Source organism: Durio zibethinus, chromosome 9 (assembly GCF_047325235.1).
Source record: "Durio zibethinus cultivar Kanyao isolate XHJ-2024 chromosome 9, ASM4732523v1, whole genome shotgun sequence".
NCBI classification, from domain to species: Eukaryota; Viridiplantae; Streptophyta; class Magnoliopsida; order Malvales; family Malvaceae; genus Durio; species Durio zibethinus.
Window position 1 is genome coordinate 27,380,807 of NC_143170.1, and position 140,698 is coordinate 27,521,504.

Below are 140,698 nucleotides of genomic sequence, written 5' to 3' on the forward strand. Positions count from 1 at the left end.
TAAAAAAGAATAAAATATTATAAAAAAATTAATTATTTTTTTGATATAAGATGATTCAGTATTTTTAAAGTAAAGATAATTATTTTTAATATATGAAATTAAATTTAAATATTTTATTATACTTTTAAAAATTATATTAATAATTTAAATTATATAAATTTTTAAAAAAATAATTTTGATTAATAAATAAATTATCTTATAATAATTTTTGTACATATTAAATATAAAATAAAATAATATTATTTAATCTAATCTTATTTATAATATTAATTTATCTTATCTTATCATAATTTTATATATTAAACACATTATAAATTCTAAAATAACATCGTTTTTATCAACTGTTTGCTGCATGGCTGGCTCTAGCGGCTATCGATCTCCATGCATTTATTTTTTAATAGGCTCCCTTCTCCGGCATCAAAGAAGGAAATTGACGAAGAAAGATCAAAAAATAATTAAAAAAATATTAAAGTAATAATTAAATAAGATTAATCATTGTATAATAATTTTTTTTTTGAGATGTGACCCCTTACCTGTTTCATATATAATATATAGTATAGATCTAACAATTTAAAATAAAATACATAAATATGATATGGATATAATACAAATATAAGATATAAATATAATATGATTTAAAATTTTAATAATAATTATATTTAAATTTAATAAAATAAAATAATATATTTTATATTTTTTTATCAATATAAATTATGATACGTAATTTTTATATAAAATATGATATAAATATATAAAATTTAAAATTATATATAATATGAATACATAAATCATTATATCTATTATAAGTTCGACCTGTAAGGTAAAATTTGTTGGAATCAACAAAATCATACCATCTCATTGTTTAGAGACGGAATCCCAATCCGAATTTTTTACCATGGGGCATCCAAACGAAGTGCAAATCCTTTTTCGTTTTGTTTAATCAGAAAATTTTGTTCTCACTATACCAAATTTGTCTCGTAGATTTTCTACAGAAAGAAGAAAGCTGTCCACGTTTTGAAACAATTGTCTTTGAGAATCCTTTTGAATACTTCAACAAAGTCTTACATTGCTGGGACCCCTCACCAAAATCTCCCCAATTCGCATGCTTGTTCACTGACGCTCCTCGAATCCTCCTCTTTTGACCAAACAAATTTCAAACGATTTCGAACCCTTAATCAGGTCGCCATGTCCATATGCTATATATGAGCATCTTCCGCCAGCCTCGTTTGACAACATAGCTAGAAATTTTTTATATGATCAACAGTTTGTTTAATTAGTAAAATAATAAAATTTTAATTTTAATAATAAATATTCAAATCTTAAAAGTTTAGAAAATTTTTTATATGTACACGGATAAAAAGAGAAATTATTGAATACATATTTGCTACGTAAAAATAAAAACCCAAAAAAAAAATTTTCCACATAACATATTTGCACCTTAATCAGTCAATAGCTACGTCTTCAGCTTCCCCTACTGCTTCCAATCTTCCAGCACCGGCGTCGCCGCCATTCTCATTACCGCCTTCCTCCAACCGCCTCTCAATTGGTACGCATTCAACCTTATGTCTCAACTTCCAATCAAGCGCTTGACAACCACGAGAACAGTAATTCACCGTGCCACAAACTGAGCACCTCCTAAACTCATTAGCCCTTGTCTCAGGCCTTCCGCATCCTTTATGAGAGCAAAGCCTTAGCCCCTGACCTAACTCACCCACCCCTGACTCGAACCATTCTTTCAAAAACATGTTCACCGGATGCCCCTCCGGTGCGGGTACGTTGCACCCGAAATCACTTAACAACGGACAACCCGAACCCGAACCCGATCCCGTCCTGTAAGTGTAATGTTGATAGTTTACACGACGTTTGTGCTGTTGCTGAGGTTGTCGTTTGATTAAGGAGTTTAAAGACGACACGAGTTCTCGAGCGTTGGCTTGGAGGAGTAGCCGGCGTCCTTCGGTTACGTTTTGGCGCACGCCGTAACCGTCTTGCAGGCAATGACCAAGCTCACGAAGCGCGTCCACATGGCCAAGGAAAGCGGCTCGTGCACATAAAGCTACTCCGGCTTGAAGATCCTTGTTGTATTTCGAGCCACCGCTTCCGTTGAATTGTATAATGGCCAGCGAGTAGAGAGCCGCCGCGTGGTACTTGATTGCTGCTTTGGCCATTAACGACGCTCCGCTTCCCCGGTTTTGTAAACAGTAAAATCGGATCTGTAACGATAGCACGTAGCAGTTACGTTAATTCTAAAAAAAGACGAGAAAAAAGAGAAAATGAGATAAAATATATGTGCGGAGTACGGACCATGCCGAGAGTGTAGCAAGCTTCAGCGTTGCCGGCGGCGACGCAGTGTTTGAGAAAACAGTGAGCGGAATCGGACCAGTTTCGGGCTTTCACGGCCAAAGCTTTTGGACCAGCTTTTGATAAGACAAGAGGGTGAAGACCTAAACGGTTTAATCTCTTACATCTGTCGAATAAATTTTGGATTTTTTCTATTAGTACTTTCATATTAACACCCAGAAAAAAAAAAAGAAAAAAGAAAAATCAACGTACGTTAGGAGAACTTTGATGAAATCAGAAGGGCAAGAAGCGGAAGAACTGAGGTTGCAAAGGATGGAAACAACGAGATCGTCAGGCAATCCATCGAAGAGATCGGATTTGTCGGTAATTTCAGGACAAGTCCTTTGCTTTTTCCTCTGCAACATTCCTTTGTTTTCTTCGTTCTTTTGGGACAACGAAACAAATGAAAGTGATGCAGAAATTTCAATTTTTACCTTCTCATCTTCCTTAGTACTTTTATATGGTTTTTTGCTTTCTTTTCTTTTATCCATAAAAGCAAAATCCAAAAAGATGGAGTTATATATAAGGCTGCTAAAAAAAAATGAAAAAAATATAAAAGTTAGATTTGAAATTGTACTTTTGGTTTGGTTTAGGTATTTATTTTATTTAATTCGAATTAAATTTAAATATTAAATATATATTAAATTTAGATTAAATTTTAAATTAAAAATTAAAAAATTAAAGTAAATTGAATTATATATTTTTAATTTTTATAAAATATAAATAATAACTTTACATCAAAATCTATTTAAATTTATTAAAATTTTATATTAAAATATATATATATATTTAAAAAATTTAAAAATCAATAAATCAAATTAAACTGAATCGATAAAATTTAATTTATTTTAATTTTAATTAAATAAAAATTTAATTTAAATTTAAATTTAAATTTTTATAATATTATATAACATTTAAAAAAATTAATTTAAATCCGATCTAAATCAAATTATTATCACCTTAATTATATATGCTGCGAGAGAAGATCACGGAGGGATTGTTTGATTACAAGTAAACGTAGGTTTGGAGTTGGACCCACGCAATTTAACTACACCAAATCTCGAATATTTGTTGGAAAGTTATTTTATATGCGTTGGATTCTGTTTAACGTTACTTACAGATACGATTTAAAAATAATTAAAATTAATATTTATGAAAATATTTTTATATTATATTAAATTAAAAAAAATACATACATTAATTTTACTTGTTAAGGAAAGTTATCAAATGTCCGTATAGTGAGCTTTTGACTCTACAAAAAATGTGATGCATACTTTTTAAAATATATTAAAAAAATAATTAAAAATAAAAATAAAATATGTGTTAATATTTTAATTACATTTATATAATTAAAAATTTATATTGATATTATATTAAATACTAATTTTTTAATATCAATTTGCCATTAGTTAACATTTTTCAATTTTATAGACGAGTTGATTTTTTTATTATAGAGAAATGAGTTAAAAAATTGATAAATATTTTATTAAAGTAAATATATTAAAATTAACAAATTAATTAATTATTAAATAAATATGTCGATTTTTATGTGTTAAGATTATTTCATGAAAGCTTACATGTAATTATAAAAAATATTGCGTGAAATGATTTTTTTTTTGTATTTTATTTTGATAAAATTATGAATGCGCTAAATTAATATAAAAAATTTTTAAAATTATTTACACGTAGAATTAATTCCAAGAAAAATTAAAATGTTTACGATCGTATTATAAAAAATGTCGATTATTTAACTTTATCTATAAAATTAAAAAACTTTATCATATAAAACAATATTATTTTGTTTGATACTATAATCAACTACTAAAAGAAAATTAGGTTATGATTCACATTTCATTTAACTCTAATGGATTTGACATGTAAATATTTTACAAATCTTTGGTATGAAAAGTAGTGGTCAAAGTGGCCCCAAAGTAAAAGCCAGCACAATTAGTGCATTTTGTTGAGCAAAATGACTAAAAGAAAAGCCAAATCAAGATATTGGGATGTTGGAACTCGGAAGGGAAAGCCTATTTTGTCTAGTTTTAGGAACAGAGAAGAGCATCCCATTACTCCTATGTATTTTTGGAAATCTAATTTAGATTTAGAAAGTATGGATTCTTGATTTTTTTCCATATATTTATCAATTTTATTTGTCATAGTTGGTATGATACTAAGTTCATTTTAGTACACAGGAAAGGAAATGGAATGTCAAATTTAATGTGATTAACTTATACTTCCTTGACTAGCAATGCCCCATTGATTTTGTTTAGTTTTTTAGTATTTAAAATTATCTGAATTTAAATCTTGATTATTAAAATTAAAATTATAATATTTTATCAATAAGTTATACAATTGTTGAAGATTTTGTTCGTGAAATTTTAGGTATTAGTATGAAAATAAATTCGATTATCAAATATCTATAAATATTGTTTAAGAAAAGTTAAATTATTATTTAAAAAAAGAATTTTGCATCTAATAATAATAATAATAATTTCAAAGTTTTTAAGTTTGGTGTTTTCATAAAAACATAAAATGATAGGAAGCAAAATTATATAGAGGCATTAATTCTCTATTGAAAAACCCATCAATCTTAAATGCAAAAAAGTCTTGAAATGATCTCCCTCTTTTGAACCTTATTCACATTTGATCTTTATTAGTATGTTTTCATACAAACATAGAAAGGTAGGAAATAAAATTAGGGCATTAATTCTCTATTGAAAAACCCATCAATTTTTTTTTTTAAGAAAAATTTAATGATAAATAAGTTGTTCAGTCCCTCAGATCAGAATAAGATGTACCATATTTGAAAGTATAAAATAAGTAGTTACAGATCGTGCATTTGAGATAATCCTATCGAGTGACCACCAGTAAAACTCGAACCTAAAATCTTTTTATCGAGGAAGACAAACCTAACCAACCATCAATCTTGAAAATAAAGGATGACAAAAAAGTCTTGATATGGTCTCCCACTTTTGAACCTGATTCACATTTGATCTTTATTAGTATAGTGGCGTACTTATAAGAAAGCTTTGAAGCAAAGTCTTATTTAAAGCAGATTATTCATGTGGTGTGAACTACATTAAACTACAAAATAATGAAGGCTTTAGCTTCCTTATCCTTTTTGTTTAGGTTGTCTTTATCAAAGAAACCAAACCACTTTTGCCTTTTGTTTTCTTATATAAAAGGATAGTTTTATTCGAGTATTTAATTCAAATTTATTTATGCTTTTCAATTCTTGTTTACAAAAGAAATCGATAAAAAAAATTGTAAATATTAAAATTTGAACCTTAAATTTATTGAATATTAAATCGAAATAACTTCCAGAAACTGATTTCATAAATAATATACAAATCGTTAGCTTTGAAAGTTTGGCTAAGAGCAAATTTTCATTGCCTTGTGAGACTAAAATATTTGAATCTTCTTTTTCCGTATATCATTTTTGTACTTTGTTATCATGTTTGGCTCTACGGCATGGTCCAAATTGAAGCACAAGTTGATCTGGTCTACAAAAGAGTTTTGCAATACACGTTAAAGCCTCAGATATTTCCAATTTTCCACTGTGGACACATTAAAATAATGGTGTATTCAAACCTTTGTTTTCTTCACTTCATCAGATTTGAGTGAAGAAAAAGAAAGAAAACTGGGTTTTGGATAACGTCTGAAGATGTGGAGTTGGTAGAACACAAATCCTTAATTTTGATTTCCACCAAAGAGAGATGATGAATCCTTTGGTGTGCGTTGCTGCTGCCACAGCGGCCAGATTCAAGTAGACATGATAATTGAAGTATTTATATTATGTAAAATATTAATAATTCATGTATTCGTGTCGTGTTTACATAAAAATTATATATTATAATTTATGTTGACATAAAAATATAAAATATATTTTTTAATTTTATTAAATATATTTATGATTTTTATTAAAATTTTAAACTGTATTATTTTTATATTTTTTTATTTATATTATTTTTATATCATGTTATCATATTTATTTGATATTGTCATGTCTTACCTGTAAAATTATAATCATTAATCTTCTTTAAGTCTTCTCTTTAAAATTCCTTTTATATTCCTTGGTAATTAATTCGTTTGAGTTTTGGGGATTGCAGTGAGAGTAATGTGATTAAGGATGAGTAAAAGTCGGTTTGAACCGATTAGATCGATCAAAATTGAGTGAATTCGATTGAATCGGTTTAATTTATTCGGTTTGAATTATAATCGATTTTTTAAATTGGTTAAATTGATTAATTCGATCGGTTTTCAATTTTTAAAATTGATAATTACATTAACCGAATTAACCGACTTTCTAATAATTAAAAATAAAAAAAAATTGAGATAAATATTTTTATTTATTTTTTTTGTAAAATATTATTGAAATTATTAAATTTTTTAATAATTTAGTTTGAATTATACTAAAGTTTAAATTTTATTGAATTGAATTTGTGGTTAAATAATTATTAATAATAAGAAAAAAATTGATAAAAAAAAATCGGTTGTTTAACTGAACTGAACCGATTTTGATTAATTATTTAATAATATTCGATCGGTTCAATCATTTGTTAAATGAAAGTCGGTTAAGTCGATTATTGATTTTTTCAAACTGAACTGACCGAATCGATCATTTACTCACCCCTAAATGTGCCACCTCTCACAAAGAAAGTTGTATCGGAGACTGTTACATGTGATTACTCTTGAGTCACATAATTACAGCACCAATGGCCGCCCACATGGTGATGAAAAATGAATTGTGTAAATGCCAAAAAAGCAAGCGTGGGAAAGTCTTCAAAAGATATCAGTGGGGGTAGGGATGAAAAAATAATTTTGAGAAAAACGAAAATTCATTTTAAATTGTAGTAGTAGGTTTGTTTTGGATAATTTTTTTTATTCGGTTTGGATTAAATTTAGATATTAAATATATATTAAGTTTAAATTAAATTTAAGATTAAGAAGTGAAAAACACAAAAAAAATCGAATTATGTATTTTCATTAATATATATATTTTATAAAATAAAAATAATTATTTTATACTTAAATCTATTTAAGTATATTAAAAATTGTATTCAAATAATATATTAAAAACAATGAAAACTAAATTTAAAAAACTAATGAATCAAAACGAATTGATTTGGATTTGAATCAAATTTTAAAAATTTATAATTTTATACGTTATTCAAAAAATCAAATAAAAATCAGTTCCGAACTATTACAGGGAAATAATTTGCAAAGGCAGATGCCCAGAGTTCAAGGATTCCCGAATCGGGCAAAACAGCTTTCCTCTGCAGCTGTGCCTGTTGGCCACGAGACAAGGTCATTTTTAAGGAGGAATTATATCTTTACCAGAACTAGAAATTCATCAACCCCCCAACCAATGCATGAGGGGTACTTTGATTGGTATCATTATGGTTCTCGATCGTGTTGATCATATTGGGGTGCACTTATATGCCATGCGAAGGCAAAGACTTGGCTGCCAAAGCAAAAGATTGGGGTGAATTTTTTTTTTTGTTGTTGTTGGCAAATCATATGTATCCCATTTCCGATATGGCTTTTGACCGGAGACAGAAAAAGATTATAGATGTTAAGAGTTTAAAATTATTAAACGTTATTTTTTGAATATGATTACATGAATTCATTTAATTAAATTTTGAATTTTTTAAAATAAAGATGAGTGATATCACATCATGCACATGTCTTGCATGAAAATAGTTCATGCAAGCAAAATTAAATTTGGCAACAATAATCAAATCAATTCGGTTGGTAACTTGGCAAGAAATGAAATAAATATCTTTGTGCGATTTGATTTTACCATGCTTATCCATATTTTCTTGTTTTATTTTCACGGTAGGTCCTTTGTAACAATAAAATCTTTTTTTTTTTTTTCAAATTAGAAACAACATGATCTTTTTAATTTGGCAGATTGTGGACTTGTTTTTACAAGCAATTACACCAAGACATATTTTCTATCAGACGGACTGAGAACTACACATGATTTAAGCATTTAGATGACATTTGAAGTGCATATTTGAACTAATTTTATAGCACTCCATCGACTATATATGGTGGTTTATCTGTATAAGTAATCATCATTGCTTATGTAACCATTATTGAAAGAAAAATAAGCAATCAATGAGCTGTTAATTCAATGATATTAGAGATGGGTCCTAAAAGATAGTGGCTCCTATCCCTTTGGCTTTGCTTTTAGTTGAAAATTTCAAATTCGAACCCCAATTGTAATCTAAAAATAAAAAAGAAAAGTAAGCACAAAACATTTTCAATATACATGTAATTATTACGAAAAAGAAAAATAAGCAATCAATGAACTATTAATTTAATAATATTGGAGTCGATTTCAATTTTTAAAATATCGAGTTCAAACCCTAATTATAATCCAAAAAATAATAAAAAAAAAGCACAAAACATTCAGTATTGAGTTTGCTTTCAATAATTACTACAAATTTTCAAAAGGCCATAGATGCAAACCCAACCTTTTCAAAGAAAGAACTATACTTGTCCTAGACATATAAGCATGGGATATAAATGTATAAATATATATATATATATATTATAGAACCAAGTCAAAGCAAAAAATATTTGTTAATCCAAATTTCAACCTGGCCATCGAGTTCTAATTTCTTGTAGATCGTTCATTTTTCATTTGTTATCATATTATTTCGTCGGTATTAATTATGAATGATATATTGTGCATGAATATAATATGAAATGTGTTCGAATTATTTGCGACGGTCTTGTTTCGAAATCATCAACGAAATATCAGATCAAGATTATGAATTCTTCTAAATCTAGAAAGAGGGGTTTTTTTTTTCTTCGTGCCATTAATCAAGAAAAGAGCCTGACAGCCACTAACATGGACATGTAGAGTTGACAATATCCGGTATGAAACCCTAATTAACTAGAGGTGGGTGGCGTATATATCAAACTGTTTTATTCTTTTTTTTTTTAATGAAAATTCTATGCTTTCATGGAGAGAATAAAAGTTGTGATGGAAAATGATATGATTCGAATTTTCCCATTCATGGGCTCCATTAAGTTCAAGAAAAAAAAAAAAAAAAAGATAAGGTTGAATCATGTCATGAAAGGAAAAAAGGAAATGCATATATTTAATTATTAAAAAATGTATATTTTTTTATACAAAAAAATTATAAATATTGAGATTTAAATTTAATATTATTAAATATTACTTTTTAAAAATAACTATAAAAACTAATTAATTTAAGCTTTGAGTTTAAAAAATTTATATCCCAATCATATATTGATAAAGTTTGGTGTGGTGGATGTCCATGGGGCTCTAAATGGGCCAACATTGTTTGTGCCTTTTTTTTTTAAGTTGGTTTCACATTTTTAGCTAAATCCAACTTTCTTTTAGTCTCATTTGATCTAATTCTAATGTGTTTTCACCACTTTTTTGACCTCTAATGAGAGAAGGGGCTTTGCATTTGGAGTAATGGTTTCCACCCATAAGACCAAACTAAATCTTTTATTTATTTATTTTTTTGTTATGATTGGAAGTTAGGGTAAGCTATGGCAAATCCCAAAATCTTAAAGTGGTAGGAAGGAATCAAGGATTTAGAAATTTTAGATAGGAGCATTAATATTCTTTTTTCATTTTTATGAACAAATAAATAAAAATAAGCCTATCAAAGTACAAAAAAAGTCTTTTTGGGAGAGAATAACATACATTGGAATTACTAATGACAAGTCTTTTTCATCTTCCCCATTTATTTTTAGTGTTATTTTCAAATGAGATAGATAACCTAAACTCCCAAAATTATTGCCTCAATTAAAACCCAAATTAAATATGGCATAAGTTTATAAATCTATTTCTTTTCCATATATATATATATATTATTCATCATATAAAACAAGGAATTTTTGTCTGCCAAAGAACCCTAACTTTTCCTTTTGGTCTAATGGCTACTAAGAGTTAAGACTAAAGACTCTACAATTTGAAAGGCATTGTACAAACTTAGTATAGAAAATATCTTTACAAATAAAAAAGAGATATCTTTAACAAGTTAATATACAATACAATTTTTAAAAAAATTTGGCTTACACACTATTCTCCATCAATTTTACATATATTATTAGTAAAAAGATTATCTATATGTTTTTTACCATTATAACTTTCTTTTAACTTTTTATTATTTATACTTTTCAAAATTTTCGAAACAAATATAATAAACAACGAAAAACAATGATATTTTTAGAAAATATTTTCTAGAACATTAAGAAATTTTGTCTATTGAATTTTTCCATTTTTTCTAAAAGTGAAAAATCATATTTTAGTTTTTTTTTTGTTTTTCAAAATTATATATTTATTTATATTACAATATTCTTTATTTAAAATAATACTATAAAAAAGAAAAAAAAAAAGGGCAATGAAATCTATGGTAGGTTTATCATGGGCTACTTTTATTGGGTCTGTCTTGAACTTAAACCCAGAAATCCTTATTTCTTAGGCCGATGATCCCTAACCAACACTAACCCTAGATGGTTTGAGCCAAATTTTATGATTTGGTCTCCTCTCGTAGCCCCATAGATTCATAATTTGGACTCTCTCGAAACCCAAATTGAAACACTGCAATCTTTGTCTGATCCTCCTCTCCATGCTTCAATTGATAAGGTACAATTTTCATCAATTTAAAAATACATTCAAGCTTGTTTAATAGTACATGTGTTGATGAGATGTTTCTTTGGACAACTTTTGGATCTAGAAAGTTTGTAGCTTTATTGTGTTCTGTACTTGTTGAATTATGAAGAATGAGGTTCATTTGGATTCTGGGTTGATCTATCAGTTGCCTCGTTTACTACTTTTATGAGTTAATTGGGCTTTGGAGGGGAAATTCTTTACCTACTTTGTTAATTTGTGCATGTGAATATCTTTTTTCATGCATTTTATGTTATCTACCAGTGAAAGCTGGTAGTGTTGTATCTATTTTCGGTTAGCTGATGACTAGATTATGTTAACTGATGGCAGGATATGAGTGCTGGGGTGGTTGATAGCAATCCTTATAGTAGGCACTAGGCTCATGGCACTTCAAAGAATGGGTATTGCGGATAACTATGAAAGAATCCGAGAGTTCTCAGTTGCCAAATGTCTTCAGCTGCTTTCTATATCTCTTTTCAATAAAGCTTTGCCTGGCACATACTATTAGTGCCATCATTTTGCTGTAGATTGATCATTTCTTGTTGTCCTGATTCAGTTCTCGGTATTGGTGGAGTTGGAAGTGTTGCAGCTGAGATGCTAACAAGGTGTGGCATAGGTAGCTTTTGTTGTACGATTATGATAAAGTGGAGTGAGCATTCTAGCAAATGATGCAGCCATGCATAAAATTTATACTTTTTAGGGTTAACTAAGAAATTTCATGCGATCACAATCCATACTTGAGTTAATATTGTATGAGGCTTGCCCCTAAAATTCTATGCTCAGTGGATAATCTTTTCTTTGCCCATGCTAACTAAGAAATTTCATACAATAACACGGACTCTAGAGTCGTGAGCCTAAAACTGATACTTTCACAACAGTGAATATCTCAAAGTCAGACAAGAAATTCTCTCGTTTGTCAATGAAAACTGACACAAGAATGCAAGTGTAAGGCTGTTTGAACTTTTCAGTAAATTTTGGTCCATCTGTGGTTGATGATTTCTAACTTGCAAAGAAAATACAGATTCATGTCAGAAACTAAGTCAAATACAAACAAAGTACCCAGGTCGACATTGATGGAAATAGCACAAAAAACTTTTAAGTTGATAAGAAGTAAGGACAGATGAAAGGCACCATCTTATGCAAAACTGAATAGCTAGAGCATGCATGTGAGGACATTTTAATGGGAAAAACCACATGGTACTCTGATCACGAGACTTCCATAGTTCATGGTAGCTTTACTGAGTAAAACTAATACCCTATGTATCATAGTTCAACGTACCTGCCATTGACAGCAGCTTGTGTGATAATACCCTATCCATGGAGCAGCAAACCAAAATGTGATAATATTCCAAACTAAACTCTTTTGTAAAAAGGGTGACAAACTCAAAAGAAAGAAATAATTAGTATTAAATTCATATTGTCAACTTTATCAATGGTTTGCTCCTCCTTTGTTCAACATATAAATTATAACCATATCTTGATTCCTTGAATGTTCCATCTCTCAAAAACAAGAATATAAAATTTGTACCTTTTTGCTAAAAGTTTGTATAACATCAATGCATGCAACTTGTTCACAAAAGATTAAATATAAAAGCTTGCACATGGGTTGAATCTTTAAATTGTCCTCACTTCAAGTATTAGCTCAAAAGATTGATTCCACTTGCTAAGCTTTGTTCAAATGTATCGCCATGCTATTAATTATTTTGATTTAAATTTTTTTTATTCTAAGAAGTAAAATAAAATAATTTGATTGAAATGTAATGGTCGTACGTTTGTAATGCATTGTGTATATGTCTTATAATAAGTCCCATTCTTTTATCTTTTTTGGGGAATCGATGACTATTTATAATTATTGCTTTGACATTAAACAAGAGTTCGACCCAATACTTTATTTTTATCTTACTTCATAGTTGGTAAGGTTTTCCTTTTTTTTTTTTTTTTTTATGCATATATTGCAATATAAAATAAAAAAAAAAGAATTACAAGTGTTATGGAATAGGAATCCAAGCCCAAAGAATTCAAACTGGAAAACAAATTTCTTGGTTTATAAAAATTTGACATTTATTTTTATAATTATTTTGAAAGAAATGAAGCCAAATACATATATCCAAACACAGCCTTAATAGCATCGGGTAACAAACTCTTACCAATCAAAGCGCAGATGAGATGATAGGTTTGTTCCTGGTCCAGGCCACATGACGAAGAGTGGAGAGAGGGCTAAGGGGAAAAGGACCCACCAGATGAACGGTCCAAGTGCTAGAGTCAGTATTCACAATCATGATCAGGCTCACCACTGTGTCCATCCACGTGCCAAGCTCAGCAGCTCATGGGTGGGCTGCTGAGTTTGAAAGTTGAGACCCGTTGGTACGAAGGGCCAACATCCCGAGGGCCTACCATAAAAGCAATATCCAAATATCACCCTTTAATCCTTTATTGGCATTTACTTAAAAAATTATTTTTAATTCGAAGTTTAATTTAATAAATTTATATAATTATTTTTAAAAAATAAATTTTATAATTTTTTTTTTAATTTTTAGACTATTTTTTGCCCCTCCATCCTCATCTCTCCAAAAAGAAAATAAAATGGAAAAACTTAATAAAATTATTAAAAATTGGTAGTAAAATATTAAGATAATATACTAAAAACATAAAAAGAGGAAAAAAAAAGCCATAAAACGGATATTCATAACCCCATAACGTGATCCGTCATTTCCCATGCTTTGGCTCCTCTCACGTAAGGAACTCTAGCCTGTTTATTTCCTTCTGTTAACTATGATTTTACCATAATGTACTTCATTCTCCGTTATATTTACCTCAAAAAAAGTATGCGAATGTGTTTTAAAATTGAGTCCAAATGAATTTGAATAATTTTTTTGTAATATAGTTATTGATATCTTTACTTTTATTGATTTAATTTTTTCTCGAATAATTTTGAGAATATATTTTTTATATTAATCATATGTATTTAATATTTTATTCTTGAAATATTTTTCATAAATATTAATATTAATTGACAAAATTTTATTCTCAAGATAGGTCTCACAAAAATAAAATTACATTTTAATATTTAATAGAGATATTATGATGATTTATTATAATATAAAATTAAATATTTAAATTCATACTTGTGACACACTTTTGATAGATTAAAATAGTAAGACTTTCATATTAAAATATATAATATCTTATAAATTATAAATTTTTATAAATAATATTAGAACGATCACCATTTGATATATATGCATATATGCATATATACGTACATATACATATATGTGTGCATATATATATATACATTTATATGTATACATGTATTTGACTTAGCCCTTTCTATGTAGAAATCTTGGCTCCATCATTGTCAATGTTTAATGTGTATGATGTTCTAATTCTTTCATAAATTTAATCAGAACGTCAAATATTAATTTTATATGATATCTCAATCTCATATCATATTAAGATATTTAAAAATTTGTTATAATATATAAAAAAATTTATATTTATATTTAAAAATATTTTTTATAAAATAAAATCTTTAAATTTTTATATTAAAATAAATAATATCTCGCACATTCTTCGTGAATAGTCGCTTTCTTACCGTAATTGGACGCAAGTCAAAGGGTGAATTGGTCATTCTAAGCATTAAAGTTGGTTTAACTGTTTAAGTCATTTTGCAGGGTAAAGTTGGGTAATAAGGTAACTAGGGGAGGTGGTGGGTTGTTGATTTAAGGGAGCAGTTTCTTTCACCCCACTATCTCCCTCCCTTTGGGTTTCTTCTCTGCTTAAACCCCTTTTATCTATATGGAAGAGGAAGATCAAAAAGAACTGCAGCTGCTCCCCATTCCTCTCGCCATAGCTTCATCATCCCACATGTCATCTAGGGCTTCTGATTCTTCTTCACTAATGTATCGATCGACAACGGCGGCCAACACTGATCAATACGAAGGGCCTTCACTTGACTTGCAACTATCAATCAGTCTAAGACCAATCGAGCGACCATCAAATTGTGTTCTGGAAGGCTCCATTTGTGACTTTGGTGATGGTAAGGCCGAAACAAGCTGCGTCGAGTCTTTGAAATGGCAGGCGGCGGAGCAAATTCGGTTGGCAGCTATTGAAAAGGCTTATGCAGAGAGAGTGAGGGAGTTTACAAAGAGGGAAATGGAGATGGCACAGTCTGAATTTGCAAGAGCTAGGCATATGTGGCAAAGAGCAAGGGAGGAAGTGGCAAAAGCTGAGAGAATGAAGGAGAGAGCGACAAGGCAGATAGATTCTACGTGCATGGAGATTACTTGCCAGTCTTGCAGGCAAAGGTTCAGGCCTTAATTTTTTTTATATATCAAACCCTGCTTGTTTAATTAAAGATATAGCCGAGTTTTTTTTTTTTTTTTTCCATTGCCAAGTTGTTGTTTGAGGGGTTTGAAAATTTGTGCATTGGATGCAACTAAGAGCACAATAAAAGCAGAATGAGAACTGTGCGATGTGTATTGATGAAAAATTGAAATGAGGATGATGGATATATTTTTCCATGGAATTTGAATTCCAAAATTCATCTTTCAATTATATTTTTGTTGATGCTTTAAGCAATGTTGATGATATTGTCAAGCTTGGCCTTCATGAATGAGCAATTTGATCAACAATATCATCGATCAAACAGCAAACTGAGATATGCTCGAGGTTCAAATTTTACCAGGACAACAAAGAGGATCATAACAATGGCATGTATGTTTTGGTGAAAACCTGACAGGAGTTATGACCCGAGAACTCGTCTACTGACGAGATTTGAGCCTCGTCCACCCATAGTTTTCCTCTTGCATTCTAATTATGAGATCATACATATCTCATGATCTTAAGATCAAGAAGTTCCCAGATGAATTTATCTTTACCCTACTGTCATGATGCACAGCTAGAATCAATCAATTCAGTGCATTATTGTCCTGATTTTTGTTTGTTTGGTGATACATTATTGCCCTAATTACTAACACACTTTTTTAGCAGAAGTTCACACAAATGTCAGATATATGGATACGCATTTTAGCTTTTGAGAATGCAGAAGTATACTGCTGAAGAGCAGATAGGCAAGCATACCTTGTCTGCTGATATACATTTGTAAGATTGAATCATGTGTTTCTATTCCCACTAAAATCCTAAACCACAACATATAATATATATATATATATATATTTATATGGATCAAACTTCTGACTTCTTAGCTAATACATTATTTTAGTAAGTTCAACAAAGATTAAGGTTAGTTACTATAAGTTTGCAGCCTGCCACATAAATTGTGCTAACCCACACAAAACTAGCCAATAGGTTCATGCAATTTCAAATATGGTCTTCGGTCTTCAACAATCGGATTATGTTGTCATGATTATCATCGGCAAGAAGCACACAGATCAAGTAAATTAGATAGTGAATTGGTCTCAACTTAATGACTGATATCTTGGGTGTTAAGACAAGCACATAAGCTTGTTATTGCAATACAGTTGAAACTCAGGACTTAAAAATTTCCATTAATGAGTCAAACCTGCCACCTCCATGGTCAAGTTCAGAACCTTGAATTTGATAGAAAGACAAATGAATCAGAACAAAAAGTAAGTAATTCATCAGCAACAAGACAGAATAGCTATATCCACTTGGATTCAACTTCTTATCTTTTGCTTATCAGAAACCAAACACCACTACCCATGTCCGGGATCCAACATAAAAGACACATTTTTCGATAGGATGACTATGCTGAAGCATCAGTCAGAGGAGTTAATAGTGAAGCTTTCAAGATGTTGTGACAATGGAATTAGCTTGATTAATTTGTCAGCAACCTCCAAACATTACTCATACACAAATTATCTGATAAAAGCAGTAGCTTCAATAATTAATACACTGATTTGATTCTTTGATGATCAGGTCAAGACTCAAGAGTCTAGACATAATCTAGTAGGGGCAAAGGATCATGAAAGTTTGAATCTAGAGATAAATCAGTTTAATTGGTTCATAAAATCACCGTTAAGAAGTGGCATATTTAGCAGGTTTAGGTTTGAATCTCAGCACTTGCAATCCTTTTTCACATTCTCAAGTTATGACTTCTTTTGTAAGAAAAAAAAAATCATGAAGTTCCAAAATTATGCCCTCATGAAAAGTACATTTTTTTCAAATAGATAGAAAGTGATAGATGAAGAAAGAAAGTGATAGGTAAAGAAAGAAGGAACCTATGGTTAATTATTAGTTTGATTCTTTATTAGGTTCAAGGAATCTTCTAGGAGACTAACCTAATTGAGGATGTAAAGCAGATATGTTTTAATCAATTGGGGTGTTCTTGCTTCCAAAAGCAAATATGATCAGAAATGCAACCTCAAAACTAACTATTTGGTTGTTTAAAGCTTGAAGTTTGAACAAAAATCATACTGTTCCTCTTGGATTCCTTTCTTTGGAACCAGTAAAAAGCATTCTTCTGCAACTAAGAAACAAGAACTTTCAAGAATCCATTGGAACCAAGGGAGACAAAGGAACTATTACTGCTATTTAAAAACAGCTGCAACTTCAGACATGATGAGGGAGAAAGAGGAAAAGGAAATGAGATAAATGGTGCATTAGCTACTTTGTTGGATTCCAGAGATGGAATTCACCGCTTTTGGATTCAATGGTTGTGTCCTAATTTGAGTTTGCATAATCACCTAACAGGAATATTGATGGAAGACCATGCGCTGACATATGACCACTTGCATTATAGGTTCCTTGTCTTGTATTGCTTATATGGTTCCAATCATCGAATTGCAACTGCCATCACTTATTGCATAAAGTTGAATTGCATGATAAAGATGTAGGACATGGTAGCCAAACAGTCAAACTAGTCATTATGACAAAACCTTAACATTTGTCTTTTCACATTTGTCCACATATTATGATGAAGTGATACTGTTTTGTTTATTGAAGTTTGATGTACATGCTTAATCATAATTAATTGCTCCAACCTTTGTCGTCAAAAAAAAAAAAAAATGATGAAAATTTTATTGTAATGAATTGTGTTTCATAATGAAACTTAAAGTTTATTTATAAAAGCATAAAATATTATAAAATAAGAACTATAATAAATAAAAATAATGATTAAATTAATTCTTATAATAAATTAAATTAATATATGATATTTTTTAAATCAATATTAAATCAATATCTAATATTTTTTAAATTAATATCGAATCAATTTAGAATATTGCTAAAATAATATCATCAATTTAGAATATTATAAAAATATTATTAAAATATCATTGACACCTCCGCAAACGCAAGATGGTAATGTAGATGTCAAATTCTGTTTAAAAATTTGGACAAAAAATTAATTAGATAAATGTGATTTGTTGAAGATATCTACTTTTTAATCAGCACTGGTAACAGGAATAAGTCGAAGAGTTTGAGCAAAGGTAGTAAAGCTGGACTATGTGACAAAAAAATCTCAAACATCTTTAGCAAGTTCAAATCGCTCAAAATGTACATTGATAAAAGAAACAATGATATTAGCGAACAACGTAAGAATTCGATGATTCTTACTTTTTCATTCATCTAGCCAATCTATAAATTTATCAACGGATTCTTCTTTTTTACTATCTGGTGCTTTACGTTCTTTAGTAACAACAAGTGATAATTTTATTTTTTAAAATAATTACGCATAGTCGTAGTTCATCGATTGTAATTATTTCTATCAATGATAATTGAAATTGATTGTATATTTTCTCGTTGTATACCTACGATTAAGCTCTTGAAAAAAAATGTAATGGAGATATGGAAAGTTATGAGTATTGATATAAAAGATGAATTTTGAAGATGGAAAGAGAAACCCAACAAAAATTGAAGCGCGGAAGCAAAAATGAAATTAGAAATGAAAATCAATTAAGAATGAGAGTAGGCAAATATTGATTATTCTAAGGGAATTTACTTTCGAAATGAACCATAAAATCATTTTGATGCCATGAAACAGAAAAAAAAAAATGATGTAAATTTTATTGTAATGACTTATGTTTTATAATGAGGCTTAAAATCTATTTATAAAGAGATAAAAATATTACAAAATATGAACTATAATAAATAAAATTAATGACGAAATCAATTCTTATAATAAGCTAAATCAATACCTAATATTCTCTAAATCAATATCAAATTAATTTAAAATAATATTAAAATAATATAATCAATCTATATTACCATAATATTATTAAAATATCATGTTATATATTAAGATGAATTATAAAGAAGAATCATCCTTTTCTCCTTACATCAAAGGTTCTAAAACAGAAGTGACTCTTAGTTATTTTATCTAAGTGCCCATTGATAAAAGCTATATTACTTGAACTTGGGTGAGTGTCGGATACACAAGTCAATATCATCTTTTTTCATGTATTTGGAAGAGTCAAATCTTTATATTTATATTCTTCGGATATGTGTCAAATATAAGTACTTCAAAAAAAAAAAATCATCATAATAATATAGATGAAAAACATAGCACCATGAAAGCATATATATAAGCATTTTTTTTATGATTAAATAGACTAAATTACTATTTCTATATCAAAGTTACATGAAATGAAGGTCAATCAAGTTCCTATAAACTTTGTTTTTCAGCATAGAGCTTAGTATTGGTACAGGGAAAAAAATCTCTAATTTAATAAAATCGTGCACCAATTATTGAACTAAAATGCTCGAGAAAAAAAATGTTAGATATATACGAATAGGGGTGCAATCGAGTCGAGTTGATACAGTGAGAAACTCGAGCTCGAACAATGTTAGATATGTACGAGTAGGGGTGTAATCGAGTCGAGTCGATACAGTGAGAAACTCGAGCTCGAGCTCGACTCCTAACTCGCGGCTTGATATTCGGCTTGAACTCGATCGAATTTTATTTTTCTAGCTCGAGCTCAATTCGTGATCGAAATTGAGCTACTCGAGCTCGCTTGATTAAACTTGATTAATATGTAAAAATAAGCTCAATTCTTATACTCGACAAAAATTTGATTAATATGTAAAAAACTTAATTATTTGTGCTCGAACTCAAATTTAAGATATTTTATTAATTAAAATAATAAAAAATATTTAAATATAAAAGCTCAATTAGACTCACGAGTTACTTAAATCGGGTATAAAAATACTCGAACTCGGCTCAATCGATGAATCGAGTTACTCGAATTCGACTCGATAATAATCAAATCGAATTCAAATCGAATCCGAATAACTTGCGAATACTAATGTATCGTTTACACATGAAATAAATTCATTTATAAACCAATGTTGAGGAAAAAAGGCATAACATTGCTTTTAAAATTTAGAAAGTTTCAGTCTTTGAAAGATCACGGTGGACTCAAAAATCATATTCGAAACATGTGCAAACGTGAATGCTTTCCGTCAACTTGGAAAAAAACCTGGGCTACCCCAGTTGGTCTTAGGGCTACAATGAGTGGTTGAGTCATTGACATCAAACAATGGACCTGCAGGAAAGACTTAAACCAACCATAACCAAAAAGAAAAATAAAAAACCTCCCATGTCCTCCCTTCTGCTGATTATGACTTTAAAAACAAAATAGTTAAATACTCTATCAAAGTGGAAATTGTCAATTGCATTATTACCAAAATCTTTCTTGTCCCAAAGATTTTTTATTTATCAGTTTAACTCTCAAAGATTAATCCAAATTTCATCAACTTTTTTGTTGATATAAATATAAGCTAAAAAGGCATATTTAATCCAGCTTTATATATATATATATATATATGTTTACCTCTTGATTAATTTGTTTTTCAAATATGATAATTCGTGTATTTTTTATAAAACGTATTTAAAATATAAAAATTATAATATTATGATTTATGTTAACATATCAAATATGAAAATATACTTTTAATTTTTTATTAAATTTATTTATAATTTTTGTTAAAATTTAATTTTTTTTTAATTTAATATTTGTCTAATATGATTAATTGAAATTAGATGTAAGTCCAAAATCATCGAATTAGTAGAACAAAGCAATTATAAAAATGAAAAAGAAACGATGAAAGAGATTGGAATTTCTTTCTTTGCGTTTTCTTTTTCTTTTTCTTGGGTCTTTAATCCAAAATTTTCTTTGGTCTTTAATCAAACCCTAACCCTAAATCGAATTTGAAGAACCAAAATTACGGCAATAAAAACAAGGAGACGAAGAAGAAGAAGAAGAAGAAGAAGAAGAAGAAAGAATTTGAGTTCTGCAAGGTTTGTGAGCTGAACCACAACCAAGGGGCGCGTCACAAGTATTTCCCTAACCACAAAAGCTCCCTCTCTGCTTTCCTTTCTCGGTTCCATAACAAGATCAACGACATTCGCTTCTTCTTGAAAAACCCTACCACTCTTCGACCCGAACACGTGGATCGCAACCGATTTTGGTGCGTCTTCTGCGATACTGCTGTCGACGAGCTCGATAGCTCTTTCGCTTGGTAAAGCTTTTAACTTGCAGCGGTTTTATTTTTACAAATTTAAATTTGAGTATAGAACTGATGTGAACAGTGAAATTATGAAGCTCGGCTTAACTTAGTTAAATTATTTGGAATTTACTGCCATTTAAGATTAGTTATATTAGGGGTATTTTAGTGTGGAAAGGGTAAAGTGGAAAATTTTTTCTTAGAATGAGTCAGCTGACAATCAGAGATACTATCGACCGTCAAGCCGATCTGAATTCATGAATTTACGTCAGTTAGGCCGCCTTAGAATGTTAATATGTCACATCTTAAGTGGACAGCCAATGGCCAGCTCAACTCAGGCCCATGAGGTTAGTTCTATTCCCCTAGAGCTGACCACAGACAGGCCAGCCCCAAAACCCCTTAATCCATTTAACTTTTCTGAACATTACATAATATTTCCTTCCTATTTCATTTCTAATTCGATCGCTGACTTTAGCGTTCGAGCACAAATGCTGTGATCATCCCCAGGCTTTATTGTTAAATACTGTCTTTCTTTCTCTTGTGTTTCGGGGTTTTAACCCTCTAGGACAGCTCGGCACAAACAAGTTACTTAGAAAACAAAAGGAAACTTGGAAATTGAAAGTTTGGATTTGATGAGTGAAATTTAGTGGATTTAAAAAAGATTGCTTTGATTCATGGTAGTTTAATTGTGATGGTGTTGTATGACAGTGAGTTTTGTTTCTTTTTAATATCATATTTTTGGTTCTTTGAGCAGTGAAAATGGTATTAATCACTTGGCGGACGCGCAGCACCTGAAGAATTTGAAGCGTTTTCTCTGGCAATATGTTTGTAAAATGGCCCGTTTTGATATGTATAGGATATTGGAAGCTGATCTAACTAAGGTATGACCATTAGATTGTTCAAAACAAAGCTTGGAAGATTAATTATGAGTCAAAGTTCATTTTTGGTCATTGTAGTGGGAGAAGAAGTGCAAGTCATTGAAGATTGAAGCTATGGCTGCGCCAGGTGAAGGATCTTGTGGAGTTATATGCGGAGCTTCAAATGATATCCACAATAACATCAACTTTGAAAAAATAAATAATCTTGAACAAAATACTATTAACCCTCTCAAATCAAGTTTTTCAAATGTTGTTATGCCTTTACAGTACCATACGAATGAGAATCAGATATCTAATTCACGATTCCCTGAAGTTTTGAAATTGGGTTAGAATTTGCACGAGGTTAACTTATCTTTGCATGCGGGTGCACATTCTGATACTAGTTTGTGGACCTCGAATGATTTGACAGGTATGCAAATCTGGTCATTTGATATTTTTCTCATTTAATCTAGTTCTAGTTATTTCACTGATATCTCAGTGAAGGTTTGTTATATGAAAAATGAGTATATACCTATGGTGAATGGATAAAGCAGTTCTCAGGGTAAGGTTTTAATTACATTTTGGTTTAAAATAATTGTATTTTCATTCCAAGTCGCTATGAAAGTAAATAAACAGTATGCTAAAAAATTTGCTTATAGTTGTCTGGTAGTAAAGTGGCGGGATACTGCTAAGAACGCTAATTTGTATTCGTCATCTTATGGCCATCTTTTTTCTTTAGGTTTGAAGAGCTTAACTCAAGTTGCTTCCGTGTCAACAGTAGATGCTGGAGGAAATGTGCATTCTGGAGCACCCCCTCCCTGGCTTGAAACAGCTGATCTAACTTTGCTAAACCATCATGTGAAACCAGCTTTAAGTAGTTTTGTTTTGTCAGATAAGTCACAGAAATCCCGTAAGTTGAACCCAAAAAGGGTGGGAGCTGCTTGGGCTGAAAAGCGAAAAATGGAACAGGAGAAGGAGAAGAGAGGGGAGATTATCAAGAGGGATTGTGATGCTAACTGGCTTCCAAATTTTGGTAGAGTTTGGCAGTCAGGTAGCAGGAAGGAATCTAGAAAAGAATTTGAGATTGAGCAACAGAAGTTCCTCAAGGTTGAAAATCATTCTGAGATGCCAATTAAGATAAAGCCTTACATCAGTAAACAAATGGTAAGCATCACATCCTCATATACAATGTCATTCTGAAGGTTAGTTTCTCAAGAGTATGCCCTATTCCATGCTCTCTCCTAAGGCGTCAGCTTGTATGATTGTCATCTGGGTAAAGTGACTTGCCATTATGTATAATAATGCAGGACTTATAATGGCAATTCAAAAGTCAGCCATGCTGGTATTTGAGTTATCTTCTCAGCAATAAAGGGTCTGTTTGTAGAATGTTATTAGTTTGCTTAAAAGGTGCAACTATTCAACTGCATCTTGAGTAGATTGACTTTAGTTCGAGTATTGGCTAGGAAGAGGCCTGCCGCTTCTTGGAACGATAAACAGATTTAACTATCTAGCTCTGGCATTAATGGCATTAACTTATAACTTCATACTGCATAAAGTTCAAAGCAGATGGTATGTTATGCAATTTACCTTTCCCCCGATTTTTGGCAAGAGAAAAGATTCTGGCGAATGATGACTAGTGATCATGCAAAGGAAAGACAACTCCAGTGAAGCTGACGCTCAAAGAATCGAGTGGCATTCTTATGTTTTTCCCCTCCCATGGTGAATCTAAAGATTCACAATTACAAATTTTCAAGAAAGGGAATAATGGGCCATGGACCCATGGTGATTTCAGCCTAAGATAATTAGCAAACTGTTGAGATTCCTTATAAATGTATTACCCGGGGATTCATATACTCTCTCAAAGTTGTGTGCACCGTAAAGCATATGAAATAATGTTCTTTTCCCCCACTTTTATCTCACAAAGTGTATGTATGTATTTCTATTCTTTCTGTAGCAATTCGATATGTTGGTGGCACCCAGATTATACATATAATTGGCAACCTTACGAAGGGCCAGTCTGCTTTAATTTGTTATGATATTTCAGGTCATACAAGATATTATGAAGGAAGCCGTTAGCACCAACCAAGTGCATCTATTGTTTCTAAATTTACACGCATATGAACAAAACATGCAACAAGGCAATGGCACTCTTCAATTCTGACTGACCGAGTGCATCTATTGCTTCTTCATTTACACGCATGGCACATGAACAACATATCCAATTCCAGGTAGCCACACTCTGCAATGCTGAAAATTAGTACATCATATGCCTGTTCGAGCCTGAATTTCAGGATAATCATGCTGCAATATATCCTGGATGTGGTAATCTGATAATGGTTATATATATCTTTCCTAATGCGAAATGTGATTGTATCTTATTCACAAATTGGATGCCCGACCTGTAGTAATGATGCCACTGGTTGTTCTATTGCTGCAGAATAAAAGAAGGCTATTAGTCTCTATGAACCGTCTCAGAAGAGCAAAACCTTGTAGAATTTGATTGACCGGAGATCCTAAAATTCCAGAATTTTCCTTTAGCAGAAACCAAGTTCTCTTCACACAGGAATTCCCAAGAAAACCATTTTTCAATTGTGCGATGAACGTCATGTACCACAACATCAGTTGTCTTCCCAGCTCTCGCTAATATGCCAGCAGTGTAGATAGTTGACATCCTGCCTGGTGCTTCTGGTGCGTCCCCAATTGGGCCGTCCACCACCACGACATCCCATTTAAGCTGATACACTTCTTGTGGTAAATTTCTCAATGCCAATTTGCAAGTTGATTGTTGGAGCAGACTTGTGCTAGGGGCGCAAGCAGGATTTCCCCTGGCGTGCTTGAGCAATTTGTATGCCTTCTTAGCTGGTACCTGGTACTTAACCTTATAAATTCGAGTCCCATTAGAATCAGCTTTGGTTTCACTTATCTTGTAAGGGTCATCCTCGAGAAAAAGAGTGATCCCTCCTGCATTTATTGATGAGAGGTTGAGGTACTGAGATTGAAGACCAAAAATAAGGAGGTTACAAGGTGCTTTACGGATAATGAGATTTGAAAGAAGCATGAATTCCTTCGGGGTGAGAAGGCTTGCATTGGCAGAGGTTTTATGTGGTCCGGACTTGATCCCTAGTGCATTTGATGTAACCTTACTACATTCTGAAGGAGATGAACACTCCTGTTGAAGGGACGACGACAAAGCAGCTGCTGGAGATGAAGAATGTGAAGTAGTAATTGCGATTTTAAGAAGTCTGAGAATGGAAAGGCTTGACAGGATGAAAACAAGCGCTGGCAGCAGTTTCTTTCCAGGGAATTTCATCCTTCTAGCTGCTCTGCCAGATTTGGGGCTGGTATCTGAGCCTGCAGTACTAGAGAACTGAACCGAGGGAGTGAGCTGAGGGGCACGGGAATGAGATACTTCAGGAGGCATTTTCTTCCTTGGCTTTTTTCCTTATCCCAGCACCTAGCGGGCACTACTATCACATCCTCCTTACAGGGTAATTGTGGGTTTCTGAAAACAAGGGGGGTTATTATCAATCTTCGTATCATCTTGAGTGAGGAAGAAGAAATGGGTTTTTGCTTTTGTTTCAAGGGTAAACTTTTCCTTTATTGTCATCTGTCAGCACGTCACCCAATTGCTGCGGTTGCCGCTATGTGTTTTAGCAATTAAAGCTACTATTACTATAAAAAATGGAATAATTAAGGTTTGGTGTCTCCATCATTGTGCATAAATCTACTCAATTAGCCTAGGAACTTTTAGGGCATTGTTTGATTTGTTCATCTTTGTATTTAACTACTTTGATCTTGTGTGGTTGGCATGAGTGATGCTGAAGGAGGCTCCTCCAGTTTGTTGCTCCATCACTTTCAATCATTTTTGACCTTCTGATTGGTACAGTTACATATTGCATGTGAAACAGTAAGGTTTTTGGCACTTCGGAAGCTAGTTACCGAAGGCCCTCTCATGGTTGAGGTCATATCCAGGCTAAAACAGAAACAAGATCAGGAACAAGAGACCTAGTTTTAAGTTGTCTTTGTTTTGTGTTGTACATGTAAGACACGAAAATTATTATGTTATAATTTGTGTGATGCATCAAACATAAAATATATCTTTTTTTTTTTGTTTTCATATATATATTTATATCATATTTTTTTCATATCTAAACTTTTCAATGACTTTGTAGTGTATGGGAAGCCTTTGTTTTCTAGGGGATTGTGATATTCCATTGCTAATCGATCCAATCATTTGTGGTCCAAAACCATAAGCTGTTTGGTTAGTAGGTATATTTGCCCCACTTGAGGGGTGAGATTACCTAAAAGAAAGGGCAAATTCATACATTAGAGGGTAGAAACAAACTAAACCTGATTCCAAACTAGGACTCAAAAGAAAAGATAAATATATATATATATATATATATATATATATATTTGATGAATCATACTGAGATGGAGAGAGAAAGAGAGCCGAAGTATGGATTAAGCCTTTGTTAGATTTTAGTCCTTTTCAAGAGGAGCTTCGAGGAAAGTTCAAAGAATGGACATAATTGTTTAAAGACAACATTAATAGACTTAGATTATGCTCTTAATCATACTTTTTATTGGTGCTAGGTGTTTATTTTATGAGAACATTTGTGTATCTGAGCAGTTGCGTTCAACATAAAAATACGAGTTTGAATAGGCTTTTTCTAGCCTGGAACCTTGACATTTCCAACTAATTACTATAGTCAATTGATTTTGAATGCCAATTTGCACATAAAATATGCTTTTATTATTTAGCTTTGTCTACTTGTAAGCTCTCACTCAAGGCATCTCCATAAAGAGCATATATATATATATATGTGTGTGTGTGTGTGTGTGTGTGTTTTTTTCTCTACTGACTGCTTAAACAATATTGATTTTACCGAATTGAATGAAATGTTTCTTTGTTACTTCTTGTTAGAAAAAATAAGTAAAAAAAGAGAAATAATAAAAAAGAATTTTAACTTTGAAGTGTGAAGAATACTTTCTTAAATGTAATTATGCCTTTAAGATATAACAAAACCTCAAACTTTCCATTCAAAAGCAATGAAAATTGTTATACTAAAAGATTTATTTATAATGAATGAATAGACATAAACTTCTATTCATATAGTTATAACTTTCTGCATAATAATGACTTTTATGAATAATAATCTATTTATATTCAAATAGTTATAACCATTTGTTATATGATAATTGTTTCTGTTCAAATATAATTATTTAAGATATGAATAAAATTAATACAAAAATTAATTTTATTCATCAATAGTTGAATCTTTCAATCCAATGTGGGATGTATAACATTCTAAACTACCAATAATCCCCCACTTGTTTGGAATGTTGATGCTTAATTTTTACTTCACATAAATAAACATTATGAATATAAGAAATCATATCTTGATTTAAATCTTCAATTAGCATATATATCTTAAAATTCTAATAAAGTTGATAGTATACGAAAATTAAACCTCAACTCTTAATGTTAGAATTGAAGATTTAACACACATAATATTTATTTATTCTTCTGTTTAAGGTTTATAATCGTTTTTAGCACTATTATAGCCATGAGCTTATTTTATTCATAAACATTTATAAGAGAGATCCCAATTCTTCTTGTTGAAGCAGCATCATTTCTATGTTTATATAAGTAGAGTTTTCATTATGTCTCCATTGCTTTAGATATTTAAAACTCTATTAAGAGTATAAAAACTCATCCATCTCATGCAATGGATCACACTAGTTTCTAAAATTTGAATGGATCTTACTAATGTTTAACATACACATAACAATAACTTGTTTTTACCCATTAAACTTTATAATTAAAGGTTACTAATTCGAAGTTGGGTTCTCATTATCGGTGTCTAAAAGCAAGTGTTTAAATCCATTCTACTTATAGTACTACTAATCAAATATCTTGGAATTCAATTTTCTTTTATGGTAATTACCCTAACTTAAGATTTAATCTCTAATATAATCATTTCAAGCTAATATGTTTGAACTTTTCATTTTGCATATCATTTATATACTTCAAACATTATTACCTCATTCTTATCATTTTAAAAAATAGTTGGTTTTGGTTCTGGTCACAACTCTATACTCATAAATTTCAATCATTTTGTTTCCATACTTTTATACATCTTTAATACAATTATACTTCTAGTATAATTGGATAAATTCAATGAATAAACCAAATCATTTTAGTTCTTTTAAGATTTTTAAAGACTTTTTATGATTTTAGTTTGATAAATGTCTAAACTTATTAGCATGTATAATTTGCTCATAAAATTATACTAAAATCTTACAACACTATGGTGGTAATATTTATTTCTTTTGATTGTTACCAATCCCACCGTGTGCAAGTATGCATTGTTTTATTAGAAAATATCTCATTCAATTATCAAAATATCATATATATTTAATCAAGTTACCATTTCATTTATCTTTTCACTATTTGGTGATTGTTTTTAAAGTAAGAGGCCTCCAAATTCACCTTTAGTGAAAAATAATTAGTAAATATCTTAATATTTCTATAAAAGTTCCAAAACTTTTATATTTTTAACTCAATATAAAAGTTTACATTAATAAGCAGATTGTAAATAGAATCATGCTTATATAATTTCCTTTTTAAGACATTTTATGTTAATTCATAAATACTTATATGAATCTATTTTATCATGGACATTATTAATAATATCTTATTACCATGAACAAAACTATTTTCATCACCCAAATGGACCAAATAACATTCTTTTTGCTATTATAAAAGTTTTCAAATTCACAAGATCTTTAAATCACTCATGCCTTCCAAAGTAAATATACTTTGAAATTTTTACTATATAAAATCATATATGATAAATCATTTTTACAATCCATAAATTAGACCATATACATAACAAAAAATTATCACAACATGATCAAGATTGTGACATCAATTTTGGCTTATGGCTATTCTAAGCCAACCATAATAATCCACATTATACCTACAAATCATGTAGATTTGGTTATTTAAGTCATCTCATTTATAGTGATGGCTTTTAGTGAAAACCAACTACCTCAAATATTATCATGAGTTGTTCAATGCATATAGTAATTGCCTAATGGCTAAGTCCAAGTTCATGATTATTGAAACCTCTAAACTTGATTTTAAAATTTTATGGGAACTTTATTTCTCCACCATTGTGTAGCTTATATATATTTGTTATTTACCACCTTTAATTGGTCAAAACATTTTCGGATATATAATAAATTCAAACTTTACTCATAAAACCAATATGCCTATATACAATAAGAGTCTGTAGTATATTTAACTTAAATTTCAAATACTTTCACAATAATTTTGTGATCAATATGTTTATATCTAGATCACCATATCAATGCAAGTCATGAAACATGAATCTAAAGAATCATTTTCATAAAATAGTATAAACATTAATTATAATATGAGTTCTACTCATATTTCTTGCAAACACTCATGATGAATTTGCATGGGTTAAATCATTGATTGACTAACTTTAAGACTTAGGTTTTCACAAACCAATATTATTATCTAAGCTCATATGTTAATATGATATGTAACCTGCCATATCATTGCCATTGTCACGAAACTATTGAAAACCTCATAAACTTGTTCACTTTTCATTTTAACAACCTACAAAAGGTCATTTTTTTGGGTATAAGAAGCAAAAATACCTTCATTGTCTTTAAGCAATAATGTATTAATTGGATGATGGTATTTTATCTCTGTAGTCCATATCTTTCTTATATTTATAAAAAAAAAAATTCCATCCCATTTAGTTCATTTTCATAATATATGGCAAACTGTACCAGTGTTCTCCATGCCATCACAAAATGAAATTAAACATATGTATGTTTTGGTGCCTTTGAAATATTGAATTTGCATGTTCTTTTCTAATTTATAAACATGTATAATTAGATATTGATGAGCATCCTTCAAAATGCTAGTAGTTGATAAATGCTTCAATTTCTTTTAATGGCATACCTTTTTCGTTTAATCAATATCCCATATACGAAGAGCAACAATGCTTTTTTGTAACTATTAATTAACTCTTTGATGGCTTTTTATGATTTTCACTTTGTGATTATTCACAATAACATTTTACTTTGTAAAATCACTTCTAGTGTAATACACCCAGCAAGCAAAATATATGTCACACTATCTATGTTCATGATAATAATAATTATTTGGTTTATTATCTACCAATTAATCCATAAAACATTATATTTGAATAATAATTATTCACGTATATCAATTTAATTTTAATTAATTTTCATGAAAATTAAACACTAGTCAAAATTTGAACCAATAATAAATTTAAAAAATATATATATCAACCTTTGATTTATAGTGACCAACAAAGATAAAATTATGCAAATAGCTTGACTCAACTTATTATTTTAATATTAGTGTCATGATTTAATAATAAAACTAATCTTGTAGCCAAATCTTATTTTCTACATATATTTTTTACTTGCATCAGATTTGTCATGGTAAATTCCTTTACCCATTTTTTATTGTTTTCATAGAAACCTTGAGACAATTTTCCTGTTCTATATATAACAAATACATGACAATTAAACAATCGACCATTCCATTATGGCCCATTTTAATTTGTCACTTGATAATAAGTAATAATTCTTTTGGTTGTAGATCAATTCATATATTTCTCTTTTATGTTTTTAGGTTGTTTTCCATCTCAGTCTTTATAAGCATCGATTTTTCAAATAAATATAATACAATTCATTAAACCCAATTGTGGAGTCAATTTCAGTATATGCATAAACTTATGCAACGTAATCAATATTTTACATATTGTGTTTTAACTTTACACACTAATAAAATAAATTATTAATGTGTTTATCTTATTCAGTCAATTACTTTACCAACGATTATGCAAAAAATAAAATACATACCTCTAATGAAGAATTTTATGAAAATTAACATTTTGGTCTATAGAAACATTAATCTTTTGACACATTGAGCCTTCTCTAATATTGTTCTCCAAATCATGCCAATTTATTTTCCTTATATCTTCCTCATGTGAAATATAAATTTTTCATAATTATCTTTAAATTGTTAAAAAAATAAATAAGAGAAGAGAAATAATAGAAAAGAATTTTGGTTTTGAGGCGTGAAGAACACTTTCTTAAATGTAATTATGCCTAGGGGTGTAAATGATACATTAGTATTCGTAAGCTACTTGGATTCGATTTAAATAAAACTCGAATTCAGTTCGATTATTATCGAGTCGAGCTCGAACTCGAGTAACTCGACTTATCAATCGAGCCGAGTTTGAGTATTCTTATACTCGGTTCGAGTAGCTTACGAGCCTAATCGAATTTTTATATTTAAATATATTTTTATTATTTTAATTAATAAAATATATCGAATTCGAGTGCTCGAACACAAATAATCGAACTCTTGTCAAGTATACGAATCGAGCTTATTTTTATATATTAATCGAGTAAACTCGAATAGCTCGATTTCGATCACGAATCGAGTTCAAGCTAGGACAATGAAACTCGATCGAGTTCGAGTTGAGTATTGAGCCCCGAGTTGGGAGTCAAGCTCGAGCTTCTCACTATATCGACTCGACTCGGTTCAATTACACCCTTAATTATACTTTTAAGATATAACAAAACCTCAAACTCTCCAATCAAAAGCAATTAAAATAGTTATACTGAAAGATTTATTTATAATGAATAAATAGACATAAATTTTTATTCAGATGGTTATGACCTTCTATATAATCATGACTTTTATGAATAATAATCTATTTAGATTCAAATAATTATAACCATTTGTCATATGATAATTGTTTTTATTCAAACATAAATATTTAAGATATGAATAAAATTAATACAAAAATTAATTTTATTCATCAATAATTAAATCTTTCTATTTAATGTGAGATGCATCATATTCTAAACTACCAACACTTCTTTTGTCTGAAACAAAATCAAAGAAATACAAAAAATTCTTCATTTTTTATACATTGTTGATAAAATTTTTAAATTTCACAAATAAGATTAAAAAGTTGACAAATATTATAGTCTTGCTAATTTTGCTGGTAATGAATTGGTTTTTCATGTTAAATTTATTTGTGTTTTATTTTGTCCCATGAACATCTTTGTGGGTTTTATTAATTCTCTCTTCTTTGAAATTTGCTCCAAAATATCAACAAGGGCAATTTCTCCATTCCATGGATATAAATGAGCTTTTTTTTATGACTGCTTTGTTTGCTAAGGAACTATCCATTTAAGATGCAGATAGTATGTTTTCCAATTTTCAGAGTGATACCTTACTGTATTGATGATTCGAAGCCAAAAATTTGCAGTCCAAGAATCTCAACTCACCATTTCACATTTCACTGTAATGAATTTTTACAGGCAGACTCCAAGCTTGGTCTCTTCAGCATCAAGATTCCCTTTCAACCAACTTTGTTAGAAGACTAATTCCTCAAATGGTCACTATCCATTCATGAATTTTAAATTCCAAGGTGACGTTTGCTCTATAATTGAATTCATTTCCTGGGTTGTTTTCATTTCGGAAAATCATATGAGATTTTAACTACATTTCAGTCCATCCTTGGGCTGGTTGATTAAGGTAAAAAACTTGAGCCAGAGTCCCAAACTCGACTAATCATAGCACAACACGTGTTAGTATTGAAGAATTTTTAATAAAAAAATAACAATTGAATTAAGTTTCAGGTTCATTATTGCGGTTCTGCAGATAAAAATTTTGGCAACTCTTCTACCTCTGGAGTTTCCCTGTTATCCAGCATTGCTGTTGTCATAGTCGGCATATCTTTATTAATTACAAGTGCTTTTAATTTCTTATCAGCCAAGATTTGGACTTGCAACTGCAACAAGAAATATTCTAGTTTGGCTTGGTATTTTATTCAATCCTACTTTTCTCCTCAATCCAATCTTCCTTCATTGATTGTTTTATTTCCTGGAATTTCCAGGTCTTGTTATTAAAGAGGAGTTTTGGTTTCACTCCTGCTTTTTTCTGTGTTATTCCTTAATCTTTTACAAGTTTTGTTTATTGACCTGAAGACAAATCTTTGAATGCGGAAGAGTGGAGATGAGACAAGTTACTATGGGTTGTAGCAACAAAGACCAGGTGGTTTCACATGCAGGATTTAAGGTAAGTGCTTATGATTCCAGAAGTTATTATCCTTGAAAGTTTCTATAGCAAAAGATTCCATCAAAGATTCTCATTAAAATTTTGACAACAAATTAGGACATGATGGAAAGTGAAATCAATGAATCCCCTTTTGCATCCATACCGAAACCACCTATACAAAGTAGCAGACCAAGTAGCATGGTTGTTAAGGTAAAATTCCATGTTCAAACTCCATTTTCTGTGTTTGCAAGTTTTTGCAAAATTTCTCTGTTGAACTAAGAATTGATTGTTTCATCTGACAAAAACAGAAAGCACATACTGTGATTCCAGCTCATATTGTTGCTGAGGCTATATCAACACTCCTTGGTCTTGATCTCAGATGGTCAGGACCCATCACACAAACAGAAAGAGAATATGTTGAACAGTATGTATTGGCAAAATACCCAGAGTATGCAGGGCAAGTTGAAATAGAACATATTGACCTCTCTAGTCTTTGTATCAATGAAGAGTCGTGTGAGCCTGCAATTGATGATAAAAAGAAATCACCTAGAAGAGAGTCCTCCACACCTTCCTTTGGAAGCAATCTTCCCGACCTGGACAGGATTCAATTGGAGGCATCGAGACTGCTCGACATCCTCACCAAGAAATCTTCCTTTCCTGGAAGTTTCATTTCAATTCCTGAAATTCAAGCTCGAAACAAAGTTTTGAAGCATTGCGGGTTACCAGATAATGACTATCTTGTTCTGTTCACTCCAAACTACAAGGATGCGATGATGCTAGTTGGAGAAAGCTACCCTTTTTTCCGAGGGAACTTCTACATGACCATCATTGGTGAAGAAATGGATTACGTACGAGAGTTTGCCAGTTACAAGGAAGCAAAAGTGATCTTGGCCCGTGAATCTTGGTTGGATTTGAGAATCAAGGGATCACAACTTAGCCAGTACTTCAGGAGGAAGTGTAAGCACAGTCCAAAGGGTTTGTTCTCTTATCCAGCTGATGTAAAGGGGATGCGTTATTCCATGCATTGGATTTCAGAAGCTCACAGGAATTCATGGCACGTTCTGCTTGATGCAACTGCCTTGGTTGTTGGACAGGATCGATTGAACCTTGCACTTCATCGACCCGACTTTGTTCTTTGTAGTCTGGAGAATACGCACGCTGATCAACCATCAAGGATAACTTGCCTTCTGGTCAGGAAGAAATCCTTTGAAACTACAACATCTTCATCTCATGTCACTGAGTGAAAAGTGGGATTAGCTTTTGTGAATACGCTATATGTTTAAATTATTGAACCCAAATTTATGCCAATATATTTTGGAAGTAGGAAACTTCGAACAAATAAAATTAGTTACATTTATACAATTGTGGCAAGTTTCTTAAGTTGTTTACAAGGATTCTTAAATCTTAACCTCAGCCGGTTCCTTTAAAGCTGGGGTTTCGTTGCTTCAAGCTATCAATTCGAAAAAAGAAAGCCTTTCAAGCCAACAGAAAAGGAAAAATTACATAAAGAGTTGAGTTTCTTTTTAACTTGGAAATTTGGTATACTTGAAATTTCTATTACTTGGAGAAGGCATGTTTCCACTTTATCAGGTCAAGGTGTATTTTCATACATTAATCAAGCTATTTAGGTGAAAAACTAGAAAAATTCAATGTCCAACGCATTAAAAGCATTGAGTCCAAGTGTCACAACTAAGGACAATCATCTTTAGGGTAATGAAAAATTCATGGCTTTATCAAATTGGACCATGACATTTTTCATGCAAGTGTGGTAGGGTGGAGATGGTTTAAGGTTTAGGCCCATCACTGTTTCAAAAAGCCATGTCAAAAATCTTTGCTCCCATCCTCCGCCATGCTTTTCAAGTTTACTTGCTTCTGGATTTGCAAGTCACAATCTTCAAGCAATCAATTCAATCAAACAATTCCTCCATTGTTACTCGGTTTCTGGCTTAGCAATTTGTCACCTTTGCCTTCATGTTAAATAGTCATAGGGAGCTCCAGCCTTTGGTGAAACTTACTATAGATATTTGGTTTGTGATTTTGGGTTCTGGGCTGGCAAGGCAAAATGATTTTCCATTTGGTTCCTTCAAAGAAATCATTTGAAAGAATGCAAATAACTGCAGTTTCAAGAGTTAAAAGTGGTAGTAGGCTCAGAAGAATTGCAAATACGATAGGTACAGATAAGATAAACCATTAAGTCAAGGCAAAATTAACCATAATCTATTTCATAAAGCTCAAAGAAATTCCAAGAGAGTTTAAATTCAAGACTACTAGTTCAACTAGTACATTTGAAATGAGAAGGGAGGGGGGATGGCCAAGAGCAGTATTGTAACATTCCTCTTTGATGAGAAGCTGCAAACGAATCAAACTGGCCACATCCTACAGAAATTTCTACAAGCCAGCAATTATATATCAAAACCAAATCAACTTTTCCAATTATAGAACAAGAAAACATAAAAACTTTAAACTGATAACCAAGAATGTTAATGTGAAATAAAAAGAGCTAAAAAAACCTTAAGGATATAATATTACACAGAGCAGCTTTACTATCCATTTCAAACTGATGCTTGTATATGCCAAAGGTTTTACTACAACTTATAACAAAATCTAGTTCAACTCTGTCATTCATTCTTCCTTTAACTTCCGTAAAAAACACGATTATTCAAGTAAATGCTGTAAAATGCTATGAAACATTGTTGCTCTATGCTCCATGAATCTCAAAATTTTGAACCACACCACGATGACAAAAACCGTCAAATGCCTAATTAAGTCAAAGCCTAAAACAGTAAAATTAAATTCTCAGATCCAATTTTGTAGCTATACATGAGGGCCAAAAGTGAAGACTATACAAGGCTCACAGTGTTAACTACTGCTCTAAACTTGGGGAAAAAAACATCATTTGGATCTCAGAAGCAGTATTCCTATAAATAAATAAAAGTAGTGGCACTATACGGGAAAAGGTCAATTATAAACTTATTTATCGTACCCAAAGCAGAAACTTATATTTATCTACAGAAACTTAGAAAGGACCAGGTAGTTTTCAGACTCACATAGCATCACTAATCCAGATCAACAGAAAATAAATCCAGATCCAACATAGCATCACTAATCCAGATCAACAAAAAAAAAAAACGATTGATGAAATTGGAAATGGCCTTCAACCTCAAGTACAACCAAGACTGGAGAAAATGCTAGTTATCAGATGGAATGAAGTTGCTAGTTTTGCGTCCTTATAGAATAAAATATATGGCATTTTCACAAACCAATCAAAGGGTCTAGGAGAATCAGTAAGCCTACTACATCTGTTGAAATTCCAGAGCAGTAGATGCCATATCACATAAATCCAATGGATTAGGTTTAACAACCAAACAGAACTCAATTCATGATTCCAGAAAAAGGTACTCCTTCAAAAATTGACCATTTTTCGCAGACTGACTAAATTTTGTTCTCCATGAACTCAAGAAAAAAGCATCTAATTCAGAGCTCTCCAAATGAAAAGAACCATTTTTCGCAGATTGAATTAAAACTTGCGTGCAATCATGCACACACATTCAAAATCAGATACAACAAGCATCCAAAAACCGAGTCAAGAAATCATAATTACCTAAGCGGAACCAACGATGATGTTATTGATAGGAATAAAGATGAGCTTAACGAAGAATCCAACGAATCCCATAACTACAAAACCGATCGCTGTACGGAACGCCACCTTCGTGAACTCTGCATACAAAATAATCAACATTCACCAAAAAAATCAGATCTTTACAAAAACCCTTAAATTTTAAACAGATCTATTTTTTTAAAAGGGGAAATGGGATACCTTTGCGATCGGGCTTGTGGCAGCGCTTGACAAGGCGGACGCTGTCCTTGGCGAAGTCTCTCAAAGGATCGACGACAGAGTCGAGGGCGTCCATTTCTTCTCTCTCACTCAACGAAATCCAAAGAAAGATTTTCAAGATATATATATATATATATATATATTGGTATGAGGCGATTAGGAAGGAGTCGCAGCGTAAATGCTACTTTATAAAACGTGGGGGCAGTTTTGCCATTTGGTGGGTTGTAGATGGGAGTCGGAAATTCGGACGAGATCACGAGTCCCTTTTTTAGTCAAATTGGATGCCAATTTCGGCCATAATGACCAAATTGTCCATAAACCGTAGTACCCATGGGCCGTTTGCCCGACCACAATTTTTTGCGGTTTACACCTTTTACCATATCTGGACCAAATTGGGCTTTATATGAAGGCCCAATAAATATTTTTGGCCCAAGCATAAAAGCTAGGAATGGGACCAACTCATAAATATAATGTAGTAACAAATATTCTCATTGTCCGTAATTTTTTTTAAAAGGTTAAATTATATTGAAAATCCCTATATTTTAAAAAAAATTTTAATTTTAATTTTTATACTGTATTTCATTTAAATTTAATTTTTATATTATTTTTATTTGATAATATTAATCTAATCACTAATTAAGTTATTTTTTTATTAAAAATAATGTGATCATTAATTTGATTTGATGACGTCAATATTGACTTTGCAGCCATCAACCTGACCTCATGGCCTAACAAAAACAATGTTTAACTTTCAGGTTCTACTTCAATATCGCGCCAATCAAATCGGTTTTGGTGGAACAGGGAGGGGTTTCGGAAGCTAAACCCTAGTGATCAAAAAGCATATGAACAAAAATGATTCTTCAAGCTTGAATCCCATGGGAAATGAATGAGAAAGTCATTCTCCAAAAAAGAAAGGATGAGACTCCATTCATATAAGATAAACATAATCATCCTTTACAACACAACGAGGGGATAAACCCAGAACTGCATATTAGATATGATTAGGTAAGTCATAGCTTCAAGCAATTGTTTCGCTACGCTGAATGAGTTGAGGTCTTGACACGTTTCTAGTAAGTCATCACACTAACAGGTGCATTCATAAATCATAAGCAAACAAAATTCCTAGTAGATCACCCGAGCTCCGCGCATTTGCCTAGCCACCAAGCACCATATCGGACCAATGAATTGCTTAGCTGCATAGAACAACATAAATAACTTTAGACAATGGCTGGTAAGAAACCATGATAAATCAACAGCTAGGAATGCAAAAGAGAAAGAATGATCTAATAAAGCAATCCTGTTTCTTGCAAAAGACAACACAACAATTGATGGTCAAAAAGAAATGTAACATAAAGAGTATAATTTATAACAGCAGAGAAAGGTACTTTAAAAAACCTGGACATAGCATTTTGGATACGCAAGAAGAGAAGAAATCCCTCCAAAATGGCTTAACACTAGCACAATTGCCACTGTAACCATCAGAGGTTGATAATGTTGGGCTAAAAGCCTTAAATCCAATCACACCAGCGGAAGCGAAATCAAACAATAAATCAAACACACAAGAGACAACAATTTAACGTGGTTCGATCCAATTGACCTACATCCACGGATGAGAAACAAGATCCACTAGTTGTAGAGAATTACAAACATACATCAAATCATCAACCTCACTCAACAATCAATACTCATAAGACATTCTCAATCTCCTCTAGTCCTATGAAATATTCTCAACCTAAATAAATACAAACCCAAACCCTTGTGCACTCTTTCAACATAACCAAATACATACCCATATGCTCCCATACATCATACCTATGTGGACCATCTCAGTCTCTTCTAGTCCACTCACAAACAAACATACACACCCATAAGACGTAGAGCCCCAATACTCCTATGAGGTGTCTATCCCACAAAATCCTACAACTCTCTTACATCTTTTTCTCATACCTAACCCTGTAGAGACTTCATCTATTTATAACCATACAAACTTGCCCATTAAGAATCTCTCTCCCTTTAAAATTCTTCTCCTGTAAGTCAAACTTACCTATTAAGAATCTCTTTCATTTTAGAATTCTTCTCTTGCAAGTCAAACTTACCTATTAAGAATCCTCTTTCTCTTAGAATTCTTCTTTTACAAGTCTTCTTATCCATCAAGCAATATCTAACAAATCTCAAACAAATCTCAAACAAATCTCTAACAAATCTCAAACAAATCTCTTATGAGATTTGAGTCAATATTCCCAACAATCTCCACCTTGACTCAAATTTCATCAATCATCTATCTTCATGCTAGATATGCTTGACTTCACCTGCAATGAAAGTCTCACAATCATCTTCTCTTCTCTCGTGTCTTCACGCTTCATACAAACCAATCCTCAATCTTCAAAACTTAAACTCGAACTCTTCTCTTGAATCGAGCTCTTTTGGACTTACTTCTTCCCATATCTCAAACCAAGCTCTTCCCATATCTCGAACTGTCAACTCTTCCCATGTCTCAAACCATCGGCTCTTCTCACATCTTGAATCTTCAACTCTTCTCACCTTTCAAACCTTCAGCTCTGATACCATTTGTTGGGGATCACCACAGCTCTGATACCATTTGTTGGGCTAAAAGCCTCAAATCCAATCACACCAGCGGAAGCGAAATCAAACAATAAATCAAACACACAAGAGACAACAATTTAACGTGGTTCGATCCAATTGACCTACATCCACGGATGAGAAACAAGATCCACTAGTTGTAGAGAATTACAAACATACATCAAATCATCAACCTCACTCAACAATCAATACTCATAAGACACTCTCAATCTCCTCTAGTCCTATGAAGTATTCTCAACCCAAATAAATACAAACCCAAACCCTTGTGCACTCTTTCAACATAACCAAATACATACCCATATGCTCCCATACATCATACCTATGTGGACCATCTCAGTCTCTTCTAGTCCACTCACAAACAAACATACACACCCATAAGACGTAGAGCCCCAATACTCCTATGGGGTGTCTATCCCACAAAATCCTACAACTCTCTTACATCTTTTTCTCATACCTAACCCTGTAGAGACTTCATCTATTTATAACCATACAAACTTGCCCATTAAGAATCTCTCTCCCTTTAGAATTCTTCTCCTGTAAGTCAAACTTACCTATTAAAAATCTCTTTCCTTTTAGAATTCTTCTCTTGCAAGTCAAACTTACCTATTAAGAATCCTCTTTCTCTTGGAATTCTTCTTTTACAAGTCTTCTTATCCATCAAGCAATATCTGACAAATCTCAAACAAATCTCTAACAAATCTCAAACAAATCTCTTATGAGATTTGAGTCAATATTTTCAACAGATAACAACAGTAATATATTGACATTTCAAATTGTATCATAGTTATTCAGCTTCTCTTGCCCTAGCTTTTCTCTTGTAAGATGTACTCTCAATTTTCGAGCACGGCAACGTGTTTGAAACTAGAGCTGACAACTTAAAACACGATACAGTAATACAATATGAGCACGATACGAAAATAAGACACAAAGGTGACGCAACTTAAAATTTTAGCAACAACTATATATAAGTTTAACAAAACCAAAAATATATATTTCATATTTTTGTGTCGACACAAATTGTGACATGTAATTTTTGTGTAAAACATGATACAAATACATAAATTTTAACATTTTATACAATATAAATACACAAATCATCATGTTTATTTGATACCTTCTATACTGAAATGAAGAAAACAATCACAGCCAAGAAAAGGTGAATGCTTGTTGGCTGGTTTTAGAGTTTATCCTTGTTAAAATGATTCCTACAGGCCTTTCAAAAAAGACACGTTGCACAGATGAAAAAGAACATTTTGAGATTCTACTTCTCTTTGTTCCAGGTTATGAGTCAAATCATGCTTTGACAGTGCTTTACATTCACACCAACCTCTTGTAAATAATCAGAAGGAAGTCAAGAATGCAAGCATTTCTTAAAAAGCAAGATGATAATTTAACAACAAAGCAATAATTAAAAGAGATGCCAGACAATATGATACAAAATTTAAGTGCTAGGAATGCAAAAAAACCAACCATGCCAATGAGATTAACCACACATATCCTGGTTGCTACATGGTTAAGGAAAAAAAATCTATTGTTAGTTCAAAGGAAGAAACCATGTGACATTGGCCATAATTTTGACAAGAAATGTCCCAACCATCTTGTTCTAAGTAATCTTTCCTTTTATTCTCAAAATTTCTTATGCTACAATCATCTCCTTTACTGTTGTAATTAACATAATTTCTCAGTCTAAGCAAGCTCTCTTAGTTCTTTTCTCAAGCTTTTGCATTGAATAAAATAGATTAAATTATGCCAAAGGTTTCTATACTTTATCAAAATTTAAAATTTAATCTTTGTATTGTAATTCATACAAATTTAGTTTTCATACTATTATAATTTGATCATTTTAATCCAATCACCAACTCTGTCATTTTTTCTGTTAAAAATGTTACATAACTATTGACTTAATGATGTGGGCATTAGTTTTGATGATGTTGGCATTGATTTTACTGACGTAACAATTTGGATTGATGAAATCAGTTATTAAGTTATACAAATAATCCTTGTAATTATACGAAGTTTAAACTCTAGCCTCTCAAGTATAATTTTATAAAAATCTCTCGTACAAGTTGAATTTGATAATAATAGTCAAATTACTAATAAAAATCATTTTTTTATCTTTTTAAAATTAGATTTAATTTTGTTAAAAAAATCAATATTTAGAATTTTGTATATTTTTAAAATATTAAATTTAATATGTTTTAAAATCATATTTTTGAATTTTATAAAATCTGATTTTATATTTTAAAAAATAATTTTTTAAAAATATTTAGAAATTTCTAGATTTTTAAAAATATTAAATTTAAAAGTTTCAATATTTTAATTTTTTAAAATTTCATTTTTTTGAAAGTTTTGTATTGTTATCTTAAAATTTTTTATATTTTTTAACTTTATATTTTTATAAATCTTTTACATTTTTAAAATATTTTGTTTTCATAAAAAGTTTACAATTTTAAAATTATCTACTCACATTTATATTATTTAGTTAAAAATAAATCGAAATCAGAAGTTTTTCTTGTTTTGCTATTGCTATTTTTACCCTAGTTTTCTATAGTCTCCCACCTTAAAGATACCAAAACAAAACAAATTCTAAAAATCTGTCTTTTTATAATTTATTTATTTAACTATTAAAAATATAGAAAATTCATGAAAAAAATATAAAAAATTTTATTAAAATTCCAAAAAATTAAAACATATGATTAAATATTTTGATTAAATAAAATGTAAAAATTTCAAAAAATAAAATAGTTCAAGTAATGAAATTTAGTTTAAAATATTAAAATATTCAAAAAAGTAAATTCTAATATTTTTTAGAAAATTTCTAAAAAAATCAAATATTAATTTAAAAAAAAACAAAATATGATTTTTAAAAAATTCAAAAAAAATATGTATTTTTTAAATAAAATATTTTAAAAAATTAAATTTAATATTTTAAGAATATGAAAAATTATAAAAAATCAAATTAATGATATTATAAAAAATTAAAATATGATTTTCAAAAAAATAAAAAATATTATTTTTATTAATAATTGAACAAATATTATTAAATTCAACTTGAACAAGGACAAGATTTTTATAAAATTATATTAAATAGACTAAATTTCAAATTTTTTACATGTACATGAATCAATTGCATAATTTAAAAATTAATTTTATTTATCTAAATTATCACATCAATAAATTAATGTCATATTTGCAAAGTTAACACTCTCGTCATTAGGTTAACAACCACATCAATAAAAAATTGACAAAATTAATGATTAGACTAAAATTATGAAATCAAAAATAATACAAGAGCTAAATTTGTATGAATAAATATGAACTAAATTCAGAATTTTGGTAGAGTACAAAGATCTCTTATGTAATTTGACGGGTAAAAAATAATTATGTTTCATGTTATACATCTAACTAAAGTATCTACAGATATATGCCTGCCCAAGTTACTCGTAGCATCCATGTACTACAACGAAATAGAACTGATATCATCATGACAATCACTGCCTAGCATCATATCACTTATTTTAAAACTAAGTTCTTTTCATTCTCAAAGAGAAAAGGTGACAAAAATTTGTAACTTAATCGGTAACCAACTTCAAACCATCAAATGGGATCTTCAACTCGATAATCTTCGATACGATAATATGATATAAATATAATATAAAATAAAGATACGAAAAATGATTTGATTTAAAATTTTATCAATTATTATATATAAGTTTAATAACTTAAAAATATATATTTTATATTTTTATATTAATACGAATTATAACACAAATATGAATATATAAATTTTAATATTTTATACGTTAAAATACACGAATAACCTCGTAACCATCAAACAAAATCCACAGATGTCATTAACCAGCCCATGGCAAGGGAAACACAACGGCTGACCCAGGCATATAGAAAATAGACAGCAGCCATCAAAGACCCACAATGATTATCCTCAACTAGACTAAAAGGAAGTAGCTACTTTAGCCAAAGTTTAAAGCATTGGAAGTACTTCAGTTCTTAGAACCCTATAAAATAGGCTAGAATCTTAAACAAAGCAAGTTAAACATCACTCTTGCAAATGTTCCTTATCCTACAAACTGATAAGAGTTTAAGAAACAAAAAAAAAAAAAAAATCTAAACTTTGGATGGAATCAATAATTAAAAGAGCAAAAAACCACATACCCTTGTCCATCAAGAGTCCCCTGACCACTGCTAGCTCCACTACCATAGGACCCATCATCAGCCCCGGCGGTCTGCCAAACGCTCTGCCAAGCCTGGGAAGGAGGCTGAGCGTAAATACCAGCGGTGGGATCAACGGCAGGCCTCCCAATCATCATCCCACCAGGTCGAGGAGGACCACCAGCAGGCTGACCCATGGGAGGATAAAAGTACGGCACACCACTAGTGGTGGTCCCCACCATCCCACCCAAACCAGCCTCGTCCTTGATCTCGTCCCTGGGCACAATATCCACCAGGAAATCGAAAATGTCGGTCCTGGTAATCGCCGCAGCGATGTCGTTCTTCTGAAGCGTCCGTCGCTTGTTCTCCTCGGCGTGAAGCCAAGAGCGGATGGTAAGTTCCAAAATGAAAAGCTCGCAAGCTTTGGCAAAGAGAATGGGAGCTTCAGCGGATATCATGCGGACATCTTCATCGGCTTTCATGATCTTTTTGATGCGGGCAAGAGGAAGTTGGTGGTTCTTGAAGTCGTTAACTCGCTCGATCTCTTGGCGCTGGTAAGACCAGAACATTTGGAGTTGCTGCTGCTGCTGTTGGAGGAGGTGGTGGAAAGGATGAGGAGGAGTGGCGGTGCCCGTGGTGGTAGTGGTGGAGGAAGTAGTAGGGGTAATAACAGAAGTGGGAGGTTGAGGTGGGTAAGAGGAAGACTGAGCTTGCTGGTTGCTGTCCATTGGTTGAAGAGTGAAGACCAAAGGTGAGCTTTTGGGGGTAAAGAAAATCACAAGCCTTGAATTTTTGTTTTGTTTTTGGTTGGTTGGGATCAGAAGGATAGGGTGGGAGATGGGGATGGTGGTGGTGGATATTTTTGAGCGTCAGAGATTGATGGGATAGCCATTGCAGCTGATTCTTTTTATGTTATTTTTTTCACTGCTTTTTTTACTTTTTTTTTTTAATAAAAAGATCATCAAATTACTAAGTTTATAAATATGTATGCAAATTTATGTATTTATATAATATTTATTTTATATAAAATAAAATAATTTTATATAAATATTTTAAATATTAAACATATTTTTGGATTTTTAATGAATTTATATATAATTTTTAAAAAAATTTAAATCATATTATTTTTATTTTTTTATCATTCTCGTTAAATATATCACATACAATCATTGATTTATAATTAACAAATGACAACTTAAAATTATAGGAGATCTATCAAAATTTTATGTACAATTCACACTTTTAAATGATAAATTCTTACATAATTTTTAAATATAATTAAATAGTTATAGGATTGTAATAAAAAGAGTTGTAAATGATATGCTTCTCATTTTCACATAATATTTAAAATTATCATATTTAATTATAAATTAAATATAAAATAATTTTTTGATATTTATATTTTTTAATTAAATATATTAAAATTTAAAATTATTAAATTCTATCTTTTAAAAATAAATATACTAATTAAGTTTTTAATTTGTTGTTAACATTTATTTATGTTTATAAGAGTGTCTTAAATATATATTCTTTTTAGTCAAATAAAGGAATGTAGTGTAAAAGTATGTTTTTTTATTTGTTTTTATTTTTTTTTTGTGAAAAATATGAGTGAAATCAATCGAGTTCGAATCGATATAATATTAAATTTAAATTCAACCTCGATTCGAAATTTAAAGTTTGAACTCAACTCAGATTCGATTAAGTTTTATTTTTTTTTTAGTTTGAACTCGACTCGAGATGAAAATTAAGCTACTTAAATTTGTTTAATTAAGTTCGATTAATATACAAAAATAAATTCAATTTTTATATTTAATAAAAATTTGATTATTTGATCTCAAACTTAAATTTGAGATATTTTATTAATTAAAATAATAAAATATATTAAAAATAAAAATTCAATTACATTCACTAATTACTTGAATTAAGTATAAAAATACTTGAATTTTACTTGATCGATAAATAAAATTACACAAACTCAAATTCGATTCGATAATAATTAATTTAAATTTAAATTTTATTTAAACTAAATTTAAATAATTTATGAATATTAATATATTATTTATGCCGTTAATGAGGAGAAATAGGACTTGTACTTGTTACTTTCTTCGTGCATTTAAAATCGGTGAATCTTTTAGCTTTTGCCAAGACATAAAGGGCCAATTGCATATAGGAAAGAAATTGAAGTGCATAATTTCAATTTGAGGTTAAATGTTCCTCCAATAGAAGCATAATATTCTAATGCTTGATCTAAAGCTTAGCAAGTTGAACTGTCAAACTTTTTTTTCCCCAAAAAGACAAACCTTCCACTATTCCATCAAACTCAATTCTCCCTTTTTTTTTGCCTTTTTTATTTTAAAAATTTTTTTAAAATAATTATTTTTTATTTAAATAATAGCAGATAAGTTTATTTTTGAAAAAATAAATTATTTTATTGACAAATATCCATACTAATTTGCACATAATAATATTTTGTCAAGTCTATATAAAAGTGAACACTAGAGGAAAAAGAAAATTTTAAAATAAAATTTCTAAAAAAATTGAAATTCAAAGTGTGTTTTTCACAAGTTTGAAATATATTCTAGGCCAAAAAAAATAGTTTAAATATATAAAAATGATGGAATAATATGTCTCTTTCCTATACTTGGTTTGTCCCTAGTAATATAACATCCACAAGAATGGGATATAAACAACCTTACTACCAAATATTGTTAATTATTTTTGAAATTGATCAATTGTAGTTCAATATTTAAATCTTAAAAATGCACTCCAAATTATATATATTTTTCTATAAAATATAAAATAGTAAATTAGCCAATAGTCAAACATTTTTTTTATCAAAATAATTTAATTAATTTATGTAATCACTTTTAAAAATGATATTTAACAATTTAAAAATTCAAATTCTTAACATTTACGATCTTTTTTCTTGTCGTTAACCTGAAACTTCTTTTATACGAAAAAAAAAAAATCCAAATTATGGAAAGTATAAATTATTGAAACAAATGTCTACATCTCATATTCAAATATTATGTTATTTATTACTAATTTATAAAATATCTTTTTGTCACACATTACTTAAACCAAACATCATTCTTAAAACCTTTGTAATCATTTGAGGTAATGACATGTAAGCATTAGATAATATTTAAACTCTTCATTCCAATGCTATGTCAAAAAAGTAATCATGGTTTTTTTTTTTCTTCAAATTACTAAAAACAATGTTTTTTTTTAATGGCACATCATCAATAAAGATTAGACTTCATCCCTCATCTTATGCTCTTTCCAATTCCTAACATTAATCAATAGTTATGGCAAATGACAGGCAGGCATAGTAGGAGAAACAGCAAGACATTCAAGGAGGAGGGAATCAGGCACAATTGAATAAAATCAAAATGTAGAAGCTGAAACCTTTTCCAAGTTGCTATGAAATAAAGAGAAATAAAAACATCATTAAGGAGACTGTGGTTTCACAAAGTGAGCAGCTCCTGGAGGGATTTTTGACCAGGTGCAAACAATTGGTCCCTTTCAGAGTGTGTTTTGACCCAAAAAGAAAAACAAAAGCTGTGTTGATCTTCAAGACATTCTTCAGGTTGACAGATATACCTTAACTCAGTTTTGAGGATGACCATATAACTTTGAAGTGAGTTCAGTTGTCCCGCCAGTTTGCAGCTTGCTGAATTCTGTAGTGCTGCATTCGGCTGTCGAGGAGATGAGAGAAAAAAAAAAAAAACTATGAACATTCTAAATTCTTGAATTTTCATTGTTTCACTCCACATTCTTTCCTGCTAGAGAAAAAACTGCAAAAACTTTATTTCCAGTTTAACAAATCCCTAATCACCAAAATGTTCCCCTAGCTTTCCTGTTTTCTTCGTTGTCGTCTACCATAAACAAGCATCCCAGATTTCTTATTTTCCTCTTCTACCTTAATCTCTTCTTCAGTGACAGTTTTTCCAACACCTTCTACGCTAATGAGTGATTTCATTTCTAGGCCATCCTCCAGCAACCCTTTTTCATTTGCTTTTTTTAAATCCACCAACAAGGTTTCTTCCTTAGCTCTTTCAGTGATCACCTCCATTTCTTTCACCTGAGCTTCAGTTAATACCTGGAGAAGTTCCAAAGGAGTAGCCGCAGGATCAAGCTCCAAGCAACCGTTAGGAGCATTTTGACCTTCTTGACCTGTGAGCAAATAAGAAGGGACCTGATGAGAGAACCGAAACAACTCTTCTCTTGGAATCACCCAGGCTTTACTTGGTTTGGAATGCTTCCAAAACACTGTCTTGAAGCCAGGCACCTTAACAAGTGGAGCAACAGAAACACCTTTTTGCTCATTGTAATCTTCAAGCACCTCAACCATGTCATATTTGTGTATCATTTCATCAGGTGTAAGCTCATTCCAATCAGAGGACCAGTTCCTATAGAGAGCCCAAACATCTCCCTTTCTAGGATATATTTGAATTGCTCCTTTTCTGCCTTTTGACCACTTCACCTTATGTGAGAAAGAGTTAAGAGACCTATTAACTACATATTTGCCGACCCAGAAATCTCCACTAGTTTTGTAAAAGCCAGAACCAATCCATTTTAATGGAGCCAGTTCCACATTGCTTTTAGAATTAAGCCAACTCATCCGCATTTTGAATGGTTTTAATGATATTACACCATGAATCATTGCATAATAACGGGGCATCCCATCATCATCATCATAAGCAGCCCAAACCTGGTTCTCACCGAATGACTTTTCTGTGCGATCCTGGTCAAAATCATGAAAATCTGGATCTGGAACGCTCATGGACATTGGATCAGGTTCCTTTATAGCAGGATCAACATCAGAATCAACAGTGCAAGACCTTTTGGGATGAATGCTAGACTTGATATCAACAAACGCCATGGATTTGTGTGCATCAGGTTTCATACTTAGAGCATCTTTTCCATTTTCTTCATCCTTCTCACCAATCACTTCATCAAAAGCTTTTGGTTTATTTGAAGCATTAAATAGAGAATCTGGGTTCCATGAATTTATCTTCATGCGGATTTCTTTCTTAGCCTTCTCTATCAAAATATTCCGAATTCCCAGCTGCGAAGGCTCCTTTATGCCATTAGTTCTAATGATTCCAGCAATATTCATCCTTCTTGTTTCAAGACCACTCTTCTGAAAACTAGAAAGGCTAACCCCTTCATTTCCCATGGCCATGTGATTTCCCATCTCTGTTTCATCAATGTGCCTCTTCTTAGGTCTGTGTTTTTTTGCTGCAAAACTGGAAAAAGAACCTGAGGCCCCAGGAACTAAACCGGCATCTGTTTTCTGAGAAGGATGAAATTTCATTCGCTGGCTTTCCTCTCTCATGGTACCTGTCTGTGACTCTTTGTTCCCACTCTTTAATGTTCCACCAGGTGAATGAGTAACACCAGCAGCTTGAGCAGTGAAAGAAGCTGGTGGAGCCATATTTATGTTACTTCCTGATCTAGGGAATGCCCCTTTCTGAGAAAATTTTGTAGATGAACCCAGACCAGAAAACCTCCCCTGTCCTGTATTATGAACCTGACGAAACTTCTGTTGCTGCACGAAGTCAGACAATGGAGAATACTTACTGCTGCCATTTATAGGTGGGACTGGCGTCTCAACAGCTAAAAAGCGTGTGCGACAGTTGATACAAGGAAGATTGAAGTTGACATAAACTCTAGAGTACTCAAAATGCATCTTACAGGAATTGCAGGTTGTCCAAAATGTGCCATTTCTAGCCGAGTGAGGAGGAGCAGGTTTGGAATAAGTAGCATTGTTCTGATCATTGATGTTTGAAATATTCTTATTGGAGAAATTATGGAAACCATTACTACTGGTTGTTGCCGATGATGATGATTTCCCATGTAAAACATTTGTATAACTGCCCCTTAAGTTCCGCTTCTGGTCATAAGCAATTCTCCTAGCTTTATCAGACAACAAATTCCAAGCTTCAGATAGAATTTTGAAAGCCCCGTCTGCACCTACAGATTTATTTTTGTCAGGATGAAGAATGAGAGCCAGCTTCCTGTAATGTTTCCGAATTGTGTCCTCATTGGCATATGGTTGAACACCAAGCACCCTGTACCAGTCGACTTCTCCATTGATCTTTTTATCTGCAGATATGTACACATCAAGAGTTGCAAGCAACTGAGAAAGACCATCAAGCTCAGGATACAAGTTTTGAGCCTTTAAAGCAAATTTTTTGGCCCCAACAACATCCATCTCAGAAAGTTTTTTCTCAGAAAGCTCTTTCGCTCTGATGGCCTCATCTTTGTTACAATCCATTTTAGTTATGCTAGACTCTCTGCCTGCATCTAACCGCTTGCTTCCTTCTTCAGTTCATTATCTGAATTTGTCAGCCAACACAATATCAGAAAAGATTCTAGCATTAAAACAATCTAAATCTCTATCCAAAATTCAAGATTTTCCCATGCATAAGAAGACTGCAATTACTTGTGCAAGACACCGAGTGGTTGTTGAACCCAATATAAGGAAACTTCTTCAGCAAAAATGGAAAAGAATGACACGAAGTTTTGCCGGTTTGTAACTCAAGCAATTAGTACAAACAAAAAACAATAAGGAATGCTTCTTGAGATTAATCAAACTCCATATATTCAAAAAACTCTTAAATGGGACTCGAGTGACTGACATAAAAAAATGCAAGGGAAGTTCAATCCTTCCAAACTCAACAAACTTGAGCACAACAGATTTGAAAACATTATAATGCATAAAATGTGATCAAAATGTGGTTTCAATGCAAATAGTAAATACAAACAAAAAGCAATAATGAGATTAATCAAATTCCAAATATTCCGAAAACGCTTTATCTGGGAATCTATTAACTAAAATAATGAAAAATGCATAGGAAAGTCATTCATTTAAGATTCAATGAAGTGGACTATCGAACTCCCAAAAAAAGCATACACCAGATTTGGAAACAGACAAACTGCAGAAAATTCCTTGACCTGAGAATCTATAAACTGAAAAAGGAAAAAAGCATGGGAAAGCCATTAATTTAAAATGCGATGAACTTGAGTACCAAACCTTCAAAATAACCAAAACAGATTGGAACCAACACACTGCATAACTGAAATAACGAATAACGCGTGGGAAGGTCATTCATTAAAAACTAACAGAACTAGAGTACCGAACTTTCAAATAAGCAAAATGCAATGAACTTGAGTACCAAACTTTCAAAATAACCAAAACAGATTGGAACCAACACACTGCATAACTGAAATAAGGAATAATGCACGGGAAGGTCATCCATTAAAAACTAACGGAACTACAGTACTGAACTTTCAAAATAAGCAAAATATATTTGGAAACAACACATTGCAGAAAATGTCATTATCTGAGAATTTATTAATTGAAATAAGAAAAAATGCACGAACTCAAGTACTGAGCTTTCAAAATAATCATAACGGATTTCAAAACAACAAACTGTAGACTGCAGAGAGTGTGATCACAATGCCATATGGTTACAGAGAACATCACAATAAATGAAAAGAAAAACTTGGAATCTATCATGTTACAAATTCAAATGGCTATTGCAGAGTCATTTTCTTCATTTTATCCCTCCAAAATTTTCTTCAACAAACAAACTGATCATAATTGAATTCTCAATTACTATTACATTTCAGCCTTTCACCAAACAACCTAAAACCAAAATTGAATGAATAAATACAAATTAAATAGAAATCCAAAAAATCAAATAAAAAAAAACAGTTCACCGATTAACTTGAATTTTGCCTAAAAACAAAGAAACCGACAATTCAACAGAGTATTTGAGATTGCCAAAAACTTCAACAAATGGTTACACATTTTACATTCAAACTTGCCTTATTTCAGCAATTATTATTCTGATTAAACCCCAAAAAAAGGTTTTCCCAGAAGCTCACAATCAATGCCGGGAAAACCCATTCTTTTTCCTATAAGAATTGCATGCAAAGCAAAACAAAAAAAATATAAAACAATGCAAAGAAAATAAAAAAGCTGAAACGAAAATTACCCATTTCCAGATAATTCAATCTCAGAGAGGTTATTGAAGAATTCCCAGTTGAATTTTGATTTTTGCCAAATTTTTACCTGAAAGATTAAATAAATAAATAAATTCCCAAAGCCTGAATTTTGAGAATTCTTATTATGATAATAACACTATTTATTTAATGGGTACATGACAAAAAAAAGTTTTTTTTCTATTTATTTATATAGGCATAAACCTAACCATTTTGTATATGGTAAAACCCTAACTACGGTCTCTGATTAATGGATACATTGCCAGTTGGCTAAAAAGAGCAGGTAAATTTAAATAGGAATTATTCTCGTTTAATAAAAGAGAAATTATCTCTTTTTGTAAAGTTTTTAAAATCCACAAACAGAGTTTTTATTAGTTTTTACATTAGTTGGTCAAATAAAAAATAATTTTGATAATTCATGTATTATAATTATATAAAATAATAATAATTTATGTATTTATATCATATTTTATACAAAAATTATATGTTATTGTTTGTGACGACATGAAACATAAAATATATTAATTTAGTTTTATTAATTGCATATATAATTTTTAGTAAATTTTTAAATTATGTCATATTGATATTTTTATTTATATTATTTTTGTATTGTATCATCATTTTATTTTTTAAGTTACTAAGTCTAATAAAAAGTATTGTGTTTTTTTTTTTTTTTTGGTGTTTTAATTGGTAAGATGAAAAGGTATAGAAGCAAATTAATTGAAAATTTCCAAATTAAGATCCTTATTATCATTTTCATGTGTCTAGTCAAAATCACAGAATTGTTCAATGAAAGTTTTTCTTCCTTCATTCATATCAGATTTTCTTTGGTAACAAGCCATATAAATGTTCTATCTAGAGAACAAAACAGGGCAATGCTGTATTATAATTGAGCTTCTTCATGAATTGAATGGTTAAAGCTAGCACTGATTTTCATGACCATTTATAATCTTCCCTTGTATGACAGAATTCCTTGGATTATGATTTTTGAAAGAAGAATCCAATACAGGGGAAGTGAAATCACATTTGAATTTGTTGGCAAAAATGTTTGCAGTTGCCTAATTTTGGCTATGGTTGCCATGAATGGAGGGTGCAGAACAGAATGAACTAAGCACATGCTCTTCCAACTGTATCTTATCCATAGAAGGTTGCCTTTTCTCGCACAAAAGAGTCTGTAGCCTGAGAAAAGAAGGGGCCTTAGGTACTGAGATTTGAAATCTAAATCTGTTAGATGTCACCTCTTAAGGTAGCTACATGAACCAACTAAGCTAAGTTCTGGGTACAGATATGCAATCCTTTGCTTTTGCTGCTAATTGGATGAAAAAAGCAACTAATATGGCATGCTTAATTAAGCTGTATGCCTAGCTGTTAGATCTTTAGATCAGACAATGGTTGTATAATACCATAGGTTTTGCATTTTCTGTCATTGAAATGGGATTTTTTTTGAGTTCATTATCAGTGCAAAACAAACTGGTTTTTTAAGTGCTTCTCATCAGGCGGGTCTCAGGTGGCATGAAATTTTGCTTCTCGGTCATAAAGAAAAGGGAGTGTTCAACCATGATCTGCCTTTCTATTCTCAGTTTAACCTGAGGGTCTGGAATTTTATGCTACTAAGTTCACAACATTCATTGCATATTTGTTTTACTGATGTCTTCTTTTCCAGTGCAATCTGATGAGAAATATTGGCCAAATGCCTTCCCTTTTCAACATATTTAGTATGGTTATTATGAATTTCTGGTTTCACATATATCTCAAGCAATCCATTCTTCATGGAAGATATAGGTTACTCTTTACAAAGAGCAGAATTTTATTGCAGAATAGCTTTAAAGTACTGAAAGTATACAGCTTAATTCATTCTATTCTGGCTATAGGATTCTCTCATATATTAATAAGAGCTATATGAAAAAGCAAGAAGTACTGAAAGCACACAGCTTAAAGTAGCTATGGAGAATCCTTTGTTTTAGTCTTGTTGAATAGGAGGATAATAGGCAAGGACTCTCATAGTGATCAAAGTCTCTTGTTTCACCTTAGAGCTACAGATGCTACAAGAATAAGGGTCTCCTACTCCCTGAACACCTTTTTCGAGGATGCTTTTCCTTTGAGGGTCGTTATCCTCTCTGCTTCAACTCCTGGATACCTTAAAGCAAACTGTTTTAGGATACAATGAATTGGCTGGCAATTAGATGCGACAACCATAGCTTACATCTTGAGAACAATGCCAGAACATTTTCACTCTTAGTCCTATACATTTTACGTCAAAAAAGGCAGCAGCATGAGAGTTCATTTCAGGTCTTTCCTTTCTTCATAGCCGATACTCTCACTTGATTTTCTAATGTGCATTCGCTTGGAAAGGACACCTTTAGCTTGAGCAGCAGATGCAAACACACAGATAATACCTCTAGTACACTAAAACTAAAAGTGGCTTAAAATTTTTTATTTAATATGACATTAATTGGCTGAGCAGACCCCGGTTATGGTCCACAGGTGAATGAAATAAACTGCAATCCTTGACCAAAACCCCGGATCCTCGTTTAAGAATCAACAAACAGATGATAACTTTCTCAAATAACTATGCTTTTGATATAAATATATATATATATAAATATTCAGAATTAAAATAACTTTGCAGACCTCGTTTTGAAAACCTTATAAATGTCTCTGGTTGCTTGTTTGCAGCTTTCCAAAAGTAAATGTTTGTCCACTTTTCTTCCCTCTGCAATGGTAGAGAAAAATAATCTGTAGTGGCTCCTTGCAACTCAAGTGTGGGACTTTCCATAGAGTTGGGCATAGACACTTCTAGTCCGATAAACAACAATCAAGCTTAACACCATTGCAACAATACAAAATCCTGACATCAACGCGCAAGTGAGAGAGTAACATATGGAACCCTCACAGGTTAATGAATCATCATCCTGAAGAGGAATAGAGATTGTAGGTCCTGAAATTGGCTGTCTAAGGCTAGCTTGTTTCTCTGCATAATAGTCATATATGCCACTAGCAATGGCACCAGAAAATATTAGAGAGCCAGCAGGACTTGCCAGTGTGAGAAAATTATACAAGGCACCAAATGACTTCAATCCAAATAGCTCAGAAGCTGCAGCTGGTACAATAGCCCAGTGGGCACCGTAACCAAGTCCTGTTAGCACAGTCGTAACATATATTTGCCCAGGCCCTCCAAGAGCATAATAGAGGAGTCCAAATGCCATTATAACCTGCACAATAGACATGGCCACTGGTCTGGGGAAAGCATATTTCCTGGTAAAATATAAAACATGAAAACATGGATTAGCATATCGTTTGCTAGTATCAGCTGAAGGAAAATTACTGAAGATGAACTGTAAATTGTTGTCACCTGATAATAATCTCAGAAAAGTATCCACCACCAACGCGACCAAGAAAGTTAAAAATGCTAACCATGGATACAAATATACTTGTATTGCTGTATCCCAAAGACTGACAAATTTGACCCAGGTTATCGATAACTGTCAAACCAGATCCAGCAGCCAGTACAAGGGAAACGAACATTAGCCAAAAATCTGCTTTTATGAGTGCTTGTACTAAGGTGAAATCCTCTCCTCTACGTGGCCCTTTTCTCCTCTTGACCCGCACTGCTCCTTCTGCAGCTGCTTGGAACAGTTTTGCTTGCAACTGTGCAATTCGTTTTTGTCTTTCTGATGCAGGAAGATTGTCCACTTCTGGAGGCTTCTCATCTTCAACCTCACTCAGAATGATCTCATCCGCATCCTGCTTAGAACTACCTGCTTCTTGTTTCTCTGGCTTAGGGAGAAGATTCTCCACTACCGGAGGGCTTGGTTCAGAAGCAAAAACCAATAAAATAGGAATTATAATTGGAGACAATATAAGAATGATTAAAAGCACTCCAAGCAATGTGACTACAGTTTGATTTATGCCAACAATATCCTCTAGCACCAATACTCCCAACAAATAAGCTGCCAAAATAATGCAAACACTATATGTAAAAAGGAAGCTTGAACCATCAGAAGGCCTAACTTGTCTGTGTCCCCCAACAGGTCTAACAATGAACATCAAAGCTATAACAACTATTGATGGCCCAACTGCAACCATGAAGATGAGTGCTGATTCATTAGGGAAATTAATCATTACATAAACTTGGGTCAGAATTGCACCACTTAATCCAGCAAATCCTTTAAGTATACCCACAACAGGACCCCGGCTTCTAGGAAAGTTCTGCACGCATGAAACTAGAGTGGCTGTGTTGTAGTATGTCTCACCATTTGTTCCCACAAATATAGCAACGCACAGCTGCATACCAAAACTTGATTAACGTTTTCAACTTGGAAACAACCAAAGAATATCCACAGCTTTTGAACTAATGTACAAAAAGAGGATGTATTTCCTCAATTTACGTGACAAGTACAACGAATAAAGAACCAGATTCATTTTAAAAACTATAATCTGAGATTATGGTGCTTGACTAGGCTCTCCTGAAACACAGTATAATAAAGAAACATATCCTCAGCCGCGATTTTCTCCACCAAAAAAAATAACAACTCTTGGATAAACTTCTAATTTATACCTAACTTTCCCAAACTCAAGCCTACATGCTAGAAAGATTAAGCCTCAGTTAAAACCTGATAGACCTTTTAATCGTATGTCTTAAATTAGTGTGTGGAGAAAACTAGGAAATGACTACAAAACATCCTCATAAAAAAGCCTATTCATTCTCCAACATCTTTTTCTCAATAAGTTTTTGGCCATCATTGATACTGAGACACCAAGAACATAAACAAGTAAGAGATTAATGGAGTAGCAGTGTCTGTTCCATAATATTTTAAAACTAATGTAGGATACTTCAAAGCCTTTCTGTTAAATAGAAATATGATGAAGAGAAAGACTCAATGTTAAAGATCGGAATCAGAACAGAAATTTAGGAACATGTTAATAAAAACAAAGATTCATGAGTGCATTCAGACAATCAGATATATAATCTGCTACCTGTTTGTTGAAGAATTGAATGTAAACAGTAATTCAAAGAAACAGTTGATTCTGGTATGCTTAGTACTAGAAATTTTCACAACATTGACTATCAACTTTTGTGAAATTTCAGAAGATTTCTTGACAGAAAACCTTAATATTGTTGGTGATCCTTCTGTCAGGTGGAGTACCCATTAATCTTTGTGATAAAATGCTGATTCGGGGGAAAAAGTTTCTCAATTAATCAAACAATCAGATTTTATACCAACCACACAAAATTCCAACCTAAACCACAAAATATCACCTTTTTGCAGCAACTAGATTATCATCACCAATCCATTAACATAAAATTAAGACTGATATCAATAGATTTTCTTATTCTTAAAACCCAGAAAAATGAATCCAAAATTGCCTCTCAACCCAAGAAAGAAAAGTCAAACTTGTTTCATATCACACTGCAAACCAAACTTTTTTCATCAACAATCAAAGACAAAGTGAAAAGTGAATAAAACTCACCACCCAGAGAGGTAGATCAGGCAGTATATTAGCTATAACAAGCCCAATCAGACCATAGCCAACAAAATTCTGGACCACCCCAATGAGCAAAATCACCCAAATAGGCAAGATCTCACACAAACTCCCAGCTATAAAGCCAATACTATCACCCAAGTCTTTAGCCACACCCAAGATAGCTATCTGCCTCTGGTTGTAATCCATGGCACTTTTTATCACAGGTGAAATGCTTCCAAACAAGTAGCCAACCCCAGCACATGACTGAACCCACATTGAACACACAAAAACTAGCCATCTGTTGTTGACAAAAGCCTTGAGTTTTTCAGGTAACTGTTCCATAACCTCTCCCTCTCTGCAGCAAAGCAAAAGGACTCGATATCCAAAGATAGTTTTGACAAGGTGATCAATGATGGAGTCTTTGTTCAGACAAAGCTTGATGTTGAATGGTTTGCCACTTATGTTATCAACAATCTATGGTAGCTATAGAATTACGAAACAGGACAGGATCTGACCAACGGCCTTTATAACTGTACTCTCCCTGTCTTTTGGTATTTTCTCGTTTACCATATCAGTTTGTTTCACCATTTCTGCCTTTAATTTTTTTTTTTCACGTTTTAGAAATTATTTTTTATTTTAGAAATTAAAACCTAAAATCATGATATGGGATTTGGATTTTTCATTGAAAACACTTTAAATTTTCATTAAAATCACTGGTAACAATTAATAAATACTCATAGGTATCATCGTTAGTTTATTAAATTTATGATTTTTTAATACAAAAAAATAGAAACTTAAGAAAGAAAAATACTTAGAGGTATTAAGTTTTTTTTTTTTTTTGGATCCAACGGAGGACAAAGCTCTTGTAAGGATAGTAGAGATGGCAGACTGATTTAAGAGGTAAAAAATTTGAAATTTGAATCTTTATTGAATTTTTTTGTTTAAAGAATAACGGCCAACTTCATTAATCTAGAATTCATTAAATTCTGATAATACATTCTTAGTAGAATTTGGGAATATATTTTTATTTTTTATTTTTTGCATGAAAGGGAAACAAATAATGTAGCCAGCTAATATTAGGATAATTATGGTTGAATATGTCAATGATAAGGCATATGGTTGTTTTTTTTTTTGGTAAAAAAAATTTGATGATAGATAAATTGTTCAGTTTCTCAAGTCAAGATAAGATGTGTCATTTGAAAATATTTTTTTATTTTTTATTTTTTGCATAAAAAGGAAGTAAATAATGTAGCCAGCTAATATTAGGATAATTATGGTTGACTATGTCAATGATAAGGCATATGGTTGTTTTTTTTTTTTGTAAGAAAAATCTGACGGTAGATAAATTACTCAGTCTCTTAGATCAGGATAAGATATATCATATCTAACAGTTTATTTTTTGGTAAGAAAAATTTGGGGATAGATAGGTTGCTTAGCCTGGGGATAGATAAGTTGCTCAGTCTCTCAGGTCAGGATAAGATGTGTCATACATGACAACTTAAGACAGGTAATTACAAGTCATGCATTTGAGATGATTTCAACAAATGATTACCGGTAAAACTCGAACTTAAAACATCTTCGTCAAAAAAAATTACCTTAATCGATTGAATCAACCATTTATTAGTACATGATTGTTAAATAAACAGATGGGATACAATTCCAAATTGGTTTTGTAATTAGATAAGCATTGAAAAGTAGACAAACAAATTTTGTTGAAATTTATAAAATGAGTGTTGATACAAAAGTATTTTCGATCCTACTTGAACAAATACATTTTTGGGTGGAGTGTCTTAGTCTTCTAGATAAATTTTGTTGAAATTTATAAAACAAGTGTCGATATAAAAGTATTTTTGACCTTACTTGAGCAAATACATTTTGAGATTGAGTATTTTAGATTTTTATATCTGTGCAATATTCGATGATTTAAAATAAGTGATTATAAGTCGTATGTTCGATATAATTTCAATAAACAATCAACAATAAAATTTGAATTTAAAATTTTTTTATCGAGAAAAATAAATTTTAATTAATTAAATCAATTATTTTTTGATAATACCTATTAATATCAACATGTACTCTTTTTATCTCACTTTATTTTTTATTTGATTAATGTTAAATTAAAATTGAAAAAAATTAAAAATTTTGAAACTTAAATATGGAAATTTTCTCTTTAAAAAAATTAATTTTATAATTTATTTAAAATAATAGTATTTATTAAATTAGTTTGGTAAAAAAAAAATCGTTTTGAATATGTAATGAAAGAGACTCACATCACATGTGGTAAAATGATGTCCATCAAAGCAGCGTTCACAAAGTGACAAAGAGGCAAAATGTCAATAAGTAACAATCATTTTAATACAAAAAAAGTATAATAATTGAAAACGTGTGTTATTTCTTTACTTTTTTTTGGTTTTGGTTTAAAATGTCCTTTTCTAACTGTTTATCGTGGAAACATTAATAATTGAAGTCGGCAGTGGCCTTCTAGTTTCAAGGACTGAGTGGCATTTTAAGTTCGTACGTTACCGGTCAACGTAAAAAAAATAATAATAATAATAACAAATCTGAAAATTAATTTAAATTATAATATTCAATTTGATTTGAATTAATTTTTTTTTGTTTTATTTAAATTAAATTCAGATATTAAATATATATTAAATTTTGATCAAATTTTAAATTAAAAAGTAAAAAATCGAAAAAAATTAATTGAAATAAATTATATATTTTTTTAATTTTTACGTACATTAAATTTTTATAAATAAAAATAATAATTTTATATCAAATTTTATTTAAATATATTAAAATAAAATTTAAAAATTTAAAAATTCATAAATCAAATCAAACTAAATCAATAAAATTTAATTCAATATGAATCGGTTTGGTTTTGATCGAATAAAGGTTCGGTTTATATTTAGATTGAATTTTAAATTTTTATAATACTATATAATATTCAAAAAAATTAAATCGAATCTAATTCAAATCGAATTATTATCACCCCTAATTAATATCACTTTTACTTTATCAAAACCTTGTTAAAACATAATATTTAAATTTAAAATTTTAATTTTAATATTTATTCTTTTCATCTCAAATTATTTGAATGATATTGATTTTCACAAAATTTAAATTTTTTTTATTTTAATGTATTTAATATGAAAATTAAAACTTTTTTATAAAATTAAATTTTCATAATTTTTAATATAAAAAAAATTTAGAATAATTTTTAAAAAAATAAAAGAGAAAGAATATAATTTTTTTTTATCGTCACACTACACATAATCTCATGGACGCAATAGAAATTCCATCAACTTTCTTCTTTTTTACTGTTCTGCTCTTCGTTTAATGTATCATTCCTTCCACTATGGTTTTTCTGTTTTGGTATTGACTGTGAAACCCATATGTCAAAGAGGATTCTTGGTAATCTTAAATTATATAAATATATATATATATATAAATATATCATCTTAATGTCTCTGTTTAGGCCAACAACTGAATAAATGTGCAAGTGAAAATTTATAGCTAATTTCCTAACACCAAGTTGGCCAATTCGATAAAAATTTCTTTTCTTCCGATTCCTCATCCGACTGTGTATGTTTAAATTTAGATGTGATAATTTATATATTTGAATTATATAAAATCTTAATAATTTATATATTTATATTATATTTTATATAAAAATTATGTATCATAATTTATATTAATATAAAAATATAAAATATATATTTTAATTTTTTAAAAATTATATATAATTTTTTATATTATTTTTATATCGTATCATTATATTATTATATATTAAATTTTTCCGATCTAACTGCTTAATATAAGAAAATACTAGGGAATTTTCAAACTTGTTACCAATATTCTAATAACCAACTTGATGAATTATTAAAAGGGGAAAAGTATGACTAGATTTTGATTGAAGACTTTGTTTATAAAATCTTGGGGACGATGAAACGTTGTTAACAAGTAATGTACGTGTTTGCAATTTGATAACTTTGCAGTCGATGACTGTTTCGGTTGGAACTTTGAAACATAAGACAATGACTCGGATACCATTCTAATTAGTTTACCAATTATTCAAGAAGTCATGAAAAACACCGAGTGATCAATGAATTTGCAGTTTCACCTTTGTTGAGGTGTTGCTTTGGGTTGATGAGATCAAATTTGCCTTTGGCATGAATGTAGAGTAAGTTACACTGCTCTCATGTGAGGTCGAACTCAGGTTTGTTATGTATTTCTAGTTTTATTTGGTTCTAAGTAGGGATGGCAACGGATCATTATCGGAGTGGATATGACACTTTTCATTTTTGTATCTAATTATGATATTTATATTTATCTTCATATTTGTATCCGTTGGGTAATATTTTTGTATTCCCATAATTTCCAATTGAATTCATGCATGTTGGACATCCATTTCAGTTAAAATGATAATTTGTAACATCATATTTGCATAGTGCATTCATTCAACTGACCAGTTGGGGTATCTTCAACAACCTCAATCTTGTTATTCTTTTGAGTTTTCAGGATTGCTTCTAGCAGTTCCTGCAATGAAGTAAGCTCAAAACAAAGTCAACAGCTCGAAAATTTGCCATTACAAATTATTCAGAAAAAAAAAAAAAGGCCCAAAATCATAAAATTTTCAAAACCTCAACTGCATTCCCTGTAGAATTCTCAAGAAAATCCAGGGGAAAGCAAAAGATAATGATTTTGCATTTGTTGACACACACCCTGGATTTGTGGATGGGCAAGGCATGATTTTCCTGCAAAGAATAAAGCATTCCCATCCAACTTTAGACCTAGCGATTCAAATTTGCAAAAATATTAAAATTTGTATATTTATATTGTATTTTATATAAAAAATTTTTGTTATAATATATATCGATACAAAAATATAAAATATATTTTTTGATTTTGTTAAATTATATATAGTTATTACTAAAATTTTAATCTGTCACTTTCAAATTTTATTTTTGTATTATGATTGTATCATGTCATCCTGTGATATTTTAGATTGTCAAGGTCTTATTATAGCATGTCATCATCAATAAGAAACAACTCAAAACCATATAAACTGGCTTCATTTAAATCTTTAGCCACACCCAAGATAGCTATCTGCCTCTGGTTGTAATTCATGGAACTTTTTATCACAGGTGAAATGCTTCCAAACAAGTAGCCAACCCCAGCACATGACTGAACCCACATTGAACACACAAAAACTAGCCATCTGTTGTTGACAAAAGCCTTGAGTTTTTCAGGTAACTGTTCCATAACCTCTCCCTCTCTGCAGCAAAGCAAAAGGACTTGATATCCAAAGATAGTTTTGACAAGGTGATCAATGATGGAGTCTTTGTTCAGACAAAGCTTGATGTTGAATGGTTTGCCACTTATTTTATCAACAATCTATGGTAGCTATAGAATTACGAAACAGGACAGGATCTGACCAACGGCCTTTATAACTGTACTCTCCCTGTCTTTTGGTATTTTCTCGTTTAGCATATCAGTTTGTTTCACCATTTCTGCCTTCAATTTTTTTTTTCACGTTTTAGAAATTATTTTTTATTTTAGAAATTAAAACCTAAAATCATGATACGGGATTTGGATTTTTCATTGAAAACACTTTAAATTTTCATTAAAATCACTGGTAACAATTAATAAATACTCATAGGTTTCATCGTTAGTATATTAAATTTATGAATTTTTAATACAAAAAAATAGAAACTTAAGAAAGAAAAATAATTAGAAGTATTAAGTTTTTTTTTTTTTTTTTGGATCCAACGGAGGACAAAGCTCTTATAAGGATAGTAGAGATGGCAGACTGATTTAAGAGGTAAAAAATTTGAAATTTGAATCTTTATTGAATTTTTTTTTTTTTTTTTAAGAATAACGGCCAACTTCATTAATCTAGAATTCATTAAATTCTAACAATACATTCTTAGTAGAATTTGGGAATATTTTTTTATTTTTTATTTTTTGCATGAAAGGGAAGCAAATAATGTAGCCAGCTGATATTAGGATAATTATGGTTGAATATGTCAATGATAAGGCATATGATTATTTTTTTTTTTATAAAAAAAATTTGATGATAGATAGATTGCTCAGTCCCTCGAATCAAGATAAGATGTTTCATTTGAAAATATATTTTTATTTTTTATTTTTTGCTTGAAAAAGAAGCAAATAATGTAGCCAGCTAATATTAGGATAATTATGGTTGAATATGTCAATGATAAGGCATATGGTTGTTTTTTTTTTTGGTAAGAAAAATTTGAAGGTAAATAAATTGTTCAGTCTCTCAAATTACGATAAGATGTATCATATCTGACAGTCTATTTTTTTAGTAAAAAAAATCTGAGGATAGATAGGTTGCTTAATCTGGGGATAGATAAGTTGCTCAGTCTCTTAGGTTAGGATAAGATGTGTCATACCTGACAACTTAAGACAAATAAGTATAAGTCGTATATTCGAGATGATTTCAACAAATGATCACCGTTAAAACTTGAACTTAAGACCTCTTCATCAAAGAAAATGACTTTAATCGATTGAACCAACTATTTATTAATATATGATTGTTAAATAAACAGATGGGATACAATTCCAAATTGGTTTTGTAATTAGATAAGCATTGAAAAGTAGACAAACAAATTTTGTTGAAATTTATAAAATGAGTGTTGATACAAAAGTATTTTTGACCCTACTTAAACAAATACATTTTTGGTTGAGTGTCTTAGTCTTCCGGATAAATTTTGTTGAAATTTATAGAATAAGTGTCGATATAAAAGTATTTTTGACCTTACTTGAGCAAATACATTTTGAGATTGAGTATTTTAGATTTTTATATCTGTGCAATATTCGATGATTTAAAATAAGTTATTATAAGTCGTATGTTTGATATAATTCCAATAAACAATCAATAATAAAATTTGAATTTAAAATTTTTTTATCGAGAAAAATAAGTTTTAATTAATTAAATCAATTATTTTTTGATAATACCTATTAATATCAACATGTACTCTTTTTATCTCACTTTATTTTTTATTTGATTAATGTTAAATTAAAATTGAAAAAAATTAAAAATTTTGAAACTTAAATATGGAAATTTTCTCTTTAAAAAAATTAATTTTATAATTTATTTAAAATAATAGTCTTTATTAAATTAGTTTGATAAAAAAAAATCGTTTTGAATATGTAATGAAAGAGACTCACATCACATGTGGTAAAATGATGTCCATCAAAGCAGCGTTCACAAAGTGACAAAGAGGCAAAATGTCATTAAGTAACAATCATTTTAATACAAAAAAAGTATAATAATTGAAAACGTGTGTTATTTCTTTACTTTTTTTTGGTTTTGGTTTAAAATGTCCTTTTCTAACTATTTATCGTGGAAACATTAATAATTGAAGTCGGCAGTGGCCTTCTAGTTTGAAGGACTGAGTGGCATTTTAAGTTCGTACGTTACCAGTCAACGTAAAAAAAATAATAATAATAACAAATCTGAAAATTAATTTAAATTATAATATTCAATTTGATTTGAATTAAATTTTTTTTGTTTTATTTAAATTAAATTCAGATATTAAATATATATTAAATTTTGATCAAATTTTAAATTAAAAAGTAAAAAATCGAAAAAAATTAATTGAAATAAATTATATATTTTTTTAATTTTTACGTACATTAAATTTTTATAAATAAAAATAATAATTTTATATCAAATTTTATTTAAATATATTAAAATAATATTTAAAATTTTAAAAATTCATAAATCAAATCAAACTAAATCAATAAAATTTAATTTAATATGAATCGATTTGATTTTGATCGAATAAAGGTTCGGTTTACATTTGGATTGAATTTTAAATTTTTATAATACTATATAATATTCAAAAAAATTAAATCGAATCTAACTCAAATCGAATTATTATCACCCCTAATTAATAGCATTTTTGCTTTATCAAAACCTTGTTAAAATATAATATTTAAATTTAAAATTTATTCTTTTCATCTCAAATTATTTGAATGATATTGATTTTTACAAAATTAAATTTTTTTTTATTTTAATGTATTTAATATTAAAATTAAAACTTTTTATAAAATTAAATTTTCATAATTTTTAATATAAAAAATTTTAATAATTAAAAAAAAAAGAGAGAAAGAATATAATTTTTTTTTAATCGTCAGACTACACATAATCTCATGGACGCAATAGAAATTTCATCAACTTTCTTCATTTTTACTGTTCTGCTCTTCGTTTAATGTATCATTCCTTCCACTATGGTTTTTCTGTTTTGGTATTGACTGTGAAACCCATATGTCAAAGAGATTCTTGGTAATCTTAAATTATATAAATATATATAAATATATCTATATATATATATATATCATCTTAATGTCTCTGTTTAGGCCAACAACATGAATACATGTGCAAGTGAAAATTTATAGCTAATTTCCTAACACCAAGTTGGCCGATTTGATAAAAATTTCTTTTCTTCCAATTCTTCATCCGACTGTGTATGTTTAAATTTAGATACGATAATTTATATATTTATATAAAAATTACGTATCATAATTTATATTAATATAAAAATATAAAATATATTTTTTATTTTTTAAAAATTATATATAATTTTTTATATTATTTTTATATCGTATCATTATATTATTATATATTAAATTTCCTCGATCTAACTGTTTAATATAAGAAAATACTAGGGAATTTTCAAACTTGTTACCAATATTCTAATAACCAACTCGATGAATTATTAAAAGGGGAAAAGTATGACTAGATTTTGATTGAAGACTTTGTTTATAAAATCTTGGGGACGATGAAGCGTTGTTAACAAGTAATGTACGTGTTTGCAATTTGATAACTTTGCAGTCGATGACTGTTTCGGTTGGAACTTTGAAACATAAGACAATGACTCGGATACCATTCTAATTAGTTTACCAATTATTCAAGAAGTCATGAAAAACACCGAGTCATCAATGAATTTGCAGTTTCACCCTTGTTGAGGTGTTGCTTTGGGTTGATGAGATCAAATTTGCCTTTGGCATGAATGTAGAGTAAGCTACACTGCTCTCTTGTGAGGTCGAACTCAGGTTTGTTATGTACTTCTAGTTTTATTTGGTTCTAAGTAGGGATGGCAACGGATCATTATCGGAGTGGATATGACACTTTTCATTTTTGTATCTAATTATGATATTTATATTTATCTTCATATTTGTATCCGTTGGGTAATATTTTTGTATTCCCATAATTTCCAATTGAATTCATGCATGTTGGACATCCATTTCAGTTAAAATGATCATTTGTAACATCATATTTGCATAGTGCATTCATTCAACTGACCAGTTGGGGTATCTTCAACAACCTCAATCTTGTTATTCTTTTGAGTTTTCAGGATTGCTTCTAGCAGTTCCTGCAATGAAGTAAGCTCAAAACAAAGTCAACAGCTCGAAAATTTGCCATTACAAATTATTCAGAACAAAAAAAAAGGCCCAAAATCATAAAATTTTCAAAACCTCAACTGCATTCCCTGTAGAATTCTCAAGAAAATCCAGGGGAAAGCAAAAGATAATGATTTTGCATTTGTTGACACACACCCTGGATTTGTGGATGGGCAAGGCATGATTTTCCTGCAAAGAATAAAGCATTCCCATCCCAACTTTAGACCTAGCGATTCAAATTTGCAAAAATATTAAAATTTATATATTTATATTGTATTTTATATAAAAATTTTGTATTATAATACTTATCGATATAAAAATATAAAATATATTTTTTGATTTTGTTAAATTATATATAGTTATTACTAAGATTTTAATCTTTGTCACTTTTAAATTTTATTTTTATATTATGATTGTATCATGTCATCTTGTGATATTTTAGATTGCCAAGGTCTTATTATAGCATGTCATCATCAATAAGAAACAACTCAAAACCATATAAATTGGCTTCATTTAAACCAATTAAAGAGATAATCCTTTCTCCTCTGCTCACATCTCCAAGCATCAGTCTCTGGACTCTGCCTGCTTGGCTCCACTCTGATAGAAAGGTTCTAAAATCTTTCAACACACCTAGTAACAAAAAGTCGATATGTCCGAGTGGTTAAGGAGACAGACTTGAAATCTGTTGGGCTTCGCCCGCGCAGGTTCGAACCCTGCTGTCGACGTTTTTGTTCATTTTTGTTCAAATTCAACGTTTGGGAACTTGAAAAATCCTGAAATTTTCTCGGTGAAAATAAAAGTAGAACATGACAAAGCAAAAAGGTTTCCCGAGAAAATGGAAGAAAATCCCATAGTAAACGCGGCAACGACAGCAACAAACAGCAGCAACAAAACGAAGCAGGAGCTAGCAGCAGAAGGCCTAAAACATCTAGAAGAAACCATCGTAGCAGCTTTCCAGATCCTTTCTTCCATGTACGACGAGCTTTGCAACCCTGCCTTGTGGTCCACCACTTCTTCTTCAGCTTCTTATACCGCTAATAACGCTGCATTTAACGGTCCTTCTTCTCTCTCCGACGGCACCGTTTTAAGCAACGGTGATTCGGCATCCGATGGCGGCCATCACTTGGAGATGGGTAGAGTTGGAGGTAGCGGCAATGGTGCTCTCGATGAGACTTGCCGTAGGTATAAAAACTCCGTCGCTTCTCTTCGCGCTGTGTTCGCCGCCATTCCCAATTTCCAAAAGGTATTAAAGAAAAAAGTTAGGGCTTTTACAGCCCAAATTAGGAACTTTTTTCTTTGAAATTGTTAATTAGGAATTATGGGTTTCTTTAATTTTCAAAACTACGGCCAATGATGATTCTTTTTTAGCTTATCATCGACGTCAGAGTTATAAGATAGAAGGCTTAGTTTATTATTGTTGTTTAATATATATTACTCCATTCGAATTTTGAATGTGCTTCTATTAGCTCTAGGAATAAGGATTTGATTCCGCTTTTCTTTTTAATCTTTGAATAGGCACAAGCCTTTGAAACGGGGTCAGCCGTGAGTAGTCCTGCGGATGAAGCTGAGATTGATAAGTTGGAAGACAAAGCCTCGAATCTCAGAAAGGTACAATACATTTTTGTTACTGCAAGATATATTGGCAGCTGCATATCATTTGATTGGAATGAAATTTGGAATGCCAATACTTGACGATATAAATCATTTGAAAAATAAGCATATTCGTACTGTAGCGGATCTCTTACAAGATCAATTTATATTGGCTTTGGTTCATTTAGAAAATGTAGTTAGAAGAAGTATATGCGGCACAATTAAGCATAAATTGATACAGACTCGTTAGGAAACGAATCATTTTTCGGATTACCCCCCTTGTCTCAACTTTTGGATCCAGCAAACCCATTGATACAAATAGTACTTGTCTTTACGTTCTATTCTGTTATAGAACAAAAAATGACAAATTCTTCCATTTTGATTGAACACAGAAAAAAAAGAGCAAATCTAAGTTCTATAAGGTTAAGTAAAAATTTGATTGATTTTGTAGGAAATGTTCATAATTTTATAGTCTTTAGGTTATGCATTTCATATTCCTTTGAACGCTGGTGGTAATACCATCCACTCTTTAAAGGGGCTGGATTTGGGTTGTTCTGGTGTATTTTCCTATGGCTGTTTTCGCTCTTCAAGTAATGCTGTTAGTGTGATTTTATCCGGTTCAAAAGTCATAGAAATTATCGTTTCATGCTTTCTTGGAAGTGTTAACAATGAGGAGTCCATAGCTGATTGTTTTTCTTTCTGATGCTGTTTGGTTTTGAATCCTAATCCATGAAGAAATGCTGTTTAATGTCTGGAAAATGCGACTAACCTGTTGGTTTTTGTTTGTAGGAGCTTGCAAACAAGAATGAATATCTCAAACTTGTAATACATCAACTACGGGGGCTTATTACAGACATATCTTCTTGGCAAAGTCCTTGTTCTATCTAAAGTTTGGATAAGTATTGTATCTTGGTTGCTGAAAAGGGTGCCCTAGGAGAGGAACATGAACCCAGATGTCTGCATTGAATGATGATGCTGCTAGTTTCATATCTCTCATTCTATCGAATGTCGGATTGTAGAAAAATGGCGTCGCCCTCGACCAAAGAAAAAGAAAAAGAAAGACGGTACTTTATTGTATGTATCACAGTCAAGTCTAGTTGAAGCAAACATCAAGTACAAAGTAGCTTGATTCATTGTAGTGATCACTTGATTCAAATTTTTATTTGCATTAGGACTTTGAACTCACTGTGGCTGTAATAACCATGTGGTGTAAAAATTTGCAGCACTAACATGACACGCAACTCACAAGTTTTGCCCCTAAATGGTTTTGCTTTATGAATGGAGTGCTTGATGAAAGATTTATACAATCATGGTTAATTTATATATTTCAGGGTATTTATACCTATAGTGCTATAAATCTTAAACCCTTTCACTTGTAAGAATTTAAGTAGCCCTGAAGCTGGTATTTAAAGAAGGGATTTTGAGACGGTTCTTTGCAAAAAAATACTTGTTTTATTGCATATTACTTTGACAAATTTAATGAGAAAATACATTCGAAAAACCTTTCAGAGATGTAGAGGTTGATGGATAAAAATATGGAGGAAAAGAAGGTTCAACTAGTTGTGGATTGAAGATCTAGTTGTAAGCGATGATCTCATATCTACAATGGCAGATTCATCTGCTCCCAACTTTATGGCCTCTTTGCTTGCTCTTAGAAACCGTGACACTGATCCTGTCACATACTCATGAGCTTCTTTCACACTCATCTTCTTGCCCATCTCATCAGGGAAGCTGCTCAAGAAGTGGTCACCATTGAGAACAGCTGCCACTTGAACTAATTCACTCTGAAATTCTGAGAGACCAGCTTCTTCTTTCGCTTCTGCTGTCCTCAAAGGTGCTACATCTGGCAATGTCTCTGCAATAAATCCAAAGAAACAAATTCATCTTTCCATTTAGTTTTTCCCTTTTTCTTTTCACTCAGTATGCACTGCCTTTTCTCCATTTAGGGCAAGCTAGAAGGTCCTAAATTTGCCAAATACCAACAGTGTTGAATGGGAAAATACCTGGGCAATCAGTTCTGGGAGATGTCAACAACCCGACAACCTCTTCGAAAGTGCCAGCCCAAGCATCTCTGTGAGTCAAGAAGTTGGAGGACAGATTGAACATTTTCTTTATTGTTGCAGGGATGGATGAGTGCTCAAATTCAGAGTTTGGAGTAGGTCCCTTTGGACCACTTATCACTACAAGAAACAGCAGAAATTCAGGCGTAGAAGTGGCATGAGGGTATTGATATACATAGAAGAGGGGAGCTGAAGATTACTGATGAAAATTCGAGTTACCAGTGCTTTCCTTGATCCAAGGTGAGACCATGATTGTTGGCACACGGACACCAAGCCTGTCAAACTTGAAGAAAGAAGGAGCAGGGCCAGTATTTCCATCTGGGTTTGGGACATTGACATAAGGAGTCTTGACATGATCATAGAAACCACCATGTTCATCATAAGTAATTACCAAAAGGGTCTCATTCCATTGAGGACTTGCTCTCAATGTCTCATACACCTCCTTGACAAGCTTTTGCCCGTTAGCAACATCATGAGATGGATGGTCATCATTTGCAGGCAATCCCTTAAGATCAAAATATCTTGGCTCGATAACAGTTAAGCTGGGAAGTTTACCATTCTTAGCATCTTTCTTAAACTTTAAATCAAACTGATGAAACTTGAATGCATACTTCAATTTCCTCAGGTTTCTATAGAACAAAGTTGTGGGTATGTTTTGGAAATAAATGCCAAAGTCTATACCATTTTCATGAAGTGATTCAAAGATTGTTTTTTGTGGGTAGCCTTGAGCTAATTGTTTCTTAACATGACTTGTTGAGCCATGAGAAGTAGCAGAATATACAAACAATCTATTGGGTTGTGTTGGGCCAGGAATAGAAGAGAACCACCTATCAAAGACTGCAAATTCCTTTACAAGAGCAGCATAAACTGGCACAGCCTCAGGCCTAAAACCTTTCATGACGGTCTCAGAGAGGTTCTGAGACATTGACAATGCTTGTTCCACAAAGCCAGACATGGAAGGAAAGGAGGCCGAGCCAAATACCTGTTGCTCCACGGCTTCAAAAGAGTGACCTGGATCCGGATCCACAAACTCAGCATCATCAGTGAAGCAAATGGATTGTGGGTTTGGATTTTTTGTTGAAACGGGATTGCATTCATCCCCAGTTACCCCATTGATTGCAGGGTTAATGGATTTCTTCATCCACCCAATCATGTGATCAAAGGATCTATTTTCCATCACCAACACCACTATAGTCTTAATGGGTGACTGATGCTGGGCTCCCAATGGTGTGAAGAGACATGACACAGTGAGAAACAGCAAGAAAATGAAGGAAAATGAGGTTGGTGGCTTCGTTTTGGATCCTCCCATTTGAGCCTGCAGAAAAGATTGGCCTTTCACTTATCTTGATAACTCCAGGAATCCAAAAACCTCTGAACTTACCCTATAATGAAACAAATGGATGATAAAAACTGAACACTTGATTGGGGATTCAATACATTATTACATAAAATCAGTATCTTTGCCTAGATATTTTCAGTGTAGATACAGAACACAGAAGGAAAGAGATGGCTCTGGACCCCTGGTTTTGTGTTGTTGATAGTGTGAAATGCTATTAAGGGAAAAGCAATAAAGAGGCAGAGAAAATGACATCTGGAATGTGGAATCTGTTTTTCATGTCCATTTATCAAGGATTAAATTTGTGGGTAAGTGTTGGATTAAGCAATGGTCAAATAGTCCCATGATTTTCGAAGGATTTCAGTTACTGTTATGACAAAGATTCTCCATGTTTTTTTTCAACGAGAAATTCACGGGTAGCGGATAATGTTGCTCAGCCTCAGGTCGTGATAAAATGAACTATATTCAAAAGTCTAAAGTTAATGATAAAAAATTATGTATTTAAGATAATTTTGATAAATTATCGATTAATTCAAACTTAAAATGTATCATTAGTCAAACCTTTAATTTGAATATTAAATATGTAAAATATTGTTGTTGTCTCCTATTCAAATTAAGTATTTAACGATAAATTTGATAATTTATTTATTTGTATTATATTTATTTTATATTAAATATATATAAAATATAAAAATTATAATATTAAATTTATATTAATATATCAAATATAAAAATATTTTATAAATTTTATTAAATTTATATTTTTTTATTAAAATTTTAAAATCTATTTTTTTATTTCTTTATATCATGTCTCTCTTTTTATAAATTAAATTAAAAGAACTTTAAAAAATTAAAAAAAAAAATTTGTAACCCAAGACGCAAAATCAGGCTTTGAAGGGAGACAGAACTAGACCAAACACGGCTAGGCTCCGACTGGACAGACAAACTGACAGTTGAAACTTTGAGGCTTTTGAAGCCTGAGGGATTCCAAGTTTCAACCATTTTAACCGTTCATTAAACCCAGAAAAGGAAATCTTCTGGTCCATGTTCAATTCTTCTTAGGAGATTCTTCATTTTTACAATTTGGTTCATACTACATTCGTGTTGGATATTCTTCAGATACCCATTATGGCTACGGCGATGGCGATCTGTCAAGGGCTCCCTTGGCACATGATACAATTAGGGACTGACATTTCGAAAAACCCTTTGCACCACACAAATGGTGTCTTGGGCTTCTGGCAGTGAGCCCTTTTCTTGTGCTTGTTGTTGGTATTTAGACCCGGTCAAGATTGAGTTACCCGTTCAAATTCCATGATTCATTTAAATTTTAAAAAAATTAAAATAACAAATTAAAATTTATTAAATGAATTTAAACATAATTTTTAAATTTATTTAAATTTTAAATCGAATCTTAAACAAAAAATATAAAATTTGAATTTGACTCGATTCGAATTCATATATATATTATTTATAAATTAATTCATATATATATAAATTAAAAATAAAAATTATATATTTTATTAAACTTAATTTTTATTTTTATATAATTTTTATTTTTAATTTTTATGTAGGTAAGTGAAATATAATTTTATTAAACTTAATTTAATCATATTTTTTTATTATTTATTATATAAATTAAGTTTAATAATTGAATTTATGATTTTTTTTAATTTAAGTTGAATTTTAAAAATTTTAAAAATTCAAAATTTTAAATTTAAAGAAATTTAAATAAATATATAAACTATTAATATCAAATATGAATCTAATTAGAATATAATTTTGCCTGATTCATAAACACATCTTTTTGTATTTCATGATCTTTTATACGCTTTAAATTTGTGTTATAATAAGACAGAATAATTTTAAAATCTCAAGTTTTAGTTTGTTTTACATCATCCAGTAAACATTAATTTTCCTTCAATCCATAGTCACCCAACATCGATAAGAATCACATCAACTGCAAACTACTTTTACTACAAACGCTCTCAACCTTATCTCGTGAGAGATTTTAATTATTAATTTAATTGATTTATATAATTATTTTTAAAAATAATATTAAAAAATTTTAAAATTTTTTTAATATTTTAAAATTTACTAATACATAAATTAAACGATAATATTATTAATGGGAATTTCAATTACTATTTGTCGTATACCATGAGGACAATTTCAACCGATTTGTAACTTAATTAAACAAAAAAAATATAAAAAAAATTGAATCGCACGAGGAATCTTAATTCACCATATCGCAGCCGTTGGAAATCAGAAAGCAAACGGCGGAGAGTGCTCACACGTTTGCTCGCTCGTCACGACACCCGACAATGATCCAACATGGATGCAAACTGTCTCACGTTGTCTTCTTCTTTCTCTGCCCCGATCCCCTTAACTCGCTCATCGCACCTTTTTTTCCTTCTCTTTTCCCTCTTCTTCACTTTCTTTTCTTTCTGGCAAGAAACAGAAACAAAGGAGGGGGGGGCGAAATGGCAGATTGGGGTCCTGTCTTAGTAGCAACAGTGCTGTTCGTTTTGCTGTGTCCTGGACTGTTGTTTCAGATCCCTGGTAAGAACAAGGTTGTCGAGTTTGGGAACATGCATACCAGTGGAGCTTCCATTGTTGTCCACACTGCTATCTACTTTGGTCTCATTACCATCTTTTGTATTGCCATTGGAGTTCACATCTACGCTTCCCAATGATCTTAGATTTTGTACCCTTTTTGTTTCTCATTTCAGTGTTTCTTTCTTCTGTTCTTGTCGTTGGTTTTGCTTCATCTGTATGAAATAGTTTTGGGTTGTAATTGGATGGATGAAAAAGAACCATTTTGCTAAGTTCCGTGTGCTTATCTTTATTGCCTGTCTGGAAAACGTGGGATTTGATCCTACAACTACTACTGAATGATAAAGGTGTGGATCCAATTGAAGTACATTTTCCTTGATTTGCTGTCTTTTTCAAGGCAATGTGATATGCTTCCAAATTATAGAAAGATATTGATTGTGCCAAGCTGTCAGCTGTCTACAAAATTATGAAATCACCCATATAGTTCAATGTCAGAATATGACATTAGAGCTGATCTCGTACATTGAAATTCATTTAAAATATAATAAATCAACACCGTGAGACATTAATTGACAAGTTGTTGAGACGATTGAGCTCACATAAATTCTAAAATTTTAAACTTTTCTGACCCATCAACTTGATCAAAATTATCATAATATTCTCATTTGTCATAAGTTATATTCTAAAAAAATAACTATTTCAGCCTGACACACTAAAAATGATTTTAATAGGCGTTTAGTTTGGAGAAATTTACATATTTTTTTAAAATTTTATTGTTAGATATTTAATTTTAATATTTAGTTTAAGATAATTTGATTTTTTAAAAAAATTGATATATTATTAATAGTATTCAAAGTCTTAAAATTAAAAATTTATCTTTTTTTGTGGTATTATAAGATTTCAAAAAAAAAAAAAAAAAGTATTTGACTATAAAATTATGAAATAATCGTTACCATTTTGAAAAATATGTCTAAAAATGAATGCAAGTAGTTGTAGGTTTATACTTGTAAAAAATTTATTTTATATACGGGATTTGACATAAAAAATACTTTCAATAAATTTTTACAAAAAATTGAATGAAGTTATTGAATACGTTTTTAGCCAAAAATGTCTTAAATAATCTTAAAAAAATTTTATAAGGAGATTATTGAAGGTATAACAACCTTTATTAAATTTTTTGTAAGGGATTATTTAAGTCATTTTTTATCATAAACGACTTCAATAATCTTCTGTCATTTTTTTGGATTATTCAAGTCATTTTTGCCTAGAAACACCTTAAATAATCCCTACAAAAAATTTAATATAGGTTATTTAAAGCATTTCTAATAAAAAATGCATTCAATAATTCATTTCAAAATTTATGAAGTGATTATTCAAAGGTGTTTTTGGTAAAAAAATACCTTAAATAATCTAAAAAAAATTTTATTGGGGATTGTTCAAGGTATTTTTGTCTATAAAACGCATTGAATAATCCTTTATAAAAATTGAATGGAGTTATTGAATGTATTTTTTGCTAAATATATATTCAATAATCCCTTTCAATTTTTATGAAGTGATTATTCAAAGTATATTTTACCAAAAACGCCTTGAATAATCCCTTTCAATTTTGTATTAGAGACCTAAAAAACGCCTTAAATAATTTCATTCAATTTTTTGTAATGGATTATTTGAAGTATTTTCTGATCAAAAATATCTTCAATAATTCAAAAAAAAATATGATATGGGATTATTGAATGCGTTATTGGCATAAAACCCATTGAATAATCTTTTTTAAAAAATTGAAGAGGATTATTCAATGCGTTTTTTAATAAAAATATTTTGATTAATTGAATGAGATTATTTAAGGCGTTTGTGACAAAAAAATGAATATTTCAAATTGGATTATTCAAGGCATTTTATGACAAAAAAACACCTTGAATAATTTCTTTCAATTAAAAATTAGATTATTTAAGTTATTATCATATATAGTAAGAGAATTATAGTAATTATTCAATATTTAATACATGTGAAGTCTTTCTAACTAAATGAATTAATCTGAATATGAAATGTCCTAAAAATGAAAAAAAAAAAACTTCAAATATCGTATTTTATTGAGAATCACAATTTTTGTCAAAATTTATGATTTCGTAAACCAATCGCCCTTTAATATTCCAAAATTATCAACTCCATTGGACTTAGCAAAGTTAAAAGTTGACTGATCAAATCAATTTATCATAAAATCAAGATCGAGATGATAGTTTTAAACTTCTGGTTGAGCCAGTCTAAAATGATTGGGGCTTAACTGCTTAGGCCTAAAAATATACATTTCAAAAGCATGTGATCTTCTCAATAATGGGTTGCCACATTATACACAGGGATGTAATTGAGTCGAATCGAGCCGATATAGTGAAAAGCTCTAGTTCGAGCTCGACTCTCAACTTGTAACTCGATACTCGGCTAGAACTCAATCAAGTTTCATTTTTCTAGCTTGAGTTCAATTCATGATCAAAATCCAGCTACTTGACCTTGCTTGATTAAACTTGATTAATATATAAAAATAAGCTCGATTTTTTATACTCGACAAGAGCTCGATCGAGCTCAAGCTCGAGTTCGAGATCTTTTACAACTATTTTTATCAAACCTAATAAATATTATATTTTCAAGATAATAACAATAATAATAGCAACAACAGCAATAACAATAACAATAAAAAAAAAAAACTTACACAACAACTAAATCTAAGCAAATAAAAGTCTCATCAAATGATTTAAATACAACACACAAATTTGTTCAGTCCCATTTAACTTTTTTACTTTTTTTTTCAAAGAAATATGTATAATTCTTCATCATATTTGTTCATTGTAACTTTGTGTCTACATTTACACATATTTCTCTATTTTTGCTTTTCATAGCAAAACCAAGTACGTACAAAACAAACTAACTTAATAATTTTAAGATTTCATCTTAATCTAAAGTTTAAGATTTCATCTTGAAAGTCTGGAGATCAAGTTTTGAAATAAACAAAAGGAATTTGTTCTCTCCTTAAATTAATTCATTGTTATGCTTTTATGCAAAAGCCACTGGTATTTAATTATAATCTAAAATTAAATAACTAAAAGGAAACAAAAAAAAGTAAAAGCTTATGAATTTGTTTCATATAGGTTTCCCTACTAGGAATCTGCTATAGAAATCTAATGCCTTTTGAGGTTTATATTATGGGATAGTATGCCTAGCTCCCTGAACCACACCAACAAAAAATGTTGAATCATAAAATAGATAGATCAAAATTGAAATTTTGGAAATTTATAATTTGACAATATTTCTCTATTAATGCATCATAGTTATTATCTTGCTAAATTCATAATATTAGCAAAAAAAATGTCCACAATGTCATACCTTTATGGTTAAAAAGGTCAAGTTGTTGTCATAACTTTGAAAATACCTGCAAATTCATTAAAAAAATACTAATTCAATTCTGAAGTGAAAATTGAAATGATTTCAAGTTTATAGAACCCAACATAGAAGGCATTGGTTTGGAAAGAAAATAAATCTAATTTATTTAAAAATCTACTAGTAACAGATTCAGGATAAGATAAAATTTCCATTATCGGAATAATAATTTTACATATATTAAGGGAATAAAGGGATAGAAAGTACCAAGCAATTTGTCCATTGGAAGTCCATGACCTCCATTCATCCACTATCTTATATCTAACTGATCTTGTCCAAGCTTCACTCTCGGTGAATGGAACACATGTTGTGATCCCCATTGACAAAAAAGTTAAGTACATAACACTTATTCGAAAACATAAACCTAGTGGACATTTGTGAATATAATGTAGAGCACTCATTTGTCATCGCACTAAAAATTGAACTTCATTTCCTTTAATTTCAAGTAAGTAGCTGAAATGAGAGTTTGCACATCATGAAATTCAATCAATCAATGCAACTTCAAATAAAAACAATGCTTAGGGATTTGGTCAAAGAAAAAAAAATTATAAACACCTAGGGAATACAAAGAAACAAAACAATTTAGGACAACAACCTGACCTTATAGAAACAATATATATTTGTTTTCAAAATTTTAAATTTTAATTTAATTGATTATATAATTATTTTTAAAATATAAAATTTAACATGTTTAGATTTAAATTTTCACGCATATAATTATTTTTCAAATGATATAATATGTAGTCTTAATTTTCCATTTTTTTCTCTACAGATTACTCATATAAAAAATTTACATTAAACTTCGTCTCATTTTGGCAAAGAAGTTTTTAACAGAAGGTATAGTTATTGAAGAAATCTGCTCAAGCTAAAACTAAATCTTATCCCAAATCACCCAAAATAGAAGTTTGAAAAGAATAAACAAAATCGAAAAGCAAGTTTGCTTAAGCCGATAATATAAATAGCTATTGTCCTGACAGTATTCTAAATGGATAGGAGAATAATAACAATAAAATCTTTCAAAAAAAAACAAATGAATAAATAAATTTAAGATTTTTGGAAAATATCAAATAATAATAATAATAATAATAATGATAATAATAAGGTAGAATGAAATAAGCACGAATGATTTAAGGCAATGATAAGAATCTTACTGGATGGAGAAAGCAAAGCAGCAGAGAAAGCATGGGAGAGATGAACAAAGAAAGTAAAATGGAAAGACTAATAAGATTGAAAGGATTGGAAGAAAGTGTAGCAGAAGGAAAGGGTGCCGCAGCTGGTGACTAGTGAGATGAGAGAGATGGGGAGAAAGAGGGAAAGAAAAAAAGGAAAGAAGAAAATAAAAGTTTAGGGATTTTTAGGTTAAAGGTGAAATGGTGATTTTATAAATAAAATAATAAAAATATATATAATAAAAAAGCTCGATTAGGCTCGCGAGCTATTTGAGTCAAATACTAATATGCTAAAACTCAGCTTATTCGATAAGTTGAGTTGCTCGAACTTGAACTCGGCTTGATAATTATTGAATTGAATTCAAATTTTAATCAAATCAAATATGAGTAGCTTGCGAATACTAATGTATCATTTATACCCTTAATTATATATGTTTAAACATGCTGCACCCTAATGATGCGACATAGTTATGGTCATTTTTTGTCCTAACCATACCATGTATCCATTTGACACGAAAATTTAAAATATGATACGATAATATAATATAAATATAATATAAAAATAAAATATAAAATTAATATGATTTAAAATTATTATAATATTTATATATGAGTTTAATAAAATAAAAAATTATATTTTATATTTTTATATCGACACAAATTATAAAACGTAATTTTTATATAAAACATAATATAAATATAAAAATTTTAATATTTTATACGATATAAATACTTGATTGTCAAGTCTAATTTTAATTATAATACAATCTCTTTTACTTACTGAAGAGAAAAAGTAAATGAAAAAATAAAATAAAAATTTTTTTTTATATTTTTTATAAAATTTTTTTATTAAGTACAAATAAAATTATTTTAAATTACCATATCAGTTATACTAACGTGACATTTTTTTTTATCTCACATTAATAATTTATATGCGCAAAAAAAGTACATCCATAATTTAATGGTTGAAAGTTAACTCTTTTAGAATTTGGATTGAGATTTTAAATCTAAAAAAATAAGATGACTTGATTTGTTTAAATTATTTTATAAGGATTAAATCTCGATTTTAATTAAAAGTACATAAATTAATTTTTAGGAGTTAGAAAAAAATTAAAAAAATTAAAAAATAATTTAAAATTATATTATTCTATTCAGGTCAATTTTTTTTTATTCAGTTTGAATTAAGTTTGGATATTAATTTTATATATTAAGTAAGAATTGAATTTCTGATCAATAAGTAAAAAACAAAAAAAAATTGAATTATATATTTGTATTAGTTTTTATATATTTTTTAATTTTATAAAATAAAAATAATTATTTTATATTTAAATTTATTTAAATATATTAAAATAATATATAAAAAAATTTAAAATTTAAAAACTGATTAACCTAATTAAACTAATAAAATTCAATTCAAATTGGATCATATGTAGATTCGAATTCGAATTTAGATTAGATTCTATAATGTCATAATTTGGTGCATTATAAAAAAGAAAAAATCAAATTCAATTCAAACCGATATCATCTTTACTAATTTCATAATTTGATTTAGAGAATAAAGAATTTGTAAATTACTTTTGTTTTCCTTTGGGCTTGTTTATCGCCAGTTTCTGGGCTTACCTGTAAACCCACAGAAATAATCTGATTTGGGTTTGGGCTTTCTCCTTCGGCCTTTCTCGTTTCAATTCTCCTTTTTAACTCGTGTTGACGCTCTAAAGCCCTTTAAACTCTCTCCACTCACTCACTCTCTCCCCGTTACCACCAGAAATGGCGGCGTCAATTGCAGCTCGCATCTCCAGAAAGGCCGCGGCCTCGGCGTTCTCCTCTAACCGCCACGTAATCTCTTCCCGTGGTTTCGCCACGGAGGCGGCCAAAACGATCTCGCCGTCGTCGGATCGAGTGAAGTGGGACTACAGGGGCCAAAGAAAGATAATCCCTCTCGGGCAGTGGGTCCCGAAAGTAGCTGTCGACGCTTACGTGGCACCTAACGTTGTCTTGGCCGGTCAAGTAACCGTCATCGATCGAGCCTCGGTTTGGAACGGCTCCGTCCTACGTGGCGATCTCAACAAGATCGCCGTTGGATTCTTATCTAATGTCCAGGAACGCTGCGTCATTCACGCCGCTTGGTCCTCACCTACCGGTAATCATTTCAATTTTACTTCCTTGGTGCTATTTATACTTTTTAAAAGAAAATTTAGGGTTTTGGAGTTTTGGGGGGCTTGTTTATAATCTAAATTTAGCTTGAAATTCGATTTTTTTTTATGTTAATTTAAATTTAGGGTTTTGGAGTTGTTGGGGCTTGTTTATAATCAAAATTTAGTTTGAAATTAGATTTTTTTGTGTTAATTTACTGTGGAATGATCAAATTAGTTAAAGCTTTCACTGATTGAAACATGTACGTTATGTTTTAATATGTTCAATGCAGCTGAAAAATGAGTAAAAAAACAAATTTTTAGGCAGAATTTAAGCGTTGCAACTTCTGGGATTTAGGAGCCAGGTTCTTAGGAGATCTTGGTGTTCGTATAATGTGAATTAAGCTAATTTACTCGATGAAAGACAAAGGTTTTGTAGTTTATTTACGAGGCTTAATTTCAAATAGATTCAGAACAATTTGTATTAGGTTTCATTTTGAGCTTTACAGCCATCACTTGCATCATTTTTCTTGTAACATTCATCACATGAAATCTACATGTTGATCGATTGCGTGACAACTTGAAGGATCTATTAACTTGGCATTCAATGCTTTGCATTGTAAAATACCTGTAACTGAAGGTCCAAGTATAATATGAAAAAGGGAAAAAAATGTTGGTCTGTAATGCAGCTTTGATAGTTGCTAAGAAAGTAAATGCATAAGTGTATTTTATTCTAGACAGACAAGGCAAGTGAATCGCAATAATCACTCTAAGCTTTGCACATGGTCCTTTTCCATGTGTGCAGAGGGAGGCTTACATGTTGTAGCTGTGGGATACTCAAAAGATGGTGTGATAAGTACAAAAAGAAAAAAGAAACATTAGAGCTGTGAGCTCAGTTGTTTAGTAGCTTACCACCACCTGAGGTTAATCCTGTTTCAACAAAAGGAAGGGCATGCTTCACTTTTTAGATTCAATCTGTGGGATCCCTATAAGCCGAAGGGGAGTTTTTTAATGAGCAATTGCAAATCTGTCCAAAAAAAAAGTTACATACAGCACAACACTGGTTTCTAGCTGTTTGTGAAGTAACAATGACAGCTTATATTAACATTGGCCCTACATTTGAGATTATTTTTGGAACTTTTTTATTATTAGTGAAATAAATGTCCTTCTGGAATTGCTGCCTTGAACAGCAGAAATGCTGCAGGTATACAACAATGGTCTAATGGCTTTCAATGAAGTACGGAAACTCACATTTAGAGGGACATTGTTCGTTCTTTTGAGTTATATTTCGATAGATGTTTTTGATTGTTGTATGGTTTGCTTAGATGCATTAGTTGATGGTAGGGCATAGGTGCAAAAACATGTAAAATTATGTTAAAGAACTAGAGAAATGTTTGTGAGCCCATTTCCTAACCCATCAACAATTCATTTGAGAGTGTTTTGCATTTTCATTGCCTCTTCTGGTGGATAAATAGAGGCCTAGGAGCTATCATATAGTCTTTTATTCATAATCTGTCTCCAAGTATGGTATCTATAGCTGCCATTGAATTCTAATTGACCAGTATAGGAAGTGAAGACATAGTGCTTTTTCACTTTGATAATAGCTTTAGTGAGATTAGCCGCCCATATTGTCATTAGAAGGGTGGGTTTAAAATAATGAAGGTTATTAACTGATGAAAAAAAAGTCTGTTTATCCCATCAAAGATTTTTTTTTTTTTGTTACATGTCTTGTTACTAATATTTTCAGGGACCTGATATTTGCAACTTGCTCCTTGCTATTGCTGTTTCATGTCTCTCAGAAAATGTCCCCTTTTGTTTTCAAAACAATGAGTTGACTGTGAAGAACTGATTCATTCTTGAATCTTGTTCATTGGTTGCTCCTCTTTTGCTACCTTTATTTACTAATCTGGCTTTTGGAACCTGCAAGCCCATGCTTCAATGCGAGTCAGCCTCATTCATATAACTAGAGATTTCTTCAATCGTTTATGCTTGTGCAGTAAATACAAATCATATAAGCCAATGTTTTATGTAGAACTTTATTTTGTCCATGTGTCGCATAGGGATCAAGTCAGTTTCTGTACCTCATTGGCATCACTATGAGCCAACTATTTTTGATTTCTGACTATATTTAATTTGAAACATTTTTTTTATATTACAGGACTTCCGGCTGAGACATCAATTGATAGGTATGTGACAATTGGTGCATACTGTCTCTTGAGATCATGCACAATTGAACCAGAGTGCATTATCGGACAGCATTCTATTCTTATGGAAGGTTCCTTGGTGGAGACTCACTCTATCCTTGAAGCCGGCTCTGTAGTTCCTCCAGGTAGGATAATCCCAACTGGTGAGCTTTGGGGAGGAAATCCAGCTAGGTTCATCCGGGCTGTGACCCATGAAGAAACCTTAGAAATCCCTAAACTAGCCGTAGCAATTAATGATCTGAGCGTAGAACATTCCTCAGAGTTCCTTCCGTACTCAACAGTATATTTGGAAGTTGAAAAGTTCAAGAAGTCCCTGGGAATTACTATCTGATTGCCTTTTGTTTTCATTTTTCCGACTATCAGTTTACGGGAGTTTTCCTTGCAAGGAAATAAGCAGCCGAAGAACACATAGAAGAAGCCTTTCCGTTTTTTATCCTTGTATTTGATCATGTTGGCTGTTGATAAAAAACCAAACTTATTGTAAGTTCCAATGAAATGGAATATAGTTTGCTGGTTTCAACTGAAGGAGCTTGTGGCTTAATTTCTATGGTATGTTGGGCACATTATTTGTTCAGTTTACTGTTTTTGCCCTTTGTGATAAAATTACCAGTTTCCTTCGCATCAAAATTCAAAATCAAATTGGCAGTCAGACACAGCATTTCCTGTCATCTTCACTTATATTTCCAAGCTATGTCATTCCAACTTTGAATTCCCGGGTATTGTGAGAGGAAAAGCATATTCCTTGGCAAGAAAGAATCAAGTATGGGCGTAGACTGGGATCATTGATTGGTGGGGTTGGCGACAAAGTTTTACTACAGAATAAATTTGCAACCAACTCACTGCTACTATTCTTTTCGTTATTTTTTAAAAAAATATTAAAAATTTTAAATTTAAAAAATTAATTAAATGAATTGAATTAAATTAATAAAATTTAATTTAAATTTACATTGATTTTTAAAAGTTTAAAATATTATGCATTAATCAAAATAATCGAATTGAATTGAATTTTATTTGTTATTTTTATTTTCATCCCTTCACTACATATACGTATGACTTAACTTGCTAATCAATTTTTTTTTCATGTTGGGTTTTTATTTTTTTCGTATAAAATTTTGATTTTATTAGTCAAATTATAGCTAAATCTTTGTTATTTTGTTCTTATTATATGGTAATCAAAATTTTAATTCATGTTAAAGCACGGAAATTCAGATTCAACGAAAGTTTTAAGACTCTAGTTATGAAATCTCAATGAAAAACAAACAATACATACGAGAAAGTTGAAGAAAAGAAAATTTTTTTCATTTACAAACAATTTTGTAATTCATACGGAACAAAAAATTCTGATGTTCATGTTATGATTTTTTTAAATAAAAATAAAAAATTCTAAATTCTAAAATTTAAACTCGTTGAATGCTATTTTTAATTTAACCTTACACCTTAGTTCCTAATTATATGATCAAAACATTGATGGTTAAAAATTAAACAAGGTTTTGGCTACGTCGGCTGGACACGATTTCATTAAAATAGACATATCGGGCGGCTAGGCAGGCGCTTGTAAAACTCAAAAGGACAAACAGACAGGTTGATGTCTTGTGGTCATATCTAATTTCCTTTTCGATGCTTTGAAAGATGATTTGATCTTCTTAAATGTAATTATGTGGGGAAATTAGGACAAACAACATTAGGTGTGTGTTGTTGCCATCACATAGCCTTAGCAAATACATATGGTTTCTTCCTGTCTTTAGTGGACAAGGAATTTTAATTACACCAACGAATCATTTTGCTGAAACCACCCTTTGTCTCTCCGCCTAACCAACTAAAATTTTCTAACAAATCAATTTGAATTGCAAGTTCCTATTAGTTTGTTGGATACTGCTCTCTCAAAATAAATATTTTTCGATGACATCGTTATAATTCACGGTTTAAGAGTAAAGATAAGGATTAAAATTATTGAGATTTGAATTTCGACGTAATTAATCGTCATGATTACTTATCCTTGCCTACCAACCTGTTTGCTCCCTATTAGCTATAGATCAATTTTTTTATGACTGATTGTAATGCTTTAATTTGATATTGAGATAATTTAAAATTTCATTACAATTTATATATTAAGATTTAAATTTAAATTTATAAGATATTTTTTATGAGATTAAATCGTTAGTTTTTTAGATAAAATTTATAATATTTTATAGATTAAGTACAGATTTTCACAAATGATATCAGAGTGATCATCAGTTGAACGAAAGTTAAGTGCTACATTGTATGATTCACCTCTAAAATCTTATGAGGATTAAGTGCTACATGCTAAGAGTCACCTTTAGAATTTTAATATCTGATGTGATCCTATGATCTGTGTGTATTTTAATTTGACTTACCTAATATTTGATGTGATTTAATGAATTTATATGTTTTGTATTGGAATTAACGAAGATGTCAAATTTTAACATAAAAAATTTATAAAATTTAATTTTATATCTGAATGCTTAGAGAATATGTTATGATATATATATATATATATATATATATATAGAAGTTTAAATCTAAATTTATAAGATATTTTTTATAAAATAAAACCTTTAAATTTTAAATTAAAATAAATAATATCTTTTAAGTTGGATACGAATCTTTCACATTGATGATGATTAAGAGCACTTAATCCATTGTCAAAGCATCGTCATCAGCAGCAGCACCACCTTCCAACTATCAATGGCAGCAATATGCCATCTGCTAAATTCGATCTCTCTTGAAATATTGGAATATGGCCAGCTCATGAATTATAGCCAGCCAGTTCAATATATCCCTTGCTAGCTATATAGCTGCCCATCCTTTAATGCAAATAATTGATAGAAAACAGGATTATGCACCGGAACATTTGACTCAATAATTTATGTATTATTAAAAAAAAAAAAGGTTTCGATCTTTTTTTTTTATATAAATAAAATAGGGTTCAAAGATATTTGAAGAAAATTCATTTTTGAATACTAATATTTTTTTTTACTAAATTCAAAGTAATGATGATAGTTAATTGAATATGATTTTAATTTTCTTGGCATAACATGAGTATTAATAATTCAATCAACATCAAAACTCTATATTTTCAAATTGAGAAATTGAAATGGCTCATAGAAACAAGTTTTTGGTCACATTTGAGAAATGTGTCATCAACCACTAAGGCATATCATGGAAAACCTAATGAGAAAATTTATATAAATTGTCACTTTTCTAAATGAAGCAAAGATTTTGACATCTCAACCATTCTAATATCTACCTAGCTAGCTATCATACCCCCTCCTTCCCTTCTATTACATTAATTGATCTCATTATTCAGAAGCTGCAGATTTTTTTTTCTTTTCTTATTCTGAGCTCGATCACCTTCATCAACATCATCGCCATCATGATGACAGAAGAAAAATGAATATCTATACATACATGGTTCGAAAGATATAGATGAGGGCAGCGGACAATTTTATCATTTGATCATTTCTGCTTTGATTGAAGATGTTTGTTTAAGTGGTAAGCATAGAGAGAAAAGTGGGATATTGGAATGGCTCAATCAAATCAAATCTCCTAAGCTTTTTTGGGTTCTTTAATTTGATTGAGCCGTGCCAATATCTCGTTTACTTCATATATGTTCCTTCTTTTTCTTTTATTTCAGATTAAAATTTCAGGTGTGTTTGAATGACATAGCTAGGATATGATCAGTAGCTTAGCTATTTGCATGATTCATAGGTCATCCCTGAATTTTTCTGCCATGATTCTTGTGAACTATAAGAGACGTTCAGACTTCAGCTTTAGCTTGATTTTCTGTAAGATTTTAGACCTTTTTTGATCTTTCGGAGTTTGAGTTCTGCATAGATGACCTAATTTTCTTGAAACATATGATCTTCTCGTGCATATATTCAACTGTCTTCCTGGAAAAATGTTAGGAATACAAAATTATATTTAGAAATCTGATCCTCAACTTACCGGATGATCAAGATTATCCCAAATCAGTATTGTGGATTTTAGCAGATAATAGATGTGATCCATTCCTGGCTTTGTCTCCAATGAAACAGTGAGCACTGAGGATGGCCTTAATCAGTGGTCTATCCAAAATGGAACTGAATAATGGAAACCATATAAATAGTCTTATTTTATCAACCCGAGGTTAAATTTCTGGTTATTGCCTTTTATATATTAAGATTTCATTTGGATGGCAGGTGGGAATCCTTTCTATAGTGTCATCACATTGTTTTGAGCCTGAACCTTTCAATGATAAAACGAGATGATGACTCGATGAAAATCTCTTTTCACCGATCATTCAAATGAAGCATAACAAGTCGAAATTCAAGATTCAACTTCCTCTATTTTTTTTGGTCATATCCGGTGTGCCAAGAAAATAGAACTGGTAATCCAATGTATAAATCTGTCGTTAATTTGACTCCATTTTCATCCAAATTCATAATTGCCACTGAATTGCAGGACATCATAGTTGTAACATAAAAAAAAAAAAAAAAAAAAGTCATCCAAAGGTCTTCCTTTGCACATGTCTACCAGAATGTTCGACAGACTAGGGTAAGAGGAAGCTGGTCAGACATGATTGCCAAATTATTCTCTCATTTTTTTGGTATTTAAATTATTCATGTTATCCAAATGAAGGAAAAAAGAAGGAATCTGCACTTTTCCATGCCCAAGGAGGACCCAATATTTCCACAATTGCAAAAAAAATGGAAGGGAAACATCCATTTCCTTTAAATGAATAATCATATGATCATTCAGAATTGTATCATTAATTATTTTCGCCCTTCTTTTGGCTGAAAAGCCTCAAACTCCAAATGAGTTGCATAGCAATTGCATACATGCATTGTTGTAAAGACAAACTGTCTAATTACTTAAAAGATTTGGAGATGCTGGAACATAGGACAACACCAAATAAACTGTGGTGCAAACATGGAGGGAGCAACGAGCTGGACTTTCTTCTTCCGCTTGTAATTGCCACATTGAGGAGCCTGTTGAGTCACGTCCAATTTCCTTGTTGCAAACCATTCCTGCCAGTGGAGCACCAGGGAAGTTGCTGTAGAATGGGAAGCTGTCAAAATATGATTCTCCACGGTAATGACAAGAGAAGATCAAGCCTCCAAACACTCCACCATTGCCACCACCAGCAGCATCCCTCACGGAGTAGCAGTTCCTGGAACTCGAAGCTGATTTCAGAACTTTGAGGCTTTCGTAGGCATTAAGGCAGGATGATGATGCAGTGTCCGAATCCGAATGGAAGAATAGGAATGTGTCTCCAGGTTTTATGCCAACACCATCAACAACTAAATACTCTTCATCTCCCCTGTCGAAAACCAGTAACTTGCAATCAGTTCTTTTATCTTTTTGTAAGAAAGAGCAAATAAGTGGGAAGCAAATGGTACAAAACTTTGAATATTAGCCAAAAGTGCAGTTAGATTTTATCCATGAATCTAAAGCAAATAAATGGATAAAACTCTTACCCTAAAACTTCATAAAAGGCCAAGTATGTTCTTAGTTCCAATTTCTCTGGTTCAATGAAGGATGGTCTTTTCTGTATGACCCCAATGTACAAATCAGCACAGTCATCATCCATCTGCAACATATCAATATTTCTGGTAAGAAAACAGCATTAACAGATCTGCTAAACTATGTAAAATTCTTTATTTGACTAGTGGACATAATCATACTAAGCATGAATGAGACATCTACTCAATGCCAATTTCGTAGACAAAAACTTTCCTAGACACTACTTGTAAAGAAAAATGTAATTTAGAAACCCATGAAATATGCTTGTGAGTTCACAAATTTGATCAATACCATTACCTCATCACTGATATCATCCAAAAGCCTCTGGCTATCTAATATCTGATGGTATCCATCAATGCTGGCAGTGAGCCACGAACATTCTGTGCCTTTGGCTGTTACCGAAATTGCCTTGAGCTCAGGACCAAAGGGCATTACACCTGTTGACAATGTAGCATGGAATCGAGTCTCTCCTATACCTGCTCATTCAAATAAACCAGGAACATATGACCAATAGAATTAGAATCTATGATTTTCACCAATATAATGGTATTCGGAAAGCTGAAAGAACAGAGTAATAAGATTTTGAACATAATCATTGCCTCAGAAAATGAAATGGAGCAAGCAAAACAAATTACCCATAGTGAGTGCAAGAAGCAGTAATAAGGGACCTAGAAACTGAGAATGCAGAAGCTGAAAGCAAATAGTTCGCTACAAAGGTTAAAGAAGCAAATTTCTAATCAAAGCAAATGTTTTCTGCATGAATTTATGCATAGCACAAGAAACCATAAGAATCTGTTGTTTGATAACAAATGATTTTATGCAGTACGCTTTCTTTTCTTCCTGGCTTCTCATTCATCTGTCACCATGAAACCAGATCTTTATGGCATTTTAGGCTTTGATGGCTAGAATAAATTTCACCTTTCTAGACTAGTCTCTAAGCACCATTCTCAATGGCACTTGCAATTTTGCAAGGAAGTAAAAGCCATTTCAGACACAAACAGAAATGTTGATTAATCAAGATCTCAGAAAATGTTGCGACTATCCAAGCAGAATGTGAGAAAGTGCAGTGTGTAATTGGGGATTTCAATGCATTAAGGAAAAAAAATGAAGTACCATGAGGTTTATCTTTATTCCTTGCAAACACAAGGGCAACAGCATCAAAAAAGTACTGATCAGCATCGTAATCTTGAGAATAATGACCACTCCTGCACAAGAAGCGGCTACTTGCATCCCCTACAATCACTGTTTCCTCAGGCATAACACAATCTGACAAAAACAAGAGGTTTCCAACAATGTTTAGCCTGTTCAAGCCATGCATTTCAATAAAACTGGTACAAGGAAAGAGATGCCTTTTTCTTGAATACAATATCTAATTAAGCAATTTTGTAAACAAGAAACCATACAAAATTGGGACACATCGCACAAATTCATATCACTTGATCCTTAAACAAAGTATTATTTTTACTAGCATCAAAACAAGGGAATCAGAAACCTCATCATGAATGGTAGAGTGATATAAATGTAAAGAGGACTTACCAATATCTGCAAGAACAGGTGTGATGTCAATGTGTTGATCCTAAAATTAGTCCATACCAAGCGTTAGTAATGCAAATTGAAGAAATAACATAACAGCTGGATTATTTGAAGGAAAATAATGTAAAACCCTGTTCAGGAAATGCTCACTTACTCCAAACAGTATGATCCCAGCTGGAGCAATACAGCCAGAAACAGAAGCTGTGTAATTCCTTATGTCCATCATAAATTTGTCAATCATGGTAACTCCATGCTCCTGATATTAAAATCCATAATTCAACATTCCTTTGAACAAACAAATTGCGTTGAATATAAATGTATAAATAATTCCCTCTTAAAACAATAAAGAACAATCACAAACATCATGATACGCCCCATCTTGGTAGAATTGCAAAAGACATGGCTCTTCATTTTCCCATTACATTCATTCAGATTAGAAGAGATCTTGCCCTTACCATGTTTGTTTGAGATGGGGCATTCGTGTAGAATTAATATTTAGCATTATCATAATGAGAACTCTAATTAACAAGAAATGTGATAAAGGCAGCAAGATTACCCTCATTGATCGTAATAAAGGTATGGCATCAACCTTTAGTCCAGGTAGATATCCAACAATCAAAACAATGCCTCGGTTAAAATACTCAGATTCCTGTGAATTTGAACCTTCCTCCTCAGGTATCATGTGCCACCTAACCTGCAAGATAACTTCAGCTGAGGACTCTAATGTAGTCTAATTATAGGTAGTTTTAACTTAGGAATAAACCAGCAAAGAAAAAAACCTCTCTCATTGTATTAGTAACAGCATCTCTACCAATAATTCCACGTGCAGTATTGGTAATGACTGGTGTTCTGGAGCCAAGTTTTTCAGTGATCTGCATCATAGCTCAAGTCAAACCAAAAGACCCTCTATTTTTTTCCTAGAATTGGGTGGGGGGGGGGGGGGGGGGGATTCGTAAGAGGCTGCAAGGTTGAAGCAAAATCCAAAAGCAAAGTGGCCATTTTGACATAAAATAAATAAAGATTCTAGCAAAGAGTCAATACAAGTTGATGAGCTGCTTCCAAGCTAAACTGCAAGCCAATAGAGGCAATGGCGAACTGTGGACAAATTGGCCCGGAGAGAACCTTGTCAAGAACCTCATTCACAGCATGCTGTCAATTGGAAAACAAATAACCCATATTCATTTTCTTCCTCTAGTTGCATTAGAACCAAGTACGTGTTCAGTTAGTATAACTTACAGGTAGAGAAGGGTTGAGAGAGAGTGCAGAAACAAGCTTCGGACAAGACAGAACCCTGTCGCAAACGTTGTTCCAGGATTTGCTAACGCAGGCAGCCGATGCAAAGGATAAAGCTGGCAACCTGAAGAGTATGTTTTGAAGAATATCATCGTTTACTGCAGCAAAACCACCCATTTTCTTCCTCTTTTTCTTCTTTGTCTGCAGTCTTCACTGTTTCTGTGTGAATGTGTACAGCCTTGAAGGCATAAACATACTTATAATGCCAAGCATAGATGGGTGACACTACCCAAGCAGTGTCGTTTTTATGTATAAAGGAGGTAATTATTAGCAGGATTCTTTTCTTTTCCATAATCCTGAAAGAGCTAAACCTGGCAATTAAAGCTATTAAAGGAGAAATGGATTCATTGCTTTTTTGGATATGAAGTTTGGATTCTTTGGATTGGTTGGTTACTGTTTTTTGGCTATTTCTGTCACCTCAGCAGATCTTCTCTTCTTTTGCTTTAATTGACATAATACCATTACAGCTGTTTTTTTTTATTATTATTCATTATGGTAGGTAATCAAGCAAGTTTTCTCTAGACATTTCCGCCCACGGTTTCATTTTCAATTCTCATGATTTCAGGTCTTGGAAATCATTACTGGATTCTCTTAAAAAGTGGCTGTAAAACTTTTTTAATGATCAATCACATAGGATTGCAAATGATCACTAGGGTTCCTCGTCTCTTTTTCTTTTGGAAATTAATTGAAAATGATATAATTTTAGTACAAAACTTGTGATTATATACTCAAGCTTATGAGGGATGCTCTTAGGTTTCATTTTCGAGTAATTTTAAGACCTGATACATTCAGGATTTTATTCTTTGAATGCATTTCCATTTCGCAACTGGAATGATCCCTCGTGAATATGCTTTTCCATTTATCAGGAATGCCTAAATCAATAGCCCAATTCACATACAAGCTCCTGTTAAAGAATTTCGCAACAAATTTTGACAAGCCATTCCTTGTTCAGAGACAAAAAATAGCTTCTAATGGCTTGTTATTTATGTTCAAGCTAGAAATGGATTGAGATTCTTCTCAAAGTGAGTATTGTTAATAGGATGAAGGAAGTAATTCCCCCATGAAAATACATTACCTAGCAGGGGTTACACAAGCAAGATGTGTTGCTATGGAAATCCTGAAGCATATTTAGGCCACTTCACTGAATGTGAATGATGTAATAAAAAAAAAAAAAAAGGAAGAAACTACTCAAGGCCCAAATGAACATAAATAAGAGCCTTCATTACATGTAGTCAACAGGGAACACTAAATTCAAACCTTAAAAAAAGAAAAGGAAAACTTACACTTCAGCTTTCCGAAGTCCTAGCACATCATAACATTACAATGAAAAAAGCAGTTATATTCAATTCAATGAACCATCATTCTAGTTTTGGCACTCAGGGTTCAAGAAAATAACCCGAATTTATTGTGCAGCAAAGGTTTCAAAATTCCTATTGCCAATGCAAGGGAAGAGTTTGAGGGGCTTCACTTCCGGAGGATCCACCGGAACCCATGTGAAAAGTTGTTGGGCAATGGACCACAGGATCCCTGCCATTGGCAACAACTGAATCCATGGGCTCTATAACGCGGTTCTGTAGGCTTGGACCTAGCGGTTGCACCAAGGGGAATGAGTGAGGCTGCACCATGTTTCTCAAACTGATCCCGGATGTCTGTGTCTGCGGAGATGACAGAAGAGAGAGAGCACAATCCGAATCTTGAACTGGAGTTGTTAACCTGTCACAGAACATACTATGGCTACCTCCACTGCCTTCTGAGAAAGGCACAGCCCTGAGAAGCGGCTGACACACAGAAGCTTCTGGAGGTGTCTGACTCTGGAGAGTGATATTCTCACCTTGCAAGAATGTGAATTGCTTCCCTCTGTAGTTACTTGAAGAGGATCCAAGAATAAGATTTTGTTTCCCAGGCGAGTGTAACTGTTGCTGCTGGTTAAGAAGCCTAGACTTTGTCTCAGAATTTGCAACTCCAGGCCAAGTAGGTTTCACCACAGTAGTGGATGGATATACATGCAAACTAGACAATGGCAACATCTGTGTACCTGAAATGTGGAATATGTATCGATTCAAAGAATTTTATGTACACGAAATTTGAGAAGAGATGGGTCTTATTGTGCATTTGCAGTTGATATCTTCCGGACAAATCACCAGATTGTTAACAGGAAACAAGGCATTTTTAATAATATATCCTCATAAGAGTCACTAGCAGCTTAGCTTTCTAAAAATTTGGACCAATAGGCATGTTTATACAAATGAGTCAGAAGGACCAAATATGTAAAGTTATAAAAGTTTCTACAATCTATTCCTAGAGGCATGGCAACTTTCTGGCAATTAGGACTGCTTTACATTAGCTTAATGGAGATTAAAATAGAATTACTCAATCTCAAGTCATAAAATAGTCTATGTTCTGAGAACAATCATCAAAAAGTTTTCCAAAAGAAGGGTGACAAGTAAGCAGGTGAAAATAAACCACTATACTTCACTCTGGTTGCTACTAGACTGTTCTAATGTTCATTCAACAAAGCAAATTGATGAAACAGTGGTGAGCTGATTCATAAAGTAAACGTTTATAGGATCTCCTAATTTCTTGCAAGTGAGTGCATGATTTCATTCATTCTTAAAAGCACTGAGATTAATTTCAGCCAAACATCATAGCACAGCTGACCTTGGTAGTTGGAAAAATAACTCCCAGAACATGAGGGGGGATCTGGCAGAGGCTTCCTTCTCCTCCGGTTGTGCCCATCAAGACGTTTCCTGCAGCTTCTCTTTCCTTCATCAAACTCTTCCAGTGAGTGAAACCTACAAAAAATAGTGAGATGATGTTGAGGAATTTAGGAAATTGCATAGGTCCAACCTCAAAAGAAATGGAATTGAAATGCTGGCAATTAATTGAAATAGTTGATATTTAACACCATTATACATACATGAAAAGAAAAGAATGATAAACATCAACTAAGATAGACTTGGTTATTAGTATTAAGTTAATGATGAAGTAGGCAAGAATATATTGCCGGCTTGAACTGCCTTTATTTATAGGTATAAGTAACAAATCTATGAGAATGAGATTATCCCATTTGTTGCATAAAGCATGTAATAACGGTACAGAGTTAAAGAAAAGGAATTGATTCAAAACAAAGACAAATCAAAAGAGAAAAAGGAATGGTGGGGAACAGGGATGGAAGAAAACTCAGTTTAGAAACAATAGTTAAACATTTTCTTTTCAGAAGAAAGAAAGATTCATGTGAACTTTTAGCTCGCAAGGATGACCATTCTTCCAGGAACTGTTTTCTTTTCTTGAAACACAGGAAACATTTTTCAGTGAAGCACTCAATCACCCACAAAAATCACAATTCTGCGTAACAATGAAACAATTGATGGTAAAGCAATCAATTCTCCTAAAGCCATGTATCGTACTTCGGCTATCAGCTAAGCAATCAGAAATCAGAATCTTATCTCTTAAAATTATGCTTAAAGGCAGTAACGCCAAAGTTCCTAGCAGCAGCAGGCACGCAAAAGGATTGACCAGCAAAGCAAAAGCAACCACTGAAGGAAATATGTAATTGAGACAAGGAATCAGAATCATAGTTCACTAAAGCGCCAGCGCCACAAATTTCTTATACAAAGTTCAAGTTATCAAGAAGTGTAAAACAGGATAGAGGAAGTACCTGCTGCATTGTTGACAGAACCGTTGCTTCTGGCCTTTAATCATAACCTGTGCAGTCTTAGAGTGGAGCTCACACACCTTATGGCGCCTATGGTAGTCCCTACAATTCCTGAGGTCTGAACTGCATTCATCAACAAGGCAGGAAACCTGATGAGTTCCATTATTAGTTGTCCGTGACCTCTTTGATGGTGAAGACTCCATCTTTAACCCTCCTGGCTCCTTCCATTTGTTCAATGGCTCTTCTCCTGAATTTCCTACCTGACCAAGCTTCAAATCAACGGAGAAACCCCCTTTATTCCTCGGAACCTTATAGGTACTTGATCCATTGACTGCATCTATGCTTGGTACAGCTTCCTCATCAATTTCAGTAAAATCCCAAGAAGTAGCTTTCAAGTTCCAGTCCATAAAATCTTTCACTTAATCTGTCTTTTTCCTTTCAAAAAAATAAATAAATAAATAAATTGCTTCTTCTCCACACTCAATTTAAACTTCTTGTCACTGTTTATGCCTCACCTAATAGGAAACTGTTTCACAATTATATAAAAAAAATCAATAGTGCTATAGAAATTCTTTGGGTGACATTGAACTTCCAGATTCAACATAAACACGAATAAGAGGAATAGATACAGAGATATGCAATGTATAAATTTTTTTCCCTCTTTTTGAATGAAGAGAGAGCCAAAAAGAAATACATAAAAAAGCAAGAAACTAACATCAGAAAGTCATATTTTTATAATGAAGTAAAGGATGCTAAGGATGTTTTGCAACATATATTGGTCCCAAGAAGATTGGAAAAAAAAAAAAAAACTGAGAAAAGTGTACCACCAAGAGATAAAGAAACAATAAACAAATAAGGAAGATTGTAACAGAGGGTAATTACACACAAGCAAGAAAAACTTGTTTTCTCTTTCCAGCCAGCCATTTATTCACTGACATGGACTCCATTAAAAATCAATAAAGTAGGTAACCAAAGAGCAAAAGGAGCTCAGACACAAAAGGAGAACACCCCCGCCCCCCCCCCCCCAAAAAAAAAGCAGTAAAAAACAAAGAAAAATAATAATAAATCCGTTGCTGTACCTTATCAGCAGAAATGCAACAATGGGTTTCAAAGTACAGGAAACAAAGGATGATGATGTAATGAAAGGGGATAAAAGGTTTGGGTTTAGTTGAAGAGTTGAAGAAGTGTAGTGTTCCAATGGAGAAGGCCAAAAGAGGGTTAGATTTGTTTTGTTTTACAAGGGCAGTTAGATTATTTTAATAGGTTCTTGTGTTTTTGTTTTACCTTGTTGAGGGGTTGTTTTGAAAAATGTAATGTTGCTAAGAAGGGAGGGAGGGAGAATAGAGACAGCCTGTTTGTTCCTTTTCAACGTTTGCAATAAACCAAGTAAAAAAAGAAGTACAAGTATGGATGATGCTTAAGACAAAGCATGTGGCATTATGTTTCACATTTCATGGCATGTTTTTCTTTTTGAGTTTCTTTTACTTTTGAAAACCAGTTATGCCCACGCTCCTATCAAAGAGATGGCACAACAAACGTTGGTTTGAATTTGAAATTTTCATCAAAATTTATTTAAATGTAAATTCTAAGCAACTTCAGTCAGTAAAAATAATTATTAATTTTAAGAGACATAACATTTCAAATTCAATTAGATTGGATTTAATTTTTTTATACAATATATAATATTATAAATTTTTAAAATTTAATCAAAATTTAAATTGATTAAATTTGAATTGAAATTTGATTTATAAATTTATATATTATTTTAATTAAATTTTTAATATATTAAATAAATTTTTATATAAATTAATTATTTTTATTTTATAAAAATTAAAAATATATATATATAAATAATAAAAATATATAATTTAATTTAATTCTATTTTTTTACATCTTAATTTAAAATTTAAATTTAATTTAATATATATTTAATATTTAAATTTAATATAAATAAATATAAAAAATAAATTTAAATCGTATTAAATATTATAATTTTAAATTTTTTTAAAATTTTTTCTCTCCCACTAATTAATTCGAACTTGTTGAACTGAAATACGAAATCCTGAATGCAAAGATTTTATATATTGCAGGCTTTGCTGTCAGTCTCATCATTGATTTGCCCGGCAACCATAATCATCTTTGATATGAAATTGGGGCCCTTAAAATCTGTGGCTGTCTTCAGCTGTTGTAAATTTTTTTTTTTTGTTGACACAATCTGGACTAGATATTATGTATGAAAATGACTCTCCCTGTGGTTTTTGACTTAACTTGGATTCGTTCTAGACGACACCATCCTCTCTGTATGGCTTGAAATGAAACAAATCATCATCCTCCATATGAAATAAAATTAAAATTATAAATTTATTAAATATTTTTTAAAAAAATAATTATACCAATGATTAGATTAAATTTCGGATGAATAATAAAATAAAATTTTATTTACAAAGAAAACTATTAATTTGTAAAATTTATTTATTTATATTATAACTCTTTTGATATTAAATTAGCATCCATTAATCAAATTAAGATAATAATAGTTTTAATAGTATAGTTCTTGTCATATAATTTAAAGTTTGAATTATTTTTTAAAATTTAAAGATTTATTTACATTTTAAGAAAATTTAAATAAAAAATTAAAATTTATTAAATCCGTTTGAATATAATTTTTAAGTTTGTTTAAATTTTGAATTAAATCTTGATAAAAAAATTAAAATCTAAACTAAAACTAAATTAAATATTTAATTAAAATATTATAATTATATAAAATATATATTTTGAGTTTTGCATAAAAAATTAAAATTTAAGTCGGTTTGAATAAAATATATAAGTAAAATATTATATTTATATAAGTATATATGTTAATTTTTATTTTTATATTATATTTTTTTAAATGATTTTTTATTTTTTATTATATAAATTAAATTTAATATATAAGCTTAAATTTTATTTTTTTAATTTATATCAATTTTTAAAAAATTTTAAAATTCAAAATATCAAATACGATCAAACCTAAATAAATTTATAAATTATTATTATTAAATATAAATTTGATCCAAATTCAATTCGATTTATGAACACTTCTATACATGAGTCAAACATAATGAATTAAGATTTAAATTTAAGGCATTGTATAACTTGATAATTACATATAGCCTAGGAACAAACGGCAGGTTGAAGAAGCTCTATAGCTAAAATTCCAATTAAAGGCAAGAAGTAAGAACCCATTTCTTACCCTGCCTGCCTGCCCTATCAACTACTGTGGTCCATGCCCCATTGGCCATTGTCCCTTGCGCCCTTTCCCTTGTTGTACTCCAATTGAATTATAAATATCCTGCTGTGAAACTCACCTAGCTTGCGGAATTTACTGTATTTTCAGTGTAATATGATTAAATTTATTATATTAATTTTAATAAAATTCATTCAATATAAATTTTTTATTAAAATTTTTTAATTATAATTATAATAATTTTTTTAATAATAATTATTATTTTTAATCTTATCGTAATTAATTTTACTATTTGTATAGATGAAACCTTAACCTAATTCAACTTATTTATAATTATACTTTCTTTTTATTTTTCCTGTTTTCCTGTTTAAGGGTTTCTCTTCTCTACAACACTATTTCTATAATTGTACTTGGAAGTTTGTCAGGCTGATTCATGCCATCTCATTTTGAACTTCATTTCAAAACATACATCATTGGCTTAAGAATTTCATTGTTTCAAGATAAAAAAAAATTATAAATTTTAGATTTATTTGATGTTTAAAAAAAAATAATTATATAAATTAATTGAAATAAATTTTTAATTTATATTTATTATATATTGATATATAGGCTTTTTGATCATTGAATTTGACTAACTGTTTAAAGGATTTTATATTTAATATATTATTTTCATCAATTTCAAAGAGTTATAATCTATTAATTATAATTTTTTTAAAATTCCTTGATTCCATGTGTCATTTTTTTTTTGAAGATTTTACTCCAACGAAGAGATTGATTATTCACAAATAATAAAAGCAAAATATCATAAGTGTATTTATAAGCACTTAATTAAGAGGATACTTTAATTAATTGTAGTGTTAGGTATGAATTATAACAATTTGATTCGGATCCAATTCAATTTGATTTTTTTAAATGTTGCATAATATTATAAAAATTTAAAATTCAATTTAAATTCAAACTGAATTTTTATTAGAATTGAATTAAACTGAATTAAATGTTTTCAATTTTGTTAGGTTTGATTTATTGATTTTTAATTTTTATATATTATTTTAATATTTTTAAGTAAATTTTAATATAAAATTATTATTTTAATTTTATAAAAATTTAAAATATATATAAAACTAAAAAAATATATATAATTTGATTTGATTTATTTTTTTTTAATTTTTTACCTATCGATCTAAAATATGATCAAAATCTAATATAAATATTTAACATTCGAATTTGATCCGAGCTAAATAAAAAAAAATTGATCCAAATTAAATCAAATATTATAATTTTAATTTGGTTTTTAGATTTTTCAATTTTTTTCTCACCCTTAATATTAGGTACATGAATAACAGAACATAATTTAAATATTGAGATTCAAATTACAAAAAAAAAATTAATTAGAAATGTTTTTGGTATTACATGTAGAACATTTTCATAAATTATGAACATAAACAATGCAGTTAATGATGGTAAAAATGATATAATCGAGATCAATGACTGTTGGCGTTGGAACTTGTTATGAACCGGTAGTTTCCCCGCAACCCCAAACCTGAAAAAAAAAAAAAAAACTTTGGAGCATTAAACAATCTTTGAAAGTGGTCCAATTTGAAAATTTTGGTTGCTGCAACTTGCAACCTTAACAAATAAAAAGGCCACGTCTTAATTTCACTAGTAAAAAAATCTTACCCCAAAGCTCAGTTGATTGAATTTGCATAGAGTAGTGAAATCCATAGAGGAAAAAGTGGGGGAGGCATTTCTAATGCTTCATTTGAATGACGGGTGAAAAAAAAATTTCGGATTCAATTCTAAAATACCATAATAAAACGATGAATAATTTTTTCGCTAAATGTTCGAATGAAGCATAAATCAGCTAACAACAAAGGACTCAATATGGCATTGGAAGCTGTAAAAAGAATGGAGGGGAGGGAGGGATGGGGAATTGATTTCTTTGGGCGGTTAGTTTCTTCACCTGTCCTCTTCCTCACCAGTCTATGCAAGTTTTGCAAAGTGAAGTCCCACCAAGGCTTCCAAGACAAGATCCTAGATTTTGTTGTCGGCACCCTTTTGTAATCGTTGCCTTTCCCTCCCTCTCTTCTCTTCATTTATACCTCACTTTCTAATTAAGTACTATTGTTATTTCCTCTAACACCATAAGTATCTTGTACTTCAACTATATCCAACTCAATTGATTTAATTTCCTCCATAATATATTCGATGATTCGTTTACATTAATTTGATGCATTTAAAATTTTATTGTCAAAATACCATTTTGATTGACAAGGAAAAAAATTTACTCTCCTTACTATTAGGACTAACATGATTGTAATTCTTATTTTCAAATAATATATGATTCTTGAAATTATTTATTTTTGTATTTTTTCATAATTTGAAAATAATTCGTTAACGTATACGAATTTGCTTTGAATTAGAGTTAGGAATAAGGTTGTGTATCAGTGAAAAAAAAACTTCTATTATTATCCATTATCTTTAGAAAATAAAACTTCTACAATTGTGCATCATCTCTAACATGTAAAATGTGGAAAACCTGGATTATAAATTTGGCAATGTACTCACCTTTATTCTTCCATGCATGCTTTGTGCATGCATGTCTTTTTTCTTTTTGATGAAAATGCATTAAGAAACTTTGATTTGCAAGTCATAGGCAAAACTTGGTAAAACTTCCTTTCAGGTCTTCACTACTGAAACTGGTATAAGATCGGATTAGATAGGAATGCATGTTGTACAAATTAATGAAAAAAGATGGTGCTTCAAATTGCTTTCAGCCAACTAAGCACTACCATGAAAGAAATTGTGGTCAACTGGCTAGAGGGTCGCATGTTATCCAGGTTTCAATGTGTCGCAAATAGGGTTCATGGTGAAAATCATTGAACAAGAAAAAAAAATCAACAAGCATATCAACCATGCATTGACCCTTCTGTCACCTATTCTACCCAGTTAGAGGGAGACCTAGAGGGGCAGTCAACATCAGTAATAAAATACTGAAAAATAAAAATGAGAAGAAAAAGAAACACTTCGGTTGAGTCAGGTTTGGATAGAATCATTTCGAGTAGAAAAAAATTTGAATTATTTCAAATTTTAATTATTTTCAATTTGAATATATTTTTTGAATTGGATCATTCAATTTTGATAATTAAGTAATTTCGGAATCAAGTTAAATGGATTCAAATTATTGATTTTTCTTAATCAAATCGGATTAAGTAGAGTTTATTTTTAAAAATTTTTTTCAAGTTTATGAGCTCTACTATTGACACTTAGGGGCAACAGTTCCATGATTCTAGTACTAATTGTCACAAAAGTAATAATTTAACTTAACCTTAATCAATATTTATAAAGCACCAAAGGGTCTATTTGAGAACTCCATTGGCATTTGCTGAAGAAGATGGATGGATTATATAAAACAAAGTGACCATGCCAAAAGAATTTGAAGCATCAGAATAATCAACAAGATGCTGGTAAGGTTCACCGTTTAGCAAGAAGCCCCTAGCTACAGTTAATTTGTAGGGCTGAAGCAACTACTGCAGATTGTTGAAGAATCGAAAGGACTGGATTCTTTGGTCGATAGAGTTGCTGATTCCAATATGCTCTAGGCAAGTTAAAAGGAGTTTGCAGTATGAGAATGCGAAAAAAAAATTGTCGATACTAAAATATAAATCTTAGATTGGTTCAATGTCAATTTAAAATGTGTAAATTAATTAAATTAAATTTTAAATTTGATTTCATAATAATTTAAGGATCAAGCAGCGGAGGCATTTGCTAGCAGCAACATTGTGTACAAGCTGCTTGGTTAAGTATAACTTAATCAGTGATCAATCCATTTGATGAAACTTCATGATTAGATAAACAAAACTATTTCTTTTTAAAAAATTTTTTTTAACAATTATGGAGAATTTTCTTATGTGAAAAGGAGATTAGGTCAAATTTTTTTATTTGATAAATCATTAATTAGAATAAATTGAATCAAATATTAAAATAACGGACATTTGAATATTTAATTCAATGGTTAGCATATGATTCATAAAAATAAAACTCGAATCCCTCTTTTCCAAATAACATATATATTTTTAAAAAATTTCAATTGAGATTAAAAAGTTCAAGCATTATTTAATTTTTGTCGTGCATCAAAATCAAATAATTTGAAAATCTAAAAATGAGATTAGCATATATAACATGAGGAAACAAAAGAAACCAACGGGTCTTCAAAGAATAAAGTCCCACTTTGACAAATCAACCATGTTTCGGCCCTTTTGGTCTAATGGCCTAAACCCACAAAAACATCAACCAATACCCAAGCACTGCTCCCACTCGTGCTGATTCAAATGGAGAAAGATGAAAGCTTGACTGACACCTTTTTTTAAAAGTCGCCTCTTTTATTTTTTGACACTGCAAAAACTTGGTTTGCTTTGAAGCTAAATTTAGGGTTTTCAGGGTTTCTATTTCTGTTTTTGATCCTTTTTTTTTTTTGTTGGGATTAAAAAGTTCAAAGCTTGAAATGGACGGGGAGGAGTTGACAGAGCAGGAGACTGCTCTTTATGATCGCCAAATTAGGGTTTGGGGTGCTGATGCTCAAAGAAGGTAATTTTATTTTTTTTTTTTACCTTTTTTTTATTATTCTTTGAATTTCTTTTATTAAATTTTCATTATTCATATGTTTTTCTTTCTTTTCTTTTTTTTTTTTTTTTGCGTTTTAGACTAAGTAAATCTCATATACTAGTCTATGGAATGAAAGGGACTGTTGCTGAGGTACAACTTCGTTTTGCTTGCTCTGTTATTGGAATTTTTGTTATCGTTTTATTAATATATGTTTAAATTTGTGGGTATGTGTAGTTTTGCAAGAACATTGTATTGGCAGGAGTTGGTAGTGTGACATTGGTGGATGACCGGGTAGTTGCTGAGGAAGCTTTGTCTGCGAATTTCTTGATACTGCCTGATGAAAATCCGTACCAGGGGAAAACTCTTGCTGAGGTCTGTTGTGATTCTTTGAAAGAATTCAACCACATGGTTCATGTATCTGTAGAAAAAGGTCAGCCTTTTCCTTTCTTTTTTGGCATCTTCTTTGTGGTTTCATGTAGCATACGGTGAAAAATTAGCAATGCCTGTAAATTTTGTGCATTTTTGTTCCCTTTATGAGTACTAAGTTGAATACTGCTTTCTTCGTAACTAACTGCAAGCTTTTGAGTGAAATCTCTTTCTTTTGGGGGGCTTGTAGGTGATATATCAACATTTGGTGTTGAATTCTTTGAAAAGTTTGATACTGTGGTCATTAGTTGCTGCTCTCTTGCAAAAAAGGTATTAGATTATATCATTCTTGATGGATCTTATAGCCTGTTGATGATATGTTTATCTATATGTTTCAGCATATTTTGATGCCTGCATTCTTTATCCTTCAACTTGTGACTGACTTTTCTTTCATTGCAGAAATTGATCAATCAGAAGTGCCGGAAGTTATCAAAGCGTGTAGCATTTTATACAGTTGACTGTAGAGGTTCTTGTGGTGAAATATTTGTTGATTTACAGGACTATAAATATTCTAAGGTGATAAAATGACACATTGAACTAGTTTTAGTATTCCTTTTACAAGTGTTTTTCTGAAGTTTTATAAGTTATATAATTTTAGTATAAAAACTGTGGCTTTGTCCCTTCTACATCTATGTTATTTTGTTTTGCAAGATGCATTATATTTAATCTTTCCCAAGCATCAAACTTAATGGCAACTCTTGGCAGTACTATATTTTTCCAACTTTGCTAAGAATTTGATGTTGGTGACAAGCCAGCACTCTAGTGCTCATTTTCTACTAGTCATCGCACATGTCAAAGTGCACTCTGCATTTCCTATATACGGCATTCATACATAACTCTTTCTAGCAAATGAAGGACCAGAAATATCTCCAGATTAATGAATTAGCAATGCAATTGTTGGTACTAATCTTGTGAATTTCTACTGAGTTGCTGTTGAACTTGGTCTTGTTATGAACTAATCCTGTGCTTCTTGTATATTTTCTTCATCTTTTTTAGTTTAACTCTTAGTTGGCCATATCATGTGTACTCCAAGCATTTAATGCTTTTAAATACCCTGATCTGTTGACAGATGTGTTTACCTTTTTTTTACAGAAAAAACAGGAGGAAACCATTGAATGCCAACTAGAATACCCAAGCTTTGAGGTCTGAAATGCTTTGTGCTCGTTCTGAACAATGATTAGTATCAGTAACTATACCTACAGACATACTCCTATAATCTACCTTAGCTCATAATGTTCCATGCTGTACCAGATGTCATGAGATTAGCATGTAATAATTTGCCACCGAATAGTATGCATGTTATTGCAGTAAGTACATTCTCTTCTACTGCAGGAAGCCATTTCGGTACCTTGGAGAGCACTTCCCAGAAGAGTGTCAAAGCTTTACTTTGCTATGAGAGGTATGCTAATATACTGTTTTTGCATTTTACAGAAGTAAATAAGGGAGAACTAAATCAAAAGGAACTAGAATTTGAATCTGATAACTATATTTGTTGTAGGAAAAACCTAGGTTTCCCTTTTGTACGCTTATACTGGCCTGATGTGCCATTTTACCTTATTGAGTTTGTTTGTTAAATACGGTGTTCCCTTCTTTTTATTCATGCATGTTTGCAATAAGAAGCAAATTCCACAAATTACTTCTATTCCAAGCCAAGAACAAGGAAAATATGCTTAATTTTTACATCTTCATTTCAAAATTGTGACACCAGGTTTACTTATAATCATTGCTTTTGGACTTGCCTATATTCATACGACGGGTGATATAATTTACCTATGTGCTTTCAGTGATAGAGCTATTCGAAGATGTTGAAGATCGTAATCCAGGAGAAACCTCAATTGCTGATCTTCCTGGTATTTTGAAGCTTAGAAAGGAACTTTGTGAAACAAATGTATGGTACTGAGCATTTGTCATCTGCATTGCCTAGTAGTGTGTTGCGTCTTCATACTTATGTTTATATTAATTTATTGCAGTCACTGAGTGAGTCTCAAGTACCTGATGCACTCCTAGAAAGACTTCTAATAGGTACAAGGGAGTTCCCTCCAGTTTGTGCCATCATTGGAGGCATCCTTGGACAGGTTCAATTTATGGCAATTTTTTCCTTTATCTATTTAAATAATTAATTACTGCTATAAGTATGTTAATTCAATGTGATTGACTGTTGAATGATGTAGGAGGTGATTAAAGCAATATCAGGCAAAGGGGATCCACTCAAGAATTTCTTCTTCTTCGATGCCATGGATGGGAAAGGCTTGATAGAGGACATATCAGAGCCTAACACCGGAAGCCAAGCAGCTTTGATCAACGATGACATGTAAAATCGTAACTTAGGCGTGTTAACTTTTGGCCTCCTTCACTGGCTATTGCTATTAAGGGGAAGTTAGCTTGCTGTTGAAGCTATTATAGGATGGCAAACAATTAAGTGTTGACATTGTTGCCTAAAACTGAAACCCCGGAAAACTTGGAACTTTTAATCTTCCTTAAAAGAATTTGGAGCCAACACTGTTGCTAATGAATCATGATATATAGAATTTAATGTTGGGGGCCCTTTTTATTCGGTGACTACAATTGATAAATGCTGCATGTTGCATTCTCTAACTGTAGTGCTGAGATATTGAAGGTAAGTTGTACTGGTTCGTTTTCCACTGGGTCTATGACAAGGTAGCAAATGCAATTGCCGTGGGGATAATTCCAGGGATCAATGATCATCGAGATCCAAGGCCGCTTCCTAAAAGTCACTGCAGGAGCTGCTGTTATGTGGTGGGGATAAAAATTTTGCTGGAAAAGTGGCACATTCTGTCTAATTACAAGGGAAAGCAAATTACTTTATTCAATGGTGGTAGGCAATGGTGCCGCTGTGTTAAAACATCAGTGCTCGACAGCCCCACAAAAGTAATATTATGATGACAAATTGCTGGAAATGTTTAAAGTATACAACCATGCAGTCGTGGACAATATTCAACGAAGTTGCATTGATGATGACAATGCTGGAGTAGATCCTAAAATTTTTCAGGAGTTGGATCGTTATGTATTGGTTTAGCTCATTTGCCTGGGAATTGATGCTTCAAAATCAATGCTTTAACAATTTTTTACACTAAATGGCAATCATAAAGAAAAGTGGTGAAAATTATATTGAAAAGAGGAAGGCAGTGAAAACTACAGGAAGACAATTCTCCATTGAAACACAAAGAAGCCACGAAAAGAATGACTATCCCAAAAATATGCTGGTCCATGATCATCCAGTGGTGGGTGGTTTTTGCCTCAAATTTTCTTTTCAATCCAAGATATACTCGGAATCCAATAATCAAATTCAAATTTTTTATAAACCAAAGCGTGGGTGGATTTCCCCCGCTATAATCTCATCAAAAGCAAAGTCTCTAATCCATTATTCAAAAGCCCCACAAAGTGCGCAAAGTTATGATAGAAAGCAAAAAAGGAAGAGACCCACAGAATGGAAAGACCTGGTATAGATGAAGAAGAAACTGATGACCAAAAACTGCACCAGCTTATCAAGAATTTGGAACAGGAATGGAACTTAATAAAGAAAAGAACAGGAAAAACCATGTATCGAAGTTCAACAGGCTCAAGTAAAATGATTGAAGCACTTGGACTGCTCGACAACTCTCCCAGAAAACTTATGTCTTCAGTTCAGCGTAGAATTTCTCGTCCCTCGAAGGAAATAGCATGGAAAGTGAGAACCAATGACTTGGCAGTTGAAGAGATAATCAACGAGAGAAGGGCAGCCATTGAGAGTGGTAAGTTGAAGGGAAGACGGCTCTTCGAAGAAGTATATGGTGTAACTGAGGTGGGTTTTGGAAGAGATGAAGTGACATGCGGTGGCTTGGATATTGGTTTGGTTCAAGAGAGTGAAGTAAGGTCAGTTTTCTCTTATGAATCTGACAATTATGAGGATGAAACTTGGGGAAGAAAAGAGCTTTTGCCCCCTTCATATTCCCATAGTTCTTTCTCGACCTCTTCTTCTTCTCCATGTGCTGAGAATGTAGGGAGAGGAGGAATCAAGGTGGCAACCATGGCAGAGAAGAGAACTGCCAGTGAGGTAGGTTGCGGAAGGGGAAGATGGATAGTTATCAAGGTTTGGCTTGCTATTAGTTTAGTTATATGCATAGCTGGTATCATCTCAACGAGGAGCTTTGGTATATACAAGGATGAAGAGGTGATTCTAACCCCAACATGAAACCTCTCTCATTCATATGTTATAGTAATTATAATATTGGTATATTGGGTGAAGAAGATTGATGCATTTGATCCTTTTATCTATTCTTCAATGATACATCTATATTTGTCAACTTAAAATAAAATTTTAATTCCTTGCCCAGAGTATTACATCTATATCTGATTTAACTTCAATTACCATGATTTTTCTCTTTTGTTTTTTTCCTTCTTAATTTTCTTGATTGTTATGAACATCGATGTTCTTTCTTAGGACTATGGTGTTATAGTTACATGTTCATCTATATGAGCAGGATTTGCTTTGCGTTCATGAAACTGATAGTATATTTTACATGTAATAATTAATCATGTGGCTATGATGGTAAGAAAACGTGGAATTGTAACCAAGACTCTGAATGTCAATGTCTCTCTTATATATATGATTGATGGTTTTCAGAAGACTCAAGCATTGAAAAAAATAGCTTTTATATCCTTTCCCAAAGGAGATATACGTAAAAAAAAAAAAAAATCATGCAAAATAAAGAGGGAGGTAAGGGTGAGCACAATTTGATCAATTAGAAAATTAGGGAATTGATTTGGAAGCAGAAGTTGAGTTTTGTGGCTGAATGAAAGGCTAAAAATACTAACTATTTATTAGTAATGTCAGAGTTAGAGCAAGAAGTGTCATCCTGGGGCTTGTTGATAATGGTGTGGAGATCTCAGAGCATAGAACTGTTTAAGGCATTGGTTTTCGATTTCTCCAAGGAACATTTTACTGCTGATTGGTGGCATAAGTAGGTGGTAACTAACTTGAAATTCAGACTGTTATCTGTGCATGAAGATGGTTGTTTGGAGATTCTCTTTTCTATGGAAGAACTCAAAGTTGCTATTTGCATGGTGAAGGTCCAAATGTGCCTGACCTTTTTAACTTTAATTTTTTTAGAAGAACTAGGGGAGTTTTGACGGTTTATCTCCTATATTGCTTAATGGACACTTGAGTTCTTGGATCTGAGTTTTAATAAACAAGAATTTTCAACAAATATTTAGATATCATTTGAAACAGGAAAAGGGAATACCTAAGATATATAATATCTCGTAAATCTCCATTATTTGATAAATCTCCTGAGAAGAAAACATCAACCTTATCCCTCAGTTCAATCCATTACATCATGGGTTTCTTCAATCCTTTTTCTTCATGAGAATTTTGACAAAAACACAGCAGATAGAAAGAGAAAGAAAAGGCTTGAAGGAAAGAGTTGATGATGTGGCTTAGAGTACCTTAGGTAAATAAGTTTAAAATTACTCCTATTAAAGAATAAATAACTTAAAATATCCTAACGTCGGAAAAAACTCCCTAGGATGGCATCATCGATGTGATGACTTGATCAGCATTCAAGAGATTCAGTTTCAAAATGACATCATCAACATGATGAGGAAATGAGAATCCATTTCCATCGACCATCCAAACAAAGCACAAGTTGCAGTTATGGAGTTGAGCTCCTGCCAGAATTCAATTAAGGTAACCATGTCCATGGCAGCACCAAAGCTTGTTAAAGTAACAAGAAATGAACCGTATGTACTTTCTCTTGAACTGCTCTGCGAGTTTCAATGCAGCATTGCTGCAGAGTCCTGAATTCTTGCATTGGACAACAGTCAACCGGTTAAGGTTCATTCCAAATGATTTGGAGCAAAATTTACAGCTACAGGTTTCAGGTGGAAATTGAAGTCTGTACGTCTGATAGTCATTGGTGCGTCTGTTGTTCTCCTGGTCAAGGAGCTTCATATGATTCAAGTCATAGTCTCCTGGGGAACAAGTATTCCGAACTTGTAATTTGTCAACCATCATCGATGTCTAATTGTCTGTCGAACAAGTAGCCAGTTTGGGGGCCTCGGACTCTCCTGTTCACGCATTTGCCAAAGGCAAAGGATACCGTCTAAGGTGAGCAAACCTGACAGAAATGAACCGTTTTCCTGAAATGGGCTCTAGTGGATTGATAATAACTTGTCCAGAATCTACTCAAAATGCACCGAAGGAAAGAATAAAAGTAACCAAGATTTCGCATCGAAATCAAAATTAAGGCATTGCCAACTGTAATGATGAAATATGATTAGCCTATGTAAGCTACAATGTGCTCTCCTAAGCCACTAGCTTTTAGCACTTTAGCCCTGTAAACTATACAACTAATTTGACTGACAGGTGACAACAGAGCCAAACTTCGTATCTCCCAAAAATTTCATGTGACAACAGTAATGAAAGCAAAAACAGAATCAACTTTCTCGAGAAAATGGTAAAAGAAATTACTACCTCCTAGATACTCTGACCCCACAGGTTCCACAATCGAGAGTTGAAGAACCCCACCACGTCTGGTAAAACCTTCCTGGCCAAACCCTTGTGGCTAACACCAGTTGCTACAGCCACCACCTCCATTTCCAGGTTTCCTGTCACTTCGTCACCCACACTATCTTCTTCTTCTTGTTCACAGCCACCCCTATTTTCAGCCTCCACCAAGCGCTCACTTTCAACCATCGATATTTCACCATCTTGGGACTGCTCTCTTTGCAATGGATTAACAGATACTCCATTGGATTCGTCAATGCTCAGTATTACCTTATCTTTCTTCCTGCTGGCGTCTTTAAAGTGTTTCTTGGAAGCCTCATTTTGCATCAAATGGTCCTCAAAGGCCTCAATAACTTGATGAATGAGGTCCCTGTTGGGTGAAGAATCCCATCTGTGCAAAAACCTGGTGTAACAATCGAAGCACCCACATTGAAAAAGAGGGACTTTGCCTTTCTTGCACTTGTTCTTAGGTTGAAGGGTGAGGGTAGATGGATTAGAGGTGGAAATGATGGACCTTATTATCATGTAAGCCAAGACTTCTCGGTCTTGGGGTGGGAGAGCTGAGGCTAGAGCTAGAATTGATACAGGGACAAGCTTAAACACAGAGTTAGGATCTCAGTATGAAGCTGGTGAGGAAGGTGGAAGTGAAGATACAGAAGGGTAAACTCTGCCTTTCTTCTTGACCTTCATTTTGGGCTTTTCTCTTTCTTTCTCTTCAAACTTCCAAGCTTTTTCCTTGAAATTTATTCTCGGGCGTGTTTTGTTGGTTCTTTGTCTCAACTTTCAAGAGAAGCATCTCATCGTTGAAGAAGAAGGTAAGGATGGGATAGTGTTGGATTGGAGAGAGAGTGTGTGTTTCTTGGATAGCTCAAGTCAGGGCTTTTTTGACATTAAAACTACACTAGGAAACGCCATTTCTTTTGGATTCATACCAGGCTTATGCAAGCTATTTCAGGTCCCTGTCTATAGGCTGCAGCTTGCTTTTCAGAAGTGACCATATATATATATATTTTGGTGGAAAGGATTAATTAAAAAAAAAAAGGAAACTACATTCAATTTTATGAAAAGAAGCCATGTTTTTTTTAGTATTGTTCTAGGGTTTTGGGCATGGGTTACATTCCAGCTTTAAAACTTCTTAATGAATAATTTAAGTAAATAAAAAGATCCCTTTCTATCTCCTTCAATAATGCAGATTATCACTTTACCAGTTGTCCGCCAATTTCTTTTTTTTTCCCCTCAAATTAAAGAGAAAGAAAGAAGCAGTGCTGATTGAAACACGCCACAACCAATTTTTATTAAAAAAAAGTCAAAAAATAGAAAAAGAAATTGTAAAGATTAAAATTTATACCATCATCCTTCATGAACGGTTTATCATTCAGGGCTTTGTTATTTTGCAATTGCAAATGAACCCCTTAACCCTTATCTTAGTTGTCTATTAGCCAAGTGGAAAGCGTGCCTATTTTAAACAGCTTGTCGAGATATCTTATTGTCAAACGTTTTTGTTAATGCTGCCCCCATTGAATTGAAGATTATAACCATTGGGGTCTCCGCCTGGGACCCTGACGATTGAGCTGCTTCATGCCCTGGCCTGTAGGCCACGCTCTATAATATTCGACAAACAAAACTTTGGTCTTGTGCAAATGAGCTAAAACCCAGCCCACAGCTATAGCAAACTATATTTGCTGGGCTATGTCCCTCTGTCATGCACTTGAAAGTCTTCTATTAACACTTACCCTTCGAAGAAAACATAATCCTATGGTACGATGCCATACACATTACACTCTTCTTCATAAGTCACAAGACTTCCTCCTCTCCATTGACGGCCATTGTACAAATGCAAAGAAGCGTCACATCCGTTTTAGCCTTTCTTGTGATTTTGAGCATTGGAGGCAAGAAAATGGTGGTACTGACTGATGCATGTGTGGAGTGTCGAGGGGCCTTAGAAAAAAGCTTGCCATGACGCTCCAGATTGGGGTTGGACTGGTGGCTGCTGCTTTACCTGTATGATTCTACCCCATGTTAAAAGTGGGACCAAAGGGGGCCAGCTCCACAATAATATCATCAAATGCAAGTCCAATCAAATAATTTTACCATGCTATGTTAGGCTTTTCACTGACAATGAATGAGTAACACTTTAGCCTCTTTGGATCATATGATTAGTACGGCCATGTCTATCTCTTCTTCTGTCTGAAATGCCAATTCCTGTTGACTCTTGTCTGAGTCTCCGTTTGTTCTTAGATGAAAGCAAGAACTCGCCAAAGGGTAAATCATTGATATTCGACACCTGTATGTACTGCGACAACACCTGATGCCACTTTCGGTGTATTTCAGATAATATCATCATAGACACCTGGTCTTGTCATTTTTTTTTTTTTAACTCTTTTGTTTCCCCCTATTCCTTCGTTTTTCTTTTTATCTTTGTTGGTTGAAGAGTACATTATTTTGCACTTTCATTTATAAATTTGGAAGTCACCCTTATCCTATATCAACCTGTTCAAGCATTTTCAAAAGGTGTAATTTCAATTTTGCATCCGATCATCTTCAATACATACACAGCGAACTCGATCTTTTTTGACAATGATTCAGATTCAAGGAGACAAATCGTATGACATCACTCCATTATTGTGACTCAAGACAATTACATTGGTTGAATTATACAACATGAAACGAATCTTATCTTTTTCTTCGTCGGTTGATTGATAAGAAAACACAATTGAATGTTCAGTTCTTAGATTAATGGTATTGTTTGATTTTGATTAGTGCTGTTTGCCATTAAGGTTCCAACCCCACTTTCCTTTTTGATGCTCTTTTTTAATGGGGCACGTGAGCCCAGGAGAATAGACATAAAGAGAAAGATGAATGGCTTCTGGCCTTCCAGTTGGCCACTTAGCCCAAAATAGAGGCCCAATGACGCTACTACAAGTTCTTTTGCCCTCTAGACTGCTCATCTCAATCCGCTTTATGATTTTGAACCAAAGATTAAAGTTAGCTCAAATGATTTTCTTTTGGTGGCTCATATGATCCCAACTCACTGTAACAAATAAAATTGGGGGTCAACACCATTTGCCTCACTCCATGTGTACAAATTTAATTCAAGAATTTGATGATTTTTTTTTTTTTTTGGTTTTGATGAAAAAGTGAGTCGGTCTGGTTGTTTTTTGGCTTGAATTAGACACTCACATGGAAAACAGGAAATGTCAATCCCGTAAACGGGCTCATGAAATGTGAGTCGGTGTGGAAGCTGTAGGCCCTGTTGAGAGAGATCAATCATACCTTTCCAGGGGTAATTTTACTAATTTACCAATGCATGCATGTTGGTTCTTTTCCTTAGAATCTTGGTAAGAAAGTGGCTTACAAGACAAAAGCATTTGTGGGGTAGTTGGTATTGCTTTCTGTTGCCACAGTGTTGTTTCAATTTGTTTCTCCCATTGTCATTATTGATAGTAAATCAAACTAAATTCCATTGATAGATCATACTTGTTTTAGGTTCATGTTTAATATGGTATCAAAACTCAAATTTATTTTGTTTTTTCTGCTTGTTATCTCTCTATATTACTTGAAGGGATTTGTTAAGTAGCATTATCTACATTTGTTAAATGTTAGATTTTATATGATTTTATATTTTAGACTCGAGCTGCTGTCAAATACTGTTAAGTAGGATACTTAACAATAGACATCGCAACTATAATTCCAAATACATATAGTAGTTAGTTGAATCAGGAAATTTGTGCTAAATAAAAAATATGATGGTTTTTAACCTGTTTAACTGAATCCAGAAAAGAAAGCTATGGTTCTTGACTGCTCTAAAAGACTAAGGGCCACAGCAGATTTTGATTTGATGGCGGAGGACAGGGATCTCTACTTAGGTAATTTCCGAGATATCCTGCTGAAAAAGCCAATGACTTATGGCGATTTGTGGCACAGGGTCATACCCCAGAATGGAAAAACCACTCTATATCATTGCTGAAAAGGTTCAATAATCACACATGCATTATTAATTGGTTTTCCAGGGGATACCATTTCTTCGGATACTGAGCTTTCCAGACAGTCAATGCAATGGAGAAATTAGGTTCTGCAGCCAAAGAGTAAAATGGAACATCCACGGTACATATAATTACTTCCTGTTTCGCATAAATCTTGCAAAAATATCCTAGACAGAGACAAGTCATTTTCTATTATAACTCGCTCGTACTATAAGAGATATGGTGGTGGGGAATGGTAACTTAATTATTTCCCATAAAGGAATTCAGGGTTTTTACTATTTCCTGGAGGATAGTCTTGTACAATGAAACATAAACTTGATTCGACACTGCTTTATGTCACAAATTAACCTGTAAAGTGTAAGATGAAAAATAAATTTGATTCGACATTAACTTTGTCATATGCCAGGACGATGTTCCTCTCTTTTTACGTGATGAACAAAAAAATTACCCCCAACAAACTCTATCCTGCCTGTACCTTAAGCAAAGGAAAAATTTTGTCTTCCCAATGAGTTTCTTTTTTTTAGCAGGAGTTACTTACATTGGCTTGATTTCAGGCTAAAGCAAGCCATAATGTGAGTCCATGTCTTTTCTTTTCTTACTGAATAAGAACATTTAGCATTGGTTTCTCGCTTGCTTACGGTGAGGCTGTTATAAGCTGCACTGATAAATTTATAGAAGCAGCGTGATCCAGCTGCAATGATCTAGCTACTCATATTGAAGATAGGATCAAGTATTGAGATTTGTATATTAGACCTGTTACATACCATTTTTTAAGGATGGTTGCATAAACCGACGAAATTAAATATTTGGTTTATAGGTGAAGAAGCTTTGCTTATCCAGCTGCCAAGCTAATATGATGCAAACATTAAAGATCAGCTTCAATTAATTTAGCTTTCTAATTCAAGCATCCTGGTGTGGTCTGAGTTGATTCCTAAGACATATTATTATTATTATTGTTCTTTCAATTTTTAATATTACCCCATACTAACTGGCTTCGTTTCTTCATTAAATTCAAGTTAATATCTGTTCACTAACACATTGCATCATCAAACTCCAAAAATCTCTCATTTATAATTAAAATGAGGCCAGTTTTGATGAAGTGATCACAGTCACTTAACCTAACCATTAACTAACAATGTCGAACTGACTAAATTAGTTTATATTTATTGATAATTGATTCTTGAGTTTGATAGTTTAAGATTTTGGTTTAGTTATCAGGATATAGTTAAATTTCGTGCTTATCATCAAGATAATGACATCTTTTTCTTTGGCCAGAAAGATAAAGACATCTAACAAAAGAAGTTTAAACCACTTTCTAGATTATCTGATTAAAAATTATTTGTTGATCATAAATGTATGAATCTGGCCAAAAACAATGTACGAAAAAAAGATTGGAATGATAAAATTTTGTCTCTAAATCACTGTTTGCTTAAAAATCAACAGACTTTTTTACCCTTTGTTGGCGACAGTAAGTAGAGGTGTTTATTTGATTAATTTAATTAATTTTGAATCGAATTATTTAAAATTAAATTAATTAAATTATTTTATTTTATTTTTTATTAATTGAATTGAATTTATTAATTTTAAAAATTAATCGATTGAATTTAATTCGATCAGTTTGGTTAATTTTTTTTGTTAATCAAATAATAAAATATTTAAGTTAAATTATGTTTTAAAATTTTAATTTCTTATATTTTAAATAAATTAAGTAAAATTATCTAATAAAATATTCAAAAATTAAAATATTATGTTAAAAACTCTAACAACTTATGAAATAAAATGATCCATTTTATATATTTTTTATTTTATATTTGAATTTTTTTATATTTCTATTAAAATTATAGTTAATTCAGTTGATTCAATTTTTGAACCGAATTAACCAAAAATCAAATTCTTGTAAAATTATTTTCGTTAATGGACTAAAATTAATTCATTGACCAACCGATTAATTAAATTAAATTAATTCAATCAGTTAATTCAATTAAAATCAAATTACAAGCACCCCAACAATAGATTCTTTTAGTTTGAATAATGAAAATAAATATTTCCTTCAATGATAGAACAAGTCGTAACATTAAATATATACAATCATTTTTAAAAAACGAGATTTAATAAATTTGATAATTAAATCTAATATTTATAATTTTTTTATATAAAATTAACATCCTATACTAATCTTATCATTAACTCAATTTAATATTTCATCGATTCAAATCAAAGTCATGTCTCATTGTCATCCAAACATGCACAAACCCTTCTTATCTTATGAATCAGAGCCACAAATGTCAAAAATCCATATAATTCCGCTTGATCCCTAACTTCTAATGGATTAATTTGTTTGAAGAGGTTTGGTTGGGTGGTTAATTTATGCTCAAAATGCTTGAAAGCATGGTAATTATAATTTAAAGTATTTCTGGTTCAAGAGATTATATTACAGTTGAAGGGAACGTAGAAAAAAATTTTACGTGTAATTCACTCCCTGCCTTCACCAACTTTCTCATATTTGTCGAAACATATCACTTATAATAATTATTGTATAATTAATTATAATTTAAAATTACGTGAGATTCATCAAAATTTTATATAAAATCAGTTTATAAATTATGGGTTTAACAACACCCTAAGATAATTTTGTAATAAAGCCCACAACATTTATATTGTTCCTAACTTAGGGCAGTTACAGGCTACAGCTGAGACAGAAAGGCGGCAAATTTATGGCACTTTTTTCCAAATCACACGCCATGGTTGAATTAATATCCTACTGTGTATTGGTGGGGCCCGTCATAATGATCTGGCACATTGCATGGATGCCACGTACTTCAAAAACCACTGAATCAAACGGTTGTTGTGTCGTCATGTTGTGTCATTTTGTAGAGTTGGCGTGTTTCTCTTCTCCCTCCTATAATAATTCTTTATTATTTTTTTAATTATCTCAATTTAAATTATTTTTTAATAAAATTAAAATATTAATAATTATCATGGTTTAAAAATAAAAATATCAATATTTAAGCTCTAATAAATATCATGATTTTAAGATATAAATATGTTTTATTTTTTAAAAATAATTGATAATTTCGTATTAATTTTTAATAATATATTAAGAAGGAATCTATTATCGGCGGTGACCGGGGAAGTAGAGTTGTACTGAGTAGAGAAGAGACTACGAGAGCGGAGGAAGTTAGAGATTATAATTGTTAGGAGGAGCTATTTAGATTTGATTTAAATTTTTTATAATATATAATATTATAGATTTGATTTAAATTTTTAAATTTTTAAATTTATATTTAAATTTATATTTAAATTTAATTTAAATTAAATAAAAAATTAATATGAATTAAATGGAAAACTATAATTTTAAAATAATTTTAATTTTTAAAATTTTGTTCTTATTTTGAGAAAAACAAGTAGAAAATTGGATTTCCCAAAGTGCCACTGCCACAGCCAATAAAAAGTCCAAAAAAGCACGCAACCTCCGGTGCAGCCTCCATTTGACTCAACCTCATCCCTCCTCCACTCCACCGGCCCGCTTATAAAATGCCACATCATGTCGTCATGACTAATGGTGAGTAGCATACTATCATAACTTCTGATGATGATAAATTCCCCTCCACCCTTTCTCCGTTAGCTTCAGATCGGATGTTACCGGGAAGTCTAGCACATAGTTTAATAAGATAAAAAAAAAACCACACAAAAAGTGAAGTGTCTCCAGAGAGAAAACACTAGAGATATTCAAAGAAGAAGTTCCAGGAGTTTTATCATTATCATCGAAGTCTTTCTACTTTGAACCCAGTTTCATAATGGGGGAGGTTATGATCTTAAAGCATTCTTCCCTACTTGCCTGCACCACTCTCTTTCCATTTCTCTTTTTTTTTTTAATAATATGTTTATTCGGAGGGTCTGATTTTGGGGTTTTTTTTTTTTTTTTTTTTGATAGGAAGAGAAGAAACCAGTAGAGGAGAAGAAAATGGAAGAGAAAAAGGCTGAAGATGGAAAGAAAGAGGATGCGAAACAGGATGAAAAGCCAGCAGAGGAAAAGAAAGAAGAAAAGAAAGCTGAGGAACCAAAAGATGTGAAAGAATCCAAAGGTGAATCCCCTGCTCCTCCTCAAGAGATTGTCTTGAAGGTCTACATGCATTGCGAAGGCTGCGCACGCAAAGTCCGTAGGTGTCTCAGGGACTTTGAAGGTATTAAAAAACCCCAACTTCTTCATGTGTTTTTTTTTTTTTTTTATTTGATGAAATGAATGCATTTGTATTCGGTTTTCTAGGGGTGGAAGATGTAATGACCGATTGCAAGAGTAGTAAGGTGGTGGTGAAGGGAGAGAAAGCGGATCCTTTAAAAGTTCTTGAGAGAGTTCAAAGGAAGAGCCATAGGCAAGTTGAGCTTCTTTCACCTATCCCTAAACCACCTGCACCAGAGGAGAAGAAAGCAGAGGAGAAAGAGAAGCCTAAGCCTGAAGACAAGAAAGAAGAGGTCTTTCCCTCCTTCCCCAACTCTCTCTTTCTGTTGCTTTGTCTAAAAAAAATGTCAATAGTTTTTCAGCTTTTCTCAATTCCTAGAAGATTCATTTTTCAGCATTTCTGGGTCTTATAAGGTTTGGTTTTTCCCCCTGAATTTGCAGCCTCAGGTGATCATTGTGGTGCTCAAGGTTCACATGCATTGTGAAGCCTGTTCACAGAAAATAAAAAAACGTATTCAGAGAATGAAAGGTTTGTTTTTTTTTTTTTTTGGTTAGTATTAAGGAAATCAAAAAATGATCTTGGTATCGTTTTTTTAGCCGTGATTTGTGACCCCAATTATAAAAAAAATCACAAGGAATTGTCTTTTGACCTTTTGAATCTCTTTAAGAACCAAAAAAAAAAATATATAGTTTATGCTCTGATTGACGTTTCAAAATCAACCAACCATGTCTTTTCTTTATTGATTTATTAATAGAATTCATTAAGATTCTGGGCAATTTGGTCCAATTGAAGTAAAAAATGCTTTTTAATTCTACAATATCTGCATCAAATCTCAGCTACCCCATACCAAAAAGGACCATTTCAAGACTGTCTTTAAAACCCCTTTATCCTGGAAAAAAAATAACTTGCAGGGGTAGAATCAGCAGAACCAGATCTAAAGAGTTCAAAGGTGACAGTGAAGGGAGTGTTTGATCCGCCAAAACTGGTAGAGTATGTGTACAAGAGAACCGGGAAGCACGCGTTGATAGTGAAGCAAGAGCCAGAGAAGAAGAAAGAAGAAGAAAAAGCCAAAGATGTCAACAAAGAAGAGAAAAAAGGTGAAGAAAGTGGTAACAGAGAAAAGAAACAAGCCGGTGGAGAAGACAACAAAGACAGGAAAGGAGGTGACAGCACGGAAGCCAACACAGCAGCAGCCCCGGAAGGTGCGACAGAAGAGACCATAGTGGCTGTGGAAGTCAAGAAAAATGAATACAATTACTTCCCACCGAGGTATGCTCCAGAGTTTTATGCATACCCTCCTCAGATCTTCAGTGATGAGAACCCTAATGCTTGCTCTGTTATGTAAAATACTCCAGGGTTCAGGGACATTGTAGGAATTGGGATAAAAAAATTGGGTCCTTGTCCTGCTCTTCATGTGCCCTTCTTTGTACTGTGTGGGCTATGGCTATAAAAAAAGTATAATCTACAGACAAGCTGTAGAATTTTGTAAGGCTTTGTACTTTTTTCTTCTCTTGATGTTCTTATAAATAAATAAATAATGATAAATCATAACATATAAATTTCAAAATATTTGTACATTTTCCTTTTTACTTAATCTGCATGCAGTTGCAACTTTCTTTCTTTCTTTCTACATTTCATTTGAAACTTGAACTCGAAATTTGCAAATTCCATATAAAATTTTTCTTTGCAATTATATTCGTTTAAGTCTAATTTAATTACAGTCAATACCTTTTCATGACCTGTCTTGGAAACGCCACAATTTCCTAAAAATTTCCAAATTTGTTGTTCCCTGGTGAAGCCTTCATAGTTATCAGGAACAAAATTTTCCGAGAATCAGTGGCTCCTTGGGAAACTTTCTGTTTCCCGTCAGCCCTAGTGGTTCTGTTATTTCTAGATGGGAAATCGAGGAACCAGAAAACACAAAACGAAGTAAATATATTTTTGGAATTGGAAAGGAATTGAAATTCTGGAAATCTCCCAAAATGTGTGCAGCGTTTGGGGCCTTGCTATGATAGAACAATAAAGTTTTGCAATGCCTCAGTGCAAAACTTTATATAATCAAAATTTCCTGACATTCATATTATTATTCTTTACCTTTTCTGATTAAGAAATGCATATTATAATGAAACTAATTAGCTACGATTCATACTTTCAAATATATTGAACAACTTTTCATCTGGCAAGAGAAGAAATTAACATTGATTTGTTCAACAGTCTAAACGATAAAGTTTCAACCACAAAATTAATCAACAGTTTGGGAGATTTCACGTGTAACAAAGAGTAATAATTGTTGGTAACTATAATGAACAGCATCAATTATTATACGTGGAAAATTTCTGAAACTACAATAATTCAACTCAACTGATCTATTTCCTGTTTCTTCTAAGCAATTATGAATCTGTGGTGCCGAGACAGACACCAATGGGAAATGGGTATCCGATTTAAGTTAGTTTTCTGGAATGTAATCATGATTTCTTGTAGTAGACAAAGTGTCCTAATAATTCAAGGAAAGAGCAATCTTTAATACCTAACAAATTTGATGGTTAAAGTGATTTTCTTTAAGTTTATGAGTGGGGTCGTCGAACTCAATGCTATTCTAATATTAGAGAAGGATTCTTAACCACCCTGATCCTGCTGGCTACGATATTATTAGCACATGCAGTGCCTTCAGGGTTTATTGAATGTCGAAAGCAGAATGTCGAGAGTTGTGCCAACAGTGTTTATGCAAAGCTTAATCATGGCTTTTCCAATAAAGATTGTAAGGCAGGCAGAGGCCATGCCAGGCATGAGTTTCTTTAACCTTTTCAAAAGGTTTCATGACTGCTTCTGCATGAGATTCGACAATCACATGGCTAATTCCATCGTTCCAGCTACATTTTTCTTTTTTCTTTTTTTTTTTGGGCCGTAAATTCTCAAAGGAATTGTAAGTTTTTTTCGGCCATTTTGACTTGCTTATCTTAAAGATATAAAAAAATTGTAAAGTTCAGAATTTTGGGCTGGCTTTTGTTAAAGCACAAAGCTAACTTCTCTTTTTGGCATTTAGGAGATTCAAAAACTCAACAACGATTGAATTGAAGATTAATTAAGATGATTCATGTAATCACAAGCCATTTAACAGGTTTAGATTCAAATTTTAATATTACAGTCTCTTTTTTTTATTTTTCGATTATAATCTCATATGTAAAAAAAATCTGACAAGGATTAAATTAATTAATCAGAAATTTTTTTATTAGTCATTGATTTGATTCTTGTGAATTTGATCTTTGATTGGAAGGCAATAGGAACATTGTGAATTATTTCCAAAGAGTATATCACTGAAGCCCTGCAAGGAATCTGCAGTGAAAGAAACGAGCAGACAGAGAGGGCAATTGTGAAGGAATGGGAACTGCAAACGTCCTTGTCCCCGCTGTTTCTTTGCGTTTGCTCTCACAATGACGAAACCACGATTAAATTTTCCCGAAAGTGAAACAGGGTTTTGTTTGCCAATCTTCGGAAAGATGAAATCCCCATTTTTCCCGTCTTCCACGTCTTTTCTTTTCCCTTGTTTCTGCTATACTTGCAAAGGGAATGCATGGTTTCTAACTTTCAACCCCAAATCTTCTCATTTTCAGTTTTCCACAAAGTTATTTTTTTTTTTTATTAAGTGATAGAACGGTTCGTGAATTTTATTCAATACATTCTCGATTAAATCAATCCAAAAAAAAATATATATTTATGTTTGATTTTGTGAATTCATGAAAATTTATATTTTCACAGTCTTTTAGCAAGGAAAGACATAGATAAAAATTTTTTTATGTAAAATTTGAAAAATTCTAAGCTAAAAACGATAAAATAAAAAATAAAATTAAAAATCAAACTCGGTAAATTAAAAGTTTTTATTATATATATTAAGTATGTAAAATTTTTTAAAAATTTTAATATATTTTTTAGATAAATATTTTTTTAAAAAATAAAATTTTTATTATTTAATAAATATCGATCAAATTTAAAATATAAATTATATTTTTAATAAATTTTTTATATATTATTAATTTTCATATTGAATTCCATTAAAATTTTTATTAAATTACTTTTTTAAAAAATTTCACAAACTTTACATAAAGAATTTCACCTAAATTTTGTCCATTTCCGCGTATTCAAATCCAAAAAGAGAAACACTTTTTCTTTACTATAACCATCTGTTGGTAAATTATTTTTCTTTTTGTTGTTACTTCTACTTATGGTTCAAAATCAATAGGCTTCCTAACCTTTCTTTGTTGGAAATTTTACTGCTCAAGAGTCTTTTCTGAGAGTGGAATTGAGAAATTGTACTGCCAAAACACAAATAATGGCAAAACTATCTACTTGAAAGTTTTTTTTTTTTTAGTTTCAAAAAAATTTTAAGATAAATAGATTTTTCAGTCTTTTTAAATTAAAATAAAATGTGTCATATTTAATAATATAAAATAAGTGATAAATAAGATATATCATATCTAACAATTTAAAATAAATGATAACAAATCGTACATTTAAAATAACCCCAATAAATAATTACTAATAGAATTCGAATCCAAAAATTTTTCGTTAAAAAAGATGAACCTACTCAATTGAATCAATTACTTATTGATAGTTACTTAGAAAGTTTCTCCAACTATATATGATATTTACATTTTCATAACTACAAATAATTAAATTACAAAAGTAAAACAGGAGTATGTATAGTTTTGCCTTAACATCCACCTCTCACCTTTGCCTTTTCCAGATACATTCAAAAGGAAAAGATAAATAGTAACCCAATCTCATTTATGAATTACTTGTAAATTTGATCCAAATTGATTCGAATTTAAAATTTTTATTCAATTTGTTGAAACGCATGTCTGATCATTGGATTTAATATAATTTTAAATTTGATAATTTCTACTTAATTCTCTCTCTAACTAATAAGGAATGCATCCAACTATCATTGTCCTCTAATGTTCTTTCTTTTCGATTCTAAATTTTATTTAATTGTATAAATTAATTAAATTAAATTAAATTATAAATTCATAGTTAGAAAATCTATACATTTTTTTTATTTGATTAACTAATGACTAATCTCTCACTTATCTTCATGGGAGGTCCAGATAAATCTCTTTAACTTGATCCTCTGCATGAAAAACCAGGAGGGTTTTTATAGTTACTCCATGTTTTTACTCCTTCATTTCCTACCACCCAGGGTGCTACCCCACCAAAAGCTGTTTGGCCTGCAGGAAAATATAAGGTTATTAATTTTTACTAGCTGTTGAGTAAATTCATCTAACAAAAAAAAAAAAAAAAGAAGACCCTTTTTAAGGTGTCCTCAATCTTTTGTGGGCACTTTGTCAGCAATGGTGGCGTGTGGTGACTGCAGTTGAAAAAGCTATTTGCTCTCGCATTTTCATGTAATTTGCTTTGCATTTTTTTTTTAATGAGTTATGATGAGCTGAGGTGTTATCATGTACTCACTGCTACCAATGGAATACGAATGACTAAATATATATTTATAATTTATTTATTTATTTTTAAAAGTGTTTGAACTTAATTTATATTCGTTAAAAAATTATTTTATTTATTTAAATTTGATTTATTTATATAATAAAAAATATATATTTCATCAGTTGATATTTGATTTAATTAAATTAAATAAATTTATTCATAAATATTAAATAAATATATTTACAAATATTTATAAATAAATATATTTATAAATAATAAATAAATAAATAAATAAATCTTAAACCAATATAAATAAATCTAAATAAATATAAACAAATTTTAAAATAAGAATATAATTTTATTAATATAATTATAAATTAATAACAAATAAATAATAAATGAATGAATTTTAAATAAATTAAAATAAATTTATTTATGAATATAAATAAATAAAATGAATGTTTATTTATTTAATAAATAAATATAACAATATTATTTAATATTATTTAAAATTATTTATTAAATTTAATAAATAAATATATACAAATACAATTTTAATATATTCACTACTAATTGATAGAAACATCTGTTTATTTCCCTACCCAGTGCTGGCATTTGCTACTTTGATTTGGTTTTGAGAAGACGCCGCCATCTTCCTTTTCTTTGCAATGCGCGTCATGTTTACGTTCCTTCGCTGCGAGGTCACGAACTCGAAAGGCGGTTCCCTCTGAAATATAGTTTTGTTTATCCTAACGGTGACGATCCTCACTTCGATACGCCATCTTATCAACTTCGTCATCAGATAGTCCATTTCTCTTACAAAGCTTTTACATGCTTAAAAGCTTAATGCTTTGTTAAACGTATAAATAAATTTTTAATATTTTATTATATGAAATTAAAATTATAAATTTTTATTTTATTATAAGTATACCAGTTCATAAATTAAATTTATGAATGATGTTCAATTGACAACATTTTAAAATAATATTCTTTTGAATATTTGTGATTTAGTTTTATTTAAATAAATTTATCCAATTCATTTATTTAAATAATAAATATTTTTCTTTTATTCAATTCATTGTTTGACTCTCCTTTGATTATTTTTTCTTTAAGTAGCAGCTTTTAATTTTTCTTTAAATATTTTTTATTCTGATTTTTTTTTTTACTTTTTTGACATATTTTAAATTTTTTATTTAAAAATTATAAAGTAATTTTGTTACTTTAATATAAAAATAAATGTTATTATTATACAATAAATTAATTAAAAAATCATTTAAATTTATTTATTAATAAAACTATTGTTTGATTTTAAAATAATTTATTAATTTTAAAATATTAAATAATTTAAATTTTTTATATATAATTTGTAGTTAATATATTTAATATTTTTAATAATTATTTTCTTTTTTATTACAATTCATTCATTTGCTGTCGTTATTTTTATATTCAAACACATATTTCACTAAAAATTTTAATTTTATTTTTATAATTAATTTTATTTTTATAATTAATTTTAATTTTATTAAAATTAATCTCATTATCCATCTAAATCGACCCTTAATAAACCTTTTTTAATATCGAATGCTTTACAATAATTATTGAAACAAAAATATAGAAAATTGCATGCAAGTTTCTCATGGACCATGAACTTGAATAAATTAATTCTAGTTTCTCCACGTCCAAGTTATATATAAAGAGAAATTTTTTTTTTATCAATAGCATTTTTTAAAATTTTTGAATTTTATAATTGAAAATAATAGTGACACATATTTTACAGATTTTTTTTTGTATTTTCTTTAGTTTAAAAAAGAAAAATATTTTATTTCGGTGAATTTTCTATTAATATTTGTTTTTCACAGAATTAATGTTTTATAATTTTAACATAAAAAAAATATATAAAGAAGAATGTATAAATTTTTGCTGCCGTGCGCGTGTCTGACGTAACGGAATTTCAAGACTAAAGCCCCATCTTCGCTCTCTATTGGTGTGACATCACGGAATATTCCAAATCCAATCTCCACCGTTTCCCCTCCACTCTCCACCTAATCGCGTGGTTTCCAATCTCTTTTTTTATATTTTATTTCTTTTTTGTTAAACTTGTCCAAATGTGGCACATGTTGGGTTGTGGACGGGTCCCACGTGATGGGTCCATAGTATTAACGGGCTCAGTCCACGTGACCCCGTTTTTACCATTTTTGAATTTCCTTCTTTTACAAAAAAATTAGATGAAAAAAAAACTATTGCACTTTACACGAGCTTATATTGAATTTATATAACGTTTATCACAAAATTATTGAATTAAAATATTAAATTTAGATTTTATAATAAAAATTATATATTTAAAAATTTAAATTTTTTACAATGTGTTATGCCCAGGTTAACTTGATCAAGATTTGATCAATAGAATCCTATCAACGGATATGATTACCTGATATCTTCATCATCTTCATCTTTCTCTTTTCTTGTTCTTTTTAGGTTGGGAGGAATTGGAGCGTCAGATCTTTGACACAGAAGAAATGGGAGAAGGCCAAGGGGGACGGGGAAAGGTTGTAGTTAGTTCGACAGGGACAAAAGTGTAGGGTTGTGGTCTTCACGTGGTGACACTAATTGGTTCTTTGTCTTGTCTACTTAGCCAGGCCTTAGGATTCTGTACCATCACTCTTTACAACTCCATATTAATTTTCTCATTATTACATACTATTACATTATATAATAAATAAATATTTTCTCCTTAAAATATTAAAAATTATTAATTTTTACAAAAATTAATTTTAATATATTTAATATTAAAATTAAATTTTTTATAAAATTAAAATTTTATGATTTTTAGTTTCCAAAAAAATTGTTAAATATAAAAAAGTAAGAATTTTTAGATATTAAAAAAAAATTTTGAAACATTTTAAAACAAAATGAAAAAAAGGGACAAAAAGATTTTTTTTTAATATAAAGAACATAAAAATTTGGAAAAAGACAAAAAAATGATAGGTGTTCGAGATTTGAATATTGTATTTCTTAAATATGTTATTTTTTAAAAATCATTATATAAATTAATTAAATTTAATTTAAATTTATATAATTGTATTTCTTTTAAGACAAATAGATTTTGACTGTAATAATAAGACGAGTTTAAACCTACAATTAGGGTAGCATTACAAAATTCTGCTTCATGTAAAAAAAAAAAAAAAAAACTACTTAAAAATACAGATTAAATAATATAGATAAAGGATCAAAAGCTTTAAAAACTCAAACTAGAACGAATCACCATTCTATGTTGATGTACTTTGGAGCATTGTTATCTAATTTACAATGTTATCCTACCGGAGAATGAGAAATTAATTAAAAAAAAAAAAAAAGAGAGGAGAAACTGACTGTTTAGGTAAATTATCTAATTTGTTGTTTTATGAGAAATGGCAAGTTTAAATTTCTATAAGAAAAACAAAAAGAGGGGAGAAAGATAGGAAATAATATAAAAAATGGACAAAGTTGAATGATAAATTCATGTCTTTCTAATAGCTTTATTTTGAAATCAGAGAATACGGAAAAATAGTTTTCAGCTGGTTGATTTAGTGATCAAGATAACTTTAAAAAAAATATCAAGATCGGAGTTCGAATTTCAATTTTTTACCTTTCTTTAATGTAGGGCTCTGCCTCATTGAATGACAAAAAAAAATAATAATAATAATGGAGTAATGAATGAATGAATCTATAAAGAAATGGATACTATCACTTTGAAATTATCTAATTTATATTTTATTTGGATGAATGATTAGATTGATTTTGATAAAATTAAAAATAGTAATAAAAGTTAATATTTATATTTGATGCATTATCAATGTATAAATTTTATATATTATCAGTGAATTGAATGATGTCATTTCATTAATGAGTAAGTTTTTTTTTTAATTAAAATTTTATATATTTATTTTAAGGGTTTATATTCATTTATTAATGATGTAACATCATCAAATTCATTAACAGTGTATAAAATTTTTTATATTGATAGTGCATCAAATATAAATGTTAAAAATAATTGTAATTGTGATTAAAAAAAAATTATAATTACAATAAAAAATTTTAATAATAAATTTATATTAAATAAATTTCATTAAAATTAATATTTAAATTTTACTGATAATATGATAAATTTAATTGTACCACACCAAAAGTGCGGTAGAATCCAATTCTAATCTTAAATCAATATGATTTACAAGTAATTCTCAATCATTTCGGGTCATATATCGTCTCTCAACAAAGTATGGTTGATTGACAATTGCCGGAAGAAAGAAGACATATATATATATATATCATTTCTTCGGAACTTTCAATACTTCCATTGATCACTTATTGACAGGGATATTTTGTGGTAAAAATTTCTCTCAAACATTTTCTTTTTAGGTTGGAAGGAATCGGAGAGTCCAAGGATGTGCACATCAATGGCTTTGGTGAATAATTTGCTTTTTTTATTCTCTTTTTTGGGTCCCCTAAAGTGGTTCAACACGACAGAAAACAATGGTTCAGGGGTTTCTTCTCCTATGGAGGTTGATATGTTAGAGGAGGTAGGTCTAAAGCTATTGTCACTAGGGGAATACGATCAAAGATTTGTGGTATAGTGGGATTGCACTCATTTGACATTTCGAGTTAGAGTTGTGGTAGGTCTCTAGGCCCATATTTTATGCATGTTAGACAAAACGAATCTCATGATGACAAGGCCCATTTCTCATGGATGACAAGATATTATATGTTTATATATATATATATATATATATAATGAACATGATATTTAATATATTATCAATGTATAAATTTTATATATTATCAATAAATCATATGATAATATTTTATTAATAAATAAATATTAATTTTTAAAATAATATAGATTAATTAAAATTTTTTTAAAAATTTATTTATTAATGAGTTATAATCATCTGATTAATTGATAGTATATAAAATTTAAATACTAATAATATATCAAATATAAATTCTTATTTTAAATCAGTCAAACTTGTTAAGGAGTGGATTATTAGGTAAAAGTGAAGCTTTGAATTTAAAGTTGAATTTAGTTGATTTATATAATTATTATTTTAAAAAATAATATTTAATAAATTTAAAATTTAATATTATATATATTTTATTCTCAAACTACGAACTCATATGCTTTGACAAAATTATATAAGTTTTTGAGTAAACGAACTATTTTCCTATTATTATCATTATTATTATTATTTAGGGAAGAGAGATTTTTTTTTTTTTTAAATAAAGAGAGACATGCACATTAACTTAAATTAATCCAACAGCATGGCCCGAACCTATGTAGAGATTAAAAAAACGTTGTAGACAAGTTAGGGTCATGATTTTGGGTCAACCTCCACTCTGGGCCTAATGGGCTTGTGCTTTGTGGTTCATGCTAAAATGTCATATCGAAAATGTTATGCTCAAAGTTGTGCTCAACTTCGAATTGATTTTTGTTTTTATATTTTCAGTATGTTAGTACTTGTAAAAGCAATTGTGGGTCATGAAGATTCTCATACCTCAGTGTCTAGATTTTATTTCACAAGCCAATATTGTACATGCAGCAAAGAAAAAGAAGGCAAAAGACAGGAAGAGGAAGATAAGTTAGAAAATGACAAGAAAGAAGAACCAAAAAAAAAAAAAAGGAACTTGGATTGCCATTCTATTCTGATGGTAAGTTGTGTTTTTCCTTGGTTTGCCATTCTGTTCTTGCTCGGACAATCTCTATGTTATCATCTTGCAAGCGAAGCAGATGTGTGTATTCCAAGTCTGCCTTGCGATTACTAGAGTTGTTGTTTAAATCTTCAGTCACATTTGCTGTTAAACTCGTCAAGGACTCCAGCAAATCGGATTGCCGGCATTCACGCCGGTACTCCAGGGTCATGCTTGTAAGATTATAACCTTCCAGGACATCCATTGGCACACTCTGCAAATAGAATCAGGTTACAGTATTGTAACTATTCCCTCAATAACTTGTCTGTTATAGTTAATTTGGTGCATTTCTCATGGCTGAAACATACCTCCAAAATCCATCCGATGTATTTCACATTGTTTACATGCTGATTGGCATCGATGTCGCTCCATCTTGGCTGGATTGCGAGAGCAAAGTCAATTGATAAAACAAGGGAGATCATTTTCTCAGTAAAAACACAGATTTCAAGAAGACTATTACATGAGAGAGGTAATATAGCATATGGAACTCACTTCTAGCCCCGATCGAATTCTTTCTGCGTTTTCATCATTAAGCTTATCAATCTTTTGGATATCGTTCTTCTCTTCGGCAATTGCAATCCTATTCAGGTAGAATGGAATCAGTTCTTGCCTAACTTGTTTAGGGATCTTGGTTAATCTTCTTGTTTCGTGGTTCATAATCACCCATGTGCTGCAGGGGGGTAAACAACTAATAGTTAACTAATTATATGAGCGGTTACAATTCATTGGCAGAGGGAAATTAATGGAGATGTTGCACCTTGTTGCTCTTGTTATAATATCCTGTGTATTGTAGTCTCTGATTATCCAGTCCCTACGCATTGCATTCTTTCCTGCTGCATCAACCCAAGTATCAATCTCCACAACATCTCCCCTGCGATCAGATTGAATCATTCAGGATTGATTTCTATGGAAATTATGCTGAGCAGATTTTCCATTAGCAAGATTAGTAGTGGTTATTGGGACATTGATGGCGTGGATAAGGGGAAAACGTATATACCAGCAGCTATATCTCTCCACTTGAACGTTGATGCGAGTGACGACCCATATAAGTTTCCTAAGGCTCATCTCACGGGTAGCCCCAAAGCCATTCCCAGCAAGACCAGAGCTCCTTACCTGATTCAAAGCTGTTTCCTGCATTGCAAATAGTTTCAACGAAAACGTTGAAGAAAATATCTAATGGAACCATACCAAAAGTTTAATCCCATACTATCATTCTATGCGTTGGCAGATGAAAGTGGGAAATGTTTCATAAAGAAAAGCAACCTGAAGGAGATTCATAAGCGTTTCCAAGGTGGCAATTTTGTCTGGTCCAGTTTCATAAGACCTGATAATGAAGGTCTGCCTATAGACATGCCTGTCTTCCACAAACCTCCCAATCGAAGTCGCCTGGCCTTGTTTATCAGGATCCTTTTCTTTTATCAACAACCCAGTGTTCTTCGTAAATGGAGCCTCACCAACAGAAATCCCACTTAAGTTTTTCTCATTGACCATGTCAAGATTGCGAGGATTTTTAGCATTTGCAATTAGCAAAAGGCATTTGTGTTTCGGTTTGATCAAATTCCATGAAGAATAAAAACTCAATTTCGCCATTGCTGCGTTCTTCACAGCCACTTCCTTGAATAAACCCGCTGGAAATAATGATGTTATAACATTACTTGTTTTGGCCATTGATGCCGTCAGGAAGTGGTGCACATTTGCTCACCAGGGAACAAAAACAAAAACAAAAATATAATAGCAAAACTTGTAAGTTCGGCAAAAGAAACTGATGGATAATATCTAGTTCCCTAGCTCTTAAAGCCTCGTTGAATGATAAGAAAAAAAAAGTCTCCAATGTTAGTTCGTTCAACAACTACTGGAATAGGCAAGGACAAATTAACAACGAAGAAACGGAAAATTCTCTCTTAAAAAAAGAGTGGGTATGCAGAAACGAGATTACTAGAGGAGCATATGCCAAATTTGCAGCTCAACCACTTGCAATGGTTGGGGGAGAAAATCAGGCCTCAATCGTTAGCTTACGCGAAAATATAGGAGCATTTGAGTTGCTTTGGTGCATGATTCAATTCAGAGCGGGCATTCTTTTCTTATTCCTAATAGAAAATTTGGTGGTGCTAGGGATGACTCATCAATAATAAATAGTTTCAAATCCGGTTTGTTTTGCAGAAAATAATTTTTAAAAAATATTTTTTTACGTTTTCAGATGTTTAATTACTTGACAAAAAACTAACAGATTAATGAAAAATGATTTATTGATTAACAAAAAATAAAACAATTTTTCTAAAAATTGTCTTACTATTTTCAAAGGGATAAGATAATTTTCGAAAAAAAACTATTTAGGAGTATAACTATTTTTTAATGTGTTTGAGTTTAATTTTACTCAAGTTAGATTTTATACATGATTTCTTTAAGTTCAAACTTAATTTAACCAAACTTAAAATATTATTATATTAATAAATAATATTTTTTTATTTTACTTAAAAACTTAAAATATTAATATTAAAAGTCTTTTAATATTTTAATTTTAAATATTTTTATAATTCTACTCAAGTAAAAATTTGAACGTAATATTTTAAATTCGAATTTGATTTGATTAGATTTAAAATATTATTATATTAATAAAATTATTTTATTTAATTTTAATTAAAAAATAAAATATTAAAAATTAAAAGTCTTTTGATATTTCAAATTTAAATATTTTATTTTATATATTATTAAATATAAATATTTTTAATATTTCAATAAAAATAAATAATAACATATATTATAATATTTTTATTATTTTAATAATTAATGTTAAATAATATAAAATATTAATTTCTTAATATGAATATTTTAAATAATTTCTTATTATTTTTTAGTTTAAAATATATAATTTTATATTTTTATTTATTAAGGTATTTATATTACTATTTTAATAATAAATATAAATAAAAAAGATTTTTGTTATAATTTAATAATAGATATTTTCAATATAAAATATAAATATTTTAACAGTACAAATATTTTAATAATAAATATTACTATTTTAATATTAATAAAAATAATATTTTAAGAATAGTAATACTATTTTAAAAAGATTTTTGTTATAATTTAATAAAGATTTTTTAATATAAAATATAAATATTTTAACAGTATAAATATTTTAATAATAAATATTACTATTTTAATATTCATAAAAATAATATTTTAAGAATAGTAATACTATTTTAAATATTTTAAAATATTAATATAAAGAATAATAAATAGTTTTATTTTAAGTATTTTTATATTAATATAATGTATTAATATTAAATATTATTATTAAAATATAATTATTCTTGAATATTAATAATTTTAATAATAAATAATTTCAATATACTTTAATAATAAATAATTTTTAATATTTTAATAGTTATATTAGTATTATTTGAAAAAATAAATAGATTTTTCATACAGAAAACAACCGAACAATATCAAATATTTTTTATTAACTTATCCAAATAACAAAAAATCTTTATTTTTTCATAAAATATAAACATTTTCCAAAAAATACTTTTTGAAAGTCAATTCTTACGAAACAAATAGAATTAGTTAATTGGTGCTATGTGCTAGAAAATTAGGGCACCTTAAGAGTAATAAAGTGCTTTAAATTACCCAAAAGACGGTTGTAGAAAATCATAAAATCACTTAAGAACTGATCGTGTTTATCAATAATCATATGGTTCATTGATAAAAATTTTTAATTTTAATAATCAGAATTCAAATTATAACAAATCATGTATTAAAAAAACAATATTTGACGATTGTTGAGTATAAGAAACACTCATCGACCACTAAAACTTTAGGATAGATTGGTGAATATGTTTATGGAATGGTAATGGTAGTGGATAGTTAAGAAGAAAGCAATAAATGGCTGAATTTCTTTATGGAAAATTTTTTGTTATTATAACAGATAAAATAATTTAAAATCAATATTTTAATTAATTTTCATCTTATTTTGTTCAATTGATCATGGGTCTTAGATCAACTTATTAATATTGAGATTGGGATGGTCTAATTTAATTAAGTATAAATCTATATACCCCATCTGTTGGAGTTCCACATACATCATCTTCAATATTCATGGAAGAATGAAGACAATGTATTAAATAGATAGGGTATGGAACAGATAAAGTATTCTCCATCCTATCTCTAAATTTTTGTAAATGACTAGGGTTGGTAAGGAAGAATGCAACAAATGGTTGAACTTCTTTATGAAAATTTTTTAGTTACTATAATACGTAAAACAATTTAAAATCAATATTTCAATTAATTTTCACCCTATTTTATTTAATTGATCATGGGCTTTGGACCGACATATTAATATGGGATTGGGATGGCCTAACTTAATTAGGTATATATCCACATACCCCATCTATTAGAGTTTCACAAACATCATCTTTAATATTCATGGATAAATGAAGGCAACGTATTAAATGGGTAAGATAGGGGATAGTAAGAGCATTTCGCATCCCATCACAAGTTTTTTATAAATGGCTGGGGGTAGTTAGGAAGAATGGAACAAATGGTTAAACATTTTCAAGGAAATTTTTCAGTTACTACAACTAATAAAATAATTTAAAATCAATATTTCAATTAATTATCACCCTATTTTGTCTAATTGAACATGGTCTTGGACTGACATATTAATATTAGGATTGGAATGGTCCAACTTAATTAGGAATATATCCATGTACCCTCTCTATTAGAGTTCCACATACATCATTTTCAATATTCATGGATGAATGATAGGAAACGTATTATACGGATAGGGTATGGGACAGGTAGAGTATTCTCCATCCTATTTCCAATTTTTTATAAATGGCTAAAGGTATTTAGGAAGAATGCAACAAATGGCTGAACTTCTTCATGAAATTTTTTTAATTATTATAGCAAATAAAACAATTTAAATCAATATTTCAATTAAGTTTCACCCTATTTTGTCTAACTTATCATGGGTTGTGGATTGACATATTAATATTATGATTGAGATGGCCTAACTTAATAAAGTATAAATTCACGTACCCTATCATTGAAGTATCACATACATCATCTTCAATATTCATTGATGAATAAAGGCAAAGAATTAAATGAGTAAGGTATGGGGTGGACAAAATATTATCATTCCATTTATAGTTTTTTATAAATGGCTGAAGGTAGTTAGGAAGAGTGCAACAAATGATTGAACTTCTTCATGAAAATTTTTTAGTTATTACAGTAGATAAAACAATTTAAAATCAATATTTCACTTAATTTTCACCTTATTTTGTCTAACTGATCATGGTCATAGATCGACATATTAATATTGGATTGAGATGGCCTAACTTAATTAAGTATATATCCCTGTAACCTATCTATTGGAGTTTCACATACATCATCTTCAATATACATGGATGAATGAAGGCAACATATTATATAGGTAGGGTATGGGACGGGTAGAGTATTCCCCATCCCATCCCCAATTTTTTATAAATGGTTGATGGTAGATAGAAAGAATGAAACAAATGGTTGAACTTTTTCATGAAAATTTTTTAGTTACTACAATAGATAAAATAATTTAAAATCAATATTTCTTTTAATTTTCACCTTATTTGTCTAATTGATTATAGGTCTTGGACCGACATATTAATATTAAGATTGGAATGGCCTAACTTAATTAGGTATATATCGATGTACCCCATTTGTTGGAGTTCTACATACGTCATCTTTGGTATTCATGGATGAATAAAGGCAACATATTATATAGGTAAGGTATAGGGCAGGTAGAGTATTTTCTATCATATTCTCAATTTTTTTATAAATGGCTGGAGATAGTTAGGAAAAATGAAACAAATGGTTGAACTTTTTCATGAAAATTTTTTAGTTATTATAACAGATAAAACAATTTAAAATCAATATTTCAATTAATTTCACCCTATTTTATCCAATTGCTTATGGGTCTTAGACCAACTTATTAACATTGGGATTGAAATGACCTAGCTTAATTAGGCATATATCCACATACCCAATCTGTTGAAGTTTCACATACATCATATTCAATATTCATAGATAAATGAAATGAACATATTATATTGATAGGGTATGGGACGGATAGAGTATTCTGTATCCCATTCTCAGTTTTTTATAAATGGCTAAGGGTAGTTAGGAAGAAATCAACAAATGACTGAACTTTTTCGTGAAAAATTTTTAGTTACTACAACAAACAAAATAATTTAAAATCAATATTTCATTTAATTTTCACCTTATTTTGTTTGATTGATCATAGGTCTTGGACCAATATATTAATATTAGGATTGGGATGGCCAAACTTAATTAGGTATATATCCACGTACCATATTTGTTGGAGTTCCACATATATCACCTTTAATATTCATAGATGAATGAAGACAATATATTGAATCAGTAGGGATGAGGCGAGCAGAGTATTCTCATCCTATCCCTAATTTCTTATATTACACCAATTTTCGTATTCATACATAATGAGTATTTCAAATTTATCCCTATCTCCATCCTTGTGGGTTTTTAATAGATATGGATAATCTTCAAACTCATAGCTTTTTTTAAAAAATATATTTTTTTAGCTTTTTTTTTAATGTTTGTCTTGTACATTTATATAATTTTTTTATAAATATATATTTTTAAATACAAATATATTAGTTTTAATTAATCCAAAATAAAATTTATATTATTGAATAAAAATTAATTTATTAAATATATAAATATATATTATATAAGTATGAGATGGATACTATATTACCCATTCTTATACTCGTAATTGATAAAAAATTTAAAATCATACTCATCACTTTCATCATCTCTAAAATTTATTGCTTATCTCCATTAAAATAAAAAAAAATCAAATTTTCTATTAAATTTGAATAAAAATTAATATCCCTACTCAAAACTCTATAGTAACGCTAGTACTTTATACAGTCCATAAATGCCTCAAGATACCAACCTCTAAGTTTCCCCACATTCTACTTAATTTCTGGCTTTACCTTTCTTGGTATCTCAGTGAAGGACAACATCCTCACCAAAAGCAAAGAAAAAAAAAAATGGATAACATTGAAAAAGTGTTTTCCATATTTCAAACAAGCGGATATTATTTTATTTTAGTTTTTTATATTAAAGAATACTTGATTTGAAGATAATAAAATGATTATTGCAATTGTTAAGATTTAAATCTTAAATCTACTTAATGTTATTTTTTAAGAATAATTATACGAACTAATTAAATTAAATTTATTAATTCGAAATAAATATTATTCAAAAATATCATAAAATAGTAAAATACACATACAATTTGAATCGAAATGAAATATTATTTTGATACAAATACTATATTGTATTTAAAAAATTAATAAATTAAATCAAATAGATAAATTCATCATCAAATCTGCATTTTACTATATTTTAACATAAAATAAAATTATATATTTAATGTAATTTGAATATGGGACGTAAAAAAGACTGAACTTTCTCTTTGTCATTAAAGCAATACTTGATTGGCTGTAGCCTTTAATATTATCATAGTAGTAGTAGAATACTAATATGAACAGGTGAAAATGAAGTAATAGCTATGAATTGCTTTTTTTTTTTTTTTTTATTTAAAGTTCAAATACACCTCATCGATTCATCTTTGGATTAATCATATATAATATTATATTATAATATGCACAAAAATTTGATAAGATTTACTTACTTGAATGTTTAGGTGGACAACCTATATTATTAACATATAAGATAGTTCTAAATAATTTTATTCAATTAATTATTCAATTTTTAAAAATTTTAAAATTTCACAATTTATATTTATCCAAATATTTCAAAGTATATAAATTTTATCTTAATTTAAACCTGAAAAAATATCTCATACCATACTCTTACCCATATATATTAAATACAAAATTCGAATAGCTTTTGAAAGTTACATCCCTAAATCTTAGGAATTATAAAAAATTATAGATTGTCTAAATCAATATTGATATAAATTTAAATAAATAAAGTTTGTGGTTGAAGAACTGTTGTTTATTAATTTTTTGCCTTTATTTTCTTATGATTTTTTTGAAACATTTTTTTTTCAATGATTTAAAATAAAAGAGAATGATATTTTGTCTCAGTTTAAAATTACATACATATCTAAATTTAAAATTATACTAATCTTTTTTATCTTAATTTAAAATTAAACCTAGAAAAACTATATTTTTAAAAATTTAAATTTATTAAAATTAAATAATTATCAAATATATATTTAAATAATTATCACAAAAGTTTGACATGATAAAATTTCAAAATTAAATATGAAAAAGTCTTTCATGATATATCACATGTATAAATCTTAATTTTATACTAAAATAATATATACTTTTAAGAGTATATGTTATTGTAAACAAGAGATTGACTTTCTCATTAGGATTTATATGTAATTTTATTTTTATAATTCAAAACTTTCATAATGCTTATTTAAATTTTTTCATAATAATTTATATATAGACAGCTTTTGTAATTTTAAACTATAGATTATAGATGATTAAGAATTTTTTTATTTATGTATAATATAAAAATTAGTATAAATTAAAATTTTAAATTATAAAATAAAAAATAAAAATTTTCATGCATGGAAGGGATAGAGGAACATGAGGCCTCACGATTTTTAAAGTCGATTAATTTTTTTTTTACTATATATTTTATTGTTGTTGGTATTGATATTGACATGTAGAACGAAACTCTATTTTTATTTTTATTCGATTAATCAAATTTTTAAAAGATTTATCAAACTAAAAAACTAATTAATATATTATTAAAATTGACATTTAAAAATTATAAACTCAAAAAAATTTATGGGTGTAATATTTTTTAATTAAATAAATATAAAAGTAAATTAATAATTAAAAACAAATCAAACAGCTTCCTTCTCTCTCTAAATTTGTCTGAGTTAATGGTGTAGGTTAGATTTGGGAGTCGGTAGTAACACCGGCCTATTTTATCCAGGCCGACCCCAGAAACCAACTTTCAGGCTTCCTATTTTCCTCGTTGGAAAATCTAGACTTCACATATCTTCAACTGCTTTCACAAATAAGCTTTTAAATTTTTTTTTTTTCATCTTGCAAATTTAGGATTTTCTCGTTTGTATCTTACGCCTGATAAGTATAAGAGTAAATGCAAATGATTAAAATTTAAAATTTAAATATTAAATATTTAAATTTAAAGTTTTATTGTCTTAATAAATAATTTGTAGATCTCAAAAATTTTAAAACATTTACAAAATTTTTTATAGATTGACAGCTTGTCCTAGATTTTTTCTTAACCCAAAAAAGTAAGTACTCATAATTTTCAGCTTTTTGACTTGAAATTTAAAGAATATGTAGAAAGTAGACAGTAAACTACATAGAAAGAATTGACCATGGAGATTTAACAGTTCGTTAAAAATTCAGCCATTAGTCAGTCCGACTTCGAGAGACACGAAGGAAAGAAGCAAAGGAAAAGAAAAGAAAAAGACAAAAGCTATTGTCTTACATTTGGATCCATGTGGATAATGGCGTGGGTCACCGACCTTTCAACATCGAACACATGAACACGTGGCTTGTATTTCGGGAAAAGAACAAACCCCCCTTAGATTTCCATCACTTCAGGTTTTTTAAACATTAAACAAATCAAAAGAAAACATAGTTGGGTCGGCAACATATGCAAAAATATGCAGTTATGAGAAAAGGGTTTTTAAATCACTGGGGTCACTCACGATCTGGACGGTGCTTAATCTATTTCCACACGTCAAAGGCAGAATCTGATACTGGCTCTCTTCCTGCCAACTGGTAACCATGTCCCAACTGGTCTCTATATGTACTATGACTTGCCCATCAGTTCTTTATGCTTTAACTTTGTCTTGATATCAACGAACCACAAACTCTTTTCTCATTAGCTCGTTCTTTGACTCTTCACTTTGTTGTAGCTATCCACCAGTTTTGTTTTATATCTCTTACTCTCTTTTCGAATTTCAAACACTTCCCAAAGCAGAATCAAGAATGGGTCGTTTTTGGACTTTGCTCTCAAACCTTCATTCAGTAGCCGGGTATCTTTTGTCATTTTTAATGTTCTTGATTTTGTATGAAGAATTGAACTTCATATCTGAACTTTTTTTTTTTTGTTTTCTTGGAATTTGTAATGCCTGCAGGCCTGTAGTGATGTTGCTGTATCCCTTGTAAGGAGATTTTAATAACACGTGCGGTTTTTCATTATGTTTCTTCACTTAATTCACGAGTGTTTATTGTTTTCTATATCAGATATGCTTCAGTGATAGCTATAGAGAGCCCAGCCAAGGATGACGATGAGCAGTGGCTTGCTTATTGGATTTTATATTCATTACTAACTCTAACAGAGATGGTGCTCCAATCAGTCTTAGAGTGGTAACAACTTCTCTACATAATAAAATTAGAGGAAAGTTATCATATTTCAAATTTATTTAGGGTTCTGATTGGATCGATAATGGAATTCCAGGATACCGATTTGGTACTCCGTGAAGCTGCTGTTTATGGCGTGGCTGGTTCTACCACAGTTCAGGGGTGCAGCTTTCATATATGATAGGTTTGTGAGAGAACAAATGAAGAAATATGGAATTTTGAGAGATCATCATGGTCATCATAGCCGTTCTCCAAATGGGAAGGGCAAGAAGAAATTTGTGCAGTTCATCGTCCCCAAGAAAGTAAGTTATTTCTCTGTACGAGAGGGAACGAAATACCATAGTTTTGGCCAATATTTTTCTGATGGGTTGTTGTTGATGTCGATGACAGGGGGAGCAAGAGGCTTACTGATCAGGAAAAGAGCAGAGTCTTGGTGGGTGGACCTTCTGTTTCTTCCTTTCCATTTCAGCTCTGATTGTTGTTTTCTTGGGTGGTTATAATTTGTAAATGCTTACCCCCTTTGTACAAGTTTATGGCTGACCTTCGATAATGAAACCTTTGATTATTCATTGATTATAATTGGCCACCTAAAATTCGTTTCAAGTCTCAAAACTATAACAGCTGTTGTCATACTGGAACCTGTGAGCCATGAATTAATTGTTGAGAAAACAATGACAAATTTCATGATGTTGCGACTTTTGAATCAGATTCAAACCGGAACATTTACTGTAACCCAACTTTTGACTGGGGCTTTGAACTACGAAAAGGTGCAA

The 140,698-nt window shown here is 30.8% G+C and overlaps 19 protein-coding genes, 1 long non-coding RNA gene, 1 other non-coding gene and 1 pseudogene across 33 annotated transcripts; 11 read left to right on the forward strand and 11 right to left on the reverse strand.

Moving 5' to 3' along the window:
* Nucleotides 1-739: 739 nt before the first annotated feature.
* Nucleotides 740-2,828, reverse strand: LOC111317925 (F-box protein At5g50450-like). Its single transcript, XM_022920467.2, has 4 exons — nucleotides 2,551-2,828; nucleotides 2,302-2,464; nucleotides 1,438-2,210; nucleotides 740-1,238 (listed from the first exon to the last, which is right to left on the reverse strand). The coding sequence occupies exons 1-3, from the start codon at nucleotides 2,826-2,828 to the stop codon at nucleotides 1,443-1,445; spliced, it is 1,209 nt and encodes a 402-aa protein (XP_022776202.2). The 3' UTR covers nucleotides 740-1,238; nucleotides 1,438-1,442.
* Nucleotides 2,829-14,705: 11,877 nt separating this feature from the next.
* LOC111313865 (uncharacterized) lies at nucleotides 14,706-15,602 on the forward strand. Its single transcript, XM_022914703.2, has one exon. The coding sequence runs from the start codon at nucleotides 14,798-14,800 to the stop codon at nucleotides 15,317-15,319; it is 522 nt and encodes a 173-aa protein (XP_022770438.1). The 5' UTR covers nucleotides 14,706-14,797; the 3' UTR covers nucleotides 15,320-15,602.
* Nucleotides 15,603-21,110: 5,508 nt separating this feature from the next.
* LOC111303817 (TITAN-like protein) lies at nucleotides 21,111-24,512 on the forward strand (annotated as a pseudogene). The gene is made up of 5 exons (XR_016344905.1): nucleotides 21,111-21,442; nucleotides 22,182-22,308; nucleotides 22,384-22,714; nucleotides 22,832-23,448; nucleotides 24,329-24,512. The product of XR_016344905.1 is annotated as a TITAN-like protein (transcript).
* Nucleotides 24,513-24,736: 224 nt separating this feature from the next.
* On the reverse strand, nucleotides 24,737-25,825 carry LOC111313859 (arabinogalactan O-methyltransferase 2-like). The gene has a single exon (XM_022914691.2). The coding sequence runs from the start codon at nucleotides 25,703-25,705 to the stop codon at nucleotides 24,737-24,739; it is 969 nt and encodes a 322-aa protein (XP_022770426.2). The 5' UTR covers nucleotides 25,706-25,825.
* A 7,326-nt stretch (nucleotides 25,826-33,151) lies between these two features.
* Nucleotides 33,152-34,769, forward strand: LOC111313871 (uncharacterized). Its single transcript, XM_022914722.2, has 4 exons — nucleotides 33,152-33,200; nucleotides 33,367-33,457; nucleotides 33,554-33,646; nucleotides 33,745-34,769. The coding sequence occupies exons 2-4, from the start codon at nucleotides 33,395-33,397 to the stop codon at nucleotides 34,678-34,680; spliced, it is 1,092 nt and encodes a 363-aa protein (XP_022770457.1). The 5' UTR covers nucleotides 33,152-33,200; nucleotides 33,367-33,394; the 3' UTR covers nucleotides 34,681-34,769.
* A 761-nt stretch (nucleotides 34,770-35,530) lies between these two features.
* LOC111313882 (protein transport protein Sec61 subunit gamma-1) lies at nucleotides 35,531-37,414 on the reverse strand. 4 transcript variants are annotated; one of them, XM_089766087.1, is made up of 3 exons: nucleotides 37,254-37,414; nucleotides 37,038-37,153; nucleotides 35,531-35,550 (listed from the first exon to the last, which is right to left on the reverse strand). In XM_089766087.1, the coding sequence occupies exons 1-2, from the start codon at nucleotides 37,345-37,347 to the stop codon at nucleotides 37,038-37,040; spliced, it is 210 nt and encodes a 69-aa protein (XP_089622213.1). In that variant the 5' UTR covers nucleotides 37,348-37,414; the 3' UTR covers nucleotides 35,531-35,550. The 4 variants fall into 4 exon arrangements, with proteins under 4 accessions (XP_089622213.1, XP_022770488.1, XP_022770468.1 ...); XM_022914753.2 differs by lacking the exon at nucleotides 35,531-35,550 and adding an exon at nucleotides 35,632-35,812; XM_022914733.2 differs by lacking the exon at nucleotides 35,531-35,550 and adding an exon at nucleotides 35,632-35,824.
* Nucleotides 37,415-38,169: 755 nt separating this feature from the next.
* On the reverse strand, nucleotides 38,170-44,923 carry LOC111317940 (nuclear transcription factor Y subunit C-1-like). The gene is made up of 2 exons (XM_022920476.2): nucleotides 44,046-44,923; nucleotides 38,170-38,464 (listed from the first exon to the last, which is right to left on the reverse strand). The coding sequence occupies exons 1-2, from the start codon at nucleotides 44,768-44,770 to the stop codon at nucleotides 38,461-38,463; spliced, it is 729 nt and encodes a 242-aa protein (XP_022776211.1). The 5' UTR covers nucleotides 44,771-44,923; the 3' UTR covers nucleotides 38,170-38,460.
* A 2,470-nt stretch (nucleotides 44,924-47,393) lies between these two features.
* On the reverse strand, nucleotides 47,394-52,221 carry LOC111313895 (uncharacterized). The gene is made up of 2 exons (XM_022914764.2): nucleotides 52,052-52,221; nucleotides 47,394-50,386 (listed from the first exon to the last, which is right to left on the reverse strand). The coding sequence occupies exon 2, from the start codon at nucleotides 50,323-50,325 to the stop codon at nucleotides 47,893-47,895; it is 2,433 nt and encodes an 810-aa protein (XP_022770499.2). The 5' UTR covers nucleotides 50,326-50,386; nucleotides 52,052-52,221; the 3' UTR covers nucleotides 47,394-47,892.
* A 2,239-nt stretch (nucleotides 52,222-54,460) lies between these two features.
* On the reverse strand, nucleotides 54,461-58,054 carry LOC111313908 (protein NUCLEAR FUSION DEFECTIVE 4-like). The gene is made up of 3 exons (XM_022914783.2): nucleotides 57,531-58,054; nucleotides 55,411-56,342; nucleotides 54,461-55,313 (listed from the first exon to the last, which is right to left on the reverse strand). The coding sequence occupies exons 1-3, from the start codon at nucleotides 57,864-57,866 to the stop codon at nucleotides 54,815-54,817; spliced, it is 1,767 nt and encodes a 588-aa protein (XP_022770518.1). The 5' UTR covers nucleotides 57,867-58,054; the 3' UTR covers nucleotides 54,461-54,814.
* A 9,548-nt stretch (nucleotides 58,055-67,602) lies between these two features.
* TRNAS-UGA (transfer RNA serine (anticodon UGA)) lies at nucleotides 67,603-67,684 on the forward strand. The gene has a single exon. It is a non-coding gene; the product is annotated as a tRNA-Ser (tRNA).
* On the forward strand, nucleotides 67,655-69,828 carry LOC111313917 (mediator of RNA polymerase II transcription subunit 30-like). The gene is made up of 3 exons (XM_089766089.1): nucleotides 67,655-68,202; nucleotides 68,475-68,567; nucleotides 69,339-69,828. Exons 1-3 carry the CDS (start codon nucleotides 67,795-67,797, stop codon nucleotides 69,435-69,437), a joined length of 600 nt encoding a protein of 199 aa, XP_089622215.1. The 5' UTR covers nucleotides 67,655-67,794; the 3' UTR covers nucleotides 69,438-69,828.
* Nucleotides 69,829-69,969: 141 nt separating this feature from the next.
* Nucleotides 69,970-72,488, reverse strand: LOC111313932 (non-specific phospholipase C6-like). Its single transcript, XM_022914820.2, has 3 exons — nucleotides 70,829-72,488; nucleotides 70,553-70,729; nucleotides 69,970-70,404 (listed from the first exon to the last, which is right to left on the reverse strand). Exons 1-3 carry the CDS (start codon nucleotides 71,916-71,918, stop codon nucleotides 70,106-70,108), a joined length of 1,566 nt encoding a protein of 521 aa, XP_022770555.2. The 5' UTR covers nucleotides 71,919-72,488; the 3' UTR covers nucleotides 69,970-70,105.
* A 1,594-nt stretch (nucleotides 72,489-74,082) lies between these two features.
* On the forward strand, nucleotides 74,083-74,770 carry LOC111313926 (uncharacterized). The gene has a single exon (XM_022914808.2). The coding sequence runs from the start codon at nucleotides 74,267-74,269 to the stop codon at nucleotides 74,636-74,638; it is 372 nt and encodes a 123-aa protein (XP_022770543.2). The 5' UTR covers nucleotides 74,083-74,266; the 3' UTR covers nucleotides 74,639-74,770.
* A 6,045-nt stretch (nucleotides 74,771-80,815) lies between these two features.
* On the forward strand, nucleotides 80,816-83,957 carry LOC111313940 (gamma carbonic anhydrase-like 2, mitochondrial). The gene is made up of 2 exons (XM_022914831.2): nucleotides 80,816-81,236; nucleotides 83,387-83,957. The coding sequence occupies exons 1-2, from the start codon at nucleotides 80,864-80,866 to the stop codon at nucleotides 83,761-83,763; spliced, it is 750 nt and encodes a 249-aa protein (XP_022770566.2). The 5' UTR covers nucleotides 80,816-80,863; the 3' UTR covers nucleotides 83,764-83,957.
* Nucleotides 83,958-86,432: 2,475 nt separating this feature from the next.
* On the forward strand, nucleotides 86,433-88,854 carry LOC111313951 (uncharacterized). 3 transcript variants are annotated; one of them, XR_002693080.2, is made up of 3 exons: nucleotides 86,433-86,945; nucleotides 87,632-87,829; nucleotides 88,311-88,854. It is a non-coding gene; the product is annotated as an uncharacterized LOC111313951 (long non-coding RNA). The 3 variants fall into 3 exon arrangements; XR_016345323.1 differs by having other exon boundaries at nucleotides 86,434-86,945; nucleotides 87,632-87,819; nucleotides 87,894-88,854; XR_016345322.1 differs by having other exon boundaries at nucleotides 86,436-86,945; nucleotides 87,632-87,819.
* LOC111313945 (F-box/LRR-repeat protein At5g63520-like) lies at nucleotides 88,157-92,017 on the reverse strand. The gene is made up of 10 exons (XM_022914844.2): nucleotides 91,725-92,017; nucleotides 91,530-91,637; nucleotides 91,268-91,360; nucleotides 91,045-91,182; nucleotides 90,643-90,744; nucleotides 90,492-90,531; nucleotides 90,069-90,221; nucleotides 89,253-89,431; nucleotides 88,910-89,022; nucleotides 88,157-88,752 (listed from the first exon to the last, which is right to left on the reverse strand). The coding sequence occupies exons 1-10, from the start codon at nucleotides 91,896-91,898 to the stop codon at nucleotides 88,296-88,298; spliced, it is 1,557 nt and encodes a 518-aa protein (XP_022770579.1). The 5' UTR covers nucleotides 91,899-92,017; the 3' UTR covers nucleotides 88,157-88,295.
* Nucleotides 92,018-92,981: 964 nt separating this feature from the next.
* Nucleotides 92,982-96,843, reverse strand: LOC111317944 (squamosa promoter-binding-like protein 13A). Of its 5 annotated transcripts, none has more exons than XM_022920489.2 (4): nucleotides 96,516-96,843; nucleotides 95,440-95,962; nucleotides 94,440-94,573; nucleotides 92,982-93,816 (listed from the first exon to the last, which is right to left on the reverse strand). In XM_022920489.2, exons 2-4 carry the CDS (start codon nucleotides 95,841-95,843, stop codon nucleotides 93,212-93,214), a joined length of 1,143 nt encoding a protein of 380 aa, XP_022776224.2. In that variant the 5' UTR covers nucleotides 95,844-95,962; nucleotides 96,516-96,843; the 3' UTR covers nucleotides 92,982-93,211. The 5 variants fall into 5 exon arrangements, with proteins under 5 accessions (XP_022776224.2, XP_022776232.2, XP_089622219.1 ...); XM_022920497.2 differs by having other exon boundaries at nucleotides 95,440-95,871; nucleotides 96,516-96,793; XM_089766093.1 differs by having other exon boundaries at nucleotides 95,440-95,864; nucleotides 96,516-96,772.
* A 6,082-nt stretch (nucleotides 96,844-102,925) lies between these two features.
* LOC111313957 (SUMO-activating enzyme subunit 1B-1-like) lies at nucleotides 102,926-106,241 on the forward strand. Its single transcript, XM_022914865.2, has 10 exons — nucleotides 102,926-103,246; nucleotides 103,363-103,414; nucleotides 103,499-103,694; nucleotides 103,881-103,960; nucleotides 104,090-104,206; nucleotides 104,783-104,833; nucleotides 105,023-105,089; nucleotides 105,475-105,578; nucleotides 105,661-105,765; nucleotides 105,862-106,241. Exons 1-10 carry the CDS (start codon nucleotides 103,164-103,166, stop codon nucleotides 106,003-106,005), a joined length of 999 nt encoding a protein of 332 aa, XP_022770600.2. The 5' UTR covers nucleotides 102,926-103,163; the 3' UTR covers nucleotides 106,006-106,241.
* Nucleotides 106,242-108,908: 2,667 nt separating this feature from the next.
* LOC111317958 (uncharacterized) lies at nucleotides 108,909-111,285 on the reverse strand. The gene is made up of 2 exons (XM_022920506.2): nucleotides 110,163-111,285; nucleotides 108,909-109,806 (listed from the first exon to the last, which is right to left on the reverse strand). Exon 1 carries the CDS (start codon nucleotides 110,718-110,720, stop codon nucleotides 110,166-110,168), a length of 555 nt encoding a protein of 184 aa, XP_022776241.2. The 5' UTR covers nucleotides 110,721-111,285; the 3' UTR covers nucleotides 108,909-109,806; nucleotides 110,163-110,165.
* Nucleotides 111,286-117,655: 6,370 nt separating this feature from the next.
* LOC111317967 (heavy metal-associated isoprenylated plant protein 7-like) lies at nucleotides 117,656-119,928 on the forward strand. 2 transcript variants are annotated; one of them, XM_022920519.2, is made up of 5 exons: nucleotides 117,656-117,984; nucleotides 118,113-118,362; nucleotides 118,446-118,651; nucleotides 118,800-118,887; nucleotides 119,271-119,928. In XM_022920519.2, the coding sequence occupies exons 1-5, from the start codon at nucleotides 117,976-117,978 to the stop codon at nucleotides 119,702-119,704; spliced, it is 987 nt and encodes a 328-aa protein (XP_022776254.2). In that variant the 5' UTR covers nucleotides 117,656-117,975; the 3' UTR covers nucleotides 119,705-119,928. The 2 variants fall into 2 exon arrangements, with proteins under 2 accessions (XP_022776254.2, XP_089622221.1); XM_089766095.1 differs by having other exon boundaries at nucleotides 117,656-117,740.
* Nucleotides 119,929-129,304: 9,376 nt separating this feature from the next.
* On the reverse strand, nucleotides 129,305-131,601 carry LOC111303822 (palmitoyl-acyl carrier protein thioesterase, chloroplastic-like). The gene is made up of 6 exons (XM_089766226.1): nucleotides 130,777-131,601; nucleotides 130,511-130,644; nucleotides 130,271-130,384; nucleotides 130,006-130,183; nucleotides 129,822-129,890; nucleotides 129,305-129,727 (listed from the first exon to the last, which is right to left on the reverse strand). Exons 1-6 carry the CDS (start codon nucleotides 131,179-131,181, stop codon nucleotides 129,464-129,466), a joined length of 1,164 nt encoding a protein of 387 aa, XP_089622352.1. The 5' UTR covers nucleotides 131,182-131,601; the 3' UTR covers nucleotides 129,305-129,463.
* Nucleotides 131,602-139,395: 7,794 nt separating this feature from the next.
* LOC111317972 (HVA22-like protein e) lies at nucleotides 139,396-140,504 on the forward strand. Of its 2 annotated transcripts, XM_022920542.2 has the most exons (5): nucleotides 139,396-139,597; nucleotides 139,700-139,726; nucleotides 139,809-139,931; nucleotides 140,023-140,227; nucleotides 140,316-140,504. In XM_022920542.2, exons 1-5 carry the CDS (start codon nucleotides 139,551-139,553, stop codon nucleotides 140,334-140,336), a joined length of 423 nt encoding a protein of 140 aa, XP_022776277.1. In that variant the 5' UTR covers nucleotides 139,396-139,550; the 3' UTR covers nucleotides 140,337-140,504. The 2 variants fall into 2 exon arrangements, with proteins under 2 accessions (XP_022776277.1, XP_089622353.1); XM_089766227.1 differs by having other exon boundaries at nucleotides 139,416-139,726.
* Nucleotides 140,505-140,698: the final 194 nt, after the last annotated feature.

Bases quoted from the DNA above. Each gene is read 5' to 3' on its own strand.
- LOC111317925 (XM_022920467.2), bottom strand. From the start codon at position 2,828: ATGGATAAAAGAAAAGAAAGCAAAAAACCATATAAAAGTACTAAGGAA. The intron at 2,465-2,550 runs GTACGTTGATTT...TTTATTCGACAG, and splicing joins TTCATCAAAGTTCTCCTAAC to ATGTAAGAGATTAAACCGTT. The intron at 2,211-2,301 runs GTCCGTACTCCG...CTATCGTTACAG, and splicing joins CTTGCTACACTCTCGGCATG to ATCCGATTTTACTGTTTACA.
- LOC111313865 (XM_022914703.2), top strand. From the start codon at position 14,798: ATGGAAGAGGAAGATCAAAAAGAACTGCAGCTGCTCCCCATTCCTCTC.
- LOC111313859 (XM_022914691.2), bottom strand. From the start codon at position 25,705: ATGCCTCCTGAAGTATCTCATTCCCGTGCCCCTCAGCTCACTCCCTCG.
- LOC111313871 (XM_022914722.2), top strand. From the start codon at position 33,395: ATGAGACAAGTTACTATGGGTTGTAGCAACAAAGACCAGGTGGTTTCA. The intron at 33,458-33,553 runs GTAAGTGCTTAT...ACAACAAATTAG, and splicing joins TTTCACATGCAGGATTTAAG to GACATGATGGAAAGTGAAAT. The intron at 33,647-33,744 runs GTAAAATTCCAT...TGACAAAAACAG, and splicing joins CAAGTAGCATGGTTGTTAAG to AAAGCACATACTGTGATTCC.
- LOC111313882 (XM_089766087.1), bottom strand. From the start codon at position 37,347: ATGGACGCCCTCGACTCTGTCGTCGATCCTTTGAGAGACTTCGCCAAG. The intron at 37,154-37,253 runs GTATCCCATTTC...TTTTGTATGCAG, and splicing joins CCACAAGCCCGATCGCAAAG to AGTTCACGAAGGTGGCGTTC.
- LOC111317940 (XM_022920476.2), bottom strand. From the start codon at position 44,770: ATGGACAGCAACCAGCAAGCTCAGTCTTCCTCTTACCCACCTCAACCT.
- LOC111313895 (XM_022914764.2), bottom strand. From the start codon at position 50,325: ATGGATTGTAACAAAGATGAGGCCATCAGAGCGAAAGAGCTTTCTGAG.
- LOC111313908 (XM_022914783.2), bottom strand. From the start codon at position 57,866: ATGGAACAGTTACCTGAAAAACTCAAGGCTTTTGTCAACAACAGATGG. The intron at 56,343-57,530 runs GTGAGTTTTATT...TTTGGTATGCAG, and splicing joins CTGATCTACCTCTCTGGGTG to CTGTGCGTTGCTATATTTGT. The intron at 55,314-55,410 runs GTGACAACAATT...ATATTTTACCAG, and splicing joins TTTTCTGAGATTATTATCAG to GAAATATGCTTTCCCCAGAC.
- LOC111313917 (XM_089766089.1), top strand. From the start codon at position 67,795: ATGGAAGAAAATCCCATAGTAAACGCGGCAACGACAGCAACAAACAGC. The intron at 68,203-68,474 runs GTATTAAAGAAA...ATCTTTGAATAG, and splicing joins CCATTCCCAATTTCCAAAAG to GCACAAGCCTTTGAAACGGG. The intron at 68,568-69,338 runs GTACAATACATT...TTTTGTTTGTAG, and splicing joins AAGCCTCGAATCTCAGAAAG to GAGCTTGCAAACAAGAATGA.
- LOC111313932 (XM_022914820.2), bottom strand. From the start codon at position 71,918: ATGGGAGGATCCAAAACGAAGCCACCAACCTCATTTTCCTTCATTTTC. The intron at 70,730-70,828 runs GTAACTCGAATT...TGTTTCTTGTAG, and splicing joins TTGGATCAAGGAAAGCACTG to TGATAAGTGGTCCAAAGGGA. The intron at 70,405-70,552 runs GTATTTTCCCAT...GATTTATTGCAG, and splicing joins TCCCAGAACTGATTGCCCAG to AGACATTGCCAGATGTAGCA.
- LOC111313926 (XM_022914808.2), top strand. From the start codon at position 74,267: ATGATCCAACATGGATGCAAACTGTCTCACGTTGTCTTCTTCTTTCTC.
- LOC111313940 (XM_022914831.2), top strand. From the start codon at position 80,864: ATGGCGGCGTCAATTGCAGCTCGCATCTCCAGAAAGGCCGCGGCCTCG. The intron at 81,237-83,386 runs GTAATCATTTCA...TTTATATTACAG, and splicing joins CGCTTGGTCCTCACCTACCG to GACTTCCGGCTGAGACATCA.
- LOC111313945 (XM_022914844.2), bottom strand. From the start codon at position 91,898: ATGGGTGGTTTTGCTGCAGTAAACGATGATATTCTTCAAAACATACTC. The intron at 90,745-91,044 runs GTAATCTTGCTG...TTTTAATATCAG, and splicing joins CTTTATTACGATCAATGAGG to GAGCATGGAGTTACCATGAT. The intron at 88,753-88,909 runs GTAAGAGTTTTA...GGTTTTCGACAG, and splicing joins GCCTTTTATGAAGTTTTAGG to GGGAGATGAAGAGTATTTAG.
- LOC111317944 (XM_022920489.2), bottom strand. From the start codon at position 95,843: ATGGACTGGAACTTGAAAGCTACTTCTTGGGATTTTACTGAAATTGAT. The intron at 94,574-95,439 runs GTACTTCCTCTA...TATTTTTTGTAG, and splicing joins TTCTGTCAACAATGCAGCAG to GTTTCACTCACTGGAAGAGT. The intron at 93,817-94,439 runs GTCAGCTGTGCT...TCCACATTTCAG, and splicing joins TTATTTTTCCAACTACCAAG to GTACACAGATGTTGCCATTG.
- LOC111313957 (XM_022914865.2), top strand. From the start codon at position 103,164: ATGGACGGGGAGGAGTTGACAGAGCAGGAGACTGCTCTTTATGATCGC. The intron at 103,961-104,089 runs GTATTAGATTAT...CTTTCATTGCAG, and splicing joins GCTGCTCTCTTGCAAAAAAG to AAATTGATCAATCAGAAGTG. The intron at 105,579-105,660 runs GTATGGTACTGA...AATTTATTGCAG, and splicing joins AGGAACTTTGTGAAACAAAT to TCACTGAGTGAGTCTCAAGT.
- LOC111317958 (XM_022920506.2), bottom strand. From the start codon at position 110,720: ATGATAATAAGGTCCATCATTTCCACCTCTAATCCATCTACCCTCACC.
- LOC111317967 (XM_022920519.2), top strand. The intron at 118,652-118,799 runs GTCTTTCCCTCC...CTGAATTTGCAG, and splicing joins CTGAAGACAAGAAAGAAGAG to CCTCAGGTGATCATTGTGGT. The intron at 118,888-119,270 runs GTTTGTTTTTTT...AATAACTTGCAG, and splicing joins ACGTATTCAGAGAATGAAAG to GGGTAGAATCAGCAGAACCA.
- LOC111303822 (XM_089766226.1), bottom strand. From the start codon at position 131,181: ATGGCCAAAACAAGTAATGTTATAACATCATTATTTCCAGCGGGTTTA. The intron at 130,385-130,510 runs GTATATACGTTT...ATCTGATCGCAG, and splicing joins GTGGAGAGATATAGCTGCTG to GGGAGATGTTGTGGAGATTG. The intron at 130,184-130,270 runs GTGCAACATCTC...ACCCCCCTGCAG, and splicing joins ATTATAACAAGAGCAACAAG to CACATGGGTGATTATGAACC.
- LOC111317972 (XM_089766227.1), top strand. From the start codon at position 139,551: ATGGGTCGTTTTTGGACTTTGCTCTCAAACCTTCATTCAGTAGCCGGG. The intron at 139,727-139,808 runs GTAAGGAGATTT...TTTCTATATCAG, and splicing joins GTGATGTTGCTGTATCCCTT to ATATGCTTCAGTGATAGCTA. The intron at 139,932-140,022 runs GTAACAACTTCT...ATGGAATTCCAG, and splicing joins CTCCAATCAGTCTTAGAGTG to GATACCGATTTGGTACTCCG.